This window comes from Trachurus trachurus (genome assembly GCF_905171665.1).
Source record: "Trachurus trachurus genome assembly, chromosome: 11".
In the NCBI taxonomy this organism is placed as follows: Eukaryota; Metazoa; Chordata; class Actinopteri; order Carangiformes; family Carangidae; genus Trachurus; species Trachurus trachurus.
In genome coordinates, this window is record NC_139904.1 from 5,601,391 (window position 1) to 5,723,906 (window position 122,516).

The 122,516-nt window shown below is 40.8% G+C and overlaps 5 protein-coding genes across 5 annotated transcripts; 3 read left to right on the forward strand and 2 right to left on the reverse strand.

Moving 5' to 3' along the window:
* Positions 1 to 6,563: 6,563 nt before the first annotated feature.
* Positions 6,564 to 13,289, forward strand: LOC310994189 (germ cell-specific gene 1-like protein; the record flags this gene model as incomplete). Its single annotated transcript, XM_083982785.1, has 7 exons — positions 6,564 to 6,759; positions 8,556 to 8,750; positions 10,570 to 10,629; positions 10,734 to 10,892; positions 11,063 to 11,174; positions 12,278 to 12,732; positions 12,889 to 13,289. The coding sequence occupies 7 exons, from the start codon at positions 6,564 to 6,566 to the stop codon at positions 13,032 to 13,034; spliced, it is 1,323 nt and encodes a 440-aa protein (XP_083838911.1). The 3' UTR covers positions 13,035 to 13,289.
* Positions 13,290 to 17,264: 3,975 nt separating this feature from the next.
* On the reverse strand, positions 17,265 to 19,792 carry LOC310993470 (visinin-like; the record flags this gene model as incomplete). The annotated part of the gene is made up of 3 exons (XM_083981823.1): positions 17,265 to 17,350; positions 17,945 to 18,056; positions 19,412 to 19,792. The coding sequence occupies 3 exons, from the start codon at positions 19,790 to 19,792 to the stop codon at positions 17,265 to 17,267; spliced, it is 579 nt and encodes a 192-aa protein (XP_083837949.1).
* An 8,543-nt stretch (positions 19,793 to 28,335) lies between these two features.
* On the reverse strand, positions 28,336 to 31,126 carry tmem238a (transmembrane protein 238a). Its single transcript, XM_083981751.1, has 3 exons — positions 31,040 to 31,126; positions 29,466 to 29,627; positions 28,336 to 28,625 (listed from the first exon to the last, which is right to left on the reverse strand). The coding sequence occupies exons 2-3, from the start codon at positions 29,614 to 29,616 to the stop codon at positions 28,462 to 28,464; spliced, it is 315 nt and encodes a 104-aa protein (XP_083837877.1). The 5' UTR covers positions 29,617 to 29,627; positions 31,040 to 31,126; the 3' UTR covers positions 28,336 to 28,461.
* A 927-nt stretch (positions 31,127 to 32,053) lies between these two features.
* On the forward strand, positions 32,054 to 41,168 carry LOC310993870 (coiled-coil domain-containing protein 106-like; the record flags this gene model as incomplete). The annotated part of the gene is made up of 7 exons (XM_083982353.1): positions 32,054 to 32,093; positions 33,802 to 33,954; positions 34,052 to 34,243; positions 36,959 to 37,105; positions 37,837 to 38,037; positions 38,757 to 38,917; positions 41,013 to 41,168. 7 exons carry the CDS (start codon positions 32,054 to 32,056, stop codon positions 41,166 to 41,168), a joined length of 1,050 nt encoding a protein of 349 aa, XP_083838479.1.
* A 3,185-nt stretch (positions 41,169 to 44,353) lies between these two features.
* On the forward strand, positions 44,354 to 81,904 carry LOC310993871 (CCR4-NOT transcription complex subunit 3-like). Its single transcript, XM_083982354.1, has 19 exons — positions 44,354 to 44,502; positions 49,642 to 49,704; positions 55,703 to 55,770; positions 56,230 to 56,304; positions 57,498 to 57,587; positions 59,252 to 59,380; positions 60,588 to 60,683; positions 62,590 to 62,718; positions 62,930 to 63,020; positions 64,286 to 64,419; positions 66,644 to 66,700; positions 66,811 to 68,149; positions 69,788 to 69,893; positions 69,993 to 70,140; positions 74,145 to 74,241; positions 75,654 to 75,855; positions 78,468 to 78,600; positions 79,907 to 80,032; positions 80,906 to 81,904. The coding sequence occupies exons 2-19, from the start codon at positions 49,680 to 49,682 to the stop codon at positions 81,002 to 81,004; spliced, it is 3,144 nt and encodes a 1,047-aa protein (XP_083838480.1). The 5' UTR covers positions 44,354 to 44,502; positions 49,642 to 49,679; the 3' UTR covers positions 81,005 to 81,904.
* The last annotated feature ends 40,612 nt before the right edge of the window (positions 81,905 to 122,516 follow it).

Here is a 122,516-nt window from a genome sequence, read left to right on the forward strand (position 1 = left end):
CACCTGTAGAAGAAGGTCAATATGTACAAAAGGCTCTGCTTCTCCACATCATGTCATGTAGCTCTTCTTTACACAGCTGCTTCGTGGCGGCTGAAGGTTTTCAGACAGTTTTTTGACCTTGAAACACACGAACAGAAGCAGAAGATGATCAATGAGATACAGTAAAAAATCGAAAACCACCCCTGAACGCAACTGTGGGTTTTCTTTGTGTTTCATGGGTACGTTCGTGTCCTTCGTGTGTTTTCAGCTCCTATTAATGTGAACTTTGGTGGGAAAATGGACTGAAAGACTTTAGTCGGTTCGATGTGAGGAGTTTCAGTATAGATGGATGAGATGAGTCCATAACGTTGATATTATTTCTCAAATTTAATTTTGTATGAAATGAATTTATTTTGCTTTGTATTTCAATTTAAAGTTGTGTTGTAAACTGTGACAGTATACAGTACATTTGAGAAATAAAAATGATGACACGTTCACTGCTCTCGCACTGTTGCCTGGTTTTTATTAAGAGGATTATCTCTGTGTACTCAAAAGCTTCTGGCGAATTGAATGTCACCTTTTAAACTCCCAATTGTTTTATGTTCTTTACAGATCTCCTTGAGCCAAACTTTGTCTTTGAACCTAAAAATAACTTTCTCCCTGTCGCCACCAGAGGGCCATAAAGACACATTAAATCACTGTATTCCAGTCACTCCACTTCCATTTACATTGACTTAGTGCGTCTGTAAAATAAAACGTATTAGGGGACGCATCATTTAATTATGCAACATTTAACATGAAGGCCTGTGAGTATGAATAATCTCCTGCCAAAATGCATTAAAATGTATGAGTTGCAACTGATTCATCATTGTATTTCAAGGGGTCCGCTGAGTCTTTGTGCACTGACGTCGTCCTCTGCTCAGAAATACCTTTATGACTGTTGCCTGGAAATTTCACCTTCACTGTGCTGAATGACGTACGAGCAGAGATTCATACAAAAAAAAACTGTTTTTCAAACATTCAACTGCTGAAGGACAAAATGTTTCTCTGTGCTCACCTTGAAACCTCAGTGTGAAGCTCCAACGTTTTACTTTTTATTTGAGGTTTTGATCCATGAATTGATTAATGAATTTCCCTTTGTGTAGTTTTGCATGTCCTCTCTCAGCTTCTCTCTGGAGCTCTAGTAACAACAGGTCGGTGTCAGCCAATCAGATACTTTCACAGTATTAATATAGAACCTAGAGCTGCTTTATAATCACACTACACATGGACATCTACCTTTATACTGTATGGAGCTTTAATACAAACATCTACCTTTATACTGTATGGAGCTTTAATAGAAACACCTTTATACTGTATGGAGCTTTAACACAAACATCTACCTTTATACTGTATGGAGCTTTAATAGAAACACCTTTATACTGTATGGAGCTTTAACACAAACATCTACCTTTATACTATGGAGCTTTAATACAAACGTCTACCTTTATACTGTATGGAGCTTTAACACAAACATCTACCTTTATACTATTCCTAATATTCTAATCTGTACTTTTCCATTTAATCAATTCATTCCTGATTAATTGAAGTAATAGGAGGAGTGGAGTCGGTTGTTGAGAAAAGGAGGAAATGCAGGACTGATGTGTTGAGCCGGATGTGAGTCTCCCCATTCATGGAGAAACACGGCTTATAGTCTAAAAACAGCAGGGGGGAGATTGGGAATTTGACAGTTACTCAGCATGAGTTACATTAGGACACGATGGTCAGCTGAGTCCTTGTGTTGCCTTTTTTTTTTTTACACAAGCAAGTCAGATTGCGTAATCCAAACTGAACAGTTGTTATGTAGCAGTAACATAAGAGCTGCAGATGTTTGTTACCACTGATTTAGTTGTGTTGTGGTGTTTTTCCACTGGTTCTTTCTTTGTCTAAGCATCATGAATAGGTGCTGGTTGAAGTATCTTAACGAATCAAATACAGTTTTGTCCTAATTATGACTAAAATGTCTCATTAATGTGGTGTTAATTCACTTAGAGTTGTAAATCAGACAAAACAACAGTCTATACAGATTACAGGGAAATATTAATCAGTGAATCATACTGTATATCTGTTCTGATCCAGACAATAAACAGCTTCATGATAAGTTATAAACAATATAAACATTAATGTGCGTCATCCAAGAAAAGTTTAGGAACTTCAGCTTTATGAGCAACTCTCATGGAGTCTGACGTTGTCGTTAACCACATAACTGACCCGCTTCAGGGCCTTCGGTGTCACCATGGAGACCAGATGATGCCATAGAGATGCTGAGTAGTACATATTTTGATTTCCAACCAAAATCAGAAAAAAACTGTCCAATGTCGGGTTTTAACATCCACCTAAGTTGTCGCTTTTAACCAGAGAAGAAAGATGCAAACCGTCAATTAAAGCAGAAGTAAGTGATCCGGTCGTTTTGGCTAACTTCTTGTCAGCCGATGGAGTTAGCAGTCCCCGCCCTCGTCCCTACGTCACCACATTCACGCGCATCCCTTGGCTGCACACACACAGAGGACCGCCCCTTTATGCCGTTCTCTCTCCTCATTGGATAAAGGTTGTAGGATACAAGGAAAGTTTTCTCCTCGGCTTACAGCAGAGCAGAGTGACTGACAGACCCGTGTTTCAGACCAAACACTCTATATACGTGATTGCTGTTGGAAGATATAACTATTTAAGACTTATATTAACACAAACATTCCGCTTACTTCTGCTTTAACAGCATGTTAATACATAATAATGCAGTTGTAATGAGATGATGAAGACAATGATGAGATTATTGAGTCTTCAAAAAGGGAAATTTAGCATTTCAAGAAAACATGATTGCACTGAAGAAAATGTGCATGATTGCTGAAAACTGAAAGTAAAACGAGGAGGAGCCTAAAGAGCATAAAGTTCAGCTTTGGGCAGCAGGAGATTGGTTTGTTTGTTCACTGCTGAAACAGGAGCTGCTCTATATATATTCAATGGATTTATCAGAGGTTGAAGCAGATTTAGGAGAGTGGAGATCCATCCAAGTGTCAGACTCTGGTTTCGCTTTACAAAACTCTGATGTGTGCAGTCGTTGACACGTTCCTCGACAGGAAAAACCTTGAGTTTGATCCGAGCGTTTCACAATCACAGTCAACAAACCGACGTGTGTCCACTCGTGAGGCTTAAAGCCAGCTGTTTGCAGCTGTACTGGTTTGTGTTAAGAAGGGTCGAAGTTGACAGAGCAACATGTACCAGCAGCATTGAGACCACTGTCACACTCATCACCCGAGTCCAAGCTGTTCTATACCATCCTGTCAAATTAATCACTATAGGACCAGAGGTCAGGAGAGATATGAGCGCGAGAGGAGGAGGAGGAGAGATGAAGACAACAAGAGAGAGAGAGAGAGAGAGATGTGAGGATAGATGAGTAGACACAGTATAGGGAGCAAAAGGCGAGGGAAAGTAACAGATGGACTTGTGAGGATTAGAGGGAAATCTGGGGGGGGGATCTGATGGAAACTCACCCAAGACAAAGGGAGTGACGACGTTAGGTGGAGAAGAGGAAGCTGAAATCCACGACAGAGGAGAGGTGAAGAGTCTCTCTCTCTCTCTCCGGGGGTCCCAGACATGGTGAGTCCACTGTTTTTTTTGGTTTTATTTCTTTAATGTTTAGTCTTGTTGTTGCTTGACAGTAAAGCTGATCCGGAGCTGAGCGTGAACGGCAGCTGGATTTTTTCCAATCACTCACAGTTTTTTTTTTTTCAGTTTATCATAATTATGTGTGACACTGAGGAAAGACACACAAACCCAAGTGCTTTGTTGTTGTTATTGTTTCCATCAGTGTTTTCAAGTTTACTCAACTGACTCTGACTGATGATGTTCAGGTTCATGTGTGGATCAGTGCAGATGTTGAGGATGCAAACAGGTGTGTGGTGGTGACATCATGTCCAGTGGGTTACATACATACATACTTACAGGAGCTGCATGGATTATATATTGGACTCTGAGCTGATTTGATTTGGATTGATTTGATTTGATTTGGATTGATGTGATGTGATGGGCTAAATTAAACCTCGACGCCTCGCTGGTCGATTGTGACATCACAAGTAGTGATTTGATTAAAACGATGCAGGAACAATGGGGTTCATGGTTCAGGAGGAAATCTCTTAGACCTTCAGCGCTGATGTTTGGTATGACCGAAATAAACCAATTTCATTCATTCATTCATTCATTCATGTTTCCTCCTGAGTGTTAATGACGTTGGTGGTGGAGCTGATGTTGTGATGACAGGAAGAGTTTGGTCATTATTGATTATAATCATCAAGGTGGTGGAAACTTTTATGTATTCATTGTTAATATTTAGTTGTGTAAACGTATTATGTAGTTTTTCTTTGATTACACAATCACATTCTTTGATATTTTACCCATCAGATTTTTGTTTGAAGTTATTTTTCATGCTTTTTTGTGCCTTTATTAGACAGTGACACACTGCTGTTAGGACTAGACCTTAAGGCAGTGTTTTTCAACCTTGGGGTCGGAACCCCACTTGGGGTCGCCTGGAATGTCTAGTAATTGATAAAAAGAAATTACTGATAAAAATATTCTTCTAACTAATTATTATTCTTTTTAAAAGTATGGTTAAAAACACCATAACAATCTTAAACAACTGTATTCTATACTTTCACTTTCTGGAATATAAACCGAGTTCTGAGCGGGTCGGCAGAAATTTTTGATGTCAAAATGGGGTCACGAGCCAAAAAAGGTTTGGAACCACTGCACGATCATCAGGTGATGTAGAGGTGAGTTGCACTGTGACGCACCTGTTGATGCATCGACAGGTGCAACAAAGACCTAAATGATAAAAACCGGCTTCACCAGAAAATACATCTACACTGGTGCAGAGTTTGTTCACTTTGGTTTGTTTGGTTTAGAGAAAGGGAACAAGACATGTGTAACATTTTAATGGAAAATTCATGGTTTTACTGTGAATACTTCCAATGCATGGATCAATTCATCTGTTTTCTACATCTAGAGATAAACTTCCATTGATTTAATACGTTGGGAACCAGGAACATTTGAATTTCATGGTCAACACTTTAAACTAAGGCTGCACAATTAATTGTATTGTTATTGAGATTGCAATATGCAAATTAATTTGACAGGAGCTGCTATTTTTTGTCCACACCGTAAGTGCTGTGTTGAGACGCCCTGGACAACAAATCATACTCTCAAGATGTGAAGGGATGTGATGTTTGTTGGGTACAAGACCAACAAACTTCACATCGTCAATTTCATTGTTTTTATGTGAAAATAAAGATCAATATCTGTCCGTATAATAACAATAGGATGTTTTGTGCATGTATCACCTCCATCTCGACAAGTTTTGTTTCGTCCTAGAGTCTCAATCATTCAACCTGAGAACAGAGAGAAAAGAGAATATAGATGATGAAAACTGTAGAGAGCTCAGAAAAAGATGAAGTGATGATAAAACAATGGCACCTGGGAGCGATGATGACGCACAACATAAATTAGAAAGACTCCCACTGTAGATGTGACCCAATCTTTGCTGACGACTCCTAATCCAGATGTTTGCCTCTACTCTGTCTCCGGTTTTTTCCAACTTAGGTGGTCCTCCTCCAGACAAAGACAGCACGAGAGCCAGAGGGCATTAATCCCATCCACCTAACTCTAACTCTGCAAGATTAACACAGATTACGCGGCCTGAGCAGAGCGGAGGTATAGGCCTGAGACCCCGGACTAATCACTTCTCCTTCACGAGCTCAATCCTTTTTCCCGGAGAGGTGGAGGAACAGGTTGAGGGACGAGATGTGCCCTGAGTGGGACTGATTAGTCTCAAAATCCGCAGGATAAGACTTTAGACGTTTATCTTGATCCGCGGAGGAAACAAACACCAACAGGGTTGTGAGAGGGGCTGCATGCGATGGCGGCGGCGGGACGATGGGGTAGAGCGGCGCCGGCGTGACTGATGACGGGAAATGTATGGAAACGTCAAACATCTGGCCTGGCTCGTGCCGTAACGTGGAGAAGAAAGGGAGTTCCCCGACGACTGAACGACTTTTTTCCTCGTGATGCTGATTTTGTCGGGACAAGAGCTGGAGTTCCTCCTGCAACCTCTGGCCCTGCACACATCTGTCTCTTGTGCTTTTTTTACTCACTGGGCGTGATTAAATCCCAGCGCTTCATCTTCCTCCACTCCACTGTCCTCTGACCTCCACTTCATCGACTGCTGGTCCACACTCTTCCCTTCCTCCAACCACCGTCTTCCCCCCTTTGACCTTTGTTCTACATCTCAAACATCTCTCATAATCCCTTTCCTCGCTTTCACTCTCTGTTTTCCTCCCAACCATCCATCCATGAATCTCTCCCAATCGCCGCAACGACCTTTCACACCCAACGCATCATCAACCCCGTGAACCTCGTGTCGCGGTGGCACGGAAACCCCCTCTCTCGCTCATCCGATCCTCGTCCTGATTGGTCGACGGGGGGCTCTTCGCGGCTTCAGCTTCATCTCATCTCTCCCCCCCCCCCCCCCCCCCCCCCCCCCCCTCTGAGACGCAGCCATGTTGGAGAACATGTCCAGACGGAACCGGTCCCTGCTGTCCCTGTCCCTCACCTCTCTGGCCCTCACGCTGTCCGTCTCGGCCTTCTGCACGTCCTACTGGTGCGAGGGGACGCACAAGGTGGTGAAGCCGCTCTGCCTGTCGCCGGTCAAGATGAAGAACTGCGGGCAGAACAACAGCCAACCGTACACCACAGGTGAGCATCGTCAAACACCGTCAACGAAGGTTTTATTCTGACAGTGGCTCCCCCTGGTGGATGTTTGACGACTGGCATATCCTGTCATAATGAAATCACATGAATCAAGAGATCAAATACACATTTATTTGGGAATTTTCTGATTTGAAAGACGTCTCAATGTCTTGGGTTAAATAGTTTGGTCAGAAAGTGAAATCTACGCTGGCCCAAAGAGCTCACACAGAGCAGTTTAAAGGGACAACGAGGAGTTTCTATTTGGTTATAAAAAAAGTCCCACGTTAATTTGGATGAATCTATGTTACCCACACTTGTTAATGGGCCCATTTTCGATAAATATATCGTTTTGTCTCTATCGTTATTTTGTTATTATTAGTGGTGGCGGAAACGCTGGTCGGCTTCTTTACTTTCGGTTTCGTGGCGAGTCATGAGAATAACGCCGCCGAATCACCGTTTATGGTCGGAACTACGACGGTATCTGATCGTCTTCGAACCTCTGACTTTAATTCTTGATGAATGAAAACATGAGTCTGTCCTGCGCCGGTCGAAGACTTCTACGGTGCGCACGGAGGCTCATAAATGTGGTGTGAAAACGCTTCGCTTTTCCAAAACTCCTCGTTGTCCCTTTAAGTAAAACCAATGCTAATGGACAAATGTGCTCCTAGATGACACAAGCTTTGGCCACAGGTTGGACTTGAACATGGACTACTGCACTTTTTAACTTAAAAACGTTGCAAGTCTCAGGCAGATCCGTCACTTTTTTACCGACACAACACTGCTGCCATCGTGTTGTGTGTATTTACAGCTCATGTGTTATTTCTTAGAACATAAGAAGATGAAAATATTTCCATAAATAGCTTTCAAATTAGATTATTTCTGGTCATCAGAGGAGGATGAAGCAATACAATGAGAACGCCTGTAGATCAGGAAAATGTTTCATAATCTGGTGTTGCCTATTGATTATTATTACTGATAAGTATAGAAGTTGTATAGAGGCAATATCACACTCACAGCTGATAATCAGTGCAGCATCACTCCCTCTTATGTGATGGTGTTTAAATGTGTTACAACAACAAGAGTTAATACCACAGAAACAAAAATAATTCAGAATCACAACAGTTCCAAGAATCAAATATTAATAAAGTTTCTGATTCTGACCCATCGCACATACAATAAGTCATAAACTAATCAAAACCTCCTTATGACATGTTAATAACTATTCTTCTGTTACCCAATAAAATTCTTTTATTTGATATCTTTGTATGAAGGCTATAAATAAAAGCAAAACGCTCAGGTCTGACATGTTAAATGCATCTTTGCTGTCTTCATCTCTTGCACAAATAACGTGTCATATACAAAAAAGTCTGTGTCAGTGATGTCATAGTCACTGTTTCTTGCAGCCGATATTGAAGCATTTTACACTAGACTCTGGCAGAGAATCACGTAATCCCGGCTTTGTTGCTAATCTCAGAACTTTGAATCAGCCGCTGCATGTTATCTGGACTCTAACCCGCTGTGTTTTCTTTCAGCTCTAAGCCCATTTTATTTGCATGTAGTATTCAATTTTCACGACATGGACAAATCGCAAATTGCCCACAGAGCCGTGTTTCAGGCCGGGATCGCGTTACACGCCGTGACCCGCAGACGACCTGCTGTCGGATTTAGATCAGAGCTTCTTGGCACATTTTTACCATGAAGACAAATCCTCACAGCAGTCACAGGGATACGCTGTGTTTCATGGATAAATGTCCCTTTTTTACTAAACCTCTGCTCTCCTTTTATCTGGTTTCATCGTTCAGAGGCCCCCACCCAGGACCCCAGGAGCCCGGTCTCCAACGTGACGCTGTCTCCTCAGCAGAAAGAGGAGCTGGCCAGGATCAAGAGGAAACAGCTGGCCAACGCCGTCCACTACCTCTGGGAGACGGGCGAGGACAAGTACATGCTGCGTTACTTCCATACGGGCTTCTGGCTCTCCTGTGAGAAGCACAATGAAGGTGGGTTTTACCAGGGTCCAGTGGTTAAACATCTGGGTTTGGATAGTCGGGTTGGGTCCAAGGGGGCAGTTGTCGGTCTGAGAAGTGAAGCTCACTTCCGCGTTCAAAAAACTGCAATCCCCTCGGCTTCCTCTGGGGGCTGGTGTCAGAAAGCAGCATTCTCCATAGACCCCCATGTTAAACTCGCCGACTTTACGTCCTCAATAAACATGATCAAAGCCTGGTGTCAGCACGTTTTTTGGTCTCAATCGATAGTTTCTACCCCCGTACACACTCTGAGGGGGGTGAATGTTTTTTTAACTCTACCGTTTTACTGTTATTAGGTTAAAATTCTGGCCAATTAGGGCGCGGAAACGTTGAGTGACAGGTCCGGAGCGGTCCGGAGACAGGCTGCTTCAAGGCCAGTGGGCGGGTTCTCGGCCGGCCAATCCAACATGGCGCTGTTCAGGCCGCCATATTTGAGTCACAAAAACGACTCCCCAAAACCAATGGGTGACGTCACGGATGCTACGTCCATTCTTTTTACAGTCTATGGTTGGGTCTCCAAGAAAGTCAATAAATGGGCAGTAAATAAATCTAAAAAAAAAAACATCACAGAGACAATCCAAACGTAGGAACCAAATGTACTGTGAGCAAATTCAGACACTGTTGTCAAATAGTTTGTGTCTTCTGCAAACTATTGCCACAAAGTCTAAAAAGTAACATTATTATTGTTCGAAATTAAGGGCAAGAGCTCATTTAAGATGGTGTTGTTGACGGTATGGCTCACTAACCTTTGACCTTTCAGTACCTCGGCCGCAGTGTGAGCTGTTTGCAGCCTTTTCTCCTTTCTGTGTAACTACTGTGTTTGGGTCAACATGAATGTGTTTGAGTCAACATGGATGATTTACAGTGTAAGCCTCCTCCTTAATCTCTCACTAAGGAGTATAATTTGTTCAAGCCTGGATTATTGTAGCCACAGCTAGGCCAGTAAAAACTCTGGTTCTCTGGAGTCAAAAAACAAAGTGTAAATTGAAAATCTTTTAATCTTTAACCTATTTTTATTCTTTGTGTTCTTTTTACTGTTGTGTTTTTAATTCCAACAAAAAGTCTGCTAACAGAGCTGTAGCCTAATGTTTGTTATTGCTACGTAGTTAGCATTAGCATTAGCAGCAGTTCATTCAAACATTGTTTTGTTTACAAGACAATAGGTTGTGATGTGTCAGCTTCTGGCTACCATGCTGGAGTTAGCTGGTTAGCATGCTACCTTATATATAACAAGTAAACTAAAGTGAACACTTGTGTTGTTTGGAGACAGATATTGATGAATAAAGCAACAATGTTTCCTCTAGACCAGTGGGTAAACAGATGTTATGCCAATGTAAACATGTCTAGAAACTAGTAAAGCATCATCCTTGATTGCAATGTGGTCTCCAAATATAAATTAATCACTTTCTATATCATGTTGTTGGTTGAACGTCGACAACTCAAAGCAGATTTTCTGGATTTTGACCTTAAATTCTCGCTCCTATAGGAAGGTGATCTACTCGGCTTAAAGCTGCTCTTTCTATTGCTTTTCTCAGGATTTATAGACAAAGTGTAAGGGCTCAGCATTTGCACCGGATTATTACTGTCATCCTCCCCCAAAAACCAGCATATTGAAGTCATGACAAAACACTCTGTGGCTGTTGTCTGACAGAATTATTGTGACAGAAGCAATAAGATCAGACTAAATCCACCATGGTTGACAGCCAGGACAATTCAAATATTAAAGATTCAACAAGGCTTTAAGACGAAAGACTGTGTTAATCTATTAAAAATCTCTTGTTTGCTCTTTCAGGTAATGATCAGGAAGAAAAGTGTCGCAGCTTCATCGAGCTGACGCCGGGAGAAACACAAGGTTGGTGCGGGATACATAAGTTCAAATCCTCCATTTTGTTGTTTGCAGAAAAGATCGAACTTGTTCTACCTTACTTTCTTCTTTTCCTCTGCTGCCGGTTCCAGGCGTCCTCTGGCTCTCGGTCATCAGCGAGTTCATGTACATCGGTCTTCTGGCCATGGGCTTCCTGCTGATGTGCGTGGAAGTGATTTGCCTCTGTGCTAAGAGGGAGATGAATGCCCTCAAGATCAACGCCTACGCCGCCATGTGCACGGTCCTCTCTGGTGAGGACATCTATGGACATTTCCTGTTGTGTTCTCAAAAAATATTGCTCTTAAATTTTTTGGGTCTTGTCTTTAGAAACTTCAAATATCTCTTGAACCGGTATAGTGTGCTAAACTGAATTATTTACCTCACTTTGTCACTTAACCTCTGTGTTTGCTTCCTGTGTAAGGCATGATGGGGATGGTCGCACACATGATGTACACCACAGTGTTTCAGATGACTGTTAGCATCGGACCCAAAGACTGGAGGCCACAGACCTGGGACTACGGATGGTCCTTTGCGTAAGTTTGTTTCGCTTCAATGCAAAGTAACGAAAAGAAGTTTCGAAAAATCACATCATGAATCATTGTCAATCATTTTGGGGTGACGGACACGTGTAGTAAATACTGAAACAGGCTACCCATGAGCGACGAGAGGCCAATCAGAGGCCCAGAACAAATTAAATGTGAACTGAAATGCTGTAGCCTGTAGCCGATGCTAATGGAGATCCTAATAAAGAAAAGAAAAGAAAGTGGTTCATGTGACACAAGTGTAAACTTTGTGATTGGATGTCTTGATCTCACTGAAATGTACCATGGGAAGAAGAAGGTAACCTGTGCCTTTAAGAATCAGATATTTTCTTATTCTATTGTTTATCATGATTTAAGTGGGAGAGTTTCATACTGATCCAAACCGTAGAAATGCTCTAAACTATGAGTCACGTAGTAGTAGTAGGCTAGTGAGAGCCTGGACTAGTTCCTCCCACTTTTGAAAGCTATAAAGAATTGTTGTAATGTAGATAGTGCTGATCTTTGAAGGTATCATTGTGTTCGATGGTACTAATAAAGCAGAAAGCAAAGGCCACATATTTACTCACTGACAGTTAGCGAGACAGCTAGCTACCTGTGTGTTCACACCAAAAGCTTCCAAAGTGTCAAAAACGCTGGAAGTCAATTAATTTTCAATGAGAGCCCGGCGACCTGAGCGACCATCAGCCGCGCTTCCAAAGCATCCAAAGTGTCACCAGACGAGAAGTTGAGCCTTGATTAACTTTAGGGACGCGGTTCGGCGGCAACCTGTTAGAATAGAGATGTCCTTCGGCTCCCATTTTTTGTCCTTCGGCTCCCCAATGACCAGCGCGATCGAACTTTGATGTCAGTCACGTAATGAGCGACCAAAGTGGCTAAAAATATTTGCCGTTTTGGAAGCTTTTTGTGTGAACGCACAGTAAGAGAGTTCCTGAGACCATGATTGTAGCTAATTAGCCATTAGTTAAGACACAAACTAGCAGCTGGTTCTCCCCTCTAGCACTAAATATTTTGTGGCGACCATTGTCACTTCTGTGTTGTGTTAGCCTGCGGTCAAACTCTTTCCTCCCTTCACCCCCCCCCCCTCCCTTCCCCAGGATGGCGTGGCTGTCGTTCAGCTGTTGCATGGCGGCCGCCGTGGCCACGCTGAACTCCTACACAAAGACCCTCATTGAGATTAAGCACCGGGCGAGGGTGAGGCTGGAGGAGGCTCGGACCGCCGCCCGTGCCCCCTCTTACGAGGAGGTGGTTCGAGCCGGTGGCGGAGGGGTTTACTCTGTCAACCAGCTGATTCAGCTCGGCCAACAGGGGGCGCTCATTGATCCGCTGTGGCCCAGAGGAGTAGGACCGGCTGTGGGACCTCTGGCATGCGGAGCTGGGGGAGCGCTTCTCGTTGGTGGAGGAGGACTTGGGGTCGGAGGGATGGGGATGGGAGGGGTTGGAGTGGGAGGAATGGCGGCCATGGGTGCGGTTGGCGGAAATGGGGTTGGAATGGGCATGGGGGCAGTAGGTGGAGTTGCAGGGATGGGCATGGGGGCAGTGGGAGGAATGGGTGTGGGAACAGTAGGAGGAGTTGGAGGAATGGGACCAATGGGAACAATGGGACCAATGGGAGCAATGGGACCAATGGGACAAATGGGACAAATGGGACCAATGGGACCAATGGGACCAATGGGACAAATGGGACCAATGGGAGCAATGGGAGGAGTCGGAGTGGGTGTGGGTAGACTGATGGACCCTCATGGTGTGGTGGTGGTGGAGGGATGTGGAGCTGAAGGATGTGAAGACTGTGAACGGGAAATGGACGAAATAGATTACGCTCTGCAGGAAGAGAGAGAGGACTCACTCTGCTAAGATTTTGGTGACCAATGAACTTTGAAGAACTGGATCTTCACATAATATCTGACTGAAACTTAACAACAACAACACTGTGAGACTTGAACACAAACAACACCTACCTTTGTATTTGTGCTGTTTCAAATGATTTTCAATTGTAGCACTGTGCTTTTATGGACTGTTAATGACCACTAGGGGACCACTGATGAATCTAAGCCCAGTAATGACTCCACTTGTAGCTCTGCTTTGGTCTCCACCAGCAAGCAGCACAGATTTGTCTCAATATGCAAGGTTTGTGAGACCAAAAAACAGCCTAAAAAAGCTAAAAGCTGCAGAGGTGGATGTTTATTCTCAGTGGGTTTGGTACAAATGACTGTGTTGAAGTTTTTTCTGGTGAAATGATCATTGTTTTTGAACTGAATTCCCAGTTTTTATAAAAATCTAACTGTGTACTGTATGTGCAAATAAAATAATTCTTTTTTTAATGAACATGTAACAAACAATGTTAGGATGATTTTATATTCTGTTGAAATTCTATTAATACTTGTATCAGTTCATTTTAAAGACTTTTTTTATCAAGCCCAAGGCTGAAACAAAATTTGCTTACAATATCAAATGTCAGAAAATGTATTTTATTCCTCTAAATCCATTCTTAAAAGAATTCTTTAAAAAAAATCAGGTATGATGTGAGGTGATTAAAGTTTTACAAGACAAACATTTGGTACAACTGTGAAAGTGACTGGAATATAATATTATGCACATTTTTGTTTTTTATTCTGTGTTTGCGTGAATGGATGAATTCCCTTTTTGTATGGTGATGAATAAAAACAAATCACGTTCATTGCATGTTTCGTCAATGCACAGTAGCTTGGTTTTGAAAAACTGATTTAATAGTTTTAGCTCAGTCTTCTTCATTACTAGTGCTGCTCAGAAGAAAAATATACAATATCAAGATTGTATAAAAGTTAATTTTGGACTGAGACACACCATTTTACTTCATATTTGGAGTAGCGTGAGTGTGTAAATATTGGCATTAACCAGATTAAAGACCCATTGGATCAATATCTCTTTCACAAGGGGTATTACAGTATTACAAGATTATTTCAACCAAAGTTAAATAGAAAATACATAAAAACTTACATATGACCTATATAGTTTTAGTAGCACAAGACCTTAATACACACCAGTTGGTGTGGTATTTTCTGCTACCTGGAGTTTCTGTGCTGGAGAGGGAAAAAGGGAAGAATCAAAGATTACAGCAACAGAGAGATTTAGATGTTGAGACAGATGCCTTCAAATGCTGGACAGAAGATTATGTCAATAATCTCCCCAGTCAGGGGAATAAGACTGAAAGAGAGAGAGAGACTGACATAATATAGGCAGTGGAGCAGAGATAAACAGGGTTGACGGGTCACTGAGCAGTATGTGGAGAGTAATTAAAAATGTAAATTACGTGGCTGAATTATACAACAGTTTATGTAAGATGAACTTCTCACACCACATGAAACTTAGATGCTTTATTTTCCTTTGTTTCTGTTTTTCCTTAATGATAGCGAGAAAGATCAAAGGGTTAATTCATCAATTTATTGACACAAAGTGTGTTTTTCGTAAAGTTTTTTGCATCAGCTCAGTTTTGAGGGTGTTACAGTTTCAATTTGGCGTAAAATTATCATTGATAGATCAAGACGTCAAGTTATACACAAGTAATAAAAATAATCGTATTATTTTGGAAGAAACCCTCCCAAAAAAATTCCCTCATGGGGGTACAGTAAAAGACATTACAAAATGCTTTTAACTTTAATGAAATCAGCAGCATAAAGATAGCAGATGTCTCCCTGAATGTAGAGCAAGAAAGTAAAGTAGGTCCTCTCATTATAAAACAATATTAATCTTTTATAAAGACACCATTATCTCCGTTTGTCTTGTGTAACTTCAGAATGCGGCCATCGTGAAACAGGACAGCTGTGAACATCTGGAGACTTTGGGATGAATGAGGGGTTTGTTGCTTAATATTAGAAATCCAAACCTAGAAAGGTTTTTTTTTTTTTTTTTTTTTTTTTTTGTCAAGCTAAATATATTACAGTTACTCTGAAGCGTCTGTCTATGTAGAGGCAGATATCCATCCACAGACAAGGTTTCTTCTGCTCATTGTCATCATTGTCATTGTCATAAAAGGTTGAGGTACATTTAAAACTCTTGAACTGGAAACAGTGTCCCGGTTACTCTGGATAATCCACAGGTCTCAGGGGAAACAGGGGGAAATTGTTCCTAATCAAAATTATTCACAGTGGGGTCTGTGGATTATCCCGTTGATAAGACTTTACCAAAAGTAATTTCTATGTTTTTTAATAGTCGTAGTCGCAGACAATTAGGGATGAACCTGCAACAGCAGTCTTGTCCCAGACAGAAAGTGGGTTGAGTGTAGACACTACATCACCTCATGTGCACTGGAGGAATGGGGTGTTTGGTAAGACGTTTTTTTTTGCCACACTAGCACTGTGGCAGGAATTTAGTTTGCTCCAGACTGAAATATTGAAATTGCTACGGAAAAGATACCATTAAATATCTATACGATCATAGTTCATAGTTGAATCCCACTGTCTTTGGTGCAATCATGAGGTCAAAATTTCAATTAGATCGGAATTTCCGCAAACCTGATAACAACCCCTTTATAGTCTCATCTGTTTTTATGTTTATCCTATCATGCTAATATTCCAAATTAAGTTGAAGATGCTACATGCAAAAGACCTAAGTGTTAGCATTGACATTCTTAACGGGAGCCTATGTTCCCACAGCCCTATGTTCCCACTGGACTCTATCTATGTGGCCTGTCTAGCCTCTACCGGGTCTTTTTACTAAACTTAACCAACTCTTTTCTTCATTGCCTAAACCCAACCAATGGTGGGACCAAAGGGCTGTGGGAACATAGGGCCTAATTTTCAGTGACAACAAAAGTTAGAAATGTGGGAACATAGGGCTGTGGGAACATAGGAATGACCCCTTCTTAACCATAACAAAGCTGAAGACTTTTAGAGCACTGCTAAACCCAAAATGCTAAAATATTGTTTTCTAGCACTAGTCCTATAAGGTTTTTTCGTATGTTATGGTATTGCTATGGTGCATTCGCATCAACAGCTGTTTACTTACCAGTCTAGAGGAAACACTGTGAGTTGAGCATCACACTTCATTCCTTCACTCATCACCAGCGGAAAAAAATGCTAAAGTTAGCTTGCTAACCCACTAGCCCTTGTCTGTTCAGTCCATCTTATCACTTTCCAGTACCGAGGCACTTGTAGTGTTCAGTCTGTAGTAATGCTGTTTGTTCAGTGAATTAACTTATTGCATTGGAAATGATCAGCAAAGAGCTGCTAATGCTAATGCTGACTATGTAAAAATAGTTAAACTTGCACATATAGCTATCTTTACTTTTCTTAATATTAATATTAACTGAAAAAGACACATGACAAAACCGTAGACTTCTTAAGCCTCACATTTTATTACAATTTCATGGTTTTGGTTTTATTGAATGTATTGTAAAGAGAACCAGTTTTACATTTTATTAACAAACCTAGTATTCGCCAATTAACTACAACATCGAACACGTAGGAGTGCATCACATGGATGAATTGAACACTGTAAAAGACACAAAATGATACAGTAATAATGGAAAGCATATGCACATGCACTTACTGCAGTTGAACCATGAGCTACATGTTGGTAAGGGTTAAAAAACATTCCAGTGTAAAATGAAAAACTACAGAGACCACCGGCTGCCCAGTTTAGAAAACAGAACAAAGAATGATACTTTTACTATCATCTTATCTCATTATCTCATGTGTTTGAATTGCTAAAACACACCACAATTTACTTTTCACCTGAGATGTAAACTAAGTACTGAAACTTTCAGAGATGTTTGCACAAGTTTTGCCTATTGGAGTTTGTGTTTACATGTGGGAAAGCCTCACTTATGTCACATATTTATGCGGGAATATTTCTGTCTACTTCATGGTAAATGGACTCTGGTCAACGAGGATTTATTGTAAAACATTTACTTTAAGCTCTGGATGACAGAAAGCAGGTCAGACAGCATGTTTGCATTGATGGCAGATGTTTACAAAACCCTGCAGGAATTTCATCACACCTGTGAAGTGGTCGCTTCCTGTGAGGGTGTCGTCAGGTGTCTTTGTATTAAGCAGAATGGAGGGTGACGTGGATGAGATGGAAATGGAAAGTACATTGATGGAAGAGTTACTTAAAAGGCTCATACTGAATCAAACGAAGAGCTTCCTCATTGTCCAACACTCCCTGGATGAACTCCCCTTCTGCAATTCGGTCTGGATGGAGAAAAGAATAAGATTGTGTTTAGTTTTTGCGTGACTGAAATGAAACGATCATTTTGAAAATGTCTCAATACAACCTCATTGACAAAGATCTTACACAATTCCCCATTACACGTATAGGCTATAATAATATTGAGATGTCCTTTAAGGCTTTCCAATACGTTGTGCTCACTATGGTAATCTCTAAACTGTAGAATTGATAAGCCAGATGTTTCATTAGCCTACTAGTGAGTCCTCAGTTTCACTAAAGTCTAAACAAAGAATTCATTTTCTGTTTTGGTAAGCTCCATTCACTCCGTTAGAAACCATGTTAGATTTGGAAATGAAGACGATATTGTCCTAGCCGTTGGCCGGCATCCAATATTGGTCTGGTATTGTCTTATCCTCTACTTTCTTGTCAAACCCCCTTGAATAGATGACCGGCAGAATGAAGTCAAGCTCGACTATAAATACTGACAGGTGGCTGGAGTTGCATTTAGTCAGAGATGTTTTGGAGGGAGATTATAATCTGTTTATGCAAACTCAAAAGTAAGGTCACTAAGACTGTGTTTGTCTATTTACGTCTCCATTGATAGTATTTTGCCTCACCATTTTCACCCTTATCGAAGAAATTCCAAAGTTTGTCTGCCCTCTTGTCAGCTGTGTTTTCTTCTGCAGACAGACTGGCCAGTTCATCTTTAGGAATCAGCTTGAAAATCGCCTGTAAGGGGGGAAAAAAATAAAAATAAAACGTTGTCAACATACATCGACCATGTACCGTGTGTATGATGGAACCATCATTTCAAAATCATCATCATGTGTCTATTGACAAAAACAGCAACAAACTGATGGGGTGCCACAGATTAACCGACAAGCTCTTTTGGCTGCTGTGATTATTTGAACTTTAATCCGTTTAATTGAAATGTGGTGGCTATAAATAGGCCTGCTGTGGGAGCTATGATTTCAAAACCCTGGAGTCTGACCCCACTGACCCTCTGCATAAATAACTTCAATTGGGTATCCTAAAATTGTAATTGATTTCCATGCTAGCACAGAAATGTTGGGTTCCTGTCTCCTGTCTGTCTTTGAATCTTTTTGACAGTGACTGGACTTCTGAACACCAACAAAATGTTCCCGAATTATTTCACATTTAAACACATATATTTAATAATCTCATCATATATGGAAAGAAATAGGGAGGAAAGATTGAAGCAGGACTGTTTAGGTTTTTTAGTATCTTTTGCTAGAAGCCCCATATAATTCTTTCGTGCTATTTTTGCAGTGCAAAACAAAGAGCGAAAAGAAAGATGTTTTTTTTTTTTTTTTTTTTACAATTACTGCAACAGGCTGAAACACTATATCTTGAAATGCTCTTCATTTATACCGAATAACATTAATATACAATGATTTAAAAGTTTAAGATGAAAAGATTTGAATAAATAGATTCATTTTGTGTAACTTTGAACAAAATGTACACGCATCAGCTGGTATGCAGATGATTCTATGTTTTATATTTCCCTTTGTTTATGCTACATTTCCATCTCATAACATGTTTGTGCTTAACAATTACATTGATTGTATTTTTTTTAATATTTAGTCCAATATATTCTCTCCTTGGTTCTCACACATTGATCAGGCAAAACATTAAAAAAAAACTAGCCTCTAGTTGTCATGTTGTGATTGATCAGTGCATCTGCACCCCAAGGCCCTCATTTATTCTTCACTGTCCATCATCTATCAATATAACCTTTTATGGCACCGAAATATATACGATAAAAGTGTTTTGTGGTAGCTATTATGCCAGTGTATTAATCCTCATTACTATATTAGTAAAATATCAAGTTCTATGCAGATAACACTGTTGCCTACGTTGCAATGCAGACTGACAAGGCAGTAAAATTTCAATCAGCACTGTAATCTGAAAATTAAATTGTGGTTTGTTGTACTACCTGGCGAAATTGCCTCCAGACATTGTGCTTAGTGTTCACACAAGTAAGTTATTGTCTTCAAAGGGTTGTGTGAAAATGTAAAGAAGTCTATAGGGTCCTACATCATTGCCCTGTTACTACAACTCACCGTACAGATTTCCTTGACCTCTGACTTGGTGATGTATCCGTTCTTGTCCACATCAAACAGTGAGAAGGCCCACTCCAGTTTCGTGGTGGTCTTCCCTGTTGACGTCAGGTGGAGGGCGATGATGTACTCCTTGAAGTCCAGCGTGCCATCGTCATTTGTGTCAAAGGAGCGGAAGACGTGTTGGGCGTACGTATCGGCTTCGCTGTCCGGGAAGAACTTACTGTAGATGGACTGAAACTCTTCTTTCGAAATGCGCCCCGTTGGACACTGTTTCTTGAAGTTCTCGTACCACTGGACAATCTCAGTCTCTGAAAACTTCGTGTTCAGCTTCAGGTCCTCCAGGATCTCCTTGGACACAGCGCCGCTCTTGGTGTTACCCATTGCTGTTGCTGCTGCTGCTGATGTTTTTGATGCTAAACCACCAAACTTCAAACTAGGGAGTTGCCTCCTCTTCTTTGTCAAAGTGGTAAACACAAGACTATTCCTGTAATTTGGCCGCAGTATCCGTCTTGATCCGGCCCTGGCCTGATATTCTGCCTAAAGAGGTAAATGCTGTGAAAAGAGCAGAAGTCACTTAAGCTCATTAAGCCAATCAGCCATCAGTAATACCAGAGAGAGGTGTCACGGACAAGTTCAACATGGGGGAAAGCTGATTCAGACAGTTTATGACAATTGTCTACCTATCTGCTAGGAGCAAACTCGATTACCCCAATTATAACAACAGACTGTACTTTTTACACAATTAAATGATGTTTCTCAACACATTCTGACAAATCTTAAAGACAAAACAAACAAGTCTTCAATGCAATATGAAAAAAGAGAAGTTTCCTTGGTTGAGAAACTATATGGACTCTCCAGGCTTGTTCAGTTATCGTCTAATGATGTGCATTTCCCCATCATCAATATGGGAAGAATCTGTTTCAACCCTGTCTTCATTGCATGAATGAAATGAATCAAATCATTATGGTTTCTGTGGTTTAAATGATTAAGCATGATATTACATTGGGTTAAGGGTGTATGGTTCCTTATCTATCTATCTATCTATCTATCTATCTCACAGATCAGATCAAAAGGTTCAAGTTAGTCTCCAACTCGGTAGCAAGCGGTGACTATCTACCAAGTGAGGTCACTTAAATCCAATAAAATCCAGACTGCGCTCTGATTTGTTGTCCTCATTAACCTGGGAATAATCACCTCTATTAAATTACATAGAAATTCAAGACACACTTTAAGATTTCAGTTCTTCAGCTTTGTAGCTACATGGTAACCTAAATTATACATGTAGTAATATGTGTAATTATGGGGAGGAAATCTATTAATTTTGTATTTCTTATTGATCTCAATGCAAATGAGTTCACTGTATTTGTAGAATGAAATACCAGCAGTGAGAGATTATCAGAGTATAAAGCTCCACATGGTTCATTGCTCTACGTCAAAAAGCTTCTCAAAACTGAAGGAAACTAATTCACACTTTACTAAACCCATGCTTTCGCTTAATATCCAAAACAAACCTGGAAAAAAAAGAAGTTCTATCAGCAGCAAAAGTCCAAAAATACCAATAGTTTATAATCCAGTTGTTATTCCCCAAAAAGTATCATATAGGACTGTGAAAGTCTGCTGGTTTCTTACCTGTGTGAGCAGCTGAGGAGTCCAGGTCAGACAGCAGAAGAGCAGCAGAGGAAATCAGCCTCCACCTGCCGGGATAAGACAATTAAACTGGATCACCCTGAGGCGGAGCCACAGCAGCAGCATGTGAAGCCCTGAGCTCCACGAGCCGATGCTGATGTTGATGCTGCTGTCTCACTTTTTTCTACCTGGTCATATGATTAAGTAAAGTGAACCAGTTACATACAATGTTCATCACTCACTGGACTGCAGGAAGCAGAACACCTGCAGAAATAAACAACAAGCACATTGGAGATGACATCAGTTCAAATACATGTTAGATAATGACACAAATTAAGTTGCTGATTTGGTCGAACACTGGTTGTTTATGTTGTTAAGTCAGTCTGACTCTTACAGCTTAGCAGTGGTTTAGTTCCAATTAGCTTAGCCCTTTGTTTATTTTATTTTAGCTTAGCTAAGTTGAGTTAACTTTATCGTATCTTGGTTTAGCTTGGCTTTGCACAGTTTAGAGAGTTTGTCTCAGCTTTTGTTGCCTTTGTCATTAGTTTAGTTTAGCTTTGTTAAGTTTATTTTGACTTGGCAAAGCTTAGTTTGTCATACCTTAGTTTAGCTTAGCATATTGTTTTGTTGAGCCTATCTTAGTTTTGTTTAGGTTAGTTTACTTTAGTAATCCTGCTATCTTGAAATGTACTGTAGGGCCTCTAACATTTCCTCTGCCTCACATAAGGAGCAGTAAAACATTAGAAACACCTTTATATCACTAGTTACTTATTAGTTATGGGCGCATGGCGTCTGTCCGACTACCCATTTCTCCGACCATACATTTCTTTATTTTTGCGTCCATTAGTCCGACCTCCCACTTCTCCGACTTAAGTAGCCCTAACCCTTAACCTTACCCTAAACCTAACCTTAACACTGTAGAATGAGTAGTCGGAGAAATGAGCCGTCGGACTTTTGGGCAGTCGGACTGATGTATGCTCCCCATTAGTTATAAGATTAAAAAAAAAAAAATCACACAATGGGAAAAACAGTATAGTTTCCAACCTCTCAACAAAAAGCAGTGTATCTAGTATGTAGGTCCACAGGACAACCTGCAGTTTGACTGGGAACGAGTTTGACTGCTAAAGTGAACCTGGCAGAGAAGTGTCGGCTGATTAAGAGCACAGCGCCGGTTTTATCTGCTATAAAAATAAACCTGATCAAGTGAAGTGGCAAAGTAAAAGCAAGCTGTCCCGAAAACTACCTTGGACCTTTGCAGCAGGTAAATGACTTATCAGTTTAAGTCCAAGGGAGTGGTGGCGGGTGGCTGAGCGCCATTCAGTGGGGGATTTAAATGCTCTTAGCTGAGTTTTGACTGCTGATCCACCATCTGCTCCACTGTAAACTAGCCTGCACAGAAAACAAAGCAACTCCCAGCACTGCACACCTGCATCAAAAAGAAACCTGCACATGTGATAAGAGTAAACCTGGTGGGACAGCAGCTGGTGTTTAATATGTCTGAACTCCTCTGAGCTTGGAGGTCATGACCTCATTGTGACCTTGGTTCCTCTCTCCCATCCAGTTCACCATAATGTGTGTTAATAACAATAATGCTAATTTAGCTACAAAACGTTGCGGTAAGAACTTGGGTAGCATCTGTTGTTCCAACTGGCTGTACACTAAAACTGCAAATATTTTTGAGTGTCTAAATTTAACCACAGAGGTCATATGAAGGAGCTCTACTGGCCTCAGGTTTTCAAGGTGCTAACAATAGTGTTCCTCTGACTTTCTGTCCTCATTATCCATCTGGAAGGATTTGGAAAATGCTGGCTAAGGACTTTTTTGAAAGCACCGAAGCACTGGAAATTACGGTAAGTTACGGAAAGTAAATTGTGATGACTTAATGTGACTGAATCTAAGGGAGTTTTACACTATCAATAAATTCAAATAACGTGTTAGTCATCGAGCATGCCATATTTTAAACTGTTCAGGTGTTTTATATCAAGTGTTGATCCAAAAGAAGATGTACGATAAGATATATTTGCATTTTCAAGAGCCAAAACCAATCTCAGCGAAGTTTAGAGTCTTGAGCTCCAATAACAACAGGTCAGTGTCAGCCAATCAGAAGAAAGGAGGCTCTTGGCCTCTCTTTGGCTAACTGTTTTCCAAGTGGCAGTAATAACATATGGCACATTTCAGAATAAGACACCCAGAGAAACTAAACCCTGCAAAGTGTTGGACGGTGGGTCCAGGTGGTGGGCGGGGCTTTAGGTGTTTGCTTTGTTGTGACATCACAAAGTGACAGGAAGTCCTGACGGCTGGTTTTAAGGCTCAGTTTCTGAATACAGTGCATTTCTCTGTGAACTGAGGCTTTGATGCAATCACAGTATTAATATAGCACCTAGTGCTGCTTTATAATCACAATACACATGTATGGCGCTTTAATACAAAGATCTATACTGTATGGAGCTTTAATACAAAGATCTATACTGTATGGAGCTTTAATACAAAGATCTACCTTTATACTTTATGGATTATGCTGTAATACAAACATCTACACCCTCTCCACTCGCTTTTTTCATCTCAGACGGAGCCTAATGGATTCTCTAATGCAGGACAAGTATAGAGCAGCACCTCCAGTAAGCTCTCCTGGCAAACTGCTGATCTCTCTTCTGCATTAAAACAACTTAATGCCTCAGCTGACATGCTGCGGCCTACCTTCAGACCCCGCCTCCCTCCTTGGCACCGGCGGCCACGACTCCACAGGTGATTTGGATTTTGCCATCTGGCGGCGGAGGCTTTGGAGAGCTCTGGAAAGGGCATGCAGAGCCAATGTCACCTGCTGAGGCACGTATCTTCTTAAAGTGAGATGAATGTAAATACTGCAAAATGAAAAAAGACATTAACCCAGGTGTATGTAGACACTGTGGGTTTCTGCAACAGGCTCGGCCTTGACTGTGTAGCTAACTTTGCACAGATGCAGCTAACAAAAACACAAACACACCCATTCCATTGTGCTTTTCTGTTTCTCTGCCTAATTTAAATTTTGCAGTGTTACTTGTTGTTGGGGAGAACCGACTGAAACAGAACCAGAACTAGTCCAAATCCTGAACCAAAGTGGAAACTCTGGTGTCCACCTAGACTTAAACCAGATTTTGTGATTAAATGGCCGCCATTAATGAGCTTGCTTGTATTTAACCCGCAATGACCTTATAAGGAGTCGTCCAATTAGCAGCAAAAGAGAGGAAGAAATTTTGTTTTTCAGATTTTAAAGATGAACTGTTGTTCATCTTTTAATTTGTCAACAAGCTTCTGTCTTTTATCCTTCATACATGGACTTTGCTTTATCACATCACCTGTAAAAACTGTAATGTACTTAGCTACATCATGGGAGTTTTATTAGTGTTTTCACTTGCTTTTTGGATTCTTATCATTTCATTTACAGAAACGAAACAACAGAAAGCAGGTAAACAACATAACAACATAAAACTAGTCTGTTTGGTTGCTTCCAAACCCTTTGCATAGTCCTTAAATTGTGAGGTAACTCATTATTGTTTAGTGCAGATCTTTTGCTGTGACTCTTGGATTCTGAAATCAACGCATAGATCCTCAAAAATATTCACGTGCACACCCAAATGCAGTTAACAAACTGCTCAATTAGTTGACCATGTTGAAACTGGGCCAAAAAAATTGAGCAGCTATTTGGGACTCATCCTCGGCCCATCATCCAGAGCTTTCCTCATTTAGAACAGGGATTTTCCTTCAGCCCACAAAGACAGAAGAGTCTGGATTTATTTGATTAGAGGTTTTCATCCCTCGGGCTGTTGAGACGAGCCTTTCCCTCTCACAATCCCACCTTTAACCCACAACCTGCTTTAGAGTGGTTTCCAAGAAAGGGAATCCTTTGATTGTAAGGAGAGGGGGATTAAAATGGAGGAGCAGAAGGGGATGGAGGGAGACAGACAGACAAACAGACAGAGAGACACAGAAAGACAGGCAGTAAAGGTAGCGTTGCTGGGCACATTAAGGAGGATTTGGCAGCCGTGCAGAGCAGACAGAGACTTGATACACAGGGATGGAAAATCTGGTTGTTACCAAACGCAGCTCATAATTATCATCAAAGGTCTTTACAGGCCTGACCTTTAGAAATCTATTCTCAGAGAAGTAAAGTTTAATCTAGATGCCGTCACGGGTGGCTCCTCAGATCAGATCAGATGAAGATGAAGACATCTTTAAATAGAGAAAAGTTTGGGGGCGTCAATCATGTGGAGGTAGAAGATATGACACTTTACAACCCTCATTGGTGGAGTTGTTGGCCACGGAAGTTGGAGCTCAGGAATGACGTCACCTCCCAGTTGAGCACGTTCTGGTTTAAAAAAACAAACATGGAAGTCGGAAAAATTGACAATTAATGTAACAAAACAAAAATATAACGATTTCATAGCTGTAAATGTTAAATTTCAATGCAAACAGTTTCAACATTTTTGTTAAAAAGACGTACAAACTTGCAACAAATGAGCCATTAGCTACTGCTAGCCATTGTTAGCAATACTATTTTGATTGAACAACAATCTACAAAAAGCTTAGGAAAATGTCTAGGTATTAGAATTTAACAGTAGGCTACTATACATGGCTGACTTTAATGTGAAACATTTACCAGAGAAATAAGATAAACAGTAAAATTGCAGAGTGTGACGTAAGTAGTCGGCTGCCATTGGAGATCTTTGACTTAACGGGGCATTCAAGATTAAAACCCCAACTCTGAGTTTGGAAATTCCAACTTCCAAGTGCAACTCAAAAAAATTTGAATCACAAAATCATCTTAAAAATGTAAAATGGTTACACGTTTGTTATTTTCTTGTAGAGAAGGTAGGCCTACTTGTAAAAAAAAAAAAGAAAAGAAAAAGTAGACATGGTTCATTTTAACGACTTTATCCGTACAGATCCTGTCGGGCTTCGTTAAGTCTCTCAGGACCGTTTGTATTTGAGACTTGTCAAAGGATAACCATCTCATAATCCTGTTACCACGACTACAAGCAGTGACTGTGGAGGAATACCCTCGTCACGACAAGATCTCTGAATGGAGGTCGTGGGGGGGTTTAGGCATCGGGGGGAGAGGAGGGGGGTTTCACTGAGATGTCAACGGACATCGACAGCGACCGGCGTCTTTGTCAGGGCCTTAAAGCTCAGAGGTGAATTCAGGAAACATGTTGTGGAAAATAATAATCAAGCAGATTTATTCGGTTTTCCACATCGTTGGAGCTGAACAAACCAGGGCGACTCAGATAAATTTGTCCACAGCAAGAGGGGAAATGATGAGGATTTATAAAGGGATCAAACTAAGTGAATTACATTATTTTTGGCACTCACATGACTCCAGTCAGACCATTGAGAAATAGAGGTTCCTTGGTGCAGGATGGAGAATCTGCCTCCAGTTTTCTTTTGTTTTGTTTTTTCCCATGTTTTCTGTAAACCATTTTAAAGTTAATCTTTGTTCTTATTCTACTAAAACTCTAAGTCTGTCCTCCAGTGGAATACACTGAATGTCTCATTAAGTAATTTGTGCTTCCCTATTTTTCAGCTGGAAGCCTCATTCTCAAGTAAAATATATAGTGTGTGATGTATGATATGCTTCATTAATGTTGTGTCTTTCTGCTCCTGCTCTGTCCACAGATAAAAAGATGAGTCACTGAAGTTGCTGTACTTCACATCTGTCACCAGTAGAGGTCAGTGCTGGTCATGCAAACAAATGGGGGATCATCACATACTTAGTTTTTGAAGTGAAAAGAAGTAACTACAGCAACAGAGATTAAAATCAGAAATCATAGTACTGACTTCTGTCATAATTCACAATTTCTTTTTTCTTTTTTTTCTTGTTTTATAAGCATAATATATGTTCTACTGATCACCATAGCTTTGTAAGTTTTGTGTATTTATGTGTACCTAATGTAAATGTGACACAAACACGAGATACGCACCCAGGTGTGAAATAATGAAGTAAGAAACTTACAATAAGACATGAAAGCACTAATGGATAATGGAATAGTAATATCTAAGTATATAGTAACCCCAGAGGTGGCAAGTAACGAAGTACAAATACTTCGTTACTGTACTTAAGTAGATTTTTCAGGTATCTGTACTTTACTTGAGTATTTATTTTTCTGATGACTTTTTACTTTTACTCCCTACATTTATACGCAAAAATATGTACTTTCTACTCCTTACATTGTAAAAACAGGCTCGTTACTTTTTTTTTTTGACACGACGTAAAAGCACCGGTAAAAGACGTGACGAACTAGAGAGGGAAAGAGGGAGAAGAAGAGGGAGGAGGGAGGGGGGGCGGTAGAGAGAGAACCGAGTTACCAACTTGTACTGTAGCAGCGACATGGAGGCAGCAGCATGGAGGAAGGAAGCGATGGTGGTCTGACTATCCGACGGGGGGGGGGGTTGGTTTGAACACCGTACAATCAGCGCATTTACCGTTTACGAGCGGCAAAGCGCAACCTGTCCATGCGCCCGTGTCTGTGTGTATGTGCGCGCGCACGCGAGAGAGACGGCAGGTCAAAGACGGTTTGGGCAGGTGGACTGACTGACAGAGAAGAGAGGTGATGAAGCTGTTTAAAAATTATTATTATTATTATTTAGTGAGAGTCTGTGGCGGCCCAAACGTTGGGAACCACTGCCTCTGATCAGTTCAATCTTGATTATTCTGGCTGAACTTTTTTTGTTTAACAAAATGATCAAATGATGTAGGTTTCATTAACGGCAAAAATTCATTTTTACTTTTTACTTTTACTTTGAAAGTACATTTTAGAGCCTGTACTTTCTTACTTTTACTTAAGTAAAGGAGTTGAATCAGTACTTCTACTTTTACCAGAGTAATTTTTTACACATGTATCTGTACTTCTACTTAAGTACAGAATATGAGTACTTTTGCCACCTCTGAGTAACCCATATAGTGTGACAGGTGTGTAATGATAATGTTTAATCAATATGTATCCATTATGCTACACAATACAACAGTGATGTATTACATAATCTTAAATACACAGTATGTTTCGTTGTCTGTATTTGTACTGTGATGATTTGCTGCTTTGTTAATGTGGCAGTTAAATATTAAAAAGTGTGAGTTTACACCTGTTTATGAACAGAGCTGATCCAACACTGTTAATAAAGCAGACGTGTTTGTGATGAATAAAAAGGCTTTTATTGAAATCTTTAGTTTTTACCGAGTCACATAGAAACACTAAAAAAATAAAAACATAAAACTCACATTGAAACAGTAACAGTTTGATCAGTTTGGTTTTGTAACGCTTCGACTTATTGACAGTGTGAAATATCTCTGACCAGAGTTTGATTCAGTGTCTCGTACTAATACTGACAAACACATAGCTGCTATGACCAGTTCAGACTTTTACTGTGAAAGGTACCCGTGACTTCCTGTCTCAGTGGTAGCTCCTGTAGGTGCGGATCTTGCGGCTGAGGTTGCGGGCGATCCGGTCGACGGTGCTGCCGATGTGTCCGAGATCCTTCTTGGCCGTCAGACCGTCGATGTTGCCGCTGTACCACAGCACCCAGCCGGCCAGAGACATGAGCACCAGCAGCGCTCCTGCACACACGGGGTTAAAGTCAGAGTCACTGATCAGTATTAATTATCAACTATTGATCATTTATTTATTAGTAATAGTTCAACATTTTGGCAAATTGGCCCATTGTCATAATCCCTATAGTTTTAGCAGTAGGTCCGTTACCTTTAATTGTCGGTGCAAGCTATTTTTAGAACAGCGGAGCAGAGCCGTGAGCTGCTCAGAGCTACGCTACGGAGGCTCATGGGATTTCTTGGTTTCCCTCATCAAACTCATCAAATACACAATCCAACAACTCCAAAACGCTCTGGTGGACAAGTTGTGACCTGCACATTCACCACGCTATGAGATAATAACACAACGTTACCAGACAGAGTTGTTTTAGAGGGAAATTCATGCAAAACCGCTGATGCACGTTCCCGGGGGGGGGGGGGCAGTTTTTCGGCAAGCAGTCTCTGTATTTGCCTCTAAAACAACTCTGTATGTAAAAACTTTCTAGTATCTCTATATTGTCTTTTTTGTTTGTTATTTCAGTGTCATTTTTATGTCCAATACATCTAGAGATTATTCTTTCATTTCATTTTATTTCACTTTATAGAAAATGTCACAAAATGGTGAAAAATTTCCCTTTAAGCCAAATAAAACACATTAAAATTGCTTCTTTTGTGTGATCTGCAGTTTAAAAACCAAATAAATTGAGTTTATTATCACACAAAACAAAGAAAAACAGGATGTCAAACAACTAAGGAGCTGTTAAATAATATTTCAGTTGATTTATCATCTGTTACTTTGTATTTTTGTTTAATTTAACACAGATAAAGTTTGATAACACAGGAGAAAAGTGAGTCCCAGGACAGACGTACCAGTATAGACCAGTAAGTCTCCGAAGTCCTGTCCTTTGATCTCCAGACGGGCGAAGACCCCGAGCAGCAGAGCGGCTCCGCCCAGTAAGTCCAGTAACACGGCGAAGACCAGAGCCAGTTTACAGTGGGACAGGCCGTCACACAGGGCCATGGTGACGGGAGCTGAGGGGAAACACAGTGTCAGAGTCAGAATATATTGATTACCAATAACTGATGAGGCACTGAAATGTGCAAATGTAAAGATGTCAGTCAGTATCATGTTTGTTACTTTATGACATCCTGACACAAGTCTTGATTGTGTCCAACTATGCGTTTCCTCTGAGTTAAGATTTTGAGTTTATTGCTACACAAAAATGTAAAATAGTGCAAAATATAAAAGATACAAGTGTTAATCAGTATGAATTTTACAGATTCACTGCCATCTTTTATACAATCTCATATTTTGACACTTCCTATTAATGATACATCAGATAAACACAAAACAATAAGCAGTAAAAACAGCAGTCTCATGAGTATCAGTGTGATGTATCGCTTCAAAAACAGGTTCACAATGTAAATTATAACATTATTAGTGGATATGTTTTCTGTGAAACAAAAAAATTGTGGTTTTGTGGGATGTAAATCCATCAGCTCCCATAATGCGCTGCTGTGGCGATGCGTGGACAGACAGAACTACTGTATAACAGGAGCATTTAAAAAGAAATAACATCTTCAGATTCATTCTTTTAGACCTAAAATATTAGGAAACGATAAAGCCCCATGTTGAATTTGCCTGGAATTGTCTTTTAAATATGCACCTTTAAAGGCTGTTACTGTTTATTCACTATTTATTGTATCTAAAACAGCATATGGAAGGTGATTATGATTTAGTCAGCTGAAAACACTGAGAAAGTAATGGTGAATTAATTTTGAATGTGAGTTGAAACCCTGAGTAAGAACCACAGTAAAGTGATTTACTACATTTACTACAGGTTGCAATGAGAGGTTTGCAGCGTCATTATTGTACGTTGAGAAAAGAAAACAAAGATTCTCATGTTTACTGGTGGATTCAGTTCGGCTATTTGTACAGTTGTGACGATGGAGGGTAATTAACATTAAACCAGTTCACACTAATGAGGTTGAATGAAATATAGACACAAAAATAACTGTAGGCCTACAATAGTGCTGGTTGATTATATCAATACCGCTGATTCATTAACTCTGAATGTTTTGAAGATATTCACAGGGAGCCTATTTGTTTCCAGCTTCACAGTTTCTTTCCTAAATATTAGGCTACATGTTTGTTCTTGAGATTATCACTGCTGCTGTTTTGTTTGTTCGTTCGTTTTCTTTAATCTATTTCCACATGTGAATTTGTCGATCTAAAATTGTTTTACGTGATAATATAAGTTTAATTTCTCGGCCCTTTTTTTCCCTACCAACTTTAGATAATCCAGAGTTTTACTCGTGTCCCTGAAGCAGCCACCGCCACAGTTACCGAACCAGAGCCGAACCGGGTCAATCTGTCTCATTATCACAGTAAACTCGGACTAAACACATCATTTCTCACCGCCTGCACTTTCTGTTTCACTCACGTATTTTGGTTTTCCGTTCAGTCGCAGAAAACTCTTCAATTTTTCACTTTTCTTTCCTCCTTTTCTTTTTTCACCGCGGAGTTCGTGTTTCCGCCTTTACCTGCTTCACCTGCGCCCCGCCCCTCTGGTGACGCACTTCCGGTCAGACAGATCTTCTTTCCTCTATGATTTTACATATTCGGACATAAATCTATGAAAACATCATAGAAACAAAAACAGATTTTATAGCAGACAGATTTTATATTTTTAAAATATAAAATATTAGGCATTGTATTGGATTTTATTGTTGTTGTCTTTCTTTTAGGCTTAGCCTATTTTTTATTTTAAATAAGATTTTAGAGCCATGTAGCCTAGATCACCTTTTTTTTTTTTACTCTTTTACTTTTTCTTTGTGTATTGAATGACATGTTATTTATTTAATGTGTACTCTTGTGTTATTGTGTGATCTCATGTGGTATTTTATGTGGTGAAGCCAAAGACAAATTTCCACATTGTGGACAATAAAGATATTGAATTAAAGACTACTGTCCCTTTAATACTGTTTGGTCGTGATTATATGTAGCCTAAAAACGGTAAATGACGTAGTAGCCTAATAATAAAATATGTATTATTTGGGGGAAGGCTAGTGCTTTATCGTCTTTTTTTTTATTATTCCACCAGTGTTCATAGACTGATTCTGTGTGTTTTTGTGAATAAAGTTGAAACGAAAAGAGAGAAAAAAAACTTTTCAGCCTGAGCTTTATGTTCCGCGTGCTCCGTTCTGCGCATGTGTGACGCAGACTAACGTGAGTGCTGGCTGCACGCGGAGCAGCAGAGAGAGAGCACCTGTTGGTGACGCCACTTATAATCAGGTAATTGCAGCGGGGAGTCGTTCTCGTGCAGCAGCAGCTCGGCGTCGCCTCACGTCCTATTACTGAAGTATAACCGGACACGGAGCCGAGCCGCCGAGGACAAAATAATAATAACGAGTTCATTCATCATCCAAACATCCGAGTCCGAGTCCCGTCCTCGGCCATGAACCCCCCGGACAGCCGAGAGAGAAGTGAGGCGCCAGGTAACAGCGACGTTAACTTAACGTGGCGCAAACACCTTGTGCATCACGTAGCTACTAAATGACTCATGCATTTAAATGACAATTAGCAAATATTGATTTCTGTGTGTGTGGATGTGTGTTTTGTATTGATAGGCTAAGGTAATTAATTAAGAGGAGAGTGTGAGTAGCAGGAGAAAGGATAAGAATACTTTTTTTTTTTTTAAAGGTTCAAATTTAACTTATTTATCGTCGAAGTATTGATTGTATCGATGAGATCAGTCAGTTTCAGGCCGCATTTCTGAGTCATAATGTGATTTAGTTTAAACCCTTGTTCTCTGTGCTATGACTGGTTTACTGATGCTCTGTTTGTTCAACCACCTCCATGTGTTTCGATTGATTGATTGATTGATTCAACTTTATTGTCATTGCGCATGTCAAGACAAGGCAGCGAAATGCAGATTGCGTCCAACAAGAAGTGCAAGAGCAGTAGATATAGGCTACACATTTGCCTCCACTATCTAATGCATCTGAAGCAGAAGCACTGTGTGATTAACAACGAATTAGTCTATTATTAGTTGTTATTATGGCTGAGTCCACTGCAGAACCTGTGATATTGATTAACTGGGGAGATAATTGATTTGTAAAGACAATTTATCCCACTAAAGGCAGGAATAACTCATGCAATATTGGGCAGAACTATTTTTCACTTTTACTTAATATCAATCAATTTGACAATCTAAAGTGTTTGTTCTCCTACCAAACACATGTCTTAAGAATATAACTTGTTTCATGTGTAGCAACACACAACAATTATGGTGCTGACGATGCACAACAATGTTGTGACACATCTTAACCTTCAGCTCCTCTGATTTAAACATTGCGTTTGTCCATGTTGTGATCTTGTTTGTTGCAATTAATCTTGACCTCAACTTCGCAAATAGGACGTTTTTCTATTTGACCTTGTTTTATTTCACTTGTTGGTTCTGAGCTGTGAAAAGGACAAAAACTAAACCTCAGAGGAACTTTCATCAATATTTTCTACCATCATTTTTGGATATTTTTCAGGTTGCACAGGTGGATCACATCTTTTCCTATGATCAGTAACTAACCATTATTGATAAGCGACATCCTGACAGTGAACAAAACTGAAGCGTATTTAATTTAAATGAAGAAAACAAGCAGTAGATCATCATGTAGGAGAAGCTGGAACCAGAAAATATTCAACTTTTTGCAGTAATATGACTGAACGTTTCTCTACTGCTGCAGCTCTGATGGAATTAGAAGAGGAAGCAGTAGATACACATGTTAAATAAGACTTTAATTAGCTTATATCAGCTGCAATACATGGTTAAAATGATATTCAACATCTTGAGCTGTGAAAAGGACAAACACTAAACCTCTGAAGAACTGCTATGAATATTTTCTACCATCATTTTTGAATATTTTTCAGGTTGCACAGGTGGATCACATCTTTTCCTATTTCCTAAGTACTAATCATTATTGATAAGCCGAAACTGAAGCGTAAAATGAAGAACAACTTTTTGCAGTAAAATGCCTGAAAGTTTCTCTGCTGCTGCAGCTCTGATTGATGCAACAGTAGATGCACATGTTAAATAAGACTTTAATTGGCCCATATCAGCTGCAAGACACTGTATTTTACACTGTATTTGATGGTTAAAATGATATGTAACAGTGTTTGGCTTTTATTCTCTGTTGTCCTGTCTATCAGAGGACTACATGCCCCAGTCTTCTTCCTCTGCCCCAGGAGGAGGAGGAGGAGGAGGGTTGTATCTGGACGCCTACGAGGTCTCTTTCCCCCTGGAGGAGAGCATCGAGCGGCCTCCGACCTACCACCTGAACCAGGGCCAGCAGATGATGGACGGTACGCCACGTCGTCTACTACACCTGACCTCCACGATAATGTATCGGTAACAAAGTTCACGTCCTCTTTTTCTTTTCTTTTTTTTTTTTTCCTGCAGAACCGGTGGCGTCGGAGCTTCCCCACCCTCAGTACAGCCCGTTCATCCTGGTCTCGAACCTGCGGGCACACCTGTACGTCGCCCTGGAGAAGAACGCCTGGCTGCAGAAGCGCATCGAGGAGCTGGAGGAGGAGCGCAACTTCCTGCGCTGCCAGCTGGACCGCTTCATCGTCAGCCTGAGGACTCCGGACGGTGAGGGGCATCATGCAGCGAGGCCGATCAATATTATTTATTTATTTGTTTATTTCGGGCATGTCAATTTAAATCATCATCATCACACTTCATCTTAGTTCAAGTAATACAGTACACATGGCCGAAAGGGAAAGCGGGAGAAGCTAAAGCTTATCTAGTCCCGCCCCCATTACCCACAGAATAAAATCTTTATCGTATCTTTTCTTTTCTTTTGCTTTTTACATTTTGACATAACATTATTTTACTTATGACATTTTGACATAACATGTTACAGCAGTAGGTACAGTAGTATACAGAGCTGAAGTTTAGCTCTAGGCAGTACAGATTACGTGTGTGTCTGCACATGTGTCCATATTTATCCGTCATGAGTGAACAACAGTCTCATCTTGTAGCTTGGCATATCACAAAGTCACAAATTACTTGTTGGGATGGTGTGAGAGCCCTTTTATGCCATTTTTCTTTTATCAGCAATAACAGAGGATCGATCAGTGATCGGTTCGGCAGGTTGAGGAAGGGAGAGTGGAGGAGGAGGTGGAGGGGAGCAAGCAGTGGTTATATAAACAATGAAGGCAAATAAAAAAAAAACACAACAACTTTGTAGGTTACTAAAACTATAAATAGATCTGAAATATAAATGTAACAGACCAGGTAGCAGCTGAGAAAACATAAATTGATGAAATTTAATGAAAATACATCTGATCCAGGATATAGATCCTCTACATCAGACTCAAAATAATGACAACATACAGAAAATAAACACAAATATATACCAATAGAAACTTCAATAACCCATACGTAATATCACTTAAAGCAGAAGTGAGTGATATATTTGTGTTAATATAAGTCTTAAATAGTTATATCTTCCGACAGCAATCACTTACATAGAGTGTTTGGACTGAAACACGGGTCTGTCAGTCCCTCTGCTCTGCTCTGCGTCGAGGAGAAAACATTTATCGTATCCTACAGTTTTTATCCAATGAGGAGAGAGAACGGCATGCAGGGCTGTGTGTGCAGCCAAGGAACGCCGTGAATGTGGCGACGTAGGGACGAGGACTGTTATGGTGCGTTCAAGGAAACTCGTATTTTTCCGACCGTGAAGTGGTACCAGTTCGATCTGGTACGAGTTCACCGGTCGGAAGTTACGAGTGGCCGTTATAGTGACTTTCACCGGTAAAACAGGTCGGAAAAACACGAGTGGGTTGCCTGGAACGCTACAAAGTCGTAAGTTGTGACTTGAAGCTGTAATTTACGATTTCAAAAGCCTGCCTGGAACGCAGCATTAGCGAAAACGACCGGATCACTCACTTCTGCTTTAAGTACATACTGTATATCAGAATACTCCGAAAAATAATCTCCCACACAAACAAAGGCTACAATTTCATAACCTCGCATTATAATTATATTTAAAAAAAATCCTTATTTGACCAGAAATGATCTTTATTTTATTTATTTATTTAACCTTTATTTACTCAGGCAAGCAATTAAGAACAATTTCTTATTTACAAATGCAGCCTGAACCAATTAAAGAGCAAAGGCTCTTTGAGGGGGGAGGGGGAGGGGGAGGGGGAGGGGATGCTAAAAATAAAAAAACAACGTTATATAAAATACACAATAAACAATTAATAAATACAATGCAATAGAAGTGAAAACAGTGAGACGTGACAAGTAGGCCTACTCAACAGGTAATTTGTTGCAAATTTTGTTTAAAGACTGTGAGTGATGTGAGGACAGTAAGTTTGAGGGTGTTTTGAATAGTGTTCCAGTCATTAGCTGCAGCAAAACTAGTCTAGTCTAGTAAATCTAGTCTTTTTTTAAAAAGAGTTTACTGACGGAGCTGCACTACATCCTCAGATAGCTCGTTCCGTACTTTTACAGCCCTAAGTGCAAAAAAAAACGTTTTCTTTTGTCACAACGACACCTTTTTGGTCGGAGTTTCCCTCTTCTTCTTCATATCTAACAACCAGCTCCACTGTGGAATCGTATATTTTATGGACAATTTTCTACACCTCAGTCATGTCACCCCTATACCTTAATGTAACGGTGAAATAGATACAGACAGAAGTAAAGCACAGTTAAGATGATAATACTGTATAACTGTAGACACACAAATGTGCTGCAAAAACTCACAATAGAAGTTTTCCTGGGGACTAAAAAAAAGTGACGGACCAAGCTAAAGGCTAACGCTAAGCTAAATGTACATATTTGTAATAATACGATGTGATATTTATGTTATAATAAACAAAACAAACTCATCTTATTGTCAAATCACACTAAGGAAGTAAAGCGTCACCAGACTGGTCCGCCACTTTTTAGTGTCCCTCACAAACACTAGTGTTGTTGTTGAGTTTTTGCCGCTCAAGTGTCGTTAAAGTGATAAAGTTATTTTCTGAATTTCTGAATTTCTGAAGTTTTTGTCTTTGCATGAACTGCAGTGTGTTTGAGCCTTCAGGGCCACTGTATGATGCAGTAAATGATGAATAACAGCAGATAAATAACAGTAACAGCAGGTAATTAATCTAGAAACAAATGAGTTATGGGAAAACATAAAAGTTTTAACAGTCAAATCTAATAATTGATCAAAAGCAGCTTGTTTTATGTGACTAGAGTTCAGTTTTTGTGCAGAAATATCAACCTGTACTTTGAAATATTCTATTTTCTTGTGTTTTTTTTTTCCCCCTCCTCACTCGTTATGAATCTTATTCTGATCATCTGCAGAGTGGGGTGTCGACCCCCAGCGGAGCGTGAAGACCCAGCCCGCCAGCTCTCCCTCACCCCCGTCACCCATGACAACCAGGTCGGGAATGACCCTCAAACGCCTCCCGGGTCCCGGACCGCGGTCCCGCCGGGCCACCGCCATCCCAGGTGAGAGAGAGAGGGAGAGAAAGTGTGTCTTCATCATATCTTTTTTATTTTTTTAAATTTATTTAAAGGTTTAAGGATCAGGGACATTGCACATTAATAAAAACATTTAAACAAATGTAAACATGGCAGAATTAGGCGAAAGGCTATTTTGCATCTGTTGTCCCTGGACTGATGTTAAAAGTCACCCTAAAAGAAATTAAAAAAAATTTGATTATCAACATACAAATAATACATTCAATGATTAACAAGCTGAATAGTGGACAAAAGACAGAGAGCTCAGTGAAGGTCCATGCATACACACACAAACTAACATAAAACTTAACTCAAACAGCAGCCGCTACAGACAAAACAGAAGCAACATTAAGCAGCAACACCAACATCAACATAAAAATAAAAAAAGTACACAAGACACAATCACATTATAACATTAAACACATTAGAAGCCATGCACAAAAAGCAACAATACGAGACAATTAATACACTGACAGACAACATAACGGGAAATTTAATGTTCACAGCCTTGACCACTAATTAGCCACTTTAAAAAAAAAAAAAAGTGTTTAAAGGAGGCATAATTTGAAATGTTTCTAATGTGAGTTGGAATAGAGTTCCATTCATGAGCAGCCCTAATAGAAAATGCAGACTGGCTAGAAGAACTTACAACACAGTCTCCTCTAGTTGCACTCCGAGTATATCTGAATTATCTCTGTCTGACTTCTCACGGCGTCCAGTCAAACAGGAGTTTCACCTGGAGGAGGATAATTACTACACGGAGGACGAGTACGTGGAGGAGGAGGAGGAGGAGGTCGAGGAGGACGAGGACTCGACCGCGGAGAAGAGGAAGAAGAAAGGGCGAGCGCGAGGGAGCGGCGAGCCGAGGATGAAGATGAGGAGGATCTTCAGGATCACCCACGGGAGGGAGAGACAGAGGGGTGAGTAAAGGGATAGTTCAACATTTTGGCAAATTGGCCCATTGCCATAATCCCTATAGTCATAGCAGTAGGTTTGTTACCTTTAATTGTCGGTGCAAGCTATTTTTAGAACGGTGGAGCAGAGCCGCGAGCTGCTCAGAGCTACGCTATGGAGGCTCATGGGATTTCTTGGTTTCCCTCATCAAACTCATCAAATACACAATCCAACAACTCCAAAACGCTCTGGTGGACAAGTTGTGACCTGCACATTCACCACACTATGAGATAATAACAGGACGTTACCAGACAGAGTTGTTTTAGAGGGAAATTCATGCAAAACCGTTGATGCACGTTGCCTTCAGGGGCAGTTTTTCATCAAGCAGTCTCTGTATTTCCCTCTAAAACAACTCTGTGTGGTAACGTTCTGTTATTATCTCATAGCGTGGTGAATGTGCAGGTCACAACTTGTCCACCAGAGCGTTGTGGAGTTGTTGGATTGTGTATTTGATGAGTTTAATGAGGGAAACCAAGAAATCCCATGAGCCTCTGTAGCGTAGCTCTGAGCAGCTCACGGCTCTGCTCCGCCGTTCTAAAAATAGCTTGCACCGACAATTAAAGGTAATGAACCTACTGCTATGACTATAGGGATTATGGCAATGGGCCAATTTGCCAAAATGTTGAACTATCCCTACACAGAGATAACCTCTTGTCCTCTCCACTCTCTCTCTCTCTCTGTCCAGTCAAAGACCCGGACGGTGTCCTGATCCGCTATAAGAAGATCCTGTCCACCTACCAGCGGGTCAGGAGCATGTCCAGAGCCTTCCAGATCCACGGCGTCGACAGGAACACCATGGCCTCCACGTCCCCGATCGCTGAGCTGCTGCTGGTCGCTCCGGAGAAGGTCTGAAACATCTAAAACCTCCTTCATGTCCTGCTCCTACACATGAACTACTATTTTCATGCATTGTTAAATAGTTTAATGTTATAAAAATATGACTCTGAATAAGAACATATTCATATTCATATATAAAAACAAACACAAAGTTTACAGCATTTTGCAGACATTGAGTTGTTAAGTTTCCAAATTACACTGTTGTATCGGTGAGGTGACACTGACGTAGTTAGGGAACTGATCTGGTTCAGGTGTGTGAACAAAGCTGAAAACATGTTGAGAAACTTTTATCATGTTAGTTAGTTAGTACGGAAGCATGTTGCATTCAGCTCTGTTTTTCTGGAATAATTAATCAGGACTAATTTCAAAATAAAGGTGCTACATCAGACTGCTCCGATATTTTCTGAGTGACAGGTATAGTCTCCTTTCAATATCAATCTGAATTTACAGGGAACATAGTGAAAATAAGAAAAATTTGTTTTATTTACACCAGGTGATATCAGTCAAACCAAAGTTGAGTGGCTTTGACCAAGGAGATGAGACATAACAAAACAGACGTAGCTCAAAAAAATAAAGCTTTATTGAAAACAACACTATGCAAAGAATAATTTGAAAGCATCAGCTCATCTTTTTCAAAATGGCATTTATCTGCTTTTGCAAATGAACTCTTCATTTTGACTTTGAAATCACGTTAAGTCCAAAAAAATTATCCAAAAAACAGGAAAAATATTACTCTGAAAAACAGAGCTTTTTTTCCAAGTGAATGCAATACACCTCCGTAAATTAGTAAATTAATCCAAAGCTACAAACATGTAAGTAAGTAAGTAAGTAAAGTAAAGTAAATTCCTTTATTGTCCCGAAACGGGCAAGTGTTTTGCAGCAACTGCTTCAACATTTAAAATACATGACAGGCAACAAGGACATAGAGAGACAAAGAGACAAGGAACACAGCACTACAACAATGATGGCAGGTGAAAAGCAACAAGCCACTATAAAAATCCAGAAGAAGATAAAACAACAATCGATCAAAATCTAAAAAATACATGGACATAACCATAATAAATAAATAAATAAAAGTGCAAAACAAAGTGACTGCGTGACTACCTCCTTTTCCCCGCATTAAGGAGGGTGATAGCTGTGGGGGTGAATGAGTGTTTGTATCCGTTGGTTCTGACTGGGGGGAAGCTAAAGCGGGTGCCAGAGGGGAGAAGCTTAAATTGTTGATGAAGGGGGTGAGAATGATCAAACAAGATCGAATTTGCCTTCTTCACCACCTGCCTGTTGTAAAGAACAGAGAGATTGCTCTGCTGTGAACCAATAATTTTGCTGCCTATGTTCACAATTCTATTTAAGGCATTCTTGTGGGTGACATTCAGACCTCCAAACCAACATATACAAGAAAATATCAAAACTGACTCAATATAGGACTTGTAAAAAAGGGTCATCAGAGTTTTGTCAATACCAAATTTTGCAAGTTTTCTTAGGCAGAAAAGTCGCTGCTGACTCTTTTTGCAAATCCTGTCAGTGTTTTCACCAAATGCAAGCTTGTTGTCAATGATGGAACGAATAGAATAGAATAAAACAAAGTTTCCAAATCTACTGTCCTCTGGTGGACATGAAAATCTATCAGGTCCATTATCTCTGCTCTCACACACAGGTCCATTCACCTACTGTAAGGTTTGCACAGATAGAAAAACAAATCCGGCCTCTCCTAAAACCAGATGTTTGTTTTTTCCTCTGGCCACAGTTTCAGTCTGGACAGTAGACACCTAGACAGGTCAGATAGTGAATCCACATCCAGTCAGAATCTGCTCAGATGTGGATATAGTATTATGGTTCAGACCTGGACATTATGTCTGGCCAGATGTTTATTATTTAGTTACTTTGGTGGTTTGTCCTAATTTGAATATTAATTTTCCAATACAATAAATTCACTTCTGTTCTGTTCAGGAAACAAATATGTAACCATCAGTGTTTGACTGTTGTCTCTTGTATAAGACGAGAGGACGTTGTTGACCACCAGCTGTTGACATTTAATCTTCTCCATCATCATCACTGATTTAAATCTCCACGTTGATGAATCCCGACGCTGATGTTCCTGCAGGTGATGGAGGTCGGAGAGTTCGAGGCGTCGAAGGAGAAGCTCCTGGATTACGCCCGGCGCTGCTACAAGACGATGGACGACCCGACGCACGCCAAGGTCCAGACCATGAAGAAGACTCACAAGCTGCTGCCCATCTCCTACCGGTTCAGGAACTGAGCTCTAAAAGGTGGAAAATAAACTTGAATACAAAAAGTAAAAGCTGCTGTAGTTGTATAGATAAATATCTTTATTTCTATTTATTATGCAGATTTGTGGTTGTTTTTTGTAGTTGAAAGATGTTTTGACGACACATCAGCTGATTTTTCTGGCCTGAAGACATTTTACAGAACAGGTATCAAAGTTGTTAAGTAGCAATTTATTTATTTTTTTGGTTTTTGGAAAAAATAAACTCTTGAAGATGTTGAATATTTTTGTTTTCGGAATATTTTCAGATCCCAGAAATGACTGGCCTTTATTTGTTTCATATTTTTGTTTGTTTTCTATTTAAAAAGAGAGGCATGTTTATTATTTATTTACCTTTTTTGAGGCACAATCCTTTGAGATTGTTTTGTAAAATATATACTGACATGTAAGATGTATCGTTGAAAGATTTGTTTGTTTGTTCTCACATCTCGTGCCTGAGTTATTTGTTTAATTTAAATTGCACATAATGATAATGTCTATCACACCGAAAAGTTTCATAATTTGAGAAAATAAATGACTTTGAATGTCTCATTGTTTTGTGGTTGTGTCGTCTGTTTGAACAGTGAACAGCTGATTTGTTCAAAAAGGTATTGGTCAACAACTGAAGGCAAGGTTATGCAGAAAAAAAATCACATGTATTCTACAAACACTGTTGAGTTCAATGAGTTTGTCATTGTACAAGTAGGTTACACAGCAGCTTGTAGCCTGCAGCGCCCTCCAGTGGAAGAAACGAGAATTACAACGACTGATACAGGATCAATGAAACGTGATGGATGATTCCTGAGATTATAGTTTGGAATCTAAACACTGTTAATTCTAGGATATAGTGTATTTATGGTGACATAGTATAAAAAAGAAAAAAGAAATTAAAAAAAATAGATCTTTATTTGCATGATTTATTATCCTGCAAATCCTCAAAACAAAATAATGGAATCAAGTCTATTATAATTAATTATAGCCTAGTAGGCCTACTATAACATATAACGATTGATTATAATTAATTGTTATGTTATATCATGTTAGGTTATGTTATATTAACCCCCTGTCTGTAGGCTTTTAATGAAATATATATATTTTACATGTAATAAATGTTACTTTTTACACATATACACCTTTTCAGTCATACACACACAGTCTATGGTGAAACCAACAATCCTGTCCACATGTTTTTGTTCTCCATTGTTATTCTCTAGTGTAGGTATAATTCAATATTTTTTATATATATATACATACAGTAGTATACCTTTCTTTTCAATGATATCGAGAGTAGCTACAAGTCAGATTTTTACAACACAAGATACAAATAAGACAACAACAAATTGATAATATATTGTAGACCTCCCTGACTTTCAAAAGTCAGGTTCATGAAGAATCTGGTTTTCACGGTTTTCTGTTGGAGGAACTCGTGGTCTATACTCTGCAGAAAGAGACCCCCCCCCTCCTCCTCCTCGACCTTCACCTCGTCTGACAGCGCTGTGACTGTGAATCAGGACTTATATCACCTACCAGCGCCGCTGTGGGACCTCACTAATGCTCATGTGGCTGAATGGGAGCAAATCCCTGCAGCCAGGATCCAATCAGAGGAGAGTGGAGGCAGCAGATTAATGCAGATGGCTTTGTAATGAAATGTCCAACAATCAACATATGGGTGTAATCTTCTGGTTTTGGTTTAATTCATGGCAGAAATAAATAACGCTGCTGGAATCATGGCTTGTATTTGAGAATTAGGCTAATGTATTAAAATCATTAAGAAAGACAGAAACACAGATTATTGGAAAACATATTCTTAATACTGGGTCAGCACGTGACCCATGTGACCTTTGGGGATTGGGGGGGGGGGGGGGGGGGGGGGGTCAGCAGAGCATCTGTCAGCACAATGAAGCCTTTAAAACTGATCAATAACTGCAGGTTTTCCTCAATCGCAGCCACCACCACCACCACCATAGATTAGTGATTTTCATGAATCATAATGAAGGTCAAATGGCCAATTATGGCACTTATTTTCTTAAATCACCTCATTATGATGATCCATGTGGAGATACCGACATTAATCACCCTGAGAGGAAACTGCAGATGTCAATATGTGTTTTTTTTTTACCACATCTGAGGCAGATCACTGTAGTTTTACAATGAAATTCAGCTTTTACCTCATCTGGAACAAGGCACTTTTTGTTTTTAACTGTAAATACTGCCCATGTATATCTATATGTATCATAATGTGTCGTATTTATTGTTGTGTATTCATTGTTTTCCCCTCTCTTAGTTGTGCAGTGTGTTTTTATGTGTATTTTAATGCCACCATGTGTGATAAAGTATAAAGGGACAATAAAGCTTGATTTTAGTTTCATTTGAAAAGAAACAATCAAGTAATTAACTGAAAATTTGAACTTTTTTATTTTATTTCTATTTATTTATTTATTTATTTATTTTCATTCTTTTACTGTTATTGCTATCCGCTGTTTATTATCTGTCCTATACATTTCTATGTTGTCTGCTGCTGCAACACTGCAAATAAATGATATAGAAGAATATATATGTTTTATAGGAAATGTAGCCCATATTTATGTAATATGTATACAGATATTTGTGTAGTATATATATATATATATATATATATATATATATATATATATATATATATATTGATATGGATAGATATAAATAAAATATGATTAGTAGAAAGGGGTGGGACTTTTTTTTGAAGTGCATACTTCTTCCTTTTCCTTTTTCAAACTTGTGCATATTATGATTTCATGATACATATATTTTTATTTTTCAAGTTTTTTAATTTTAGACACGTTCAAAATAAAATTCATTCGTATTTATTTATACATTTCTTTATGTATAATTAGAGAAGAAAAACAACCCATAACCTCCTCAAGATAAGCTGGCAATACCATGAAAGGGGTGAACTCAATTTCCCAGAGGACCTTGCGGCCGGCAGAGGGGGAGGGAGGTAGGGAGGGGGCTTTCACCTTTGCAATCTGTCCAATCCCGGCGCGAGTTGCACGGGAAGTAGTAAAAACAGCCCGTTCTGACGGACGGCGAGCGTCGACCAATCGGAGAGCGGGAACGGCCGCGGCGAGCCAATCACAGGCCGAGGTGGGCGGGACTCGGGTCCAACAGGGCATCGGAGGAGGAGGAGGTGTTCCTGGTAGCCATCTTGGATGTGCGGAGTGATTGTTTAGCGAGAGAGGGGAATTGTGAATTTTTTTTTTTAAGAAATTAAAACCTTTCTACTGAAACGTTCAAGATTTAAGCGGAGCCTGGCGACCGAGGAAAGGAATCGTAACTCGGACACATCCCGGTGAGTGGGCTACGGAGGCCGACGGTGATGGTTTTCTCTGTCGTCTCCCCCCCTCCTTTCTCTCTCTCCCTCTCTCTCTCCCTCTCTCTCCTCTTTTCCAAATTGTGTCTCTTCTCCCACATCAAACAGCGCAGCCGGTGAGAAGCGGCGGCTCTTCGCTCCTTATTTAACGGAGAAACACAACTTCCCACCCCGGCGGAGGAGCCCCGGCGTGTGTGTGTCTGTCCCAGTGTGTGTGTGTGTGTGTGTGTGTGTGTCTGTGTGCGTGCGTGCGTGTGTGTGTAGTAGTAGTACAGAGTTTTGTTTTTGAAGTGTGTCCGCGCGGAGGTTATTGGTGGTGCCCGCGAGCTGCCGTTTGTTTATAATAATAAACATTTAAACATCCCACCGACCGGATAAAGAAACGCATCTAAAAAAAAAAGAGATTTTAAGATTTGGATGGATGGTAAGATACTGGAGAAACAGGAGGAGAGAGAGTGTGTGTGTGTGTGTGTGTGTGTGTTAATGTGTAGCCTGTGTGTGTGTGTGTGTGTGTGTGTGTGTGTGTGTGTGTGTGTGTGTGTGTGTGTCCTCACTTGGTCCAGATATGAGCATCTGTTCGGAAAAGATATATTACAGCGAATATAGATAAGTGTCTGTCTATTAAAAGTGGTGTGTTAATCCATATAGAGAGGAGGATTGAACCAAAATAAAAACACCCAGTGCAGCTTCTGCATGTATAATGTGTCACAACACAGACAAAGATCAAATATACAAAGTCAATAAGTAGTATTTCTATATATATAGAATATATATACAATAATATAGCTCTGGAAAAAATAAAGAAGAGACCCCTCCAAAATGTTCTTAATAAATCAGCTTCTACATGTAGGCCTGTGGCATCGATTCCAGTGTCTATTGAACTCCAACACAAGCACACCTCGCTCTACTTAGCTGATCACCTGAACCAAATCATATTTAATGAGGAAGAAAGATTATAAATAAATATAAAAAAACACTGCTGCCATTAAAAATTTGGATTATTCCACCAGTTTTGATTTCTAAACTCTTCCTAAATTTAAAAAGTAGTGTTGTGTTGTTTTAAAATGAATATGAACTTGTTTTCTTTGCATTATACAAGGACTGAAAACGCCATTTTCTGCAAATAAATGCTCTAAATGACAATATTTTTATTTCCAATTTGGGAGATATTTTGTCAGTAGGTCATAGAATGAAACAAAAGTGTTCATTTTTTTACTCAAACACATAGCTATGAATAGTAAAACCAGAGGAACTGATCATTTTGAAGTTGTTTCTCAATTTTTCCAGAGCTGTATATATATATTGGATCGTTCCTTTATAGTTTGTTGTTGCAATATGATCAATCATATTATTGATACCGGGCGGTATCACAAAGGCAGGGTGGTGTATAAACTCACTTCTTATGTGTGTTTCTGTCGATAGTGTGGATTTGACAGCAACAGGGAAAGTGACAGAGGGGAGAACATGTTACAACATGATCAAACCTAAAGGATAATTTTAATATTCTTGTATTTCTCTGGTCAATAAAAGCCACAAAAAGAACAATTGCACTCTGCTGCACGTCACCAGCAACAAATCCCACCTTGATTAAAGTTATAATGTCAATTTATTGTCAAGAGGCCAGGTTAGCTGATGGATTTTGAGGATGCAGTTTGTGCAGCTCTGCAATAAAACTTTAAACCTTTTGAGTTTCTAATATTTAGTCTACACAGAGTCGGTCTATTTGTATTTTATTAAACGTCATCTTAACATGGCGTATTTAAGAAAACTGTCAACTGGGAGTGTCCTCATCCATTATCAATAAAAAGATCTAAATAATATATCATGTCGAGTCCCCAAATCAAATGTTTAGTCGTGCAGGTTTTCCTTCTCAACACCTCTGCTGCTGGTGTGTTTGCATATTATCTTTTATCTTTTAATAAGCTGCTGAGTCCTGAAATTAATTCATACACAAACGGAAAAATCGTCCTCTGCAGGCAGACGACAAATGAGATGCGGTCGGTGTGTTTCGTTTTAATTTTAGGTTCATTTGCTCCTCAGTTGAGTGTTTCTTAGTTTTTTTTTAAACAGCTCGAACTCACTGCTGCTGCATCCACATATTTTTTTTTTTACAATTATCTCACTGTTGTTAATTTCACACTGTGCAAGTCACACTTTAAAAAAACAAAAAGCAACGCAGGAAGAGACAAGAGAAGCTGAACACATGGTGTTAAAAGTGACAGCTGAGACTGCAAACAATGTGAAAGGAGTAGTTAAAAAAAACAAAAAAAAAGCGCTAATTTAAATCACTGGTGTTTCCTTGTCAGTTCTCCTGATGATGAAACTCACATGAGACTCTCTCTGCTCTGTAGATAAAGACAGATAAAACACGTCTCGGAGGATTTCTGTTGGCATGTATAATTATAGACGTGTAAAATTCAGACAGCTAATTGATAAAAGATGAAGCCACAGCTGAAATATTCATCCTACAGCTCCAAGGCCACGAGTTCAGAGCAGGTTCTGTGTCCGGACGGTGTGTTATAAAAGCCTTTGTTTAACGGCCCGTGTGTCTGAATGTGATGAACCTGTTTAAAACTTTGTCTTAAACCGAAGCTGAACTACATGTTTGTGAAATTGAAATCCCAACTTTTAACTGTAATGTTTTCCTGTGGAAGAAAAGGAAACATTAAACACCTCGACGTTTAGACATCTGGTCCTAGAGAAGAGAAACATGCCGTTCTCTGCCGAACAATAAAAACACCAAACATTTTTTTTTATCAGCCTAACGAAGCTGGTAGTAGATGTTCCCAAGGCCGCAGGCTGAGTTAAAACAGATGATCCGTGATGAACTGTTCTGGAGAGCAGGTACAAGGACATGGACACATTTAGTGACTGTAGCAGCTGCACAAGTGAGTCAAAAGAAAAGGTTTTGAACTCGTTTATAATTTAATATAAAGCTTTTAATTAGTTATTAGTGAGATTTATGTTGATCCATGCACAGCTCATAGCTCCAGTTGAACGTCACGAAGAAAACCGGTTTCCAATCGTATCATCTGGGTGTTTCAGTCGGACTAACGCATTTACATTAAAGGAATAGTTCACCAAAAAATGAAATTTATTAGTCATTAGTGACTCACCTTCATCCTGATTGATGAATACTCTGGAGTAGTTTTTTATTCCTCAAAGTGCATCTGGAGACCCGGGAGGCCTAGGCCTTCCTAGTCCAACGAAAACTTTATATGAGAGTAATAGCGCCCGACACAAAAACGTCCATAAAACTACAAAAAAACATTTAATATTCCTCCACACTGCTCGTCCACTGAAATCCAAGTGTCCTGAAGGGAGATAGTCCAGAGTTTACTGGAAACTACCTCATTTAGGACATTTTTACAGCCTAAACAGTCCTGGATTGAATTTTGTTTCGGGTAAACTCTGGACTATCTCCCTTCAGGACACTTGGATTGCAGTGGACGAGCAGTGTGGAGGAATATTTCAAGGTTTTTGTGTAGTTTTATGGACTATTTGTGTTGGGCCTTATTACTCTCATATAAAGTTTTCGCTGGACTAAGAACCGGCCTCCCAGGTCTCCAGATGCACTTTGAGGAATAAAAAACAACTCCAGAGTATTCATCAGCATTAGGTTGAGTCAACAATCATTTCTTCATTCATTTCTTGGTGAACTATTCCTTTAACTGTAGTCGTTGCTAAAACCGCAGTAAAACCTGTGGTATTATAAAAACAAAGAACGACTCTAACGCAGCTCCTTCCTGTTCCAGAGATATTATACTTTATTTAAAGTGTGTAAAGCTTCCACATCAGATGTTGTCGCCGCTCTGTGATGTGACGTCCATTAACCCCGTCCTGACCATGGACGTATTATATTCAATACATCCATGGTCCTGACTCGTGTTTCCTGTTGCTGTAAGGAAAAAAAAACATAATTTACTCCCTATTCCATAGATACTAAATATAAAAACAAACCAACGATCTGACGTTGTCGCTCAGAAACGTCTCACTCTGACATGACGGAGATGGACAGCAGCACAGATCAATATTTCAGCAGTGAAATGAAAGATTCAATAATAGGGATCTGTTTCCATGGAGCTCAGCCAGTTTATGGGATGTATTTTTTTTTTTTTTTCTAACTCATGATGAAACCCCCCCCCCCCCCCCCTCCTTCATGATGAAAAACTAAAAAAAACATTCATTATCTCACATCAGTGTCGTCGTCTCATCACATCAGCTGATAAAGTTCAGGTAGATGCATCATCAGCGTCGTCGTCGTGGTCACAGCCAGGTTCCCGCTGCACGTTACCGAGGCATCCCATCATACAACAACAACAACAAGTACAGACATGTTCGACGTGAAAGTTTCTGACAAACAAAAACAAAAACATAAAAAAAGCTCCAACAACATGTGCTGACGTCGACGGCGAGCGGAGCGGAGCGCAGCAGGTTCAGACAGAGGAGAAGATGGTTCCATGCATGAACATGTTGTTCAATTCATACGTTACAGACAAAATAATAATGATGATTTATAATTTATGTCATTTCATGCATGAAAAAGGAGCAGGACAGAGAAATGAAACATTTTTACTTTCCTTTCACCCACAGTTTCAGATTCTTATAGTGGATTATAATGGAGGGTTTAGGGTTAAAGGTCAGATTTAACAAGCTGCTGATGATGAACTTTCTCTCTGTGTGTCGTAAAGTCAAACCTCTTCACCTTTACATCAACATCTCTCTCCATCCGGTTCGACTGGTTATTATCTTCACTCTGGGTGCTTATTACTACACTATTTAACACCATTTAATCGCTTTTATTGCTTTAATAGATCTCTGCTCTTTAATTTCATGCAATATTGCCATTTTATTCCTTTGTATTATTTTTTTTTTTTTTACTGTATTCTAAACCATTTACTGACTTTTACCCACTCTAGTGTTTCTAATTCCTCTGTGTTTGTTATTTTATCATGTAAAAGCTGCTTCTTTTGTATGAAATTTGCTCTCGATATCAACTTTGATTGATTGATTGATTGATTATTGTGTATATTAATCAATGTGCATCGTCTCACTGGTAAAAATAATCATTTTTAATCTGCTTTTTTTTGGTTTTTGGTTTTGTTTTATGTCCTGCAGTGAAAGAAGGCATGAAGACAACATCCTAGTCATCAGTCATGGCCGATAAAAGGAAACTTCAAGGTGAGCTGACTGTGTGTGTGTGTGTGTGTGTGTGTGTGTGTGTGTGTGTGTGTGTGTGTGTGTGTGTGAGTGTGTGTGTGTGTGTGTGTGTGTCATGCTGCCAACACCTGAGCTGATGCATAAAAAAAGCATCAGGGTTTGTTGTGGTCTGATCAGGTGCCAGGTGCAGCAGCAGCTTCGCCGCCGCCGCGTTCACAGAGCGAGTTGTGATGGGAAAGTCCCGGCGTCGTAGCTCCTCCTCCTCCTCCTCTTCCTCCTCCTTTGTGTCGCTCTACCTGAGTTACAAATGTTTGTGTTCACACTACGGGTGTGCCTAAGAATCACAGTTCTCATTTAATATGATTCAGAATCGATATAAAATGTCCCCAAATCGATTAAAAAAAATAAAACAATGAAACAAAAATCCATTTCCTTAGAATTTAAAAGGCAGCATGTTTAACTGCACTGTTTTTAAAGAATAAAGAGGCACTTTTAATTTAGTTACTAAAGCAATATGTGATACTGCTTTTATGCAGCAGTTTCAACAATTCCATCTAAGCATGGATAAATGTTTAAAACTCAATAAATGTGAAAAATACACTTCAGTCATTGTGTCTTGCAAAGCAGACTGGAGTAGATCATGAGGATCCTTTGCACACCGACAGACTGAAGCAGAAATCATTAGGAATCAAATCGTTTTGAATCAAAAATTGATTTTGAATCGAATCGTAGCCCCAAAAATCAGAATCAAATGTATTCGTGAGATAGTAAAAGATTACTGTGTGTGCGTGTGTGTGTGTGTGTCGCTCTGTGACCTGTCGCAGACCGAATCTCCTCTTGGTGCGTTTAGTTTCACGCTGCTCGGGTTTTTTAAAAGCTGTGGCTTGTAAACAAAAGTCACATGCGCTCACAAGCCGCCTGTTTGCCGGGTTGTGTAAGCTGTCATCCTGCCAGGTCGGAGCGGCTCTTTAGGATCCACAGGGGGAGTCCGAATTAAATCTGAGTTTGTTTGTTTTGTTTTTTTAACTTCCTGTAGCTTCAGGTGCAACATGATGCTCTTACACAAGAGCTTTGTGTTTTTTTGCCTCCTCCTCCTCCTCCTGCTGCTGCTGCTGCTGCTTCTCCTCTTTGGTGTTTGACATGAAGAAGAGACCGAACAGGAGCAGTGGTGCAGACCGTCCACAGCTGATGTTGTTATGTGATGGTTTTCTGCGTCCACATCTGGCTGCGTCGCTCTCAAACAGGAGCGTCAAACTCTTTTTTTTTAGTTAAGCGCAATTTGATCCCAAGTGGGCCGGACCGGTGATAATAATAATATCATAATAACCTGAAACTCTACATTTTCCTCTTTTGTTTTAGTGCAAAGTGGCTTCATTATTAAGATCGATTAAGATTAAGATCCCTCCCAAAACATTATGAACGACCTGAATTTCATGAGAAAATGTGCAGTTTCAATAATATTAAGCCTCTTTCTGTCTTCTATGTAATTTTCACACTTAGCAAATTCATCCTGTGCAACAGATTGGACTCTCTTCTTGACACATTTTACATCCTCACCCTCAGTGAAGTTCATTGTGATGAGCTGAGGAGAAACACAGAAGGAGAAAAGTGACACTATAAAGGCCAGTGTTGTATATTTTACGTTTCAACCTTTATGAACTCTGTCTTCTTGTCTATTTGGTTTCAAAAATCCCCCCAAAAGTCTCAGATTTTACAGCTTTTATTTAAAGAATCTGTCAATTAAACAACTTAAAGTCGGTTAAGTGGAGGAGCTTCAACTTCTGCAGAAGCCACACGTGACAGAAGAGGTTTTATTTGTCGGATGATTTAATTTAGAATAAAAAAAAATAAAAAAACGACTGAAACGCTGCAGATTTCCTCGAAGGCGGTCGGTCGGTCATGTGAGAAGAGACAGAAATAGATTTTAATAGTGTAAAGAATGAAAGAGAGAGAGAGGTGCGTCTCTCATCCCCTCACATCCGACCAAGTGTGAAGTCTGTGTGTGTGTGTGTGTGTGTGTGTGTGTTAACGTCGGATTCTCGGTTTCAGAGAAAATCAAACAAGCGGCCGGTGCCGTCGTCCGTCTGGATTGAAAATAAGGTCCTTTGATTATTGACGGATTATTTTCTGACGATGTTCAGACTCTTTCTGTGCAGGTGAACTACAAACTGTCTGGTCTCATGTCCTGTTATTAGAGGGAAATAACGTCAGTGTTGTTGTTCATTCAGTTTCTACAGGTTTCATCCACACAACACTGAAGGAAATAGAGGAGTTTCACCAGTTTCTACTGATTTTTACTGGTTTTATTGTCATTTACCCAGAGTTTACTGCAGAGCTGCACTAAATAATCAGAGTTATTTATTATTTAACAGGAAGAATTTGAGTCTCCAATACAGATTTGTTACAAGTGTCTGAACCACATGTGAGGATCATTGTGAAAAATGTGTTTATTGATTATTAGTTGTTGGACTTTTTACTCCCTAATATCAGAATCAGTAACGGTCAGGCTCTAGTTTTAATGTTTCTGTCTGTGTTTTCTTTCTTTCTTTCTTTCTTTCTTTCTTTCTTTCTTTCTTTCTTTCTTTCTTTCTACCGCTCTCTGTATATCTCTCTTTCATTTATCCACCCCAATTTCTTTCCTTCTTTCTTACTACCCCTCTGTCTCTTTCATTCATTCTCTATTCTCTTTATCTTCTATTATTCTGTTTTTCTTACCTTTTTCTTTCTCTATCTACCCTTCTCTCTGTGTCTTCTTTCTTTCTGTCCTTTTGTTCTTTCTTTCTTTCTTTCTCCATCTACCCTTCCCATTTTCTTTCTTTCCTTCTGTCCTTTCTTTCTTTCTTTCTTTCTTTCTTTCTTTCTTTCTTTCTTTCTTTCTTTCTTTCTTTCTTTCTTTCTCTCTTTCTTTCTTTCTTTCTGTATGTCTTTCTTATTGTATGTCTGTCTGTCTCTCTGTCTCTCTGTCTGTCTCTCTTTCTGTCTGTCTGTCTTTCTTTCTTTTCATTCTCTCTTTCTTTCTCTCTGTCTTTCTTTCTTTTCATTCTCTCTTTCTTTCTTTCTTTCTTTCTTCCTTTCTTTCTTTCTCTCTTTCTTTCTTGTTAATTATAGTGTAATTTCATTAAAGTAGATTTAGTTAAACTCTTGAGTCTGAACCAGACGTCGGTCGGATCCTTCAGGTTCAGGTTCAGGTGACTTTGTTTCACCCGAAAGGGAAACTGCAGGAAAAGGTGTAATAAATAAATAATGACATAAAACAGTAAACGAAGCATTTAAACCAGTAAAAAACAGTTAAAACGGCTCCAGTGTTTAATCAAGATGATAATTTATTGTTTCAAAAAAACGATTATGAACAAGCAGCCACTAAATACGTCAATAAAACACAACAACAGACTCTCAGATGAGCTGTGATACGACATGATAATAATAAATATGAAGTATTAAGAACCAGAGATATCTAGTCCCACCACACTCTGAAGTCTGAAGGTGTGTGTGTGTGTGTTGGCTTTATTTTCCCGTTTTGGTTCGACAGACACTTCCTCTGTGTGTGTGTGTGTGTGTGTGTGTGTGTGTGTGTGTGTGTGTGTGTGTGTGTGTGTGTGTGTGCTGTGTGTGTGTGTGTACTGTGTGTGTTGAGGGTTCAGGAGTCAGTGTGTCGGGATCATGTGACGACTCTGTTCTCGCTGCTTTTCAAAAACACACAGTGTGACCGTAACAGTGACGCTGACGTTGACTGATGTCGAACACACACACACACACACAAACACACACTCGTAACCCAACCTGGAGTATATTTTGTGTGTGTGTGTGTGTGTAAAGACAAAAAAAACACCTCGAGGCTCCACAGAAACCTTCTCCTCTCTGTTCTTTACTTTGATGTTGTTGTTTTTTACTGACGTTTGTCGCCGTGGGCAAAAAGAAAGAGACTTTTATTTTGACAGGTTTGATTCTCCACTCCCACCCCCCCCTCCCCCCTCTCTCTCTCTGTCATATTAAACACACACACACACACACACACACACACACACACTCATTGAGAGGAGAAGATGGAGCTGGCTCTGTCACATTATAATGTATTATTACAGAGGAGGTGGACCTTCGTCTAAAAATAACACACACTCTGCTGCTGCTGCTGCTGCGCGTTCACATCCAGGCTGTTTAAGGTCAGAGGCAGAACGCAGCCCCAGTGTGTGTGTGTGTGTGTGTGTGTGTGTGTTCATGCAACTTTTGGGGTCGACTCTTGTGCATCTTTCCCTAAAATCCGATGTCAATCACGACAACGACAACGAGCAAAGTGTTTTTTAGATTTGAGACGAGTGGATTCTCAGGAGTTCAAAACGTCACTTTGTCATTTTCAGTTTGATGTTACATGTTGTATTATTTATATTTTTATGCATCTATTTGTATCTATAATATTTACATTTACTCCTCCATCCTTCCCTCTTTCCTTCCTTTCTCTCTTCCTTCTTTCCACAATCCTTTTCCCCCTCCTTCCTCCCTTCTTTCCCTTCGTCCATCCTTCTGCTTCCTTCATTGACCTAATCAGTTCCCTCCCTTCATCTTTCTTTCCTTCCTTCCTTCCTTTGTCCCTTCCCTTTTCCTTCCTTCACTCCTTCGTTCCCAGTCAAAATGCGTTACATGTGAATTTAGATCTGTATCTGTATCTGTATTTGTATCTGTTTCTTCTTCCACCTTTTTCCATGAAACAGAAACAAACCGACGGTTGTGTCGACGTGACAGTTTCACATTATTATTATGAATATTATTATGCTGCTTTCACTGCACGCTGGGAAATATCAGAATCACGAGCTCTGAGTAACGACGCAGAAGATGTGTGATGTGTGTTTATGTGCAGATAAATACGAGCGTCCATGTTAGTTTGACAACAGATTTCGCTGCTCACTGATGGTTGTTATTGATTAATAAGCAAATTATTACATTTAATGACTTATATAGTTTATATAATGTAGAATATAGGGCTGCAACTAATGATTCTTTTCATTATCGATTCATCTGTTGATTATTTAAACGATTAATCGATTAGTTGTTTGGTCAATAAAATGTTAAAAAATGTTGAGAAATGTCAATCAGTGTTTCTCAAACCACTAGATGACGTCTTCAAATGTCATAAATGCATAACTAAACCAGAAACATTCACATTTAAGAAGCTGAAATCAGAGAATTTTGACCTTTTTTTTTCTTAAAAAAACCACCCAAACCGATTATTTGATTATGAAAATAGTTGACGATTAATTTAATAATCGATTATTGTTGGATTAATCGATTCATTCATGGTTGCAGCTCTAGTAGAATATACAGGTTTTCAGTTTAAAATCATATAAAACAGAGAAATCTTCACACATTAGAAGCTGAAGAACAGTTTGTTTTTTTCTCATTTGTGCATTAAAAACTTATTTTAATAATTAGTCTTAAATGTAAATGTCTTTTTATTAGCTCCTTATTAAAACCTTCACCTCCATGTGATCCAGGTCAGATGTTATAAAAAGGCATGAATGAAAACAACTTTTTTTCCCCTCCTGTTTACGTTTGAATAGCAAACGACTAATCTGTGTCACATAACACGAGGAAAAAAAAACCTAAATCTGGGACAAAGCCGGAGTCGTCTCTTCCTGTCGCTCCCTCGCCACCGTTTACGACTCCTCTCCTCTCCTCCACTTTCCACCAATCGTAGCGCTGCACATTCAAGATTCAGTGTGTGTGTGTCTGTGTGTGTGTAACCTCTCACTTACAAGCTTAATGTACCTTTCGTCGATTTGCATATTTCATGAGACGTCAGACTGTGTTTGTTAAAAGCCGCTGCTGCTCCACGCTGTGTTTGTTTTTCCTGTGTCTGAGCTAAAAATGCAGCTTCAACGTGTTCCTGTTGGAAAAAAAATAAAAAAAATTAACCAGTTAAGTTAAAAATCCATTTTTTCTTTACAAATTGAGCAGTTTATATTGATCTGATAAACCTTTTCTTCTCTTCTCTTCTCTTCTTCTCCTTCTGTTTCTCCTCCTGCAGGTGAAATAGATCGATGTCTGAAAAAAGTAGCGGAGGGTGTAGAGCAGTTCGAAGACATCTGGCAGAAGGTGATGAGACACGACAACAAGGCAACTTACTCATCGACCATCTCCACATCTTCACATCTACATATCTTCACTATCAATTTACCTGTTTAATTGTTTATTTACCCATTTATTTTGTCTATTAATACACAAAAAAGGCAGAAAATGCCAATGAAAGCACAAAGAGACGTCATAAATGTCCTGTTTTGTGTCAATTTTAGTCCAAACTACTAAATTACTATAACATATTATATTTATTGTTGAGGTTGATAAAGAACAACACATAATTCTCACATTTCACAAGCTGGAAACATCAAAATGTTGAATATTTTACTTGAAAACCAGCTTAAACTATAATAATTTTCTTTTAAAGTATTAATATTATTGGATATAAGAACATAAATGAACACAAAAATATTTTTATTTTCTGATTTCTTGATAAACAGCGTGTTGACCCTCTCCTCTGTTTCCTCCTCTCTGCAGCTTCACAACGCAGCCAACGCCAACCAGAAGGAGAAATATGAAGCAGACCTCAAGAAAGAGATTAAAAAGCTACAGGTAAGGACACTAAGACGATGAAAACTCACTGAAGAGTTGCTGCAAATAAATGTGTTATTAAATGAGACAACACATCAGTATTTAAAGGGATAGTTCAACATTTTGGCAAATTGGCCCATTGCCATAATCCCTATAGTCATAGCAGTAGGTTCGTTACCTTTAATTGTCGGTGCAAGCTATTTCTAGAACAAGCTGCTCAGAGCTACGCTACGGAGGCTCATGGGATTTCTTGGTTTCCCTCATCAAACTCTGTATCAAATACACAATCCAACAACTCCACAACGCTCTGGTGGACAAGTTGTGACCTGCACATTCACCACGCTATGAGATAATAACACAACGTTACCAGACAGAGTTGTTTTAGAGGTAAATGCAGAGACTGCTAGATGAAAAACTGTCCCTGAAGGCAACGCGCATCAGTAGTTTTGCATGAATTTACCTCTAAAACAACTCTGTCTGGTAACGTTGTGTTATTATCTCATAGCGTGGTGAATGTGCAGGTTACAACTTGTCCACCAGAGCGTTGTGGAGTTGTTGGATTGTGTATTTGATACAGAGTTTGATGAGGGAAACCAAGAAATCCCCTTGAACATTACATCGCCACACACTGGCCTGGTGTATGAACTACAGCGTTTAAAGTCGTTTTCAGTGGATCAGTATGTACGCAGATATTTTTTAAACCTTTTTTCAAAAAACAAACAAGAAGAATATTATTTTGTGGGAAGCTCCATCTTGTTTGGACGAGGCCTAAAAGCACAGAAAGTTTTTAACACAGAGTCAGATTTATTTATTTTTTGAGCCAATCAGCAGCTGAGACAGAAATTGACGGAGGTGAGTTCAGGTGTCGGGTCGACGCATTGAAGGCCCTGAAAAGGGATGAAAACACTCAGATTGTTTGCTGATGTTAAACCGTGTGTGTGTGTGTGTGTGTGTGTGTGGTGTTAAGTATCATCACTGTCAGCTGAAACAGTGTGTGTTTGCTTCGTCTTGATTTGATGTTGCCATGAGGACCAAACTCCAAGCCAAGCCTGTTTGCTCTGAAGTTCATCATCCATGACGAGTCTCTGCACATCTCACTCATGTCTCTCTATGTCTCTCTATGTCTCTCTTTCTCTCTCTCCCTCCTGCTGTGTCTCCTCCTCCTCCTCCTCCTCCTCCTCCTCCTCCTTCTTCTTCTTCTTCTGGTCCCTCAGCGTCTTCGAGACCAGATCAAGACGTGGGTGGCATCCAACGAGATCAAAGACAAAAGGCAGCTAGTAGAAAACCGCAAACTCATAGAGACGGTGAGTACTGTAGGAACGAGGGAGGAGGAGGAGGAGGAGGGGAAGAGAGGAGGGACATTTCATGTTCGTTATAACCCCCATCACCACCACCAAAGTCTTAAAAACTCCAGGTCCGATGGATCGATCGTCGATGATCCTGATGATCATTTGGGAAAAGCAACAGAAAATGTTTTAGTTGTTGTTTTTGTTTGTTTGTTCTGGTTGTGACTCGGCTCAGATGCAGCAGCAACACAAACAGTAGATTATTAGTTTTTCAATGTGCATCAGATAATATTTCATGTAATTAATGGGTTTTCAGTCATTTATCCACTGGTAACACTCGGTATACTATTATTATTATTATTATACTAACTATCGGTATAATATTTGTGTTTGATGGTCTTAAATAATGTCATTTATTTATCTAGTAGATAAAGAGTCTAGAGTCTTACAGTTCGGTCTTGACTATAGAAAAGAAAAAAAATATTATTTCACTTTTTAACCAAATAACTGTAGCTTCACCTGGCGTAATGTTTTTTTTTTTTTTTTAGCTCTTTTGCAGAGAAGCAAAAATTAGAACAGAAAAAGTTTTTTGACTTAATTGAAAAAGAGAAAAAATGTAAGAATGGAAAAACCTCTAATACATAAACAATGATGATAATAATGATCTGTATAATCTTTATTTATACAGCCTTTTTCTTAACAAAAAGTGATTCACAGAAAGATGAACAAGTGCAGTTTCACCTGGTGTAATTTTCTAGCTCTTTTACAGAGAAAATATCTTTTCAGTTTTTGACATAATTAAAAACTGTTAACTAATAACTGTTAAAAAGTGCTTCACAGAAAGATGAAAAGATGTATCTTTAAAAAGTTTCGCCCATTTCCTGTTTGTAAACAATCATTTTTCATTTATTGTTTATTTGACGAGGACAATGCACATTAATGAACAATTGGTGACGCACACGTGACGTCATGTAAATATGCCGGATTTAGCTCAAAGCTCATTTCCGTTTGTAGTCCTCACATTTAAAGACTGGCAGACATACCATTAAAAAAAACAGAAAACAATAGGAAACTACCTGCGTAAATATAAGAAAAAACAGAATATTACCAGCAACAATAAGAAAACAGATTACAACCTGCATAAATATAAGAGAGGACAGAGTACTAGCAGCTGTTATAGCAGTAAGAAATAAGAAAACACAAGGTCAAGAGGAGTCAAAGTCAAACTTCAGTCACAAGAAGTTTGTTTTATACAGAAACAACTATAGAGATGTTTCTATTATAATCTCTAAAATTAGATATTTAAAACCAAGATGGCCGCGTTCTTCATGGAGCAGCAGTGCATCATGGGAGCTGCTCTGATGTGAAACACCTGTTCTGCAGTGGCTCCGCCCACCGACCGGCTCACACACCAGTTTGTGATCATCAGAGTTGTTTAGTTGCACCGGATGTGAAGCACCTGAGCAGAGAGAGAGCGACTCAGCAAGATCAGTGTCCTGTCACCATGACTCGGCTCTTTTCTCACCCTGACGCTGCTGCTCTTCTTCAGGGTTTCCCGCGGCGCCGTCGTTGTTGGTCGCCCTGAAATTTACACATCTGTTGTTGGGAGTTGGAGTGAAAAATGATTCTTTATAATACGATGATGAACTGTTTCATGTTGGTTCTCCTCGTCTTGTCTGCAGCAAATGGAGCGGTTCAAGATCGTGGAGCGAGAGACCAAGACAAAAGCCTACTCTAAAGAAGGTCTGGGTCTGGCCCAGAAGGTCGACCCGGCCCAGAAGGAGAAGGAGGAGGTCGGGACGTGGCTGACGGTGAGTTTATCACAGTGGCATTTGAAGAATTCATTTATATATTTATCTTTAACATATTTTTTAATAATTGCTTCTAAAAAAGGGGGCAGCTACTGTATTAATAGGACATATTTCACATGGTTTAGGGGTATATTAACAATATTATTTCTAAAAAACACTTTTCTTATGTAATACAATAAAATCAAGCTGCACAAAATAAAAATAAACACTTTACGACTTAAAGAGATTTAATTCTCTCAAAATGCTCCTTTTAGTTCAAATAAAGTCAGAACTTCTTCTTTAGTCTTATTTATTGCAAGAATGAGCATAAATAAATCTGAATTCTTTAAAATAACTCAGTGTACATTCATTTATTGTCAGTATAGGATTGATATCGCCAGGACTCGACCTCGTGTAACAGCATCAACCGGACTCTTTTTAAATCTTTTAAAAGTCCCAATTGTTTAAAGAATAGAGGATTATTATAGGAAATAAGTGACTCCTCCTTTCCTTTAGAAGTAATGATTGTTGTAATCAATAATAATAATAGTTTGTTCCCTCCATTACTCCACTTTTGCAGAGATTACACTCCTTTTGTTTTCTTCATGCTCCAACATGTTAGTGTTTCCACTAAATTCATTATAATTTAAGATAAAAACCATAATGTGTCGTTAATTTTCTCCAAAGCGAGACGTTGTGTGTTCACTCGGGACTGTAACTGTAAGAGTCGGTCAGAGGTGGAGGTTTACTCTGGGAACTTTTTTTTTTTTCCCCTTGGTGTTTCCTTTACAAAGCGGGAAGTGAAAGTGAGACAGAAGCAGAAGTCAAACTGAATTTATGACCAAACGTTTCTCACAAAAACAAAAAGACTGAAAAGCACAAAACCACCATCCACTCACATCAATACAGCACAAAGAAATCACCCTAACGACACCGTTTTCCCACTGAAACGGGGAGATATTTATAAATGAAGCTGAAATATATTGATTTGATTAACCTGCCAGGTTCATTTATCACAAGGTGAATATCTACGGTGCACAAGACGACAAAATCTATTTTAAAATGTCACTTTGGTCTCTGGAAAACTGCATTTTTCCATTATTTTATTTCATTTTCTTGATTTAATGAGTGATTTGTCAGTTAGTTGCAGATCTAATCTTGAGGTATTAATTAAAAAAAACGTGTTTTAATTTATTTTTGGTGACTAACTCCTCTTCTCCTTCCTCAGAACACGATAGACATGTTAAACATGCAGGTCGACCAGTTCGAGAGCGAAGTGGAGTCTCTGTCGGTCCAGACGAGGAAAAAGAAAGGAGACAAGGAGGTCAGTGTGTCCTAGGCTGTGATTGGTTCGTCCTCGTCTCCTCTGCTCCCCTGTGTCGTTTCCTCCTCCTGGTTATTTAGTCTGTGTGAGGTCTCACACACAACACACACACACACACTGTGTCCTCCTCCATTCATCTTCATCTTCTCAGGCTCTGACCCAGCCGACAACCTCCGTTTCCTCCCAACTCCTCTCCCGAGGACTCTGAGCTAGAAAACAGAGTGTGAGGACATCAGGTCCTGAACACCTTCGTTTTTCTGCCTCAGGAATCAGTTCAGGTTTTATTCAGAGCAGGAAAATCTGTGTTTTAATAAATGAAACTACAGTAGAAGAGTTTTTTATTTTTGTCTGTTGTAGGGCTGGACGACGATTAGATGGCAAAACTCATAATAACTGTTATTTACACCATTTTATGTATGGGTATTTTTCTTGATTCTGCCAACGACCGGCACGTTTTAAAGGGATAGTTCTAGATTTTGGCAAATTGGCCCATTGCCGTAATCCCTATAGTCATAGCAGCAGGTTTGTTACCTTTAGTAATTGTCGGTGCAAGCTATTTTTAGAACAGCGGAGCAGAGCCGTGAGCTGCTCAGAGCTACGCTACGGAGGCTCATGGGATTTCTTGGTTTCCCTCATCAAACTCATCAAATACACAATCCAACAACTCCACAACGCTCTGGTGGACAAGTTGTGACCTGCACATTCACCACGCTATGAGATAATAACAGAACGTTACCAGACAGAGTTGTTGTAGAGGGAAATTCATGCAAAACCGCTGATGCGCGTTGCCTTCAGGGACAGTTTTTCGGCAAGCAGTCTCTGCATTTACCTTGAAAACAACTGTGCATCATCAGGCAATATCTGTCATGAAGTGGTATTTTTAGAGTGCATGGAGTAAAGTGCCTACTATTGTAAGTTTTCGAACCAAAATCTAAATCACAATTAAAATTCGAGCAATTGTCAAGTCGTTGTTAGTCGCTGATGCAGTTAAGTTATAGCTCAGTCGGCCAAGAGCGAAGAAGTGCAGATATCATCTTCTGGACTCAGGTTGTGTTCAAACTGATCAGGGTAAAAAAAAACAAAAAAACATTTGCATTTGAGTGGAAGTTTCTTTTCACAAACCAGTTTTGTGCAGCAGAATTTGAACTTAAACCAGGATTTAATCTGGTTGAACAGTTGAAACCTGGTTGGTGCAGAGTTAAGTGTAACTCTGTGTTTTGCTGCTCTGCACTTTGCAGCGTCTTGACCCGCTCATGTTGCTGACATGTGCTGCTGCTGCTGCTGCTGCTGCATTAATATGAAAAGCATTAATATGTTCCTCTGTGCTGCCTCCACTAATGCAGCTCAACAACATGCGTCCGTGTGTTTTTAATAATCGCTTCGCTGCAGCCGCTCGTCCGCAGAGATTCAGCTGCTGCTGCTTTTTATGCTTTTACTTTACGAGGAAACACATTTCAACCTGGAAACATGCAAAACAGGAAAAAAAAAAAACAAGAAAATATATGGCATGAGAAACACTCACAACATGTTTAAATTAAGTGTAAAGCAGTGGGAGGATTAAATATTGAAATCAGAAGTGGTGGCTGCTGCGACGTGTGAAGCATTAAAGCTGTAAAGTGCATACGTGGCGGCGCCTCCTATACGTTTTCTCACATCGCTCTGCTGTGTTTTAAATTTTAAACACGCTGCCGCTTGTTTTTCATTCTAAATGCCATTTTGTTCCTTTTGCTATTTGAATAAATAATTCACCTCCGTTTGTGTTTCGCATCAGAGTGAATGAAACTTTGTTCAACAGTAAAAATCAAGTGCCGTCGTTGTGGTCCAGACTGAAACCAAATTGAAAAGTTTGTGGAAAAAAGAAAATATAATTCAGTTGCATCTTTAACTCAGATTTGGTTTTGTGCAGAAACAGGACCGGATTGAGGAGCTGAAGAAGTTTATCGAAAAGCATCGATACCACATCCGGATGTTGGAGACGATACTGAGGATGTTGGACAACGACTCGGTGCAGGTGGACTCCATCAGGAAGATCAAGGTGGGAAAACTGACTGAGACACACAGCTGTTTGAACATCTGAGTGTTGACACCGTCTTTATCGCCAGGATGCAACAACATGTATTTTTATTTAGAAGATTAATCGTTGAAATTATTCTTATTTCTCTGGAAAATCAAATGTGTTATTCTTGAAAGTCTTGAAGAAGATTTATTTCTAATGTTGCCTCTTGTTTTCTTTTCTGCTGATGCAGGATGATGTGGAGTACTACCTGGATTCGTCGCAGGATCCAGACTTCGAGGAGAACGAGTTTCTCTACGACGACCTGGATCTGGAAGACATCCGTAAGTAGAGAAGGAGCAGTTAGTGTTGTCAAGACCACCAAACCAGAGACTGAGTCAATACCGAGACTAAGACCAAACCAATTCCAGACCCTTTACTGTATTCAGTACCAGCACTCACTCTCAAAATCTTTCCAAGAATATTTGTCTTATTTCTTGTTGAAATGTCTAATTTCTAGTCAAAACCAATCTCTTTCCACTTAAAATAAGACTCATCACCTACAAATTAACTTGTTTTTAGATAGTTTTCACTTGTTTCAGTCAAAATTATTTGCACTTGAAATAAGTAGAAAAATCTGCCAGTGAAAGCTGTTTTTTGTGCTTGTAATAAGAAAGAAAAACTTGACCCACTATCAGATTATTTCAAGTAAAAATATGCTTGAAAGAAGCATTAGAAGTGTCTAAAAACAAGCAACTTTTTAAATGTGATCAGTCTTATTTTAAGTATAATGAGATTTGTTTTGACTAGAAATGACATTTTGACTACAAATTACACAAATATTCTTGGTAAGATTTTAAGTTTTTGCATGTGGCTTGACATTTACATTATTCCTCAGATAAAATGAAAAAATATACTTGCATATACAATTGAAACCATATTTAATGTAAACACAAAGTTTGGATTGAAGAGAAGAACACAGCAGCACAGAACCTGCTGAAGTCTCCTCCCACTGTTCACACTGGTGACACCAACTTTTTCAGATGGTTACACACAAACAGATAATTATCTTAAAAGTAATTGAATTTCATCACATAAACCAAAGTGAGCCAGTGACAGAGAGAGACATGACACTGCAGCTGTGGTCCTGACTAGTCTTGAGAAAAAATCCCGAGTCCAGCTCGACCGAGAGTCTCAAGACCAGTCTCAAGTACCACAACACCGTTTGGTTTGTTGTAGCTCAAATAGTCTGTTTTGGGGATTTTTTGTACAACATAAAACAGAATTACAAAATGTGCAAACTCAGGTTAAAATCCTAACAGGTAGTGATGCTGAAATCCTCTCACAGAAGTTATGTTGCAATAAAGAAATGAACAAGTCTCTAGAGTAACGATATTTAAACCCACAAGGCAAAGAATATGTAGCAGCCGACCAAGAAACTGTTGTATACATGTTAGATTTTATATCGCAGCTTCTCAGAAACCTCTGTAGAAACAACTTTATTGACTTCATATATCTGATGTAACCATGTGGACTTGAAGCAAACTGCTGTGAAAAGTTTGTAGACAGTTTTTCTGACCTCTCTCCGTCTCTCTCTCTCTCCCTGCAGCTCAGACGCTGGTCGCCACCTCTCCGCCGGGACACTCGCACTTGGAGGACGAGATCTTCCAGCACTCCAGCAGCACACCCACCTCCACCACCTCATCCTCACCCATCCCCCCCTCACCTGCCACTTGCACTACGGTACGAAAAACTTTTAAAAAGCTTTAAAAAAAGAAAAAAAAAAGAACATGCTTTTCTCTCTTTTCTCGAGTTTTCATCTCGCCTCCGGTCGGCAGTTTGACATCTTGCACTTTTGACATTCAACATGTGCTGGGAAAAGATGAGATTTTTATTTATTTGTTCTTTCTTTCACTCCCTGTGGTTATGAAATTTATGCAGCATGTGGAGGTTTTGCAAAGATTTCAGAGACATAAAGTTCATATTTTGAGTCACAGTTTTGACCTTTTTTTTTTTTTTTTTTAGTTTAAAGGGATAGTTCACCCAAAATTCAATTTTGTTCATGGTACTCAAGGGTACTTACGGGGGCGTCCGCGCAGCAGTATTTGTCCATATAATGGTTGTCAATGGATACCAACTTTCTTTGTCCAAAAAGACACACCAAAAAACATCCAAATACCTCCAAACTGCTCGTCTGTAATGTCCCTCTTGTATTGAAGCCCCGACATGAGAAATGGTTCCGCCGGTGCACTGACACAGGAAGAGCAGTGAATTGAGACACTGGGAGCTTCTGCTACAAACAAGCTTAAAATATAGACTTACTTAATTTTTTTCGGAACAATTTCTCATGTCGGGGCTTCAATACAAGAGGGACATTACAGATGAGCATTATGGAGGTATTTGGATGTTTTCTGGTGTGTCTTTTTGGACGAAGAAAGTTGGTACAACCATTATATGGACAAATACTGCTGAAATTTGAATTTTGGGTGAACTATCCCTTTAAAATCTTTTCCACATGTTGTCATCTGGGTTTCTCTTCTCTTTCTTCTTCACCTTCTTCTTCTCATTAATGAACCTTTTTGTTTCAGTCCCGTCGAGTCAGGTCAGGCCTCTCTGATATCTAAAATACAAACCTAATATAATTGCCTTTTGTATCTGCTATTACCGCGCGCTGCCATCTGCTCCCATTGTTCTGCCGCGCTGCCATTATATCATCTGCTCTTCTTCTCTGCCCACATGCAGTTTGCACCGAGAGCCGTTATTATGTGTCTGATGTGTCTGAATAGAAGGCGTGGAGCCGCTGACAGGAAGTAATACGGTGGCATGAAAAGGGGGGGAAAGTAGAGGACAGGGTGACGCAGTGACTCCTGGGAAGAAAAAAAAAAACTCAAGTTCACTCGTTGGAGTTTAACTTTTTTAATCACCCAGGAGAGGTTGTTTCTTAGAAGTGAAGCTGCGTCCACACAAGAAGGATTTATACCACGGTTATACACAAAATACTATACACAAAACTACTGTACACATCTCGGGTGACGTGTAAATGAGAAATACGAGTTTCCATAGAACTTTTGCGATACATGTTTATATCGATACGTCTGAAAAACCACCTCATGAGAGCATAAAAATTTTTCAAAATGTAGGCGTTTCCATTACCAGTTTTTTATTGCAATATTTAGAGGGATAGTTCAACATTTTGGCAAATTGGCCCATTTCCATTATAATCCTTATAGTCATAGCAGTAGGTTCGTTACCTTTAATTGTCGGTGCAAGCTGTTTTTTAGAACGGCGGAGCAGAGCCGCAAGCTGCTCAGAGCTACGCTACAGAGGAGGCTCATGGGATTTCTTGGTTTCCCTCATTAAACTCATCAAATACACAATCCAACAACTCCACAACGCTCTGGTGGACAAGTTGTGACCTGCACATTCACCACGCTATGAGATAATAACACAACGTTACCAGACAGAGTTGTTTTAGAGGGAAATGCAGAGACTGTTGATGGAAAACTGCCACCGATGGGAACACGGATCAGCGGTTTTTGCATGAATTTACCTCTAAAACAACTCCTTCTCATAGCGTCGAGTGGAGCGTGGATGCGAGCCAATCTCCTTGAGCCATGCACGGAAAAGGGGAATGATAGGAAAGGTTTTTTTAATTCATTCAGAAACAATGCCCAAGTCAGCAATGCAACGCCAAAAAACATGTTGTTCATAAGTGTTTCCATAGAACTTTTGCAATACACTTTTATATCAATACGTCTAAAAAACCACCTCATGAGAGTGTAAAAATGTTTTACCGAGGTTTTTTTGAAATGTAGGCGTTTCCATTACCAGTTTTTTATTGTGATATTTAAGTTTTGTGCATTTCTATGTGAAATGGAAACACAACTATTGTCGCTCCTCCTGATAGAAGAGGTCAGGAAAGGAAGTGTAATCACTGACGTTGTTGTTGTCGTTATTGTTTTTTCAGGAGAATTCGGAGGACGACAAGAAGAGAGGACGTTCGACAGACAGTGAAGTTAGTCAGGTGAGGCGTTCAAGTCCAGCTGGTTTTTATCGGTTCTGTCGTAAAAACAGAACGCATCGTTAAAATTTACCTCCTTTTTTAATTTTTTTTAATTTTTCTTTCTCCTCCAGTCACCTGTGAAGAACGGAAACCCCTCCTCCTCGTTATCCTCCTCCTCCTCCTCCTCCTCTTCCTCCTCCTCCTCCTCCTCCTCTTCCTCCTCTTCTTCCTCCGTCTCAGGACTGACCTCATCCTCACTGGTCTCTATGGCGACGACCATCGCTGGGGGAGGAAGCGGCAGCAGCGGCGGTGGCGGCGGCGGCTCTGGAGTCGTCGGCGGCAACAACAACAACAACAGCAGCAGCAGCAGCAGCCATCATCATCACCATGGCAACTCGCCGGGGGTCCTCCTCCTCTCGAACACGTCGGCCGGCAGCTACAGCAACGCCACGCAGCAGCCGCCGCACCCGTTGGCACAGCAACAACAACAACAACAACAACAGCAGCAGCAGCAGCAGCAACAACAACAACAACAACAACAGGCCAAACACTCAGTCAGCTCCTCGCTCGCCTCCTCCTTCTCCTCGCTCTCCGCCTCGCTGGCGCCCGTCTCCAACCCCGGCGGCTCCTCCTCCTCCGCCAACAGCCACGTCGCCGCCGCCGCCGTCGCCTCCTCGCCGCCCAACGCCGGCGCCGCCACGCAGCCGGGGCTCCTGACGCCCAACGCCTCGCCGCTGCCGACGGCGCCGACGACCTCCAACAGCTTCGGCCTCGGGCTCGGCCTGGCGCTGGGGAAAGGCGGCGGCGGCGGCATGTCCGGCGGCTCGCTCGCCACCAGCCCGATGTCCGGCGGCCTCGGCCTGTCGGGGATGACGGGGATGTCGGGGATGACGGGGATGTCGGGGATGACGGGGATGTCGGGGATGACGGGGATGTCGGGGATGTCGGGGATGTCGGCGTCGCTGAGCGGCATGGCGAGCGGCATGGCGAGCCTCCTGTCCGGCTCCACCCCGGCGCCGTACGCTCAGGCGGCCGCCACCTCGGGCGCCGTCGGCTCGGGGCTGCCGGGCTCGCTGGGCGGCGTCAGCACCGCGTCGAGCATCATCAGCTCCATGGGATCCATCGGCAGCTCCATCGGCAGCTCCATCGGCGGCGGGAACATGACGGTCGGCGGGCCGACGTCCACGACGGCCGGTCTGCTCGGCGGAGTGGGCGGCGGCATCGGAGGCGGCGGCATCGGCGCGGGGATTCTGGGCCTCGGCTCGGTCGGCCAGGCCGTGGTGCAGGGGACCGCGCTGATGTCGGCGAGCCCCGTGGGAGGCCTCGCCCCCGGCAGCGGCCTCGGAGTCATCGGGAGCAACGGCGGCGGGGGCGGCGGCGGCTCGGGGCCGGTGGGCAGCGGCGTGTTGGGAGGAAACTCGTCGCTCTCCGTCAGACCGCCGAGCCGACAGAAGCAGAACGGTAGCACTAGTGAGTATCAGATCTGTTCTTGTCGACACCAACGCCTCGACAGCCGTCACTAGGCAAATGAAGAGAGCAGACGACCCAGTTGAGTGCACATATAACGTTATAGCCTAGATAACCGTTAAACGTTATTTCCGTTACATATGAGGACCGCAATCTCACACAATACAACAATCACAGCTTAAAGGTGAAAGCTACAAGTTTAATTCCTCCTGGCCAGTAGGTGTAGAACTCCAACCTTCCGTTTTACTGGTTGCCAGTTCCACATGACATCAACGTTCTAATGCTGTTGCCACAGAGATCATTCCATGCCGACGTTGCCAATGTAACCAGATGTAAATATTTATATATTTCAGACCCGCCAAAATTAATCATTTTGATGAAAAAGTTGTAGCTATAACCTTTAAAGGTTGAATATGTAGAATATTTATTAAAAGCTATATTTTTTCAAAAATAATACATCCATGGGGCCTTTAGAGGGGTACAGAATGAAAGTATTGCTTTTCCATAAAAATTTTTTTTTTAGTCTGAATTATTATTTTTAATTTTTTTGACGGGGTCGACAATGACTATCTGTCAACGTTCTGTTTACATTCGTACCTGCCTGTAGCCGACATGTGGCTCAGTTCTCCGCTGTTTTCCTGCCTCCTCCCGGTCGGATGCGTTTGTTTCCAACCAAGCCTTTTTAATAATCAATGGGTGGATCAATGGATTATCATATACTTGTTAGGATGGGTGTATTTGTGTAGTCTTATCTCTCATAAACACGTTTATCGTCGCGGACTTTCGGTGCCACGGAGCTCCTTTTTTTTTTTCCAACTTGAGGAGAGCAGTGACAGCGGAGGCTCTGAGCAGCAGCGGTGTGGAAGTCAGAGAGCCTCCACTGTCCCTGTAACAAGCTACAAGTCATTTATTATGCTGTTAATGACGGTAAAAATGAAACATAAGGTAAATATCCTGCTTAGCTCTCCTCCTCTGCTGTCCTCTGATCAGAGCGGAGTCCCTAGCAACGGCCCGTTTTACCTAGCAACGGTCTGGCAATCGACTGCTGGAATTCTTTTTCTGTTGTTTTTCTTGTAATTCTACATAGTCAACCTTTAAACAATTATTTATATACTATTTTTTTTAAATTCAGTAAAATTAATACTTTTATTCTGCACCCCTCTAGACATTCTGTGGATGCATTATTTTAGAAAAATTAATCCTTTTGATGAAAAAGTTGTAGCTATGACCTTTAATATAAACTTATTTCATATAGGCTACTGCAATAATACACAAAAAAAATGCATTAAAACCTCAACAAATAACTTAAAAATTTTAACCGACGAGGGCCGCCATGTTTTGATGTTGTCGTGACGTCAAGTCGGAAAGTCGGAGCTGTGAAATGATACCTGAGTTTCCGACCTGTAATTTCGGAGTTCCACACCGTTCAATTCATTTTTTACAACTCGGCGCTCGTTTTTTTCCGAGTTGATTTGAACGCACCATAATTTACATTTAAACTGTAACTAACTACACCTTCCAGTTCTATTGAACCATTCTGATATTACAAAAAAAAGCTTGTTTTTGAACTGCTGTGGTGACCGTGTTAAAAGAGTTGCGGACTGAAGGATTTCACGTCCTCTCTGTTTGTTTGCGTCGCAGGTTACAGCGCTGTGGTAGCAGACAGCACAACAGACTCCGCCCTCAACAGTGCCAGCCAATCACAAAGCAGCCAACCCTCGTCTTTGACCTCCACAGCCAATCAGCCGTGAGTATGAGGGAGCAGCTTCTTTAAAACATGTGTTGTATCGTCGTATCTCTTTGACCTGCTGACCCTCCATCTCTCCATCTCTCTCCTCTCTCCCAGTAAGGACACTGGTCCCAGTTTACTGAGCTCTATGAGTCTGTCGTCCAGCTCTCCGTCTCCGGCCTCCTACAGCGAGGCCAAGACGCAGAGCGGCGGCAGCCTGCTGAACGGACCGCTGTCCTACTCACAGTCCTCGGAAAGCATCAAGGTGAGAACACAACACACGCACAAACACACACACTTTTATTTCAGTCGACAGGATGTGTGTGTGTTTTTATTTTTTGCCTGCGAAAAAAGAAAACAACTCAAATCTCCACAGACGCTTCATTTGCTTTAAAAAAACAAAAAAAACAGTTCTTGCTTCTACTGTGATTTAATTAATTCTGCCAACAGTGAAAATCCAAAGGGATGTTGATGATGATGATGATGACGATGATAGGCTCGTTGCTTCTCCAAGTGTTTCAGATGTTGCCAACAAAAAACTGGAGAGAATAATGAAAGAAAATCAATATTTAAATGATTAGCGCACAATTAATTAGACTTCGGAGTAATTCATTGTGTAAATAACAAAGTAAAACTGTGGAGAAAATCTTAAAGTGAGAATGTTTTAGTAGCTGCAGCTGTGTGAAGGTTGCACACACACACACACACACACACACACTCACAGGTGTTTAAGTGTCTAATCAACGGACGGACTCTCATCAAGCTGCAGAGACTCACAGGGATGATTAAACCAGAGTGGATTCACCTTAGCTCAAGGTGTCAATACTTCTAATTTTTTATTTATTTGGATGATTTTATGCATGTTTGTATTGTGTTTCCAACCAAAAAAGTAAATTTAATCCACTTTAAAATGTTAAAAACAAGTATAAAACCAAAGACCAACATAAAATACCCTCCCAGGAGATGTAAAACGTTATTAGGGTCCGGGCAGCTAAGCTGCCGGGACACTATTGTATTCCTAGGAATTCTTCTTCTTCTTCTTCTTCTTTCTTTCTTTCTTCTTCCAAGGAAGTCATACTTCCCATGGGCGAAAACTCACCAAACTTTGCACAAAGGTTCAGTCCCATGCCAGATTCACTCAACTCCATGGACATGTGCCCCCCCCTCCTAGGGGGGGCACAATAAGCGTTTAAATTTAAAAACTTAAAAAATTCCTACCAAACCAACGGTAGATGCTACAGTGTTGAAACTTCACCACAATGTAGCCTCAATACTGCTGAAACTTTTGTCCACTTAAACTTATTACAAATTATGAAGTCAATCACTCTGTTTTTTTCAATAACTGTAAAACTTTTAAAATGTATCTCCTCCCACAATTTTTGCTCGATTGACACCAAACTTGCTACAGAGCATCTCCAGACCGTCCTCCACAAAACTTGCTGAAAAAAAATGAGAATATTCTGGAGTCATGGTTGATGAAGTTTGGCAAATATCAGAATTTTATCTCAAAAACTGAATTTTTGAGAACATTTTGAATTCTGCTCTCATGGGAACAACTGCAGCCAATGTGAGAGTGGAATTTATAAACATCATATTTTCTCTTATGAAGCAAAACACTTATCATTAAAAACAAATCACCAACATTTCCATGCTGTCAAGATGCAATTTATGTATTATCAGATTTTCGTTTAGATGACTGAATTTCTGAAATTTTGACCATTTCATCACAACAGCTGCCCGGGCACTGACTCACCTGAGTGGATAAATGAAGCTACACAGCAGGTCTCACTACCAGCTAATTAGCTCAGCGAGTTAGGAGCTGGTTCTTGGTGTCAGAGGTTGTGAGTTCGAGACCCAGCAAGGGTGATGATGATGATGATGACAGATCAAAATGTCACATGTCCTCAAGCTGTTTTGCTGTCTAAATGCAATTTATGTATTAACAGATTTTTGTTTAGATAACAGAATTTCTGACTTTTTGACCATTTTTGAAATATGCGTTCACAACAGCTGCCCGGGCACTGACTCACCTGAGTGGATAAATGAAGCTACACAGCAGGTCTCACCACCAGCCAATTAGCTCAGCGAGTTAGGAGCTGGTTCTTGGTGTCAGAGGTTGTGAGTTCGAGACCCAGCAAGGGTGATGATGATGATGACAGATCAAAATGTCAGTTGTCCCTAACACGAAATACAAGACAATTGTCCTAATGGTGGCATCACAGCAAGCCTCTAAGTTTAAAAATCCAAATAGCTTGGACTGGACCATGTGCGAAGGCTCCTAACATCTTAGAGTCACAGTAGATGTTTTACAAATACATATCATTATTTTACCTCAAAAACTGATTTTTCTTTTTCTGCTTACACGACAGTGAATGGCTTACTCAATTTGTGAAGCCACTGTTGGACTGCCACTTGTCAATTAGCTCAGTGTGATAGACAACGGTCTTTGGTTCTAGAGGTTGTGGGTTCAATCCTCAAATGATGCAAATTGGACATTATAAGGACAACTGTCCTGTGTTCCTATTCTCCTGTTTGTTGCTCAGAATTGCCTAAATTTGCCCAAAAGTAGCCCGGACCCGACCCATTGCTGCGCAGCAGCTATAATTTAAAGGTGTTTTTTGCTTCTTAAAAGCACAAATATAGCTCGGAAAAATGTAAAATATCAATACAGACTCTTATATTTATGCTCAAAACATAATCACCAAAACATTTCAGGTGTCCCATCCATGGGACATGTGAATATAAAAACTGTTATCCCAGAAACTGTGGCTTTAAAGAGGAACAATGCAAGATTTGTACCTTTTTAATTAAACGGCTTTGGAGTGATTGTGATCGACCTGAGGCTGATTTATGCTCCGCGTTAAAGCGGGTTTAACGCAGAAATCAGCAGCCGAGGCCTCGAGTCATATTTCAGACTCTAAATGTGCTCATCAGTCACGATCGATCCGCATCGCGCTTTAGTTATTTCCCCACAGTAATTGTGTTTTACGTCGTTTAATTTACTTGAGACCAGCCACAGAGGAGAAAAGGTTTCAACGTCTCTGCTAAATATTTTGAGAGGTCGACGTGTTTAGCAGCAGGTTGGATGATGATGATAACAAAGATAATAATGATGAAAGATAATAATGATGAAAATGGATATAAAATATGTGTAAAACACTTAAGATTCAGTTTTACACTTCTTTATAAGTGAGTAAGACACTTGATAACTAACTTGTAAGTGCAGCTTAGGGATGTCACGATTTTACATTTTCTTGGTACGATTATTGTCAGAGAAATAATCACGGTATTACAATAATCACAATTATTATGCATTAATTAATTTTGCAACACTATGAATGTGTAAAATGATCAAATATAGTCAAAATATAATTACATGAATCATTGTTTACACAAAATATTTCCAGTATCTATTAATATAGGACCAATTAATAAATCTCCCAGGGGAAGTGTTTATAAGTTTATTTTAATCTTTTTTCTTTTTTCTTTTTTCCTACCAATTCAATGTTATGTTAGTTAAATGGACCGGTATCTGTGAATTTACCTTTATTTTGGTGCACATCTGCCAATATGGTTCCAACATTATCTTTTTTTTGGAAATTAACGGCATTTAGGAATCTTTACAATTAATTAATTAATTAGTTGTGGCGTTTAATACCACGGATGGATGGATGGATGGATGGATGGATGGACTTATAAGTCGACTCTCAGCATCGTTTTATAGGAGTAATTCCCAGAAGCTTGATGAATACGGCTGCGTTGTTTCAGTTTCAGTTTAATTTATTGACAAGGGACAATGTACATTAATAAAACATTGTAAAAAACAAATGTAAATGCACCCGAGTTAGCTAAAAAAAAAAGGCTAATTTTCATCGCCAGTCCCTCTGCCTGATGTTAAAAGGCAACCTTTAAAAAAAAAAAGCAACAGTGAGGTAAAATACCAAAGACATATTAATAAATATACATTTGTAAGTTGTAGTTACACGTCAGTTGGCCGGTTGCAGAAGTGTTGCTCTGCTCTCTGTGTTTGCGTCACTACGAGGAAGCGACACAACAACAAAAACGGCGGCCAAACAATGTGAAGCAGAAGTGATTTCCATGACAACACGATCACTGGTGTCGGACCTGATAGTTTCCCGCGCGACGGCAGGTCCTGGTAGCGGCGGCTGGCGGCAACACACCACGTTTCCAGCAGAATCTTGTCTTGTTTTGTGTTTTTTGTTTTGTGTCTTTTTTCCCATGAGTCTCCTTGTCTGTCCTCATCATCAGCCCCAGGAGCCGCTGAGCAGCCTGAAGTCCATGGCCGAGCGAGCAGCACTCAGCTCAGGGATGGAGGGAGACGTGCCTTCCCTGCACCTCACCCCAGGTAGCACACACACACACACTAACGGCTTAACAAAAGGAGATGGAGGGTTGCCACAGAGCAGAAGTAGGGAAGCTGTAGTTTAATGGAACAAAATGTCATCTCACCTCCCACTCTTCTGCCTCCTCTGAACAAAACCTGCTGGTGATATTATCGTCCCTGACTCAACTCCTCTCTCTTTGTCTCTCGGACTTCGGATCAGCTCCTCCCCTCTTCTCCTCCACCTCCACCTTTTCTTTTTCTTTTTTTCCCCTCTTATCTCTCACCCTCTGTTAATTAAATGAAATTTAAGGAAAATGAAAATACGTCTGATACAGGATATACTAGATCCTCTACATCAGACTCAAAATAATGACAACATACAGATAATAAACACGATATACCAATAGAAATGTCAATAACCCGTACATAATATATTATTTTTAATGGGATTCAAATTAAACTGTTGAGACATCCAGAAATAACAACATCATTAAAAAAAAAAATTATCGTAATGTGTCGATAGTACCAGACTGTGGCTTGGTATCAACAGAACCCCTCAGTTTCCACTTTTATGGGAGCTTGAACACTACTGACCGGCTTTCTCAAGTCTCTGGATATCTTTTTATATCCTTTTTCTGGTTTATAAAGTTGAACAACCTCCTCCCTCAGGACTTTTGACAGTTATTTTGCTTTCCCCATGGCTCAGAATCCAGCAAAGTTAGTGCAGCAATCACCCTGAGTAGCCATTTAAACCTCTCTGTGTCGATCTGTGTGTATATTATCAGGGTTAAACTTTAGGGGTATGTAAAACTTTTGATCAGGGCCATTTTGGTGGTTGCACTTATCATTTATGGATTCAAAAAGATCAAACACAGTTGTGTGATAATAAATGGCTTCACCCAGCCACTAACTCTGACTAAAAAAAGTTTTGTTGCATTATCAATTATATTTTGTGAAATGTAGCCAGTATTTCACAAATTCTGCCAGGGGTATGTAAACTTTTGAGCAAAACTGTATATCAGAAAAATATCCCACATTACCTGAAAACAGAAAAACAAACGAATAAAAAAACATGGTTACAATTTCATAACCTTGCTTTATAATTACATTAAAAAATCCTTATTTGACCAGAAATTATCAAGTCTTTTTTAAAAAGAGTTCACTGACGGAGCTGCACTACATCCTCAGGAAGCTCGTTTCATACTTTTACAGCCCTAAGTGCAAAAAAATGTTTTCTTTTGTCACAACAACACAAGTTTTAAGGAGTTCCCTCTTAGTTCATACCTATATTTTATGGACAAGTTTATACACCTCAGTCATGTCACCCCTAAAAGTCCTATAGACAAGAGTTGGCTGTTTTTAACTTGTGCCTTAATCTTTCTTCATGTGACATGACATTCAGATTAATTCTCCGTCCTCTCTCTCTCCCTCAGACATCTTCCCCAGCAGCACTACGGCCCCCTCGGGCCCCCCCTCGGCGCTCCCGCCCTCGCTGTCAGAGGTGAGCATCCCCCCGTCGTTGGGGGTGTGCCCGCTGGGGCCCGTGCCCCTGTCCAAAGACCAGCTCTACCAACAGGCCATGGAGGAGGCGGCGTGGACGCACATGCCCCACCCGTCCGACTCCGAGAGGATCAGGTGCAGTGAAACTTTGCAAGTATTCCACTACATGAAGACGTCCAGGCGTCTGGTGTATTATCTATTTGTATTTAATGTGAATGTGAATGTATGAATTGTTAAAAAAGAAGGAAATTGATCAATGATAATTCTTAAAGGGATAGTTCAACATTTTGGCAAATTGGCCCATTGCCATAATCCCTATAGTCATAGCAGTAGGTTTGTTACCTTTAATTGTCGGTGCAAGCTATTTTTAGAACGGAGGAGCAGAGCGGAGACTCAACACACAATCCAACAACTCCAAAACGCTCTGGTGGACAAGTTGTGACCTGCACATTCACCACGCTATGAGATAATAACAGAACGTTACCAGACAGAGTTGTTTTAGAGGTAAATGCAGAGACTGCTTGATGAAAAACTGTCCCTGAAGGCAACGTGCTTCAGCGGTTTTGCATGAATTTGCCTCTAAAACAACTCTGTCTGGTAACGTTGTGTTATTATCTCATAGCGTGGTGAATGTGCAGGTCACAACTTGTCCACCAGAGCGTTGTGGAGCTGTTGGATTGTGTATTTGATGAGTTTTTTAATGAGGGAAACCAAGAAATCCCATGAGCCTCCGTAGCGTAGCTCTGAGCAGCTCGCCGCTCTGCTCCGCCGTTCTAAAAATAGCTTGCACCGACAATTAAAGGTAACGAACCTACTGCTATGGCTATAGGGATTATGGCAAAATGTTGAACTATCACTTTAACATAAATATATTTTGTGTCTTTAAACCGCTCGGTGTGCAGTCAGTCACATAACATAGCTACACACACAATTAGAGAGCCGATTATGCCGTTACTGTACCTGCAGCCCACACAGCAACAATTGACATTTAAATACAAACACTCAAACCCTCTTGTCCCACGGCACCTGTTGTGTTGCACAGCCAGAGGAGGAGGGCAGCGCACACACACACACACACACACACACACACACACACACACACACACACACACACACACACACACACACACACACACACACAAATATGAATGCACAGATTCCTATGAGTCTGTGTCCAAAAACAAGTTTCTCATTTGTTTTATTTTAATTAATCACACCAGTAACTCCGTGTGTGTGTATGGGACCGTGTTGAGCTTGTGTGTGTGTCTGTTGTGTGTCCTCTTTGTTTGACACCATTATCAGTGGGCCGGTTTGTCACTGATCTAAAAATACAGAGTTTTGGATGGAAACGTTCCGACTCTGACCCGCCGCTGGATTTTTCCCACTTTGTGTGGATCCATGTGTCGTTGTTACGGGGTTAATCGATTGCTCCCAATTTATTTTTCACCAGAATTTGTCGCTCTGGTACCTCAGGTCACCTCAGGCCTTTTCTTTTTTTTTCTAGGGTTCGTAATTGAGAGTATTTGTGGATCGTCTAATGATGGGGTTTTATGTTTTAGAGTCAAATTGTGGATTTATTTAAATATCCTAAAAACGTAATTGAAGGTAGAACAGCAAAACAAACTCTAAGCAATATTTTTTGATAGATGTAATATTTTAAAACAAAAAAAGCTTTATGAAATATGTGATTGGTGTAGTTTTGAGAGCTGTTAATCGATTAAAAATTAAATTTCAATTAACCACAGAAATATCCGTACATTATTCTCAGATTAATTCCACTTCTTTCTTTCTTTTTTGTTGTTGTTGTTGTTGTTGTTGTTGTTCAAAATCCCCCTTCAAGGGATTTTTTTTGTGTTAAATCCTCCTGTTGTCCTCCTGGGTCAAGGAAAGAAAGGACGAAGGAAGGACAAAGGAAAGATGGGAGGAAAGAAGGAAGGGGAAAAAGGAAGGAAAGATAGAAGGAAGGAGGGAACAGACTGGGTAAGAAGGAAGGAAGAAGTAAGAACGAAGGGAAGGAAGGAAGGCAGAGAGGGAAAAATGATTGTGGAAAGAAGGAAGGAAGGAAAGAGGAGGGAGGGAATAGATTTGTTCAAGGAAGGAAGAAGGGAGGAAAGAAGGGAAGGAAAGAAAGATGGAGGGATAGGAAACAGATCAGGTCAGTTGGATCAAAAGAGGAAGGAAGAAGAAGTAAGGACGAAGGAAAAAAGGACTGTGGAAAGAAAGAAGGAAGGAAGGCAGAGAGGGAAAAAGGATTGTGGAAAGAAGGAAGGGGAAAAGGAAGGAAAGAGGAGGGAGGGAATAGATTTGTTCAAGGAAGAAAGAAGAAGGAAGGAATAAGGGAGGAAAGAAGGAAAGGAAATGGGAAGGAGAGAAAGATGGAGGGATAGGGAACAGATCAGGTCAGTTGGATCAAAAGAGGAAGGAAAAAGAAGTAAGGACAAAGGAAAGAATGAAGGAAGGAAAAAAGGACTGTGGAAAGAAGGAATGAAGGAAGGATGGAGGAAGGGAACAGACTGGGCCAATTTGACCCAGAAGGACAACATGAGGGTTAAAATAGGTTTAAAATAACAGAAAGTGTGTTATTTACACTTCAAAAGGAGCGATTTTCATTAAGTCGACTGTTTTTAAAATGAAAAGCTGGTTTCTCTCTGATCTGTTGAATGAAGTTTAAAGTGTCTCCGTCTGTGTCATAGATTTCATTTAACGTCTCGTTAACGTCCGGTCTCCTCTGTCTCCTCTCGCCACAGGCAGTACCTGATGAGGAACCCCTGCCCCACCCTGCCTTTCCACCACCAGGTGCCACCGCCCCACTCCGACACGGTCGAGTTCTACCAGAGGCTTTCTACAGAAACCCTGTTCTTCATCTTCTACTACCTGGAGGTTCGTATGTGATCGGACAGATGATGTTTGTGTTAAAGCTCCATACGGTATAAAGGTAGATGTTTGTGTTAAAGCTCCATACAGTATAAAGGTAGATGTTTGTGTTAAAGCTCCATACAGTATAAAGGTAGATGTTTTAAAGCTCCATACAGTATAAAGGTAGATGTTTGTGTTAAAGCTCCATACAGTATAAAGGTAGATGTTTTAAAGCTCCATACGGTATAAAGGTAGATGTTTGTGTTAAAGCTCCATACGGTATAAAGGTAGATGTTTGTGTTAAAGCTCCATACGGTATAAAGGTAGATGTTTGTGTTAAAGCTCCATACAGTATAAAGGTAGATGTTTGTGTTAAAGCTCCATACAGTATAAAGGTAGATGTTTGTGTTAAAGCTCCATACAGTATAAAGGTAGATGTTTGTGTTAAAGCTCCATACAGTATAAAGGTAGATGTTTGTGTTAAAGCGCCATACAGTATAAAGGTAGATGTTTGTGTTAAAGCGCCATACAGTATAAAGGTAGATGTTTGTGTTAAAGCTCCATACAGTATAAAGGTAGATGTTTGTGTTAAAGCTCCATACAGTATAAAGGTAGATGTTTGTGTTAAAGCTCCATACAGTATAAAGGTAGATGTCCATGTGTAGTGTGATTATAAAGCAGCTCTAGGTTCTATATTAATACTGTGAAAGTATCAAAGTCTCAGTCCACAGAGAAATGCACACAGCCTGTATTCAGAAACTGAGCCTAAAACCAGCTGTCAGGACTTCCTGTCACTTTGTGATGTCACAACAGAGCAATCAACCACCACCATCCAGTACTTTTGCAGGATTTGGTTTCTCTGAGTGTTTTATTCTGAAAGTTGCTCCTTTTTTTGATTATATCACTCAGTCAGCCAATCAGAAGAGTGGCTCAGCACCTCCTCTCTTCTGATTGGCTGACACCGACCTGTTGTTTCTAGAGCTGCAGAGACGAGATGTAAAACTACACTGAGATAGGTTTCCGTTCTTAAACCCTATACATTTATCTTTTTTTATGCATATCAAAAACAAAACAAAGAAAAAGTGGGAAAAGAACAACAACACAGGAAACTTTTAATGTGGTGAAGTGGTTTGAACTGAGGCTGAAGGACGCTCAGGAAATTGAGATGAGTCACAAAGAAGGAACGAGTTCATAGATTATAAACAGAGCTGAGGATCTGTGAAGTATGAACCTAATTAACCCCTCCCTCCCCTCTCCTCCTCTCCTCCCCCTCTCCTCTACTCCTCTCCTCTACTCCTCTCCTCCCCTCCTCCTCTCCTCCCCCCCTCAGGGCACTAAGGCCCAGTATCTGGCAGCCAAAGCCCTGAAGAAGCAGTCGTGGAGGTTCCACACCAAGTACATGATGTGGTTTCAGAGGCACGAAGAGCCCAAGACCATCACCGACGAGTTCGAGCAGGTGAAGCTCCGCCGCCATCTTTACCTTCATCTTCGTCTTCATCTTCTCCTTCACTTTCATCTTCTCCTCCATCTTCATCTTCACTTTCACTTTCACCTTCATCTTCATCTTCACTTTCATCTTCATCTTTACCTTCATCTTCACTTTCATCTTCATCTTTTACCTCCGACTTCTCCTCCTTCTCCCTTCTTCTTCTTCTTCTTCTTCTTCTCCTCCAACTTCTTTCTTCTTCTCTTCCCGTCCTCCTCCTCCTTTCTTCTTCCTCCTTCTCCTCCTCCTTCTTTTTCTCTTCCTCCCTTCTTCCCCATTTTCTTACTCCTTCTCCTCCTCCTTCCTTCTTCTGCTTCTCCTCCTCCCTCCTTCTTCCCCATTTTCTTCCTCCTTCTCCTCTTCTTCTCCTCCTCCTTTCTTCTTCCTCCTTCTTTCTTCTTCCTCCTTCTCCTCCCTCCCCCCTCTTTCTCCTCCTTTCTTCTTCTCCTCCCTCTTCCTAATTTTCCTCCTCCTCCTTCTCCTCTTCTTCCTCTCCTCCTCCTTTCTTCTTCCTCCTTTATTCTTCTGCTTCTCCTCCTCCTACCTTCTTCCTTTTCTCCTCCCTTCTTCTTCCTCATTTTCCTTCTCCTCCCTTCTTCCACCTTCTCCTCCTCCTTTCTTCTTCCTCCTTCTACTCCTCCTCCCTTCTTCTCCTCCTTCTTTTTTCTTCTTCTTCTTCTCTTCCCTTCTTCCTCCTTCTTCCTCATTCTCCTCCCTTCTTTCTTCTTGTCCTCCCTTCCTCCTCTTTCTCCTCCTCCTTCTTTCTTCTCCTTCTCCTCCACCTCCTCCTCCTTCCTTCATCTTCCTCCTCCTTCACCTTCTCCTTCTCCTTCTTTATTCCAGGGAACCTACATTTACTTTGACTATGAGAAATGGGGCCAGAGGAAGAAGGAGGGGTTCACGTTCGAGTACCGCTACCTGGAAGACCGAGACCTCCAGTGACCTGCAGAGAGGAAACACACACACGGACGGACGGAGAGATGGAGGGATGACGGAGAGAGAGAGAGAGAGAGGAGAGGAGGAGCGGGGCAAGTGGAAGGAAGGAAGGATATATGGATGGATGGAGGAAGCAAATAACCAAGATGGCGGCGTCCACCTGCTGACATTCCCGGATTTGACCTCAGCGATTAACTCCTCCCTCCTCCTCCTCCTCCTCCTCCTTCATCATCATCAGGCCTTTTTTTATTTGCATCTTTTCTCGAACTGGAACTTTTTTTTTTTTTTCCTTCAAGACTTTGTTTGTTTTTGTTTTGTTTTGGCAGATGAGACACAAACACAAAACACAAAAACACAAAATCACACCTGCAGCAGCGAGACTATCATCATCATGAGCTTTTCCCTCTCTGTGTTCTCCTCCTCCTCCTTTCTCCTCTTGTGTTCAGCTTTAAAAAATAGCAAAAGCAAAAGCCCTCGACCCCCGAAGAACCAAAGATGATTGGTTAAAATCTCACAGTCCCCCGGCTCAGTCACATGACGTCATCGGTCGGAAGTCGAGGCGGGAAACAAGACTCTAGTTTATCGATCAGGTGAGGAGCGAAGGAGGAGGAGGAGGAGGAGATCTGTGTTTTCTCAACTTGTCCTTTTTTTTTTTTTCTGAAATCCGACGGCGAAATTTAGATTCAGGAAATCGTCCGAACGTGGCGGAAACACATCAGGATGTCGCAGGTTTTTAAAGTTTCGCTTAAAGGGATAGTGTAACGTTTTGGCAAATTGGTCCATTGACATTATAATCCTTATAGTCTTAGCAGTAGGTTCGTTACCTTTAATTGTCGGTGCAAGCTATTTTTAGAACGGCAGAGCAGAGCCGTGAGCTGCTCAGAGCTACGCTACGTCGGAGGCTAATGGGATTTCTTGGTTTCCCCTCATCAAACTCATCAAATACACAATCCAACAACTCCACAACGCTCTGGTGGACAAGTTGTGACCTGCACATTCACCACGCTATGAGATAATAACACAATGTTACCACACAGAGTTGTTTTAGAGGTAAATTCATGCAAAACCGGTGATGCACGTTGCCTTCAGGGACAGTTTTTCATCAAGCAGTCTCTGCATTTACCTCTAAAACAACTCTGTCTTGTAACGTTCTGTTATTATCTCATAGCGTGGTCACGGCTCTGCTCCGCCGTTCTAAAAAATAGCTTGCACCGACAATTAAAGGTAACAAACCTACTCCTAAATCTATAGGGATTATGGCAATGGGCCAATTTGCCAAAATGTTGAACTATCCCTTTTAAAATAAATCGACCAAAAACTGATCATAAGTAACGTAACACAACAACGAGGGCCGACCTGTCAATCAAACAACTCGCGCGCACACACACACACACACACGACCAGAAGCCAGAGGTGTGTGTAACGGTTGGCTGTGGGCGGCCGTCTCTCTGAGAGGCCTCTCGTTGTTGTTGTTGTTGTTGTTGTTTTTTGTGAAGTGGTTAAAGAGGCTGGTTGTTTTTTTTTTCATTTTTGTGAATCTGCTCTGGTCTAAAAATACCCAACCCCTCTTTTTTCTCCTCCTCCTCCTCCTCCTCTTCCTCCCCCCATGGAGCAGCAGCAGCGGCGGCGGCGAGGTGTTGGTAGTAACTCTCTCTCCGTACCTGCTGGGCAGCGTTATGTCACCGCTCGGCTTTCAAACAGCATCACCATCTAAAAAACAGAAAACTGAAACTTTAAAAACTAGAATCTGAACCTCGGGCTTCTCCTGTCATCGAATTGAATTAAATTAAATTAAGACAAATTAAATAACCGGTTCATTCAAGCGATATAAAGGAAAAATAAACCACTCATTCACACACTTCCTCTCCTCTCCTCCTGAGTCGTCTCTGCCTCCGCTCCGGCTCAATGGGGATGAACACTTGCTCCCTCGCTCGCTCGTTGGCTCGCGGCGGCTTGTATCCGCCGTGGCCTCGTGACTCTTCACAGAAATAGTTCATGTGAAAGGAGCCGACAGTTTTGGATCAGTGGGAGAGTCGGCGGAGGTAGATTTCTATTTTTCCTTTTCCTTTTTTTTCTCCTTCTTTTTCAAAGGAGCAGAAACTGAAGAAACCTCTCTTCTCTCTTCTCTCTTCTCTTGCGTTCAGCGGTGCGTTCAGGTGCAGCTGGGGAAATCGGGGCGCGACGTTAAGATCATGTGAGCCGTTAACGAATTGTCTGGTGCTTCGTTATTATGACGTCGAGACGACTCCACTTTAGATTGAATCGTTTCCGTTGCTGCTGCTGCTTCGTCGTCATCGTCATCTCAACATCTGGACGTTTAGAGAATCTGCTGAGTCGTCGTCGTCGTTTCCTCCAGATGTTCAAGAGAAAATCAGGTGTTTTCTTTTATACTTTTATAAACTGGACGAACGGATTCAGACGGCGTCAGAGCGGCCTTCCTCCTCTTCCTCCTCCTCCTCTTTGTCTCTGTGCTTAAGAGCACAAACACCAGCACTGCTGCCCCCACGCCTCCTCCTCCTCCTCTTGGTTTTTACTTGTTCACCTGCTTATTTTTGATTTTTTTTTCACTCAGTTTTCTCCTCCTCTGTCTCTCAGCCAGCTCCTCCTCTTCCTCTCCTCCCTCCTCTTCCTCCCTCCTCCTCTTCCTCCCTTCAAGCCAGGTAGATATTTCCTTTGTTTCTCAGGAAGTATTTGATAGATCATTCTATGAGGAAATGTATCCGCCAGCAGCTCCCGTCGCCACAGCACAACGACTTAAACAACCCCCCCTCCCTCTATGAATTTAAATTTTTGCCTCCCTCACTTCTCCTCCTCCTCCTCCTCCTCCTCTCTCTTTCTCTACTTGCCAGCGACTCCTCTCATTTCACTTAAGGCTTTTTTTTTCTTTCTTTTTTTTTTTAAGAAAACAAAAAAACAAAAACAAATATTATCCTCCAATGTTTGGAGCAGCACCTGGAAGAGAGACCATCTTTATATTTTGTATTTTTTGAATTAACTGTGGTAGTTTGTATCTTTTTTTTTTTTGTTTTTTTGTTTTGTTTTTTTCCAGAGTTGGGGAAAGCATTTAAAAAAATAAATAAAATAAAATAAAAAGAGGAGAACGAGGACCCGTCTTCTTTTTAAAGCTCCTCTCTACAGGCGTGTGGTGTTTTTATAGCCCAACAGACACAGACGACTCGACACCTGTTCACTTGACTGACAGTCCTGCTTTTAACCTTGGTTTTTTGTTTCGTTTTTTTTTTGACAAGAGGATGAGAGGTCGATCCGAGAGCCCAAATGTGAATCTCTCTCTCTCTGCCCCTTGACAAAGTGTTGTATAGACTCTCATTCTCCAAACCTCTCCTCCTCCTCCTTTTTTGTTTTTGTTTTGTTTTGTTTTTTTCTTTTCCTCTGTTTGTCGTTGTTGTCGTCAGACAGCATGGAATAATGACACTTGCAAAGTGGCGCTGAAAAAGTAAATAATGAAATAACCATGAATAAAGGATTGTAAAATATTAAAAGAATTACTTTTCAGAAAAAAAAACGGCTTGTGGTGTTTTGTTTTTCAAGGTTAAAGGTCAAAAATATAACTTTTAAATTCCCAGGTTGGCATAATAATAATGCGATGTTCTCACATTTTTATTTATTTATTAGCAACTCGTATCACCATCATTGGACAGGGAAAAAAAAGTTAAATCTTAGTTTTTGAAACTGATTTCTTGTTCATCATGAATATATTCCATATAAACTAAATAACCAATACGTCAATACATTGAATTTCTTTCACTAGTTAACAAATTAAACCTTCGAAAATAAAGAATATTTAATTTATTTTATATTCATCAGGAGTCGAGTGAATTCCTGAACGGTACAGAGTTAGTTTATTGTAATTTGGCCTCTTTATCAACAGTGTTGGAGCCACTTTATAATAAAAACACAACGTTAAGCATCAGTTAAACAATATTAAACACTTAATTTCTCATTAATGAAGTGTTTTTTTCCCACATTGATACTAATTATGTAGTTTATAGACATTTACAAATGTTAAACTGAACATGAATAAACTTTAAAATCATATTCATTGTACTTTTAATTAATATAAGATGTTCTCAGAGACCTTTTTTTTTTAAATGTGGGAAAACTGAACTGATAACAAATAAGGTTTTTGTTCCACAACAATATTGAGACACAGTAGAAACAATAGAAACAGTTGGAGTTGAAGCTTCAGTCGGGTCAGTGATGCTGCAGCAGCGTTTCACGACTGCAGCTGAATAATGTGCGACTGTATGGAACAATTAAGTTTTTATGAAGCTTAAGTAGGCGAGAGAGATGAAGGGAGGTGTGGGGGGGGGGGAGAGGGGGATGGGGAAGGGGAAGTCGTGTTATGTTAAGATCCTTTTTGTTCCTACAGGCTGATTCTGAACACGGTGGCCCAGAAGGCTCAAATCACTGCGGCTTATGAAAACACCTGCAAAAGAAGACACAGAAACGTGAAACTTCACCTATCTGACACATCCATGTTTCCATGGACACGATAAAGGGATCTACCTGGCTCATGCTAATGCTACATTATTGGCACGACATTATTACACAATTGGCTTTATTACATTTGAAATGGCCAAAATTATTACGTTATTGGCAGTTATTACGTATTTGGTTGCTACAAGGTGTGTTCTGTTCTGTCCTGACATTTTGAGGACCGTTCCAATGCATTTCCTATGGGACAAAAAAATCTGAAAAAGTTTAATATTTGAAAAAAAGTATAAAGAGTATTAAAAAATTTAATGTCCAGAAGAACCTGCACAATTTGATGTTTTAATTGTTTTAATTTAATTTAATTGTTTTAATTGAAGTAGTGGAAAGTATACAGGACTAGTCGGACTGCAAAAAAGGCCGGAAGATGTGAGAATGACTAGAAAAAGCATTTCCATGAGGAAAATGCGTGTGAATGCTGAAAGCCATAGCTGAAGCCGAGCTGAATTAGCAGAAGAAATTGACAAAGAGAGGAAATGTAGGAATGAGGGTCAGCGTCAGAAGCTGTGGAGACGTTGTGGAGGATGAGGCTACAGTTTTCAATTCTTCTATTTATTTTCTTTTTTTTATTTTGATTTACCAGTGCAAACATGTGATCGGATCTCAACGTGGACATGGAGACATATGTCAACGCCAGGTGTAACTGACTCCGGGTCAGTTTGCCAGCAGCTGTCTTACCTGCTCTGATGACATCACCGGCCTCCACTGGTCCTGGAGCTCAACACCTGGCAGCACGAGGCCCCGCCCCCTAAACGCAGCCAGTCCAAATATGGGCAGAGAGGGAGACTTCAGGTCACACAGGTTAGTGGTAGTGATAGACCTGCCACCTGCTGACCTGGTCATGATTTGGTTCTAGTCGCTACAGTTTCTCATGTGTACCATGTAGGCTATATACAATCATCCTGGACTAGCACTATTACTTATTTTCATTCATTCATTCATTCATTCATTCATAACCTTTATTTAAACTCTGAGATATATTGAGGAGCAACCTCATTTATAATATAGCCGAGATGAAACACAGAACATATAAAGACAGAAGACAAAACAATTGAGACATACATAAATATTCAGACATAACAAAACATACATAAGCATAACTTGAATACATACGTGTAGTTAAAAGCAGGAGCAGTTAGAGGTAAAATATGCTGTAATTATGGATTTAAATTGCCCTATTGATAAAAGTGAGGTAAGTTTCAGATGATTTTGCATAGAGTTCTGGGTTGAAGGTGCACAGTAAGAAAAACTAGTCTTTCTAAATTCAGTGTTGACAGAGGGAACCTGCAGTGCGAGCCAGTCTTTTGAGCGTGTGCGATGGGGACCAGTGATGGGAATAACGCCGTTAAAATAAACGGCGTTATTTTTTTCAGTAACGAGTAATCTAACTAATTAGGCCTACTATTTCCACCGTTACCACGCCGTTACCGTTACCGACAATTAAATGAGGCGCGTTACAAACTACTCAGTGAAGCCGTTGTCCTCCGACTTGGCTCTGTCTTGACTGTCACTGCAGCTGCACATCTGTCCGCAGCTGCTCCGAACAGACACGTCACTAACTTTATTTTGAAGGGACAGATTAGATGTTGATTTTGATGCACCCAAACATTAAGCATATAGAACAGACCCGGCTTGAGACCGGCTTTTATTTGCTCAAACCTGGAGACAGAGCAACCGGCCAGTGCAACCGGCATCTCTCGCCTTTTTTTTTTTTTTTTAGAGAATTGACAGTAGCCTATGGCTACATATGACGGTCTGGGAGACGCTATGCGCTACTGTGGGGGGGATGAGAAGGCTCACGGTTCAAATGATGTAGACTTGATCTAAAGTAGGATATTACTGACCGGGGGGGGGGGGGGGGGGGGTACAACACGTATCCCCACCGGGGATAATAATAAATGACCAGAGGAGGGGACATCGAAAACAGAGGGGGGGGGGGGGGGGGGGTCCCCACCATCCCCCCCCGGCAAATCGCACCCTGCCCCTATATATTATGGTATTAAACTACATCTTTTTTATTTAACTAGGCTAGTTAAATCACAGTAGCATACTGATGTGTTGAACTTACAGGCTTGTTACTAAGTATGTATTAATTATCATGATAAATAAAACTCAACCTGTCACACAGCTCCATGTTGTCTCTGTGTGGTGTTCAGGGACAGTCAGGACAGTCTGAGGACAGACAGCTCTGAGGTTGAAGTTTATTAATGCACCGTGACACTGTGGCAGGTCTCTGTACGTCTTCACCACAGATCAGATGTTCAGCTGTAGGAGCGGAAAACTCAGCTGTTCTCTCCACCGCGACGTGCGCCTGGCGTTTTTTTTTTTTTTTTTCCATATATCAAGCTCCGGTAGCACAGCAGGACGCTGTGCAGATTCTGCTCACCTGACTCTGTGCAGCTTCTTCATTAAATCCAAACAGTCCGACACAGCGACGCACTGCTCCTCGACGCCGGCGGCGTTTGGCCTCAGACCGATAATATAATCCATGCCTCAGTGTCTCGGACTTCCAGAGCAGGTACAGCGCAGCGTTGTGACCTCAACCATGGTTGATGAGAGCAGAAATGTTGTTGTTGTAGTGAAAATGGGCGGGCTCGTGAAGACGCGAATTTACACAAAATGGTCACGAGTCAAAACGAGCGATAAATCGCATTTCTCGCGTATCTCGCGTTTGGTCGCGCGTCAGAACTCGAGCGAAAAAAAAGCGTTCCTCGTGTTTGGTGAAACACGATGAAAAGGACGAAGACGCGAAGGTCCCGTCGCCATAAAAGAATCGGGTGTATTGCGTCGCAAAAAAAAAAGTCGCGTCTACCGCGTCTCGCGCCTAATCGCGTCTCGCGCCTAATCGCGTCTTTGCGTCACGGCCTTTTACACCGCGGACGTAACGAATAAACGGTTATGGTGTGAACGAACAACATAGAACAGGACCAGACGTGGCGTTGTTTCCTCTTTTCACCTACAGCTCCACTCTCCCTTACTTACACTAACTACTGTTATTGTTGAGGCCAGAGAATTGTGGGATTTGTAGTTTTTGACCAATCGCAGGTTGTGCTCTTTCTTTTTGTGATTCTCCCGGTTCACACATGTTTTGTTTTTTTAGGGGCAAATGCGAGTGAAATGCTCGCCCATGGTGGGCATAAGAAAATGTAAGACCTGTCTAAAATTATTTAAGACTTGAACACAATAATTCAACAAATTTAAGACATTTTAAGACCTAAAATTTAGATTTTCACATTTTAGACTTTTTAAGACCCCGCGGATACCCTGTTATTTCATATAAAAGTTTAAGTGCATACATATTTAATGATGCTGTGTATTATATATTATATATTTAAGACCATCTTAGAATTTTCTAATAAATTTAATACTTTTTAAGGCCTTAATTTTAGATACATGAATTTAAGACTTTTTAAGGATCCGCAGATACCCTGTTGTGCGCTCGCAGCAGGACAGATAATCAGATGGATAATCGGTAAAGTCAATAATTTCACTTAATGTGGCCATGAATAAATTAATTTCGATGTTTCGCCTGTTATTAAACGCAAATCTTGAATAGGTCTCCGCTGTTTTCACATTTAAAAAGGTCTTTGTTGTCTTTGTACAGAGACAATATGAGATTTGCTTGTAGCCACAGCACTTAAAAAACCCACTGTAACCTATTTTCATAGGCACACCAGCCTCGCTTTCAATAAAACACACACTCGCATTCCATAATTGCGATCAGTGAAATATATGAAAACAATAAAATACAATTTAAAAACGAGAGAAAAAAAATCCAAATTCTTCGACATATTTAAACTTAAAAAAAAGAAAGAAAAAGTAACGCCATAGTTACTTTCCCTGGTAACTAGTTACTATTATAGTGAAGTAGTGGAGTTACTAACTCAGTTACTTTTTGGGAGAAGTAATTAGTAACTATAACTAATTACTTTTTAAAAGTAACGTTCCCAACACTGATGGGGACCTGCATTAAAAGATACTAGCGAGTTAATATAAGATGGTAAAAGACCAGTGAGAGCTTTAAAAATAAATCCAGTGTCAATCAGGGCCATCCAACTTTGGAATACAAGTCCAAACAAGTAGTACAAGTATTTCCAATCCAAAAATCTGAACTGCAGTATACAATATACAGCATAGAACATGAACAATCAAAATAGAATTAAAACTATTCCTTCTCAAATGAAAAGTACCTTTCACTCATTTACAAATGTAAAAAACAAACGAACGAACAAAACTTAAAGGGACAATGACGAGTTTTGGAAAGCAAAGTGTTTTCACACTACATTTCCCATGAGCCTCCATGCGCACGGTGAAATTCTTGGACCAGCACAAGACGGACCAGAGCGAAAACATTTGCTCTGGTCAGGGTGACAAACGACCTTCTGATGACTGCTGACTCAGGGTCACCATCACTCCTCATCCTCCTGGACCTGACAGCGGCTTTCGACACCGTGGACCCCACCAGAGCCGTGAACTGAGACACTGGGAGCTTCCGCTACAAACAAGCTTAAAATACAGACTTATTCAATTTTTTTTGGAACAATTTCTCATGTCGGGGCTTCAATACAAGAGGGACATTACAGACGAGCAGTATGGAGGTATTTGGATGCTTTTTGTTACGAAGAAAAGTGAGCTCCGTTCACTACCGTCATATGGACATGCAGTGCTGCACGGAGCCCCGCTGTAACTCAGAGAAGGCACGGAGGACCCTGAAAATTCTCCCAACCCTTGGTCGACATGAGGGTGAGTATAGAAATGAATTTGAATTTTGGGTGAACTATCCCTTTAAGACACTCAGAAACTAGCTTAGTTTGTGGAAAAGGAGCATAATAGGTCAATAAGTCATTTATGCTGTGAGTGTGTCAGCAGTGTCCCACCGCGACCTGTGTCTCCATTCACAACGTCCACGTTAATTTACTTCACGGCTTGATGTAGTGATCCTGAATATGGAAAATGATTCATCTTAAAGGGATAGTTCAACATTTTGGCAAATTGGCCCATTGCCATAATCCCTATAGTCATAGCAGTAGGTTCGTTACCTTTATTTGTCGGTGTAAGCTATTTTTAGAACGGAGGAGCGGAGCGGCAGGCTGCTCAGAGCTACACTATGGAGGCTAATGGAATTTCTTGGTTTCCCTCATCAAACTCATCAAATACAAAATCCCAAAACTCCAAAATGCTTTCGTGGACAAGTTGTGAGCTGCACAATCACCACGCTATGAGATAATAATAGAACGTTACGAGACAGAGTTGTTTTAGAGGTAAATTCATGCAAAACCGCTGATGCGCGTTGCGTTCAGGGACAGTTTTTCAGCAAGCAGACTCTGTATTTACCTCGAAAACGGCTCCGTTTCGTAACGTTCCATTATTATCTCATAGCGTGGTGAATGTGCAGCTCACAACTTGTCCATGAAAGCGTTTTGGAGTTTTGGGATTTTGTATTTGATGAGTTTGATGAGGGAAACCAAGAAATTCCATTAGCCTCCATAGCGTAGCTCTGAACAGCCTGCCGCTCCGCTCCTCCGTTCTAAAAATAGCTTACACCGACAAATAAAGGTAACGAACCTACTGCTATGACTATAGCGATTATGGCAATGGGCCAATTTGCCAAAATGTTGAACTATCCCTTTAAACCACTCTCCTCTATCCATCCCATACATACAATATACAGCATACAACATACAGCACCTCCATAGGTTTTTAGCACTGAGCTCCACTTCATTAACATGCAGGACGTTTCTCTCTCTTTGTGTCTTCTCTTGTTTTTGCTTCACTTGACTCACTAATAGAAACATAAAACATGAATAAATAAAAACCCATAAGAGGCAGAGAACAAAATGGCCGACTCCCTCTGCCCCCTCCTTCCTCCTTCTTCTCCTCCTTCCTCCTTTCTTCCTCATCCAGACTATTTCCCTCCTTCTCCTTTATCCTCCTCCCCCTCCTTCCTTCCACCTACTGATTCTCCTCCTCCTTCCTCCTTCTCCCTCATCCTCATCCATTTCCCTCCTTCTCCTTTCTATCCTCCTCCCCCTCCTTCCTTCTTCCTCCTCTTCCTTCTCCTCCTTTCTCTTCTCCCTCCTCCTCCCTCTTCTTCCTTCTTCTCATCCTCCTCCTTTCTCCTTCTCCTTTATCCCCCTCCTTCCTTCTTCCTCCTCCTCCTTTTCCTCCTCCACCTTCCTCCTCTTTCTCCTCCTCTTCCCTCCTCATCCTTCCTCCCCCTTCCTCCTTTCTCTTCTTCCTCCTCCTTCCTCTTCTTCCTCCTTCTCCTCCCTCTTCCTTCTTTTTCCTCCTCCTCCTCCTGCTTCCTCCTTCTACTTCCTCTTCCTCCTACTCCTTCTTCTCCTTCTTCTTCCTCCTCTCCCTCTCCATCTCCCTCCCTCTCCTTCCTCCTCCTCCTTCTCCTCCTCTTCCTCTCCCTCCTCCTTCCTTTTCCTCCTCTCCTCCTCCTCCCTCCTCCTCCTTCTTCCTCCTTCCTCCTCCTCCCTCCTCCTTCTTCTTCCTCCTCTTCCTCTTCCTCCTCTCCCTTTCCCTCCTCCTCCTTCCTCTTCCTCCTCTCCTCCTCCTCCTTCTTCCTCCTTCCTCCTCCCTCCTCCTCCTTTATCTTCTTCCTCCTTCTCCTCCTTTCTCCTCCTCTTCCTTCATCCCCTTCCTCCTTTCTCTTCTTCCTCCTCTCCTTCCTCCTTTCTCCTTCTTCCTCATTCATTTCCCTCCTTCTCCTTTCCCTCCTCCTCCTTCTTCTCCTCCCTCTCCCTCCTCCTTTCTCCTCCTCCTCCTCCTTCCTCCCCTTCCTCCTTTCTCCTTCTCCTTCTCCTCCTTTCTCCTTCTCCTTTATCCCCCTCCTTCCTTCTTCCTCCTCCTCCTTCTTCCTCATCCATTTCCTTCCTTCTCCTTTATCCTCCTCCCTCCTCCTCCTTCCTCCTCCTTCTCTTTCCTCCTCTCCCTCCTTCCTCCTCCTCCTTTCTCCTCCTCTTCCCTCCTCCTCCCTCTCCCTCCTCCTCTCCCTCCTCCCTCCTCCCTCCTCCTCCTTCATTATAAACGGATGTGGCTTCTCTCTCTTCACACATTCACACCTTCCTCTGAGCGGCTCCTTCACAGCTACCGGAGCTTCGACTGTGTTGCTAAAGGGCTCCTCAGCAGGATCACACACACACACACACACACACACACACACACACACACACACACACACACACACACACACACACACACACACCTCACCTCTGGGCTTCCATCGCCCCACTTATTTCCACTCCCTCTCTTTCTCTCTCTCTCTCTCTGCTTTCATGTTTCGTGAGCTCGGGCGCCGCTTGTTTACTCCTCACACGGTTTTTTACCTCGTGTAAACTGTGGAGCGACATATGGACATGTGCTGCCATATGGACCTGTGTGTGTGTGTGTGTGTGTGTGTGTGTGTGTGTGTGTGTGTGTGTGTGTGTGTGTGTGTGTGTGTGTGTGTGTGTGTTTGGTAGAGTGACGGCAGCACAGACGCACTCTTCTTCTTCTTCTTGGGTGACTGGCTGCATGTTCGCCACATCATAACATGACTTAACCCAGGTCAACGCCTGCAGATGTTTTTTTTTTTTTTTTACACAGGAGGGGAGTGGGGGTGTTGGCACAAGTCATGAACTCTCAAGTGTGTGTTTTTGTTAAAGGGATAGTTCAACATTTTGGGCAAATTGGCCCATTGCCATACAGTAATCCCTATAGTCATAGCAGTAGGTTCGTTACCTTTAATTGTCGGTGCAAGCTGTTTTTTAGAACGGCGGAGCAGAGCCGCTAGCTGCTCAGAGCTACGCTGCCTACGGAGGCTCATGGGATTTCTTGGTTTCTCTCTTCAAACTCATAAAATACACAATCCAACAACTCCAAAACGCTCTGGTGGACAAGTTGTGACCTGCACATTCACCACGCTATGAGATAATAACAGAACGTTACCAGAAAGAGTTGTTTTAGAGGGAAATTCATGCAAAACAGCTGATGCGTGTTGCCTTCAGGGACAATTTTTCAGCAAGCAGTCTCTGCATTTACCTCTTCTTATTTCAAAGTAAAAGCACTTCTGTATGTAAAGGGCAACGGGTGTTTTATTTTGTGAAAGTAACCGGAAGTGCGTTGGTCACAACGGCTAGCTTGAGTAGCGCCGAATTCGTCTGAACAAAACCATGCTATGAGATAACAGACCGTTACCAGACAGAGTTGTTTTAGAGGTAAATTCATGCAAAACTGCTGATGCACATTGCCTTCAGGGACAGTTTTTCAGCAAGCAGTCTATGTATTTACCTCTAAAACAACTCTGTCTGGTAACGTTCTGTTATTATCTCATAGCGTGGTGAATGTGCAGGTCACAACTTGTCCACCAGAGCGTTGTGGAGTTGTTGGATTGTGTATTTGATGAGTTTGATGAGAGAAACCAAGAAATCCCATGAGCCTCCGTAGCGTAGCTCTGAGCAGCTCACGGCTCTGCTCCGCCGTTCTAAAAATAGCTTGCACCGACAATTAAAGGTAACGAACCTACTGCTATGACTATAGGGATTATGGCAATGTTCATGTTCATGTAACAGCAGGTGAGAAAAAGCTCCTCAGGATCTTCAATAGATTTTAAAACACTGATCTGAGTTCAGTGGTTTTTCAGTCGGAGCTGATGTTTGTTTGGTCTCCGGCTCGCTGACGTTTTGGGGATGCAGGGTTTTCACAGGACAGCAGCAGCAGCAGCCGGCGTGGCACCTTTGCATATGTGATGTGCTGCAAATGTGTGTACATGTGTGTATGTGTGCGTGCATGTGTGTGTGTGTGTGTGTGTATGTGTGCATGTGTTTGCTCATGTGTACAAAGTGACGCACTCTCTGCTGGCCAGAGGACACTTTGACTCATCCCTGTCTGTTGACTGTACTGAGGTCTGGCAGGTCCACCACTGAGAGCAGCGCTGCGCCGACACACACACACACACACACACACACACACACACACACACACACACACACACACACACACACACACACACGCACGCACGCACGCACGCACACACACACACACACACACACACACACACACACACCTCCCTCCTCACCTCCCCTCCTGCCCTGGAGGAAGTGATGTAAATCCTGAACATGATGAGAGAGAAAAGAGGAGAAAACACGAGGAACAGGAACAAAGAACAGAGACGTCTGAGCGTCGACGTCTCTCTCTCTCAGACAAAATCTACGACTTTATTCACGGCAAAAACAAAATATCAAAGATTTTGTTTCAATATTTGTTTCAAATATTTGTTTTTCAGTGATTGAAGACGACTCCTTTGTTACATTTTTCCCTCTTGAGATTCAACAGGTTAGTAAAAACACACCTGTCCTCTTTCAGTCTGATGCACAAACACTGAAAATGTCCAATATTATAATAATAATAATAATGATAATAATAACAATGATCGTTTAATTGATCCGCTCCTCTCAGGTTCATGAGGTCACAGCGTTCAAACAGACAGACGCCATCTTGGCTCTGACCCACATTCTGCTGCCTTGATGCTCATCCGTTCACACGCTGTGAAGAACATAAAACCATCAGAGACACTGAATCATTTACTGTAAAATAAAAAATATATAAAACCTTAAATCACCAGTTCTTGATTCATAAGTCGTCAATACAACAAAAAACATACATGCACTAATAGTTATTGATGTTTTAATTAAATAACACAAATCGTAACTACCTGAATTTACCTTGAATTGCATGATTAATAAGTCTTTATAAAACATCTTTTTATCACACTCACTGACCATTATTACATGTTTAGTGCAGTATCAATGTTCAACAAATTGGCTTATTAATTATTTACTGACACTTTATAAATTAACATATGAATGAACCAATGGTGTCACTGATTGAATATTTGATTTATTAACATTAGAGTTTACTAGTTGAACATTTAACAATGATTTTAAATCACATACTAATTATAACTATAACAGTTTAATAAATTAGTAATTAAGTATTTAATAATGCTTCTTCACTCAGGCTTTAATTATTATAATGTGTTGAATTGTTTGATTAAAACAAAAATATTTGATAGTTTTGGTTGAAAATGTTAAATAACTATGAGTCAGAATCAACTAAACTATAAGTTACCTAACCTTACATCACAGGGGGAGCGACAAATACATCCCATAATTTCCTGTTGCTTGGATCTGACTCATGACAGACAGTAACAGAAGCGACACCGGCGCTGACGACATGAAGCGAAGAACATTGTTGAACTGAGTCATTCAGTGACCTCGGCTCACAGTGTGCTTTTGTTTTGTTTTGTTATGTTTTTTAATTGTCTTTAACTTTTCTTATTTCTTTTTTAGCCTCCATGTCTCCGGAGTTGCAGCTGTTATTATATTAACCAACATATTTCTGTCTTTTTGTCCACTTCCTGTTGAATTAAATTTCTGTTTGAGAAACTTTCTAAAGTGAGTTAATGTAGCGTTTTATTTACTCTTTCTCTTTGATTTGGTGCTTTAGACAAAAGAAACTGTGTGTGAGAGTCACACAAAAAAGCAACAAGAAACAAACAAACTGAATTTAAATATAAATACATTATATCAATATGTAGACTAGACTGGCTATAGTCAACAAGTTATATTGATGTGTGTTGATTTTAAATGTTCCCTGTTTTATCTCTGAGCAGCTGCAGCTCTGAACGTCTCCACACAGATTTAAAGCCTCTGTACAGACTTTTCATTTAGTGTTGATTTTGGCGCCCCCTGTGGACGAAAGCGGTGGTGTTTTGCCGGAATGGAGACTGCATTTCCCACTGTGGTAAAGACGTTTCTCTGGCCGGCGCATGTAGATTTGTTTTGGAAACATCGGAAAGAAGACGGGACTTGCTTTTTCTTTATCTTTTTAGCAGCGTAATGTATCTATTCGTATGGTTTCGTCAGTGGTCCGACCCGACCATGCCTTCCAGAGGTATAGAATTAGACTACTTAGAAATAGCGTATCTTCACACTGATGGGCTCATTTGCTCAGAGACGTTTTCGTATCCAGACAAAAGCTCCGTACAGGGGTTTTAAAAGAATAGTTCACCCAAAATTGAAATTTACAGGGGGACTCGGCGTAGCAGTGCATGTCCATATAACAGTTGCAAATGGATACCAACTGTCTTCGTAACAAAAAGACACACCAAAAAACATCCAAATACCTCCATGCTGCTCGTATGTAATGAAATGCGAAATTGTTCCGAAAAAAATTAAATAAGTCTGTGTTTCAAGCTTGTTTGTAGCGGAAGCTTCTCGAAGCTCTTCTTCCTGGTCCGTCCAAATCTTGCGCGATTTGCGCCGGCGTCAGTAATCATACTGAGATTTGGACGGCCCAGGAAGAGAAGCTTCCGCTACAAACAAGCTTGAAATATAGACTTATTTAATTTTTTTCGGAACAATTTTGCATTTCGGGGCTTCAATACAAGACGGACATTACATACGAGCAGCATGGAGGTATTTGGATGTTTTTTGGTGTGTCTTTTTGGACAAAGAAAAGCCACGGAGGACTCTGAAACTTCTCCCAGCCCTTAGTCGACATGAGGGTGAGTAGATAATGAGTGAAATTTCAATTTTCAGTGAACAATTTAAATAGATTTTAAAAAATGACGAGAAATCTAAACTCCATCTGAGGTTTTTGTGTCCCTCGTCTCAGAGTTGGACGTCCTGTGGTCTCCTGCAGCCCTGATGCACCGGTCCACATGCACATCACACCAGTGTCTTTTAAACCTATGGTGGAGATGAGAGCACTCTTTCTCTTTACTCCCAAACACCAACAGCAACAACAGCAGCAGCAACACACCGAGTGTCAGATCCCTCTGGGGAGTTTGTACTGATTTCCTGTCCAGAGGAGGGAGTGGGGGGAGGATGCGGAGGGGGGATGAAGGGATGAAGGGGGGGATGGGGGGTTGAGAAAGGCCAGAGAAAACAAATCAGGTGTCCACTAACGCCGCGCTGCCGGCTGCATGAGAGTTTGACCTCCCTCGTCTAATCAGAGCAGCGGAGTCCCTCCTCATCCTCGGCTGAATCCCCGAGGGGATCATTAAAGGTTCATTTCTTCAAGAAGTACCTCACATCACGCTGCTGCCCCCTCTGAATCATACAGTATCTGCTCAGCCACATCTTCCTCCTCCTCCACATGCTCTCATTTTTGCTCTGAATAAAAAAACATAACAAATCTCCCTCTCTTTCTCTTTCTCTTGCTCTTGTTGAGCTTTTTCTCTTTTTCTGCACAGAAGCATCAGTTTCTCCTCTACTTCTCGTCACCGCTGAAGTCGATCATCATCATCATCACTCTGTTGGTCTGTTCTCTATAAGATGCTCTGTGAGAAGATAAACAGGTAAACAACACCTCACACTCATCAACAGAGCGCTGATCTGAGCTCAGTGGAAACGAGTCTGTCCCGAGGTCAGATGAAGGAAACGGATCTAGTCACAGATCCACTGCTGTGACCTCTGACCAGATTTCCACATGTTTATGATGATTTTTTCTTCTTTTTTTACTCTAAACTGTAGGAGATTTTAGATATTTTTATACGACAACTTGTTTCTATGGTTTTCAGAGACAGAGAAGTGAACCAGCTATTTTTGTTCTTGTCAGTGAAAAGGTCAAAAACAATCACAGATAAATCTGTCTCTCAATATTTTCTGATCCTCAAAACATTCATCTTTATAAATGAATCAATATATATATATATATTTATATTTATATATCTGTTCTGTAGTCTATATTTTATTTCTTAATATTTTCTTAGTATTTTCTTAATATATTTTCTTAATATTTTCTTACAGCAGTTTAAAACTGCAGGTTGTTTTTACTTAGCCAGTTAATCTGTAATTGAAAATCTGTTATTTCAGTAGTTTATCATCAAACACTTTGTTGATTTTATACATTTTTAGCAAAATCCTGCAGATTTACATTCATTAACTTCCAATAAATTGATTCAAAATCTTTATTTTTACCTTATAATGATGCACTTTATATATTTTGACTCTATTGTGTTTACAAGCTCCACCATTGATTGATGGATTTCAATCTCCTGCATCAATAATAATCATGTTAGAAAACTGGGGTGTAATGATAATAATCATGTCAAATATGAAATATCCAGGTAATAATTGTAGGAATGAAGCAACAACAAATTATATCTGTTTCCTCATAAATAACCTAAACACATAATCTTTGTTAGTTTGTATTTTGTAATGTAATGTGTAATCTGAGCAACAGTTTTAATTCACAGTCTCTCTGGGAATACACACACACACACACACACACACACACACACACACACACACACACACACACACACACACACACACACACACACACACACACACACACACACACACACACACACACACACACACTCTTCAGGTTCCCTTCAATGATTTTGCCTCCTTTGTCAGCATCAGGTTTCCACTCCCTGTCCGACTGATGAAAACAGATTTGCTTTAACGAATGTGACCGGTGGACACCTCATCGTTAATTATTTAGCAATGCTATTGATTATTGAATGTGACAACTGAAACCAAATCTGTCAGGAGAGATCACAGAGGAGTGTTTCAAATCTAAATCAGCTTTGATAGTAGTATGCATACAGGGACACACACATGCATGCGGAAAACCAACCCTTTATTATTTACTTCATTGTGCTGCAGAGAATTGATCCCCAGCAGTGTATTGATTGCAAGTTTAGTGAAAGTATTGATCTATTGAGCTTTTGTTATGAAAATTCACTGCAGCCAGTCCAAACCTATAAATCACAGCAACACTGCTCAAATACATCTGTGACTTTCATCATATTTTTTTTTTCTCCCACCGTGCTCATAATCTCTCCTGTGTTTCCCCTCCTGTGAGCAGCGATACGTGTCTTTTTATTGTGAAATACATATTAAAGGAGCAGTCTTCGGTGAGGGGAACAGCTGGCGAACGGTAGGCGAGATGTGTGCCAACTCCTCTGGCTATTTCTGCAGAGACCAACATGTAGCTGCTCTCCCTGCATCTCCATCTGCGGTTCCTTTCCACAGTGTTTTCTGCTGAACTCGGGTCAGCACCGCTCTCTCCACTCCAAACCTATACAGACTTGGAAATGAAATATTCATCTGCGTGGCAAAAAAAAAAAGGACAGTTAGTTGAAGGCAGCTGGCAGGAAGGAGAGTCTGACTGAGGAGACTGAATCCAAAACAGCAGATCTGAGGAGCACGACTTCATCTAGTGGAGATTTAACCCGTGCAAAGTGAGTTCACCAGGATATTTTTATACACTACAGGTCTGTTATTGTATAGTGTGAATATACTGAACAAAACAGGAGTAGGATTTACATTTTCATACTAAACAAATGTTAAATATTCGTGGAAAAGACCTTCGAAACAATGGAGGACACAAACACTGAGCACCACGATGACATGTTCACTCAATAACCACAGAGGACACTGAGGTCGATGTCGAGGTAACTGTATCCAAATTCTCTGCTTTCATGCACATAATAAACAAAAAGACCTTTAGTCAACTGTTAACACTTTTCTGCGTGTTTCACTCCCACTGATCCTACAGTACTGTTATATTAGTGAGACTGCAGGCTGCTGCTGGTTCTACTTATTCAGCCCTAAGAGGAACTCTGGGACACAAAACGCCTTTAAATAAAGTATTCATTTGCATAAAACATGAATAAATAAAATGCTTAAAGTGAATCCATTTTCATGTCAGCCAGAGAGGAACCTTGATCACATGCAAAGGGCGTAATTTATGGGGGCAGTTAGAGGGTTATAACCCCCCGAAAAGAAAATCTAATCCAGCAAATATAACCTTGTCAAGCCCATACTCTACTCGGAAACATAATGAAAAGAGCCACAAGGTCAACAAACAGCTGCCTAAATCATAAATTTTCATTAGTTCATCTGCCTGGTGAGAAATAGCTACACAGTGGTGATCAGTATAAACGTGTTAATCACCACAACTGATTAACAACCAAATAAAATGCATTTAAAATAATGGTCGTAAATGACTGAAATACCTTTTACCACTGTAACGAATACGGAAATGGCAAAATAAATAAGTAAATTATTGTTATTAGGACACTATGGAGTGCCGAAGCGGAAGCAGGAAGTAACGTCGCCATGGGACCTCAATTTGGAAAAAATCTCCATGTAAGTGAACGGGAGTCAAAATGTTATTTCGTGATCCGATTGACTTGTATCATGAGAAAAAAATATGACCTTAACCTACTTAAAACATCACGTTTCATGCCAAAAAAATCTGCAGTTTATTGTAAAACGGCAACGGAAGAATGTATTTTGTGTGACGACGCTCTACTACGGACTACAATTCTGGTGTCCCACTAAAAATACGTCACCAACTGACTCGGGAAAGGGCGGCATGTGGTGACGTCACCTACGCGACTTGTAGTCTTTCTGGTTACTGATTCTTCGGAATTTTATTTTACAATAGTTTTACAACAAACTGCTGATTTTTCGGCACGAAACGTGATGTTTTAAACAGGTAGAGGACATATTTTTTTCTCATGACACAATTCATTCGGATCACGAAATAAAACTTTGATTCCCATTCACTTACATGGAGATTTTTTCCGAATCGAGGACCCATGGCGACATTATTTCCTGCTTCCGCTTCGGCTCTCTATACACTGACTTTTTTTGCTTTAAAAAAATTTCTCATCTGGGCAGAGGTCTTAACCCCCCCAATATTTAACCCAAAGTTACGCCCTTGATCACATGTTTGGAGGACAAACGTGACTGATTCCTGACTCAATACTGACTTATACTATCAGCAAAAACAAAAAAGCACATGATGATAAACAAATAAAAATATAGTTGAAAAAAGAAGATATAATCAATTACATTAGAGACTATTTTAATAGTACACCAGTATCAATGAAAATATCAAAGTATAAACATCAAAATATAACAAAATAAAATAAAGATTGACATATGTATGTCTTGTTTTATAATAATATAACTGGTGCACATAATAAGTAAAGCGTTTATGTATGTGAGTGAATCCCATTCACAGCCTCACAACCTGCGCCACCCAGCTCCCCGCGGCCGTGGCCCTGAAACCAGAGCACCGAGGAGGCTGAACCGACACATGGCGTCGCCGCGAAACACTCCACTTTATTTACTGCCTGCTGACCTGTGAGGTCACTTTATTTGATCTGTTATTTTCCACCGACATGCCAGTGTGCATATTACAAAGCCAACATGTCTGCTACTATACTGCAGCTGAAGTGTGAACACATTTGTTACAGCCCATGATTTCACATGTTGTGCATGTTTATTTTCCATCATTTGGACCCAAATTGAGCGAATGTTTATAAGGGGACACGCTGCTTGGATTTATGCTTCATTTCTTATGATGAATTAAACAAAATTAAATAGCAGGAAACGTTGCTTCTGCAGAGGTTTTGCAATCAGGACCACCTATTCATTGCTGAGGAATATAAGCCAGGGCTTGAGGCAGAGCGCTGTAGAGATTTGCATATTATATTTTCTGTCTTGTTGAAGTCAGCAGTGAGTAATGAAGGCAAACGGCCTGAGCTACAGAGGCTGGGCCAAGAACAGGGAACAAGCCTCTGCTAATTTACTGGCAAAAATTCATAATTAACACGTTAGATGTAGAGGCTGCGGTTGTCAAGGTAACTGATGACACCGCATTATCACTTAGCGCTTCTGCATCCTCCATCCTCCCTCTTTCCTCCCATTCATCAGGCAGCAGGGAGCAAGGGGAAGGCAATCCCACCTAAACTCATATTAAAGTCCTATTTATTCACAGAAGAGAGTTCACACACCTTTATTAGACTGGCATTAATCTCGTAGGCTAAAAGACAATTACCATAATATATGATTATACATTACAAAGGGAAGTGGTATAGGTCTGGAAATTATAAATTATTATGCAAAACACACTTCTATGGCTGTATGCTTTCATTTCTTTGGGGTTGGTGCAGCTGAATTTAGAAAGGAAAAACACCTATTTCATCACTTACCTGCAGAAGTCTCATTTTTTGTTTTCTCATTATAAAAAGACTCAATGGAATTTCACAATATAGCTCCTTAGCAAAAGGGTAACTTTTTTAAATGACACATTACAATGTTGGTATTTTGATTTAAAACAATATGAAAGGCTACTAAAGGTTATATTTAATCCAGTCGGTAGCCTATACTGTTAAGTTCTTTTAACAGCAGTAACCATAAGATGACACACAAAAAAATGAAATTATAAAGAAAACACAAAGAGGATTGTAGCTAGGTAAGCTAATTAGCTTAGAGATAACATAATGGAAACAAATATGCTGGGTGTTTCAGAATGCTAATACGCTACTGTAAGCTACTACATTCAGTCCAACATAACATTAAGTTCTTTTTTCAATAGTAACAATGTGAGTTATCAACACGAAAAAGAAAGGTAGCCTTTAATGCTTTAGGAGCTGGCTAACAACTGGTTGCTTTTCCTCTGTTTTGCTAACCATCCTTCCGGCCATGTGCATTTGTTTTCAACAAAGCTGTTGAGAAAGCAATCCATGGAGCGATGAAAAATGTTAAATATACATTTTATGATGTGGTTTTGTGTAGTCTTATCCGTCATTAAGAAGAGATTAGGTTACAGGGCTCATTTGTGTCGTGGTGCCGCCGAGAGGAGAGCTGGAACGGAGGCTCTGATATTACGAGGTTGGTTTTCAGCCGAGACCATTCAAGTTATCTAACCATCATAATTACTTCAAAGTTTAATTATTGTAAAAATGTAACACAGTTAAAGGGATAGTTCAACATTTTGGCAAATTGGCCCATTGCCATAATCTCTATAGTCATAGCAGTAGGTTCGTTACCTTTAATTGTCGGTGCAAGCTATTTTTAGAACGGCGGAGCAGAGCCGTGAGCTCTACGGAGGCTAATGGGATTTCTTGGTTTCCCTCATCAAACTCATCAAATACACAATCCAACAACTCCAAAACGCTCTGGTGGACAAGTTGTGACCTGCAACATTCACCACGCTATGAGATAATAACACAACGTTACCAGACAGAGTTGTTTTAGAGGTAAATGCAGAGACTGCTTGCTGAAAAACTGTCCCTGAACGCAACGCGCATCAGCAGTTTTGCATGAATTTCCCTCTAAAACAACTCTGTGTGGTAACGTTCTGTTATTATCTCATAGCGTGGTGAATGTGCAGGTCACAACTGGTCAACGACAGCGTTGTGTAGTTGTTAGGTTGTCTATTTGATGAGTTTGATGAGAGAAACCAAGAAATCCCATGAGCCTCCGTAGCGTAGCTCTCTGAGCAGCTCGCGGCTCTGCTCCGCCGTTCTAAAAATAGCTTGCACCGACAATTAAAGGTAACGAACCTACTGCTATGACTATAGGGATTATTATGGCAATGGGCCAATTTGCCAAAATGTTGAACTATCCCTTTAAGGACAAAAATCTTGCATAGTTCCTCTTTAAGAATGTTTTATCAAAGCAGCCTCATCTGTTTATTAGTTTTTTTGCACTATAAAAAGACACATATACATTGAACTGAAGAAATATGATCGATGATATAATTTCTGCTAAACAGTGTATAGCTCCTTAGCTAACAAAGGTGACTAATCATTTTTGGTCAGTGAGTGTGCATAAATATTGAACCATGTTAAAGGTCAGTGCATGAATAGTAGCTACTGAACTACTTTAACGGTCGGCGCATGAATACCTGAGTAAATCAAATTAACGATCAGTGCATGAACACTAAACTCCACTAACGGTCAAGCGCATTAATATTTACTAGGCTACATTAACTGTAACTAGTCGTCAAAGGTGTCGGGAATTTACCAGCGGTTTCGAATGCGCCTCGGCCAATCAGATGCAGAGATGAGAGCCATCCGCTCCACGATTGGTTAATCATTCCCAGTACTTTAGGAATGCAAACGTGGGCAAGTGCCATATTCGCCCAATCCACGGTGAGTCGAGTTGGAGTTGAGTTGGCCACGGATCATCATCACGGAGAGAGAGCAAAGCAAGAGCAGTTTCAGTCAGGGAGGCAGAGACGTTACCGAGCGCTCAGACATTCACCGCAACGACGAGGCTGAAACAACGTGACCAGACTCGAAAGATTTATATATATTTTTTTGGTCGCTCCTTTTTCTTTTTTATAGCTATATATTCGCTTTCTTTGTGTTATTTTACAGAACAGCGGAGCGAGGAGTGCTTCACTGCGGCTCATCAATTTCCTCTCACAGAACTGGGGATTTACAATGAAAAATGTAGGTGACACGTTTTCTTTTACAACAACCCAGGAGGAATCATCATCATCACAATTATAGGATTCAAGCGTCAAAGACGTCAAAGAAAACAAAAGAAAAGGTAAGAACATTAAACAGATAAATAGATAAATGACATAACACGCTTACAGTGAGCACAGATGTAAAAAAAAAAAAAATAATAATTGTGAATTGAAGTGGACACATCATGTTTTTATTTTTTATTTTATTTTTTATCCGTGCGTAACTTCAAAGCCAGCAGTCACATTTGGTTAAGAGAGAAAAAATAGATCCCAGTGTCGTAGTTTCCATCACAACATGCTCGGTCGACTCTGTGCCTTTTTTTTAATTAATTAATTAATTTTTTAAAACATTATTCTTACAGGTGATTAATATGAACTTAAAGGCATCGCTATCTATCGCCACATTTCATCTCAGCTCCAGCAGGCAGGGCGCATCTGTAGCTCTGTAATGTTTCAATGCGCTTCATTGTTGAGCTCTGATCGTGTATTTTGATTCTTGGTAGAGGAGAAAACTGTTGTCTCCGGTGCATTGTAGTGCAATTCATACGATGCACTGTTTTTTTTTTTTTTCAAAGGGGGGGAAAATGGTGACGGGTGCCGCATCTATAGGATCAGCATCCTCTCTGTGGAGCCCCTGCGTAAAAGACATAACAGGTATTATTATATTGTTGTTATATTGTGTATTTGCTGCCTTCGTTTGGTTTTTGTGCTGCTGCAGTGTGTGAGAACAGGCGAACAGGCTTTTTTTTTGTTTTTTATCATGAGGCTGTGTGCTCTCATCTGCTGCCGTCAATGCATACAACATACATACAATACACTACACTACACTACACTACAGTAACGCCTCGGCATAATGCAACAAAACCCTCCCATTTTGTGTCTCACTGTGATGCCCTGAATGCAGCAGCAGCAGCGGCGGCGGCATCAGTCACACATGGAGTCACCTAGCAGCTGAAAAAAGAGCGAATAAATGTGTGTTTTCGTGTGCACATGTGTGTGTCTGTGTGTGCTCACATTACAGTCTTGCAAAAAAAGAAAAAAAAAGAAAGAAAAAGGAGGTTATGTATATGCATAAACACACACACAGACACACACAAGTGCAATGACTGGCTCCAGCGTGAGCATAATTGCCTCATGAATGCAAATGCATCATGCTAATGCAGAAACACTGCAAACTAACTGCACTGCTGCCTCATGGTGCTCACAGGTGCTGCTGGCTATAGCCTTACCTAACTTATTGTGTGATTTTGTGTGTGTGTGTGTGTTTGGGAAAGCATGCGTGTAGGTGTGTGTGTAGGTGAGTGTTTGTGGATGATATCACCTTGCATACAGTATGGTTGCAGGGCCATGTGTGGTTGAGGATGTGTTTTAACCAGGGTTTTTAGAGCTGCACAGCAGTAGCACACACCTACACCTGCCTCAGCGGGTTTCTAAAGTGAGGGTATTAGAGAAAAGTGCTTCCTGTCCTCCGTGACTGACACACTTAGATTCAGCCGTTCTTCTGGCACATACAAAAAGTCTGCAGCCTGCGATACTTCAACCTGCAGCAAATACAACCTGAAACACTGTGAAAACAGCTTGTGGCTCTCTGGGTGAGCTGTATTACTGTAAATAAGTAAATAAACACATTGACCGGCCATAGTGTAGTTATTTAGTAATCAAAGTTGGACTTAAATGAATGATTATTGTCTTTACAGTTCATTTTTTTAGTCAGAAAGAATAGTCGCAGTGAAAACTGGTCTGTCCTATTTCCCAGAACTCAAGGTGACATTTATCCCCTCAGAAAGTTTAATAGGCGATCCATTTAGACTCGTATGAAAACAGCTCTTTCCATCTTTAAAGATGGAAAACAGCAAATTAATTTTTGATTAAACATTTTTGAACTACTTCCACTTCATATGATGTGCATTGTAACTAATGATTATCTACTGATTTTACTGCATTTGACAATTACTTGTTTTGACCCGAGCAATGTAACATTCAGTTTTTCCTTTCATTGATTAGTTTATTTGTAATGGGACTCTGCATATTCATGAATATTCAGAATAATAATTTGTTGTAAATGTGCCAGATTTAGGTCAAGAGCTAATTTCCATCTGCAGTCCCTTGATCCAAAAATTAAATGTGAACGAAATACATTTAAAACAACGTTTAAGAGAGAAAAACAGCTGATCTTCATGTTTCAGAGACTGAAATGAGGAAATTAGATTTTTAAAATCATTAATAACTTATCAAACCTGATTAATGAACATAAAGATATCTGTATGAGCATCTCTGGAGTTTGGTGGCAGGAAGGAGCAGAGTTTCTTCATGTAGTGAAGCAGGTTGAACAGAGATGCCCCGGTTGATGGTTCGATTCCCGGCTGCTTGAACCTCAGGTTGTTTCAATCAACTATTAATTGTTCAGTCAATAAAACGTTGATCTGTTGATCAATGAACGCTTCAGCTGTAATTGAAGGATTTCAGTGTCACAGCTTCATTTTTCAAAGAGCAGAGGCATCTGCTGCTGAAAGCGTTTAAAGGGATAGTTCACCCAAAATTCAAATTTCACTCATTATCTACTCACCCTCATGTCGACTAAGAGCTGGGAGAATTTTCAGAGTCCTCCGTCCCTTCTCTGAGTTACGGGGGTCCGTGCAGCAGTATTTGTCCATATAATGGTTGTCAATGGATACCAATGGATGTACTGAAGCCCCGACATGAGAAATTGTTCCGCGTGATTTGCACTGACACAGGAAGAGCAGTGAACCAAGACACTGGGAGATTCCGCTACAAACAAGCTTAAAATATAAACTTATTTAATTTTTTCCAGAACAATTTCTCATGTCGGGGCTTCAATACAAGAGAGACATTACAGACGAGCACTATGGAGGTATTTGGATGTTTTTTGGTGTGTCTTTTTGGATGAAGAAAAGTGGTATCCATTCACAACCATTATATGGACAAATACTGCTGTGCGGACCCCCCCCGTAACTCAGAGAAGGGACGGAGGACTCTGAAACTTCTCACAGCTCTTAGTCCACATGAGGGTGAGTAGATAATGAGTGAAATTTGAATTTTGGGTGAACTATCCCTTTAACATTTAACATGAACATGAGGCTGAGATCCTGAGGAAGAGAGAGAGAGAGCAGCGTGTAGCTACTCCCACAGCAGCCTCCATACACCAGACTGCAGTGCAGCCACAGCACATGTTTGTGTTTGAGGAAGGGGCATCCATCCATCGCTGCTGCCATTATAGATGCGTTGTTGTAAATGAAGCCGTGTTGTGTTGTGTTGCCTGCATGTGTACGTAGTCGTACGCCTACTTTTGAGTGAAATCAACAAGTTCCCGCCCACTCTCTGGAGGCTGTTGACACTGACAGGCATTCTGGGAAAACCACTGCCCGAAGTGGAAAAAAAAAGAAAAGAAAAGAAAAAGTGGACGAGAAGAAGTCGATGTGTGAGCGAGTTGATGAGAGAAGCGTTGCACATCACAGGTGGATGATATAAGAGAGTCAGGCTGTATTTTGGGTGAATTTAGATGCTTCTGTCCCTTGCGGTGTAGCCTATAATGGGCGACTTTAGCTTGATGGTTGTGCTCATGGTGGAGGAGGTGGATCGTCTGCAGCTTCACCATAATCACCACCACCATCATCCTCAAAATCATCATCCATCATGGTTGTTGTGTGAGTCAGCAGTGATTAATCTGATCGGCGGTGGTCAGGCTTTCAGCTTCCCCACAGAGAACCTGCTGGAAATGCGGTTCTTCCTTCATATACTATACAGCTCTGGATAAAATGAAGAGACCACTCCCAAAATGATCAGTTTCTCTGGTTTTACTGTTTATAGGTACGCGTTTGTTTTATTCTATCAACTACCGACAACATTTCTCCCAAAATTGAAATAAAAATACATGTCATTTAGAGCTTTTATTGGCTGAAAATGACTAAACTAGTCTAAATAACAAAAAATATCAAGTCTTTTTAGACCTTGAATAATAATAATAATAATGCAAAGAAAACATGTTCATATTTATTCCTAAACAACACAGTAGGGATGTCACGATTACTTGTTTTCACAATTAATCCTGGTATTAAACGCCACAATTAATTAATAGTAAAGACCCCTAAATACCGTTACTTTCCAAAAAAGATGATGTTGGAACCATATCAGCAGATGTGTGCCAAAATAAAGGAGAATGCACAGATACATTGTGATGTAACGAAACATAACGTAACATTGAATTGGTAGGAATTTAAACGTTAGCGAGTCATTTTTAATTTAAAAAAAACACAAAACAAAACAAAAAACGATTAAAATAAAGGTAAATATTGATATAGATGACAATTTATGACCTGAATATTTCAAACATTTCCCCTGGGGATTAATAATTGGTTATATATTAATAGATACTTGAAATATTTTGTGTAAACAACGAGTAATGTAATTATATTGGGTGTTGTGAAATTAATTAATGCATAATAATCGTGATAATCGTAGTACCGTGATTATTTCTCTGACAATAATCGTACCAGGAAAATTTATAATCGTGACATCCCTACAACACAGCAAGAATATTTTTTTTTGTGGGATAATAATGTCAATGTTTATAATCCCAGCAGTGGTTTTTATAATCTTTCTATAAAACCAGATGTGGTTCAGGTGATCGATGACCTCATCGGTGTCTCATTACAGTAAGTAGAATGAGTTGTGTTTGTGTTGTTATTTAAAAAAGAAAAGAAAAGAATGACTGTCATACATGTCGAGATGCTTTTAAGAAACATGTGTGAAAGTGGTCTGTGTATATGTATAGACAAACGGCCTTGATGTTGTCAGGCGTTGGGGGAGGGGGTTGTATCGGCGGTGGCGGCTCGTAGAGACTCTCAGGTGTTCGTAGTTTCGTACCATCACTGGGAGCGTGGGTGCAAAAAACAGAAAGAAAAAGGGCCTTTTTAGTACAAAACAACCTTCAGGAACAAACAGTGTTGTATTTGTTCTGTACTGTGACTCCTCCACTGCATCGCTGACGCCACAGAGAGAGAGAGAGAGAAGTCATGAGGAGGTTTACAGGTGTGAGGAGGAGAAACCCTGATCTAACAGCTGTGGGAGGATGTTGTTGAGATGATGCAGCTCTCACACCACATCCTCCACTTCCCCTCCAGTGTCACCTGCTTCCTCTTAAAAGTGACATGATATGACTCATTCATTTTAAAGGGATGGATTTTTTTTTAGAAGTGGGCGAGGTTGTATGAGGTACAAATGGCCACTTAGTATAATATATCTGCAGTAGAAAGGTCTCTGCTCCCCCCCAGACTGAGAAACACCGGAGCATCGTGATGCACCGAGACACAGGCAGTAAACACGGTTGTGAATAAGGGACGATTAATCCACGATTAAAGTCCTGTCTCAAAATAATACACCAGTTCAAGAGTACGATATAAAGTTAAAATTTACAATGCATCAGCTGAACTTACCGCAGTTATAACACCAAACATCTGACAGGAGAATTGATCCAGCGCGTCGCGGGGCCTATCTGTGTACAGTACAGTGGTTCTCAAACTTTTTTTTTTTTTTTACATCAAGGGCCCCTAAATTGACACAAATTAGACCACGGACCCCCATTGGACAACATTTTTGAAGCAAACGCAAGACATACACAAATATTTGAATGAATGAATGAATGAATACTCTATTTCAAACATGTGAATAACATATTACACTTGAAGCACTAGTCGATAAAAACATTTGTATGTTTGAAAAGGAGTAGGAAGAAGCATTAGCTTATTAATTCCTACCCCTTCTCCACCTAGTACCTAGTACTTTAGGTTATCTTACTTCCTGTATATCCTGTATTTGTTCTTAGACTGAAGAACGTTACTTTTTTAGTCAATGTACATTCAAATTAGGGCCAATGGTGTGAATTTTTGGAAATATTGTACATTTCTGGGAAAACGTGGTACAATTTCTCCAAAAACGTTTCAAAAAAAGTGGTAAGATTTCTAAAAAATAAGTTTAAAAATTCCCCTGTAATCCTCTCCAGAACCCCTGTTCACTTTGAGAACCATTGAGTTAGTGCATCGGCGATTGAGGGGACGATTGACGATGTTTTTTGGCGTTGTGTATTGGCGATCTCCCAGGGGGCGATTAGGTTGGTTTGGGACAGTGAGACATTTACCATCTTGTGAACGGAGGGTGCATGTGGGAACATAAAGGGTGATTAGCTCAGATAAATATATAAGATATATAAGATGTGAAGGTTAATAGAAGTAGGGGAGCGCCGGGTCGATTGATACACGGGACGATTGATACACAGCGATTTCCTCGAAAACCACACAAGCTTGAGCCGTCAGATTTTGTCACTATGTTCAGCACTCAACACCGACCAATCCTGGGAAAGCTCGTGAAATTACGTCATGCCATTCAAAAGTTATTAGCGCGAACCTGTTTTTGGCTACGGAAAGTAAAATGTTACGTGCGGTAGTTTTTTTGTGATCAAAAGTTGTATTGTGTGTTTCATGCAATAATAATATGACCTAACAACAGATGAATTCGTACATAAACAGGTCCTAAACTATGAAATGTCATAGTTTTGAAGTTTAGAGGCAAAACAGGTTGAAGTGTCAGTAGTCGCTGCAGGGACGATTGATACAGCTGTTTCAACTGTCCCTCACGCCACCGTGCCTAGTGATTGTGGTCACACTGCGCGATCAATATCTGTATATAAATCACCGTATTAATAGGCTACCCTATTGTTCTACAATGAACAACAACTGATTTGAATGAACAACATGTATTTTTAATAAACACCACATATTTTTAATGTTCGTGTTTATGACATGAATCAACAGATATTCAGCAAAGTGAGGGGAAAATGCCGAGGGTAAAATAACAATATGTTCAACTGTGTATCCATAAACATGACTTAGGACAGGGAAATAAGTAAATTAAATGAAAATGCAGTTGTCCAACAACTCGTACAAAAGAAGAAAGGCGAGTTTAATCGAAATGCGGATCTTGACAATTGCGCACGGGACAAAAATATTTATTTGACCTATTTATATTGTGAGAAATTATGTGACATTTTGGCAATAACGAGTACACTAGTATGTTGTCCGATATGCTGCATAAAAACGAGAGTAATGACAGTAGTTTCTGTTTAAAACATGCTGTTTCAACCGTCCCTCCTCTGTGTCTCAAACGACCCGCATAGGTGGGGCGTTTGAGACAAATGTCAACTTACGTTCAAAGTTATAAAACAGCGCGATCATCCAACATAGGTGTTAAATTACACTTGTAACTAAGAGACTACACATGTGAGTTGTTGATCACATGATAAAAATGTTTGTGTACATAACGTCATCTTTGAAAAAGACGTTTAAATGAAAAGTGTATCAATCGACCCGGCTCTCCCCTACTTTAGAGTCGGATCTGGACTGGATCGGGAGCAGTTAAAGCTGCGGTTATGTCGTCAAATGTCCTGGTCCCTGGTCAGTAACTCACTGCTCTATTCCTTCTTTCATGGTGACATGAACACAAACTTCACATCAAAACAGTCATTACGAGTTCATACAGTGAAGAAATCCACGCAGCCGCAGCCTCTGGTTCACTCTGCTGCTCATAAATGATAGACGGAGGCACTTGAAGTAAAGCGTTTAATGTCAAACGTCTAATTTTGGACTGACCCATTTGTCGTCTGGCAGACGTCTTTTATTAAAAGTTCCACTTTAAGTGGTGACATGTGGCTGACCTGGTTGAGCTCAACGCTGCGGCTGTTCCCAGATCAGCTGGGAGCCGGGAGGCGGACGGCGGTGATACCGGAGCAGACTGGGAGCCTGCATGGCGGTGCAGCGCTGGAAGCTATTTCCAGTCAGTCACATCCCTCATGCAAAGACAAAGTGGAGCGCAGCCTATTATTCACACTTCTCCTGCTTCTCTTCCCCGAATTTAAGTGACTCTGTAGACTTTGTATTTTTGGACGACCGTCCTCACCTCACTGCCAAATGTAAGAATCTGCTTCTTCTGTGCTAAGAAGAAAAAAGAAAGAGACACAGTTTTTTTTTATATTCTGGCACGACGCCCTGCTGCCATTGGCTCCTATAGTTTTCTGTGAATGAGAGATAATAAATCACATTGAGCAGCAGGTTTTATGGCCACTTGAGGAAACTGTATACCGTCTCCTCCTGTGTTCCAGGTACAGCTTGTAGTAATTGCTTATTTATGACGACAGTGCTTCTCATGCCCAGTGCAGCCCCTCACTCACACTCCCATCTCCATCTCCATCTCCATCTCCATCTCCATCTCCATCTCCATCTCCATCTCCATTTCCTCACAGCAGCAGCAGCGTCGCTCTGTTGACTTGTCTTTGTCCACCCTTCTCGTCTGAGCGTGGCCCCCATGCGGAGAGCGTATGGCATTTTCGTATGGCATTTTCTTTTTGAAAATGGGTCCTATGTTCCCCATTTTTACCAAAAAGGGTCCTATGTTCCCCGGTTGCAATACATACTGGGGAACATAGGACCCTTTTTCTGAAAAAGGGTCCTATGTTCCCCACTGTTGCTGGTCGATGGACTCTCTCTACTTATCTGGACTCTCTCTATATATCTGGACTATCTAGCCTCTACCTGGTCTTTTTACTAAACTTAACCAACTCCTTTCTTCATTGCCTAAACCCAACCAATGGGACAATTAGCCTACACTTCTCACTCAAAGTCACAACTCAACTTCTCACTCAAAAATAGGCAAAAATGTGCAAAGTCACTCACAACTCCACTTCCAGGTATGGGTACCAAAATTGCATGTTCCCTGGATCCTTTTGGGGGAAAAGCGGGGAACATAGGACCCTTTTTCTAAAAAAAGATTCTATGTTCCCCGGTCCCATACAAAGTGGGGAACATAGGACCCAGGGAACATAGGGATGATCCCGCCATGCGCCGCTGTTCAAACTCTGGTTATTTACCAGGCGGTTAGTCACAGCGCTGAGGCCTGGGGTGGCTGAGCGGCTGGAAATGCCCCTCGCTGGGGCAACACCCTCCAGTTGGCTGCGAGGCTCGGCGCGGCTCGACCACCTTCAGCAGATGGGTCGGCGCGGCGGCGACATCCCACTGCTGCACGTTACATGACAGCAAAACATTATGTTTAATTTACGCTTACGCCGAAGCTGTCACCAATAAATATTACACCACTGTTTCCGCGGAGAGGGAATAATTATCGCCTGGATCAGATTGACTAATTATACTGTTGATAATCTTTTGAAAGAAATATTCAGAGTGGCTTGGCGGGCCGGCGGCGGCGCGGAGAACTAGCGCAGCAGATGAAGCTGTGAGAAGTCTCACAATGGCCTCCATTCACGGGGGCTGTCACTATCTGTTTCACACGTCTGATGAGCGCATATGGTGTCATAAACCGAGAGCGGATGATGTAATCAATAAAAACATTTACATACCACATAATAACCCTTGACACTAACAGTGATTCACCCTCGCAGTATTGATTAAACCTCTGTTGACTGATTAAACACTCAGAGCTGCTTCATAGGCGGCGTATGTTTCCTAGATTTGTTCATTTGAGTTTAATTTTATAGCAGAGTTTATTATTATATAATCAGTGGGATTACAGACAAATCTGACACTAGAGATTAGCCAACATGAAATCTGCTGGAGGTGGTTTTCTAATTTAGGAGGAGAAGTCAGACTTTTATTTTCTTAAACAGTATTTCATCATTTGCATTATTATAAAGCTTTTTTGGGGAGTGAGGACAGAAAGTGAATAGATGTGTGTATGTACGCATGTTACAATCATTGTTATATGTGAAATTATGGCTGGATACTGTGGCTTAGATATTAATATAATACTACTAATAACAAGTTACCAAATTAATGTGAAAACAAGTTAAATATCATCCTGTTGACACGTGCAAAGATAATGCTGATGATTGTTGATCGCCATTATCTTAAAGTTTATGCATGTACCAGGTTGTCAAGTTTTGTGATGTGATCAGATGCTAAATATTTGGTGTGGTAATATTAATATCTAGAACCAAGATTTAATCTTATTTAAATTGCAAATACGAGTTGAAGTTGCACAAGAAAACCAGAGACTGTGTCAGTCAGTCAGAGATGAACAGAGATGACTGAAAAACGTGCTCTTATTAGATAAAACAGAAGTTTTTCTTTTGGGATATAATAAGCAGTTGCAAAAAGGTGATAAATAGCATCTTGTCACAATGTTATTGTAATATTTAGGATTTTACTACATTATAAAGATTGCAATAATATCGTATCGTTGCGTGTTTCTTATGTGGGTCCTCTTTTAAACCAGATATTCACTATACTGTACGTACTGTGCGTGCAGGTTGAGGCAGCAGAAGGTTTAACAGTGAAAAACCACCGGAGCAACAAGACGTCTGCTCCCATTTTCTTTTCTAATGGAACAGCAGCGATTCGATTCACAAGGCATTATGGGATTTCCGGCGGTGTGGGACTGACTGGTGAGGTGAATAATGGAAGAAGTCCCAAGATGAGAAATTGCAAATTGATGCAAATGTGGATGAGAGTGTGTTTGTGTGTGTGTGTGTGTGTGTGTGTGTGTGTGGCAGCTGTGGGACAGGAAGCAGAGAGTTTATCAAAGGTCGTGGAGTTTATTAAAGTGAAAGTCATGTACCATTACATACATACCGTACATTAACGGTGTACATGGAGTACTATCTAAAAAAAAAAGTCAGTGAATGAATGAGTTACGTAAGTTCTGCTCTGGTGGTTAAATTATGTCGTTATGGCTCAACGCACCAAAACAGATCACTCAACCGTGGCCGAAATAAATCGTTATTATGACATTACGCGGTGTCATTGTGATGTGAGTTAATGGACGCACCGGCATCCTGTAATACTCCTCACTCCACACTATCATCTGAAAACTAGGCTACATTAATGGATTTTTATTTTTAAACGGGTTTTATTCCAGCAGCAGCAGCAGCAGCAGCGGTAGCGGTGGTAGCAGCGGTGGTGCACTGTGTCAGGACCAAGGGCAACGCACTGACCTTTATGGACAGAGTTCACAGCAGTGACGCCTCTGCTCTGCCAGCTTCGCTCCAGTCAGTGGTGGACAGTAACGGAGTAAATTTACTTGAGTACTGTACTTTTTACTTGAGTATTAGATTTCTTTGGTACGTATTACTCTTAACTTGAATACATTTCCAAGACAAATATTTTTACTTTTACTCGAGTTAATTTCTAGGAAGGCTGAAAAGTACTCGTTACTTTCAGGTCTGCTCTTTTTTTTCTTCTTTTTTTTCTAAAATCCTATTGGACACAAGCTGTGTTTGTCAAAGAAGGAAACCCTAACCCCTAAAAGCAGCACATCAGTGCAGCTGGTTTCAAAGAGTTCATTCTCAGAAACAAGAGTTAAAAGCTCCTTAAATTCATTTAGAAAAAATTATAGTAATTCATTGATGTGAAAAATAAGAAATTTACTCTTACTTTTACTTTTACTCAAAGTCAATTGTAACGGAGTAAATTTTGAATTTTGAAGTACTGGGGTCGAGTACTCTGTCCATCTCTGGCTCCAGTCCATGTTAGAAAAACCAGCAGAGCCATAGTGTCGCTGCTGCTGCTGCTGCTGCTGCTGCTGCTGCTGCTGCTGCTGCTGCTGCTGCTGCTGCTGCTGCTGCATGCCCTTATGCACTGGCACATTTCCCAGCATGCTTCAGAGAGGCAGGGATGCTGGGAAGGAGGGAGGGAGGGGGGGAATATAGATGAGAAGAAGGAGCACCTCTATAGCCATGATCAGCATCAGTCTTACGTAGCATTTTTATTTATTCTATAGTCGATTTATTGTTGTGTTGTTTTGAATGAATGGACGCATGAGATGCTGACATTGAGAATTTCCCTCAGGGTTAATTAATAAAGTTCATTCAATTCAGTTTTTAAAAAAAAGAGGAGTGGTCGTCGTGGAGAAAAGATGTGAGAGGAATGAGAGTGAGGAGGAGGAGGACGAGGATGAATGAAGGAGGCTGAGTGACGGACGGCTGTGGATTTGTTTGTGCTACGGTTACAGAGAGACACATGACACACAGAGCCAGATAGTAACCACGGGAACAAACGTCTCTCTTTCATTCTTTCTTTCTTTCTTTCTTTCTTTCTTTCTTTCTTTCTTTCTTTCTTTCTTTCTTTCTTTCTTTCTTTCTTTCTTTCTTTCTTTCTTTCTCTTTTTCTCTCTTCTCAATGCTGCAATGCTATTCTGAGAAAGACGCTTCGGCCCACGCACTGCCGGAGAGGGAGGGAGTGAATGGATGGAGAGATGGAGGGATAGTGTATGTGTGTGTGTATATATGTGTGTATATGTGTATATGTGTGTGTGTTACAGGGGAGGGGGTCTGCTGCACTAACTGGCTGCCTGTCGGGGGTCCTTAAAGCTCATGTGTCCCTGCGAGGGAAAGTCAGACAGGCAAACCGTGGTGAGACAGACGCACAGTATACTGTACGCTTGGAGACAGATGCACAAGAACATATATATATATATATATATATATATATATACATATATACTGTATATATAAGAACTAGGGCCAATATATATGGTTGAAATCAATGTGGAGACATTACAGTGATAGTAATTCAGCATTTTAATAGAAGGTTTTATTATCTTTCAGCCTGTAATCCATCATTTAGACGACTGTGTTCAGTAGAATAAAAACATATGAGCTCATCGTCGTCACAGTATCAGTCCATTCAAAGTGTTACTACTGTATTAGAAGTTAGTGGATAGATGAGTGTATAGTGTTGCAGTGTTTGTGTTTGTTCTACGACCAAAGGACTAAGAAGTCAAACCCCTCGTTAACCGGGGGCCGATGGTTTCCATATGTGCTTTCTGAACTATAAGTTGTCCGGTTCCTCAGTAGATGAAGCACAATATGGCAGTGAGTCAACAGACTGGCACCAACGTCTCCAAATGTTTGAATCACTCAGGAGGACGCTGCATTACTCATGCGTTTTTTAGGTTTTGTAACACGCTGAGGCTTAAAGGGACAACGAGGAGTTTCTATTTGGTTATAAAAAAGTCTCACGTTAATGTGGATGAATCTCCGCTACCCACACTTGTTAATGGGCCCATTTTCGATAAATATATCGTTCTGTCTCTATCGTTATTTTGTTATTATTAGTGGTGGCGGAAGTGCTGGTCGAGCCGACCAGCGTTTCCTTCGTTGCGAATCATGAGAATAACGCAGCCGCATCGCCGTTTATGGTCGGAACTACGGTGGTATGTGAACCTCTTTGAACCTCTGACTTTAATTATTGATGAATGAAAACATGAGTCCGTCTTGCGCCCGGTCAAAGAAATGGACGGTGCGCGCGGAGGCTCATAAATGTAGTGTGAAAACGCTTCGCTTTTCCAAAACTCCTCGTTGTCCCTTTAAAATAACCGCATTTTTGAAGTAGATGTTCTCTGGAATTACTGCAGTTTGGACAAATGACTGCAGTTGAGCTGTAGATTCAGCAGTTAAACGTTTAGGCTGCAAAGAGCAACGTTCAAAACTGTGACAGTGGTTTTCTAAAAATGTGAGATTGCTTTAATCTACGATTTAAAATGTCACCAAAACACCTCAGACTCTACAACTACTGTAGTCCTTGAACACCTCACATGCAGGATATTGAATGATTTAATTTTAAAGAGGAGCTATGCAGGATTTTTACTTTAACTCTGCTACATTTTTCTTTAATTAAACAGCTTCGGAGTAATAGTGCTGGTTAAATCAATGACTTGTAACTAGTTCCAGGGAGAATGAAGACTACACAAATATACACGTTATAACATCGTATGTGATATTTAATGTTATCTACCGCTCTATTGATTGATTTCTCACCGGCTTCGTTGAAAACAAACGCACATGGCCGAGAGGAGGGTTAGCAAAACCTCTGTATGGGAAACACTATAGTGTCTTATGGCATAAATAATATAAACAAAAACAGCAAAGTGCCTTTTTTTGATTTCGTCCATGTACAATATGATACAAAAGGACTTAATATAGTCCATATGTGTATATTATTTGTAATGTATAGTGTAGCTATAGTGGTGTGACACCTGCTGTTGGCAGGAAGGCAGAGCAGCAGGTAAAAAGGCAGCGAGACAGCTCACACAGCAGGACGAACGGCCAGACTCAGCAGGAAGACAGGAAGAGCAGGAAGGTGGAGGGAGACCAGCAGAGACAGACAGACAGAGACACATATGTACAGTATAGATAGTCTTACATGGATTCATCTGCAGAATTATGCATTTAAAAGCTTTGTTGTGATAGGATCTGTCTATTGTCTGTGTGTTTTTATTGGCTGACAAGTTCAATTAATGAACAGACACATGTATGCATATCTGTGGTTTTATTTCTTTCTTTCTTTTTAAGTATTTTGGGGCTTTTTGCCTTTAACTGATAAGGAAAGTAGAGAGAGACAGGAAATGGAGAGGCAGGGAGAGTTTTCTGAATCTGTTTTGTTGTTACTGTCATTGAGGTCGTTCACTTCTTGCCTAGAAAGCAGCAGAGGTTCAGCTGTTTGTCAGCGGGGTGGGGGAGTGGGGGAGTGGGGGGGGTCTTCTCGATTACGACATCTGAGGAAGCGACTCGGGGAAAAAAAATAAGCCTCCGGGGGACGGAGACACAGTGCACACAGCAGACCCGTCCAGCTGAGAGGAAGTTCTGGTTCTCTGGGTTTCAGGTGACTGTGCTGCTCCTCCACCCAGGATATCAGAACATCCTGTTCTCCTCAGCTTAAACTGGGAGATTAGCTGCTTATTTGTTTTATTTTATATTTAGAGAGGACTCTGACCTCTCTAAGTAATACAAATATCAACTGGATTGCACTTCATATAAGCCGGCAGGTGGCTCCACTGTAGGGACGCGACAATGGACGATGTTGCTGGTGACAAACAGACGTGGAATCAGTTGTAGCAGAGCTGACATTAGGCTAACATTAGCTCGTTTAAGCTAAACCAGATGTCTTAAGGCAGGATCGGACGACACAATTTCAGGCCGATTTTCCAGCGCGGGAACGACGAATTTAGCGATTTAGCATGTTCGAATCTTTTTTGCAGTTCTTCTCCAGGTTTGACATCTCCTTCAACGTGAACCTTGATGTCGACCAATAGGATGACAGAGCGCTCTGACGTATTGTTTACACAGTGAACATGTGCTTCATGTGCACCATGTAAGTGAATAGTTTTGAGGTGAACACATTGGTTAAAGGGATAGTTCAACATTTTGGCAAACTGGCCCATTGCCATAATCCCTATAGTCATAGCAGTACGTTCGTTACCTTTAATTGTCGGTGCAAGCTATTTTTAGAACGGCGGAGCAGAGCCGTGAGCTGCTCAGAGCTACACTATGTCGGAGGCTCATGGGATTTCTTAGTTTCCCTCATCAAACTCATCAAATACACAATCCAACAACTCCAAAACGCTCTGGTGGACAAGTTGTGACCTGCACATTCACCACGCTATGAGATAATAACACAACGTTACCAGACAGAGTTGTTTTAGAGGTGAATGCAGAGTCTGCTTGCTGAAAAACTGCCTCTGACAGGAACGTGCATCAGCGGTTTTACATGAATTTCCCTCTAAAACAACTCTGTCTGGTAACGTTCTGTTATTATCTCATAGCGTGGTGAATGTGCAGGTCACAACTTGTTCACCAGAGCGATTTGGAGTTGTTGGATTGTGTATTTGATGAGTTTGATGAGGGAAACCAAGAAATCCCATGAGCCTCCGACCGTAGCGTAGCTCTGAGCAGCTCACCGCTCTGCTCCGCCGTTCTAAAAACACCTTGCACCGACAATTAAAGGTAACGAACCTACTGCTATGACTATAGGGATAGGGATGCAGTTAGTCAGACTTTTTAAACGTCAGCTTGTTAGTCAGTTGATGTGGATACAGTACAGTATGCGAGACGTCGGCCATCTTTGTCGTTGGTTGCCGCGGTTTTGTCTCCTCCCGTTTTGCGTCATGTTGCGTCGTGGTGGAGGTGGAGCGACTGGGAGCCTGGAGGAGCTCCTGCAGGTCAAACCGGGTCGACACAAACAGTTGTAGGGTCGACTGCTTCTGAATGAACTCCCCGTGAACGGACGACGTGACAGCCTAACGACCCATGATGCAACTCTCTCTCTCTCTTCTCTTCTCTCTGTGTGAAAAGACCCGGGTGACAGCGGACAACAGCGGTTACTCTCTTACTCTCTCTCTCTCTGCCCCATTCAGAAATAATATCTAAGAGATCAAAGGTCAGGAAAGCCGCTCGGCGTAGTTTCACACAGCGACGTGTTGTAAACCAGTACGAGGATTAAATAAGAGTGTGTGTGTCGCATCTATTTTAGGGTTTGTTTGATTTTTTTTTCCTGTCAGCAGAGTTATGCTGAACCCCTCCCACTCCTGGTGCTGCAGGCCTCATTCTGTAAACAGAGCACACACACTCACACACACACTCACACACACACTCACACACACACACACTCACACACACATCTGTGGTCTCTTCCCTCTGTCCCTCTGTCAGATGAGTCCATATGGCAGCTGTCATGTCGCCTGCTCCCTTTTTATCAAAGTCAGATCACGGCTGCTCCCATCTCCTCTGTCAGCTGATGTTTTATATATATATACTCTCTGTGTGTGTGTGTGTGTGTGTGTGTGTGTGTGTGTGTGTGTGTGTGTGTGTGTGTGTGTGTGTGTGTTGTAGGGACGAGTATATAGCGCTATAGGCCCCTCCAGTTCAGCAGAATTTCAGGTTTAATCAAGCATTCAATAAGCTGTACTTCCCGTTGCTCAAGGCAACAGCATTATATAAAATACCTCCAACCTCCCGAAGCCTAAATCACCGCAGCATCTCTAATAACAGACTTTTCTTCCTGCACAAATTTCCGCTCTGCCCACGACGTTCAAATTCAGCTGCTGTGTGTGTGTGTGTTTTTTTTTTTTTTCGTGCACGTCCTCGTCCTCAACAACACAGGAAGTAATACAGTAGTCGACCTTCTGAGCTAAATCTGAAGTGGCTCATCATAATAAACCGACTTAACTGGGATCACATGACTGGATTTAAGTAAAACATCTCTGGCTGACATTTTGGAGGTTCACAAAGGAGACGGTTTTATTACAAACACCGACTGAAAGAGTTTATTTTCTGATGCCTCGGTTTAAACTGTGTCATTGTTGCCTGCCTCAGATACAGATATTTTTCTGCTTTCGTCTCTTGTATGTCTTACAAACAATATCTTTGTTGACCAGATCAAAAAAAAGGCATTTGAAGGCATCACCTTGAATTCTGGGATGATATTATTCCCAATTCTCTGACAATTAATTGATCAATTGGGGGAAAAAAACAAAACAAGCAGCTGATAAATGATTTATCATTTCTAATGGAAACATATCAGGTGTGTCATCTTTGATACTGATCAGAGATAATCAAGGAGTTTGCTTTTTTGTTATAAAAGAGTCTCATATTAATGTGGATGAATCTACGTTACCCACAATTGGATCAAATGGATAAATTTTCGATGAATATATCATTTTGTCTTACAGATATTTTGATATTATTATTTATTGGTCGACTCGCCCAGCATTTCCTGGTTTTGGTTTCCCGGACGCTGCCCGGCGGGTCATGGGAATAACGCCACCGGATCGCTAGTTGGCATCTTTTATGGTCGGAACTACGACGGTTTCTGATCGTCTTCTTTCATTCTTGATGAATGAAAACATTCTTGGCAAATGTTTTCGCTTT

What these genes read in the sequence shown, in the direction of transcription:
- tmem238a (XM_083981751.1), bottom strand. Translation starts at nt 29,616, where the DNA reads ATGGCCCTGTGTGACGGCCTGTCCCACTGTAAACTGGCTCTGGTCTTC. An exon ending in AGACTTACTGGTCTATACTG is followed by an intron (nt 28,626 to 29,465) that starts GTACGTCTGTCC and finishes CCGTGTGTGCAG; the next exon opens with GAGCGCTGCTGGTGCTCATG.
- LOC310993871 (XM_083982354.1), top strand. Translation starts at nt 49,680, where the DNA reads ATGGCCGATAAAAGGAAACTTCAAG. An exon ending in GAAGCAGAACGGTAGCACTA is followed by an intron (nt 68,150 to 69,787) that starts GTGAGTATCAGA and finishes TTTGCGTCGCAG; the next exon opens with GTTACAGCGCTGTGGTAGCA. An exon ending in TTCCCTGCACCTCACCCCAG is followed by an intron (nt 74,242 to 75,653) that starts GTAGCACACACA and finishes TCTCTCCCTCAG; the next exon opens with ACATCTTCCCCAGCAGCACT.